General features: G+C 36.5%; 3 protein-coding genes across 4 annotated transcripts in view; 2 read left to right on the forward strand and 1 right to left on the reverse strand.

Moving 5' to 3' along the window:
• Mtpalpha (monolysocardiolipin acyltransferase Mtpalpha) overlaps positions 1–9,844 on the reverse strand; it is a 72,583-nt gene extending 62,739 nt beyond the window's left edge. The window contains exons 1-3 of the mRNA XM_083120072.1: positions 9,728–9,844; positions 4,193–4,305; positions 507–779 (exon numbers count right to left, since the gene is read on the reverse strand). Of these exons, the coding sequence (XP_082976198.1) occupies positions 507–779; positions 4,193–4,305; positions 9,728–9,794 (453 nt within the window). The 5' untranslated portion in view covers positions 9,795–9,844. The remainder of the gene's footprint in view (positions 1–506; positions 780–4,192; positions 4,306–9,727) is intronic.
• Positions 9,845–13,712: 3,868 nt separating this feature from the next.
• Positions 13,713–38,658, forward strand: TM9SF4 (transmembrane 9 superfamily protein member 4). Its single transcript, XM_083138851.1, has 10 exons — positions 13,713–13,793; positions 15,753–15,981; positions 21,112–21,280; positions 21,953–22,108; positions 26,026–26,303; positions 27,565–27,768; positions 29,232–29,389; positions 34,048–34,307; positions 35,216–35,399; positions 36,527–38,658. The coding sequence occupies exons 1-10, from the start codon at positions 13,782–13,784 to the stop codon at positions 36,764–36,766; spliced, it is 1,890 nt and encodes a 629-aa protein (XP_082994977.1). The 5' UTR covers positions 13,713–13,781; the 3' UTR covers positions 36,767–38,658.
• A 17,091-nt stretch (positions 38,659–55,749) lies between these two features.
• Positions 55,750–120,461, forward strand: l(2)gd1 (lethal (2) giant discs 1). Of its 2 annotated transcripts, XM_083138864.1 has the most exons (17): positions 55,750–55,967; positions 79,289–79,418; positions 81,554–81,684; positions 87,717–87,922; positions 89,190–89,386; positions 95,912–96,222; positions 97,952–98,165; positions 98,836–99,069; positions 101,406–101,582; positions 103,510–103,706; positions 105,164–105,295; positions 107,545–107,720; positions 108,085–108,205; positions 109,490–109,641; positions 111,122–111,184; positions 114,793–114,883; positions 119,943–120,461. In XM_083138864.1, the coding sequence occupies exons 1-17, from the start codon at positions 55,899–55,901 to the stop codon at positions 120,063–120,065; spliced, it is 2,724 nt and encodes a 907-aa protein (XP_082994990.1). In that variant the 5' UTR covers positions 55,750–55,898; the 3' UTR covers positions 120,066–120,461. The 2 variants fall into 2 exon arrangements, with proteins under 2 accessions (XP_082994990.1, XP_082994999.1); XM_083138873.1 differs by lacking the exon at positions 111,122–111,184.
• Positions 120,462–140,879: the final 20,418 nt, after the last annotated feature.

Genomic DNA, 140,879 nt, shown 5'->3' on the forward strand with positions numbered 1-140,879 from the left:
GTCCTTGAAAAGTAATGAGAAATTTTTATGGAAACAGAATAAGACTCCAAAAACAAGAAAAAAATTTCTTTTACAAAGTATCATTATTGACATTAAAAATAAATTCCAAAACATGCAACAGACTCTTGTGCAACATTCTAGCATAGAATTCTTCACTTCATGTAAGAATTGGTTTTCACAAAGATGTTTTCTGAATGTTGAGAATACCAGAAACCGCAGTGCCAAGACTAGGCTACATGAATAGTGTTTCTGTATAGCTCCAACAATTTCATCCAGAGATGCCATACTATCACAGAAACGGCTTCCCCATGCACCATAACGGAACTGCGACAGAACACAGACAACTAAAAGAGCCCAACTGCAGTTGCTGACACGTTAATATATGACATTCATAAATACTGGAACTGTACTACCAAATATTTCCAGAAAAGAGAAAGTGCCATTACATTTCAATCAGTCCTCGTATATAGATATCTCACAAGTGAGAAATCTTATGCTACTCTTACCTCTAAGCCTCCACCCAAGCAGGAACCCATGATAGCTGCAACTATTGGCTTCCTGCTTCGCTCCAGTCTTCCCAGTATGTCTTGACCTGTTTTCGACACAGTGGTGACTTCATCTGCACTCTTGCAACTTTCCAACATGTTGATGTCTGCCCCAGCAATGAAACATCCAGGCTTCCCTGAGATCACAACAGCTGCCTGGATGTTGGGATTAGTCTCTACCTCGTACAGGATTTGTTGCATCTCATCCACCAACTCTGCATTTAATGTGTTGACCTAATATAGACAATATATACTTTTTTGGAAAGTGTAGAGTTTGTATCGCTTATCACTTTAGTGCATTTCTGTTGCAACTGAATATAGCATATACAGTAGTATACAGAGTTTTACTATTTCTGTTCCCAAAATGGAACTTACACCAAACAGAAATTACATTTAACTGTATATCATACCTTATTTCCACAAAAATTGAAGATATGTTTTCAGGCATTGAAGGTCAAAGGTCACAGTGTGACCTTGAAATGAAAATTTTATATTTTCATATGACACTACTTTTTTCATGGAAAATATTCTCCCTTAGCTTCAAAATAAGCCCAAGGTGAAAGTTGTAAAGGGAATTTAAAAGGTAATTGAATGAAGAGTTCAACAAAAGAGAGAGTGTTAAGTATCCAGAACCACCAAGACAAAGAAGAATTAGAAGAAAGATGGAGTACACTAAAAATAGTTTTGATTAAGGCAGCTACAGCAGCTACAGAAGTTTGTGGTTTAACATCTATAGAACAAAATAAAAGATCAAGATGGTGGAATAACATGGTTAAAAGGAAGAAACAAGCATGGAAGAGGTACATGGAAAATAAACAGAGGAGAAATGGAATGAGTATGTTCAGAGGAGAAATGAAGCAAAAGAAGCAGTTCGACAAGCAAAGAAAGAATCATGGAAAGAGTTTGTGATAGAAATGGGGGAAAGTATCAAGGGACCCACAACTAATAAAGTTGTGCAATGGTTGTGGAAGATTTGTAATGAAGTATAGAAGAGAATCAAAATACCCAAAGATTGGGAAAGAAATATGATCATACCAATTAACAAAAAGAGTAACACTGCAAAATGAGAAAATTATAGAACAATTTATCATCAGTAGCTCCAAAAATATATTCAAGAATTTTAGAAAGAAGGCTAAGAGATGACGTAAAGGAGGAGTTAGAAGAAGAACAAGCAGCTTTCAGAAGAGGAAGACAAATGCAAGATCACATTTTTACACTACAAGTTATAGATAAATTCCTGAGCAGGGAAAAGGAACTGTTTGAAGCCTTCTTGGATTTAAAGGCAGCTTTTGATCCAGTGCCACAGCAACAACTCTGGTCAGCATTACAGAAAACAGGAGTCTCAAAAAACTAATAAGAAGAATACAAAGCATCTAACGACAGTTAAAGAAATAGTGAGAATAGGAGGCAAGAAATCAAAATAATTTAACATGAAGAAACGAGTTAAACAAGGAGATAGCCTCAGCCCCTTATTATTTATAATACTAATGGATCAAATACATAAACAATGTAGAACAACAACTCAAAAATGTAAGGTTGGAAATAGGAAACTGAAACCAGTTAATACGCAATCACTTCTGTATGCAGATGATGTAGCTTTAATAACATCAATCAAACATGAACTACAACATACAGTAATAGAATGGGCCAGCTCAATACAAGATAAGACAAATAATAATGAACCCAAAGAAGAGTCAAGTAATGCATATATCAAAGAAAGGAAATGAAGAGAGATTTGAAATAAAATGGCAAGGTGTACAGCTAGAACAAGTGAATAATTTGAATATTTGGGAACAATAACAACAGCCGATGCTGGGCCCTGTGGCAGAGTGGTTAGCACTTCACTCAACGACACTGGGGTTCCCGGGTTCGAATCCTGGTCTGAGCATGGATATTTGAGAGTGTAAATTCATGAATTTCATCGTATCATCACTCATTCCCATCTTCGCAAATTAGCCAAAAGTGGCACAAAAAGCAAAGTAAAATAAAACAAATCAATCAATCAACAACAGTCAATGGAAAAGTAGAAGAAATAAGTAACAGAGTTCTAAAAATAACCAATATATATTACCAAATAAGTAATACAATATTAGAAAAAAAAAGAGGTACAGGAAAATGCCAAATTAAGGATTAATAAAACTACAAAATAAACATAAAAGCAGATTAACAGCAACAGAGATGAAATACCTCAGAAAAGTGGTAGGAAAAACCAGACGAGATAGAATCAGGAACACCAAAATTAGGGAACAGCTTCAAGTAGAATCAATTGAAGAGGTAATAAAGAGAAGAACACTAGGCTGATATGGTCATGTCATCAGAAAGGGAGAAGAAAGAAAACCAAAACAATTAATGGAAGCGAGACCAGAAGGAAGGAGAGGAAGACAGACTTCAAATACAGAGGTTGTTTCCGATCTATGGTGACGATTTCAAACTGCACCTACTTTAAGAGAAACCATGTTGCCACCATCGAGAGTGCTCTATTTGGTGACCCTGCATCTTGGTAATTGCCCGACAGCGAAGTTTCCACTGTAGGAGACTGGCACGAAGTGTAGTCATGCCCAGCCTCAACCACTCCTACTGACAGGCTTTCCAAAGCCCTTCAATGGTGCGGGGTCTCCTGTGAGACAAGGTTCATTTCAGTAGGCTGAAGGCTCAAAAGTCCATCGGTGAGGCATCAGGTGACTTCACTGGAATGTCTGTGAAACAAATGGCACGAATTCCAGTTTCATCTGCAATTTTTTGGAGGAAGAGGCGGGTTGAGCGAGATGTGTGACTAGACACCTTGTTTTTAGCTTATGAACATGCCCTTTGCATCGCTTTTCCAAACCCAAATCGCGGTGAATGATGAGATGGTGTGCACTGTCTTCAGTGATGTTTGTAGCCGGTTCGCGATACTTCTCTGTGTGGCTGGATTCTCCCTGATGACCAGCGCCAAGACTTGTAGCTGGCGTGCGGCTAGTGGCAGGCCGGGGGTTGGCATTTCTGCCCCATAGGAATCATCCCACACCTCGCCTTAGCTGCCCCTTTCACCCCTGATATGCCATTTATGAACATAGTGAAACCACGCTCCTTGCACAGTTTTATAATGGCACTATCACTGTTGTTTACGTCGGAAAGTGCAGATATGTAACCCTCCCAATATACACTGATTTTCGGCAGCATTCTTCCCGATACGCACTGACCACACCTGTCACGCACAGTCAACGGTCCAACGAGCCCACACGACTGGCAGCTTCGTTCTCTTCCCGCTTGGTGGTGTTGCAAGAGGTGTGCAATTTCGTCACCATAGATCGGAAACAACCTCTGCAGAATGGGAACAATACCTGTCAGAGATGGTTACTAAAAGAGGGAAGACCCTACTGGAAGTTAAAAGAATGGCACAAAATAAGAAGAGTTTTAGCAGATGGCTGAAGGACGACAATACCTAATAGCATGAAGAGGAAGAAGTACGTCAGTAAGTATATATCACCCCACTACTGCATAAAACTCGAAACTATACTATTCTTACATGAAAGTAATAATATTCAATAACAACAATGCTGATACAAAGATGTTAAAAACACTACAAGTCCTTTCTTAACTCTCACTTGCAACTCCTTAATTACCTCCTTAAACAGAGAAATTAGTTTAGTAATATTTGTACTAACCTTGGCATTTGGTGAGTCTATTTTTATCACAGCTACATTGTCATTCATTTGAAGATTCATGTGAGATCCACTACGCACAGCAGACATTGACAGAAAACGTGAATGGGGTAACACTGAAAAGAATGATACAAATATATATAATTTAATGCAATGAAAACAAAACTAGCAAAATTTAACATCACACAGGTACTCATTCCTTTATAATCCGTGGCGAAACAGCCAAGTCCTACCTAGTAGCTACTGACACTGACTACCTGCCCAACTCCCACTTGCCTCAGCAGAGGTGGTATATCATTCAACCAGTAACAGGTGACGTGTGGTCACTAAGACGAACCCTCTGTCGTCGTCGTAGGTTTCCATGACCAGGTTACGCTATTCATTTGTAGCTCCAGAATTTCCTCACATTGGTGAGTGGAGAGGAGAAAAGTTGTTATGCTTTCTTCCAAGAAAGTTGAATCTAAGCATTTCCCTTAGCCCAAGCCTAAAGTCTGACACCTTGGACTACATGGGCACAATGTGGAACCATTCTTCATTACTCTATTGAATAGTAGTTTCCCTTCCCTCTCATTTAAATTCAAATAAAAACAGCATCTTTCATTTAAGATGCTTCTTCACTAGCACACATACAATGCTACTTTATGTACACAATTAGTGTGAATATTGTATTCCAAGGGTCCCTGGTTCAATTCCTGATAAGATACCCTTCAGACTTTTGGATTCAAGTGTCGTTAAGTTCTGATTAAGTTATCTCTGCACAAAGTTGGTTGAAAACCAACAACACAGTGTACGCATATTCATATTTCACGAATAGGATACAAATATATTCAATATTATGTTATTTTATTACTGGACATTTAAGGCTCTAGTTCATACATACTTACACCAATACTCAGACAGGTCCGATTCTAGAGCTCTATTGTAATTATTGTAATAATTCTCCTATAGGGTTATGGTGTTAAATATAAATATTGGTCAGTAGACACCTGCTATATGAGGGTATGAGCACAGTCAATCAGATACATGTAAAATCTCCATGTATATTTTTTTAAGTCCATTAATGATGCGTAAAAAAATTAAGTATGATATAATATCAAGTTTTAGCACATGCTTTTGCATACAATATGAAAAGTAAAGAACCAAGCAATGATCCTTGAGGAATGCTTGCATTTATATATTTTGATTTTTTGAGTTGGTGTTTTAAGTCTACTTTATGCACAGTAAGGCTAATCGGGACTGGACCTAAAGTTTAAAGTGGGATCCGAACCACTATGTGCCTCTACCGGGAGCCCTTGATTACAAGGCGACTACACTACCACTGCGCTATCGGTGAGGCTTTATATATTTTGAGTCAGATATATAGTAGATTAGAGATATATTGTCTTTGTATTGCATCTGTGTATCCTGTAATGTTATGTGAATTTCCTCTAATATCCAGGCTGTACAATTTATTCACAAAATTGACACAATTAAATGAATAAAGAGCTTTGTAGAGGTTCAAGAATATAGTACATGAAATTTAAGTATTTTCCAGAGGATAGTAATATCTTTCATAAATTTTCCTGTGGCTGTATTGACAGATTTATTAATTTGAAAACCATGTTGATCCCTGTTCATAATCTTCCATTTGTTACAGAAATTATTAATTTGATTGCAGATAACTTTTTCAAGTGTTTTGGTCTGTACCCTTTATGAACGTGTTTTATTACACTTTGGTTTATGACTTGGGGAAATACCATTTACTATTGATGAGTTTATTGTAAATTAGAATGGCAAAGGCATGTGCACACATTATTAGACAATATGACCATGTGTATTTTTATTGCTTAAAACTCTTCATGATTGACTCAAGTTTTTCAATATATCCATTTCCCCAAAGATAATGACTATTTTGCATAAATTTAGGGTTGTTTTTAGTTGTTTCACTGTGTTTTATTTTAAGACCGAACTGGCTACCTGCCCAGATGTGATAGCTGCCTGGCTGACTGGTTTGGAGGAATAGGACATGTTCTAATTGCTACTAGCTTTCCTCGACTGGATTCTGTGGAACAGCCTATCAGAGCAAAGTTTGGCCATGTGAAGATAATCTGAGAGTTTGCAAATGAGCAATTTTGTCTGTGGTTTCCAAGTGCTGGCTGTTTATGTTATAGTTTCTACGTTTCTCGATAAAAAAAAAAGTAAAGAGATGACATGCAGTTCATTAATATTCAGATATTTATGCAAAGCGATGAGATGTGTACGTGACAAATACGATTAGCTGACAATGAAAATCTTTATTATTACAAATGTATTAACAAATGCAGTAATTCTCCTACAACATTCTTCAAATTGCTCGTCCACCTTTAAGCCAGCTTTAGACAAAAGCATTTTTATTAACATTTTTGCTAGCATAAATGCTACGTAAATGCTTCCAAAAATCTTATAGGAGATAGTACTTTACAGTTTTACACCAAAGCATTTCAAGGATCATTTTGGTTTGCTGTTCTAATTACAATGTACAATACATACAGCACGAAAGGGACTTCGAGTTAAACCTTTTATGGTGAGTGCACGGCGTTTACAATTAAAAAAGCTAAAATATTCTTCCATATGTGTACCGTAAACGTTGTAAAGTATGTATTTTATCAGCGTCATTCTTCTCTACCTAAAACTTTAATACGAAGTGATATTCCTCCTGGTGGAATAGTTAACGTATTTTAAAAGTGTGCAGTGATGCGTTGTTTACATCTCACGTGGCTGCCATTATGAGAACAAAAGACTATCGACAAGTATGTACGGTGTAACACGTATCGTGAGAGGTGAAAACTAGCAAAGTCCAGCATCAACTAGAGCATTCCTACTGGAAATCCAGTTCCATGTGATTCAAGCTTCAGTCAGTATTATTGCTATGGTACAGTGCCTTTCACTGTCAAGTTGGCCGTGGAGCAGAGATTAGCGCACCGGGCAATGAGAGCCCATCTGCCTGTATTTAGATCCACAGCTGTATGCCGACCTTGGCACTGGATGCTTGATTTATCGTTATTTGATTTTTTTTTCAGTGAGATAGATTGTTTTCTCAGACTTAGTTTTTTGATCTTGTCTTTCTACTTTCTCTCATATATACATATATAATTATGTATCTCTAGTTAGATGGAGAGGAATTTATTACATTCACACTTTAATCCTTTTATAATTATTTGGATGATTAGCCTATTTTTTTATGGGTCAGGCAATGTTTAGGTGGTGTTCCGAGTGTATCAATGAAATTTTTCCATATTTCTTCAGTGGTCGATGTTGTTTATTTCTGTTCAATCTTCTTTTAACAGGCAGTGGTGGTGATAAGTAGCAGTAGTTGTACCCCTCTTAATGCTAAGCCTTATCTTACAAGACAGTAGAGTCGTTGCCCCCCAGTTTTGATACTCATAGCCACTACTGTTAACAGATAAGTCAAATATCAAACATTTTCTTCACTTATATCTCTGGCCTTAATATTGTGTTACATCTTTCTTTAAATTTTGTTTCAAAGAAATTGGAGAGTGGTCCGGTATTGTAAACTCGTTCCCCAATTTCTTTGAAATTTCACCTACTCACTAATTGTGAACTCCTAATCACGAATCTGCATGTAATAATTGGCGGTAGAGTATGGAAAACGAGTAGAAAACGAAATAAACTATGTTTTCTTAACGTAACTTAACCCTACCATACGAACAGCAGCTCGACGGAACACACCATTTTCCCCAGAATGGAGGTCACTTATAGCACAACACTTTAACAACATTGTGTTCTGACGTCACGGGAGAGAGCTTTTTCATGTTAGGCAAGACAAGGTAACGTGTCTCTTAGCAAAAATATTAATTGTTCTTTGTATTTATGCTAATGGAACCTAACCTCGTAGGCATTCCTCGTCTGACGTCAATATTCAAGGTAGCCAGATTGTTGTGCGTAAAGGAAGTCCATTAATGAATTGCGAAAGAAAGATGGTTCTGAATTTGCTGTGTATTATGGACAATCACCGAATTACAAGTTCTACACGTAAATGTACAATTTTAACAATTGACCGCCAAATATGAACTACAGATACGTCATCAGAACACCGAAATTAGTAAGTAGGCGAAATTTTATAGAAATTGGAGAGTGGTCCGGTATTGTAAACTGGTGCCGAAATGGGAGAGTGGTCCGGTATTGGGTAAGACTGCAGAATATGGGCTGCTTAGGAGGAACGCAGTTCATAATTTTTTGGTAACGTTTTGTAGTTAGTAATCGGGAAAAGTAAGTTTTAAGGTGCGGAAAAATTTTTCTTTAAAAAAAAAAAAGAAAGAAAAACGTGTCCAGGTTGGGTGGTATTGAAATCGTAGCAACGAAGGAAAAGGCATATTCCTGCACAAATCTAGCGAAAGCAAAAAATACCTATGTTGTTAGGTAGCTAGGTTTAGTTCACTTAGCCTAAATAATAATTAGTCACTGTATTTATGCTAATGAAACCTAACCTAACAGGCCTAACCTAACCTTGTAGGCAATCCTCGAAGAAATAATGAAAGGAACTGTGCGTAAACAATATGGACACGATCGAATTGAGAACTGCATTGTTTTTAGTAGCACGAAAAACAATTTTCATTGTATTTATGCTATTGGAACCCAACCTAACAGGCCTAACCTAACCTTGTAAGCATTCCTCGTCTGAAATAATGAAAGAAACTGTGCGTCTGTGGGTGGAATCCGGAGCGACAAATCAACTAGAATGCCGCGAAACGAAGGGTCTCACTTATTGCACAACACTTGAGCGTAAAGAATATGGACGCGAACAAATGGAGAAATGCATTGCTTTTAGTAGCAGGAAAAACATTTTTTACGCGCAATAATATAATAGTAATCGTAAAAGGAACACCGGAAAATGGAAGTAGAAGGTACGTACTTTCAGGGGATATAAATTTTGTTTGCCTATTTAGTAGAGGAAAAAAGCAGCCCATGTTCTGCAGTGAGACCCGGTATTGTAAACTTGTTCCTTTACTTCGTTCACGGACCCCCTTATTTCGCCTTTTTTAGACGTTACCGCCAATTTTTAATGCAGATTCGTGATTAGGACGCCAAAATTAGTGAGTATGCCGAATTTGAAAGCAATCTGAGATACTCCCGGTATTCTATAATTGCTCCCATTTAAGTATAATTTTATAATCTGAATTTGTGACAAAATTCTGATGTATGTATTCATGTTTAAAACTTAAATTGCCAGTATCACAATTACGCCACACCATACAAGTAGGAGGCGTAGTTATTATTTTTGTTTTTGGATAAAAATTGACCATAAGACTCCAGTGTGCTTATTAACTACCATAGAAAAGATGCATATATTCACTGAAAGTGAAATTTTAGATCAGGGTTTACATGTAATGCTTCATTTTCATATCCGGCTTTCTCGTTTCTCATTTCGACCAGGAGTAGCAAAGTCATCATGAGATTAATCAAATACAGAACTACATCATTGGTTAACGTTTTGTATATATCAACAGAATTCTTAATAGATATGAATCCTTTAGACATAAATTGGTAAACATGCATTACCTGAAAAGTGTGTTAATTTAGAAGAAGTAAGATTGCTCAGCATTCCTAACATCCTGAAGGCAGACATCTTGCTGGCTCACGAGTTTGCTTCAGTGGTTTGCTGCCAGAGGGAGCACCACAGCCCCATGCAACAAGTTTATTCTGACCTGCATTCTGAAAATTGGGAATGGAAAATTCATTAATAACACATGCACAAAATTGTCGAGGGAAGGGAATGCATTCAACAAGGGGTGTGGACTGGAAAGTAGGAGTGTGCGAGATTCCAAAAAGTCGGGACCGGGATCGGGAAAAAAAATTCCCTTTCCGATCCCGACTTCGGGAAATGACTTCCCGGCCTTTTCGGGATCCCGAACAGTCGGGAAATACCGAATGGTCATTTAAAAAAGTTGTTAATTCTCGACGTTTTTTGCATTGCAAGTGTCTGGAACTTATCGGAAATTGTTTGTTTTTATTCCAGAAATGAAAAAAAACAATCACTTAAGTTGAAAATGACGTGCAGAATTCGAGATTTTCAGAGCTTCGGGAAATTTCGAACATTTCCCGTCCCGAAAATTTCCCGACTTATTTTTCCCGTCCCTACCAAAAAAATTCTGTCCCGCACACCCCTAATTTCCAAGGTGTCCGGAAATTTTTAACATTTCGTGTCCCGAACTTCAGGATTTTAAAAAATTCCAATTCCGACCAAAAAATTATTGCCCTGACACATCTATTTTAAATTTATTCATTCTATTTTCTATTCACGATTATATTATTGATGCAACACATCGTCGAAAATGCCCATACAGCATTTTATACCCTCGATGATCTCTTAAAAATGATAAAAATAACAGAAAATAAATTATACGGTGAAAAGTAGCAGTGTGCGGGAGAAAAATTCCGTCGTAATACCGAACAGTCGAGAAAATTCTGCGCTATTCGTGTCTGAAATTTCTTGAAAATGGTAGTTTTTGTGGAAATCGCATTTCCGAGCATCGGGACTTTAAGAATTTCCCGTTCTTGTAAAAAATAATAAAAAAAACCGTTCCGCACACGCCCCGACATTAATTTCTAGGTAACTAAAGTATTTTGTACAGTGTTAAGACCAGTGATGTACCGTAGACTATAAGTTTACGTCTACATGCGTTGTCTACACGTAATCTACGCGTAGATTACATTGGGTTGTAGTTTACATAGACTACGTAGACAATCTAAAGTGCATGAAAATTAATTTTCAAGGGTTTCATGAAATGAAATGACATTTTCAACTATATTGGTTCCTAATGAAATGAAAAGAACCCTATTTACAACAAAATTTCTCTTCTCTTCTATTATCAACTACGGAAGAATATAAATAGTATGCAAAAAACAACAACAGATGTCAGTCGTGAGGCTAGAGTGGTCTTTCCCCATAAAGCACTAGAATATTTCCTATATAGACCGTGTTAAAAATGTAAACATAAACATTGGTGAGGTCTTGCCCGGTCCCCCCGGAACTTCCGGTTTAGGCCAGTCCCCGTTGTTGCCAGTGCAGATTCACCGGCATACAAAGTAAGAAATGAGCGCTTGTTTTCATCAGTTGTGCGACGATAGTGAAGAAAGGTATTTCTTACAGTTCTATTATGAAGGAGTGGAAGTATAGAATCCGTCGGATTATAAACCGCAGAGCAGATTATTAAAATATGACGTGTCTTTGTGGCCGCCAGTTGTGTATCTCATGTACACGCACGACGAACTCAAAACGTACGAAAGTTTAGATATATTCAATTATTTTGTAAATGGAAAAGTGAGGGAAAGATAATTCTATAAAACTAGTGATATTATTATATTATAAAGTATGCTTAAGTTAATCTTTGCTAACAAATCTGCAGAATGATGAAATGACACATAACAAATGCTAGTAAATACCGTATATGTGCTTTCAACGCCGCCTTTCCGTCTGAGGGATTTAGGAAAAAGCTATGATATGGCATGCCACTTTTACGTGCACGAATTTACGTCAAACAACAAGGGAGTTTTCAGACTGAAGCGACAAGCGAAATCGGGATTTCGCACAGAAGCATTCGATCTAAAGCAAACCATTCACCAGTCACGCTTGCGCAAATAACAGGCCGGGGCAACACAATGCACGGTATTGATAAAACGGTCAATTCTGAGCGACAAGCGACACCTGCAGTTTGTCGTGTCGCTTTAATTTGGAAGGTGTTTATTTTTGAATGTTGGTTTCCAAGAGACACGTATCGCTGCAGTCTGAAAGCTTCCTTTCGAACCAATTCACCACGAGAAAATGCACGTGTCGCTTGGACTGGACTATTGCTTTCTCAGTATCATGCATCGTGTCACCTCAGTCTGTTGTACTCACGTGCAAGATGAATTATTTCCTTTAGAGTTAAGGGGCTGTTGCTTGTCGTATCGGTGTGTAATCTCCGTGCCACTTAAAAGTTAATCCTCAGTGATCAATGACATTTCTCGAACCGAAGCGACACGACAAGCTGCACGTGTCGCTCAGATTTCCAATGGCGTGTATTGTGCCGCCTGAGACTTGATTTCCCATGAGCGGTAAATGCTTATTTATAGGCTAAATGTGTCTCTTGTCACTTCGGTATGAACCACTGCTGTCGCGTGTCGCTTCGGTTTGAACCTCACTAAGAGGCGTGCTTTTCACCACAACACAATACGCAGATAAACGATCAACATGTTTGTAACAAAATGCAAGTCGTACAAATCCTTTCCGGGTACCAATCCTTTCTTTGTTCTGCTTGTATCAACAGGTATCGTCTCTCTACGTCCTTCGGAAACCTACGAAGTGATACTTGACTCAATAAATTTGTTCCCGATCGAACTGTACAACCATATGCTACACAGCTGACACCCTATTTCCTTGTAAAAGAATCTCCACTTTGCCCTTTCATATTAACGTTCATAGCACCGTAAGCGTAACCGGATGTTCGAGGGGGACCAGACGAGTGCGCATGCTCCGCAGTAGCTCCGCCTTTAACACCGTCTATTAGTTTTTTTCCTAGGTGAGAAATTCTTCGAATTTGAAAGAAAGAGTATGAAAAGTTCTCCACACACATCAGCAACTGATACGCAGTATAATTTTATTTTAATTCCACGGCGCTCTTTGCTAAGTTATCACCTTTCGCCATGTTGTTTACATAGATTACGGAATCTATGTGTATACCATAGTCTACGTGTAGAATGTAGACTATCGTTGTTTACGCGTAGACGCACATCACTGGTTAAGACCTGTGGTTGTAAAAGGGTGCGTTCCGAAAGTCTTAACGAAACGAACGCATTCAACGAAAATAACTGGGCTCGTGAATCTGGTGAAACCAGTTATTTTACGGACTTATGGGACACTCTAGGCGAAAGCGCAGGCGCAGCGTTTTGTTAAGAGAAAGTTTCCGCATGGCGTCAGCGGAAGGAATGTCCTCATGGCAAAAATAAACTCTATTATGGCCACTGTTACTCATTTTAATCACATTCTAAGAACGGTCAAGGCATACTTATCTTGTGCATGTTGCTTCATATCGCTATCTGTTAAAATTATAATACATTTTCCGAACTAGTGCAGTTTGAATCCATCAGCACGCGCTTTGTCTGCAAGGAGCAGACGATTTTCACGGAACAAACCAGCATCCTGGCCCGTGCGTTTGGTGAATCTCGTTCTTGCACGAAACGCACGGAATGCGACTTTTGGGACAGCATAATGAAACTCACGAAACGCACGGAAGCACTTATGGAACGGTCAGTTACCATAACTCGTTTAACGCGTTAAACTCGTGCGACTTTCGGAACGGGCCCAATGTTATTAGATGAATCCAGTAGCTCACAGTGCTGGATTAGGATTCGGTAGCAGCTTGGCCCGGAGATTAAGTGAGCTTGAGCTACCTGATTTCAAAGCATTACATTGCAGTCTGTATCCCAACGAAAGGCATGGTGTTTCTGGAGGCATTTTTGGTAGGTAGTCAGTCTCCTCTGGTGGTACCGTTCGTAACTACTTCTACGTGGAGCAGAAATCTGTGAGCAGAAAGAAAGAAGAAGAACAATTCAGTTCAGTCAGCCAACGAGGAATATGATAGGGGTGGTAAGCCGTGTTTAATATATATTTATATTACTTGAAATATTGTTTGAAATATCTAAATTATGACAATTATCTGTTATTTGAAAAATGCTTAAATTATTATCATTATTATTAAGACATTTCGAACAGTAAGCAATTCCTTGCACTCAGGTTTGTATTTGTTTATGAAGGCTGGGCGTTCAAATATATCGAATATCAGTATACATTCTCCTGTCAAAGAAAATCACAGCTTAATGTCACATAGCCTTAGATCTGTAGACATTTTAACAAACACACGTGCTGGCGTTTTTTTTTTTTTTTGTTTTTTTTTTAAGGTATACCGGCAGTTAAATTCTGTTGATACTGGGCTTCGTGTGAGACTTGAGATATAACCTATAATACTTACACCCCTTATAACTGTTTTTTTTTACTTTTTTATCCGAACTTGATGTTTTTAAGTATACTACCAACGTCCTTTACCCATTAAGCTAAAAGCTTGTAGTCATTTGTACAGTTCTGTTCACAAGATCTGGAACACTCGTTTGAGTTAAAGATCAGCTTCGGAGCCTATCGAGTGTGGCAGTACAGCTGAAGTAAAGGTTCGGGAAACAGCACACTGCAGTGTTGCTTACCACGAAAGTTGCAGGGAATTTTCTGACTTGACGAGTGAAAAGAAACTGTTACAGGAAAGCTTTGCATTTTAATTATTAATGCAATGCAGAGTCCAATTTTAGAAGAGAACCCTGGGAAAAAAGTTAGGAAAATATTTTCGAGATAATCAGTATCCCATAACTAATCCAAAAAAATAAATAAATAAATAAATAAAACTGCCTCAATCCCTTCACTTGCAAAAAGCTGATGTTCATTTGAAAACCGAGAGGAGTGGATGGTGGTTCCATTACAGCGTAAACACAAAAAGGTATCTCCCACCTGCGGTGGCTCAGTCGGTAACGCGTCTGACTGCCATGCTCAAGGTCCCGGGTTCGATCCCCGGCTGGTTCAAATCGGGGAACTTTTCTAACGGAAGCGGCCCCGGTGCCCACCCAGCGTCGAATGACATGGGTACCTGGGAAAAACCGTTGGGGGTAAAGACGGTCAGGGGCGTGATGCTGGTCACATCACCCCCACCCATGACCGGATCAAGAAAGTGTGGAGCGTTACCCCCACACCCCCTATATGCCTTCATGGCATGGTGCTAAGCACAGGGGAGCACTTAATTTTTACTTACCCTTTCTTACGACAAGATACACTTGGAACCGTCAGTGCCTTCAATTGGTCTTGAACTGTGGAGGGAGTGATAATGTCTGAATTAAATTGCTGTCCAGTTGAGAAATTATTTTTTTCTGCGTAGTCATTCTGATGATTCGTTAGCTTTAATGCAAGCAGTGGCGGCGATTTGCCTCTTTTTGTTAATCACTATGCTAAACCTTATCTACAAAGGAAAAGTAAACTGACCTTGCCTCCTCCCCATTTTGGAACCCAATCGCCACCACTGAACGTAAACATATTTGCCACATCTATGTTTTGTTAATGCAAAGAAAAAATCAATTGTGTTATGCAAAACAAAACTTAAAAATGTTGCTTTGCTGCTTTAGACAACTCATGGCACAGCATCCATCTATCAAACTTTCGATAAACTGTGATAACTATGAAATAGGAGGATGACAAAAATGTTTTGCAGCCATTTTTCCAAAGCAATATGTGGGGAATACCAAACAAATTGCTGCTTTAAATGTAACTATGGACTTTAAATCACGTCAAAACGTTTTTATTTGTTACTGATTCTACAAGAAACAAATTATTAGCCAATTTTAATTGCCAATATGGCTCTTCCTATAAGTCAAAAAAGTAAGTTTTGCAAAATGACTATGCCATAACTTTAGCGTTCCAGATTTTCCACATTAGCTCTGTAGGGTTAATTACTTGTAGAATGTGCATGATGCTGATTTGTCTAGATTGGATGTGTTTTTTTGTTTCTTTCAGATGTGGAAACATTGGAGCTACATTTACATTCTGCTCTTCTTATGGGTGAAGATATGTGTAGCTTTTTATGTGCCTGGTGTAGCCCCAGTTGAGTTCAAGAAGGGGCAAAGGATTGATGTGAAAGCAGTTAAAATGACAAGTACTCACACACAATTGCCATATGAATATTACTCATTGCCATTTTGTTTGCCCAAAAATGGAACATTCATTTACAAGTCTGAGAATTTAGGTAAGTATTCATGTAGTAAGATTGCTCAATATGTTTTAGTGTGTGTAAGCAGTAATGGGGCAACGTATTCGGTAATATCAGCCTTGGCATGAGTTTCTTCTAAGTGTCCTTTCATCTCTCATCATCATTGTTGCGATTAGCCAAAAGTGACATGAAATAACAAACATACAAGTACAATTGTAGCACTCTAGTAATTTCATGTAAAATTCTGCCACTGTTATATTTTATTAATGTAAATATATAATCATGTCTAAAGATAGCTTCATTTTCAGGAGTGGAACATGAATAGTAATGTCATTAAAAGTAAGTTTTTTTAATGATCAGTATATTTTGCGTCAGCTGCTGGATATATATATATATATAATATTGGCGGTATTACATTTGAGGGCGTACATAACATATTTCCAATCAGATTGCAGATGTATTTAGTTGGATGAAAGATGCTTTTAACCATTTTTCCCTAACAAAGTGTGAACTTTTTTGTGCTGACAAGTAGCCCAGTTGTGTAAGTGTTTCTTGAACATTTCCATTCCATAATTGCTGAAATTAAATTAAATATTATGGCTTTAGAGCCATGTTATCTTTACTATGAAAAATGTAATGTAGAGATAAATACATTACTGTTGTGTTGTCAAGTCTCCTTGATTTTTAACACTTTTAAAGCTTTTTATGTCAATAAAAATGTTATTTTGTGTTCCTTAAAAAGGTGTGCCATTACTGGGTATGGGGACCTTGGATGCTTTATAATATTTTTTTTTAAAAAAAATCTCAGTGTTACTAGAATTTATCCATGGACTGACTAACACTGGTGAGTTAGTTGATTTTTGTTACTTAGCATCGCTTTTCTAACACTTTTGGCTAATTACAATGCTGACGAGGAGTGATATGATTACATTAATGGAGACACAAACATCCATACCCTGGTTGGGATTCAAACCCAGGACTCCTGCCATCGTAGCATGCTGTGGTAACCACTCCACCATGAAGGTCGGTATATTCGGTAATTTGTCCGTATTGTGGTTATTTTAATTGGTTAAGTTTACAATGTTGACCATTTGTCAAGTTTCCACCCCTGCTCTTTCTAAAGCAGAAGCAAAAAATTTAAACACAAGTTCTTCAAAAACGCTGTTCTTATCTAGTGAGAAAGACACCAAGTTGGCAACTATGCATGGGATGATCATTGTTATGTGCTTTGAGTAAATTTTCCAGCTTGAACCATGTGAAAAAGGAGGAAAGGGTTATTTCTCAAGCATGGACTTCTCTGTTGTCACCTCCCTTAGAATTAGCACACATAAGATAGTATTACAACAGCTATATACATTCTCCTATCTTACATAAACTAGTCAATGACATGTAAGTACCTTAACAGTGGAGTAATACTGGGTATGGGATCTATATAATTGATATGGTTAAAGAAGTTTGTAATTTATTATTGAACAGTTCTAAACTATGTTTCCTTTTGGAATTACAAGTTAATCAAATTTATACCACTATGCATTTAAATTCAGCACAGTATATAAAGCAACACTGCTTCTTTTATGATTAAAATTACTCTGCATAACATATAGCATTTATCAATAATTATTCCAATTAAATTAAAATTGACTATTTTAGAATTTCTAATCAGATTGCACGTCCAAGAAAATACAAATATACAGTGTGTTTTTGAAGTCCTGCAGGATTCTAAAAACCTGTAACTTTTAAAGTAGTACGTTTATTATGTTTATTTAAACAATGAAATATTGTTTGTTACACAGAGCAAACATTAAAATTAGTGTTTGATGTGGTTTGATTTGTCGCCAGATCTCCAGCTGGACACCATTCACATCCAAAAACGCTTGCAATATTCATTTGAATCCGAGAATTGCGTTCTGACTGTGCTCATCTGGAATGTTGTGAATCACATCACGTATCTTGAACTTCAGGTCGTCAAGATCTGTTGGTTTCTATGCATACACTCTGGTCTTGACATGTCCCCACAGCCAGTAATCGCAGAACAGTCGGCAGAACAAAATTTTAGAGTTTCCTCTGTGTAACAAACAATATTTTGTTGTAATAAACCTAATGCTTTAAAAGTTATAGCTTTTTAGAATCCTTTTTAGAATATTATTATAAGTAACCTCGAATTTTAGGTTTTTAACCTATTTTTTCCTTTACAGGTATGTAAGAAATAATAAGTTATGTCAACGTTTGATTGAAAAATGCAACAACTAAATGAAGTCTTATACAGGGTTCCCACACACCTGGAAAACCTGGAAATCTCAGGGAATTTGAAAAAAATGGAAATCTCAGGGAAAATCATGTAATTGACTAATGGTTCCCAATGAAGCAAAACTGAGGGATTGTAATATGCTCCTGTCTGTGGATAATCCAAGCGTTGTAGCATTTCTCTTTCAGCAAGGAACTCATATCTATTTGTCTGTTTCTTGTTTTTAAATGTGATTTCAGGGCTGGTGACCAAGTGTATACCCTCATAAATTTTGCACTTTTTAAAATTTAATTAACTGATTTCGATATTTTACATGACGTAAAATATATTTCAAGATGTGGAAAACGCATAATAAAGATAACCTGATGTCCAAAGTTAACCAGCGTTCATCTGATTTCCCTTATTAGGGAGTAGTTTTAAGTTTTTTCTTCCTTCTTTTTTTACAAAATAGTAAAAAAATGGAGTGTCCTGTTTAGGGAAATATTTATTTTCTGCCATCTTTTGTGTACAATATTGTTGATTGTGTGTTTACTGCATTTAGAACAGAATTTTAAATATTTACTTACTAGTGCCATATATGAATTATGTACTGTTCGTAAATACTTGTTCATATTTTAAGTTTTTGATCATGTTCAACTATTGTTATAGTTATGACATGACATGTGGATTTTTACGTGCCTCAAAAGCTCACATATGTGTAAAATGGAATTACTTGTAGGACCAGCAGATCTACATTAATATCATGTAGTGAAATAGTTTTCTCAACAGATATGCCAGAAATTGAATATCATGAGGCGAAGGCCAGTCGAATGGTGTATACTTAACACCCCCCCCCCCATCACACTTGCACTTGCAACTGTCACTAACTTACCATTACGTACTAGCATTCCTCACTTCTTCATCTTAGATTAGGCTCGTTTTGGAGCACTGTTAAGTTGGTTTTGATTTTATCACATGGCAATGCATATGTGGAAAGTGGATTTTCTGTAAATAAGCAGGTTTTAATAGAAAACTTGAAAGAAGAGTCTGTTGTGCCTATTCGGCAAGTTTATGATGCAGTGAAAGTGGTAGGAGGAGTGTCAAATGTAGAAGTAAGCAAAGATATGATCCAGAGTGTTAAAGGTGTATGTATTAGATATGAAGAAGCATTGCAGAAGTTGAGAAAGAAATGTGATCACAAAGAAGACGAAATGAAACGTAAAGCAAGTGAGAACCATGCTTTACAAGCCAAACAACAAAAGATGCAAGAAGAAGCAAAGGCTATTGCAGAACAATTAAAAAAACTTGAAGCTTCTGAGAAGTAAAGTTTCTTAATTTGCTGTATCAGACATTAAGTACATTTCTTGTTTTATATTTCAGTCTCAGTAATTTATTATTCCTTTTTAAATCTGTACTAATAATTGTCACTTAATTTTTATATGTTTTAAAAATTCCAATAATTTGTTTGTCTTAACTATTATTGTACGCATTACAAATTAATTGATATTGTATCCATATATAAACATGTATGAAAAGTGTGAAAATATTTCAATGTTCTATATCAGATATGCTAGAAATTGTTTCAGAGTTGTTTAAAGTTCTAGAAAACTGGTCATCTTTGTTCTTAATTACATGCAAAGAAGTGTAATTTTATTTTATTATTGAAATAGTTTTGTTATTTGCATCAGAAAACAACAGTAATAAAGAAGGTGAGGATGGTATGGCTATGAGAGGAAATGGAGGAGGCCATTGTAAAATTATAGTAGTCATGTACTGTGCATTCAATACTCTGGAAAAAATATGAGGATTCTGGAAATCTCAGGGAAAATGGATTTGGAGTTTGCGTGGGAACCCTGCTTATAGTGCCTAAAAAAACTATTTTGCTTGTTAGAACCTATTTTAGGTTTATGCATCTAAATCAAGCCTTTTTTATGTTTTTATGTATTTTTAAAAGTTTTACAAGATTTTTGTCACACAGGCATTTGCTTTGTTTGGTCACGAAAGAATTCAATGAGGAACGTGTTTGAAACATACTCTCCGTTGATTTCCCTTCCTCCAAGTCCATTGTGATTTTTCAAGGCTCTGAACAAAGCAAAATGTCTGGTGCCACTGTTACCTGTACAACCCAAAGTAATTGATCTGTGTGGTCTTGCTCACTTTCGCATCACTTCGGTGCTTTGTGGCAAACTAACATTTCAGCATTGAAGTCTGCACCACTGACTATGTTTTTGTTGAAAGATTATTTTCAACATATAAAGTGATCCTCACAGACAAAATTTCTGAGTTTTACTGTGGATAACATGAAACAAATATTGTTACCTAATTATACGGCGAAGAGTGGATTTTAATAGAAAATGTTCAATGGTTAGTTCTGCCATTGCCATTGGGTTAGGCCATACACATAACATTATGCAAGATAGTGCGTACTTCAGGATCTATGTGACTTTCAGGAATTTTGAGCACTCAATAACGTAATAGTTTGCATCATAACTTCAAAATACAAAAGCAAGGTTACCCTGCTGATGTCGATGACTTCATTTTTATGAATGTGACTCATCAGAGAAAGGGTGGTTTATGCTACACTACCAGTATGTCCTCTTGTGTTTAGTGATATACTAATTTGGCTACAACAAGCTAAAAAATGTTAAAGGTTTCCCCTAGACAATGCAACATGCTGTGAAAGCATGTACAAGGATGTGAGGATTGGACCACATGCATTCACAATCTTGCTAATTGGTTTAGGTGATATGATCAGTACCACACTGGATGAACTCTAGAGCCACTTTCCGGGATGTCACTGGAAAAATTCCTTCATGAAATCTCCTTCCCTGGGAATCGAACCTGGGTCTCCCGCGTGGCAGTCAGATGTCCTACTGACTTTGAGTTGTCTACTTGCTAATATAAGTATTCTTGTATTATATTAATGAATGTATTATTTGCAGGAGAAGTACTCCGTGGTGATAGAATAGTGAACACCCCGTATGAAGTGAGAATGGCTGAGAATGTCAAGTGTCATTTGCTGTGCCATACCAAAGACAATCCAATGAACTGGAATGAGCAGGACTCTCAAAAGGTTATCAGCAGGATACAACACGAGTACTTTGTTCATTTGTAAGTACAATATGTTTCAGTGTGTCTATGAATGTCATGTATAAATAGTGAACTACCTACTGCAACACATAATGCCAGTCAACTATTTATGGCAGCTTGTTTTCGTATTTTGGAAGCTTGTTTAGGTTAATCAGATTCAGGAAATTTTTTATTGATGAAAAATAAATTTTAATCAACCGTATCCTGGCCTTTGATTTTAATAGTTCTTGATTGATGGTTTAAGTTATAAACCAACTCCGTAATCTTTTTATTTACCATTGTTGTCACCCAAACAATTCAAGGTTAATAAAGAGCACACAGCAAACATTACACCTTTGGCAAATTTGGCCAAAAAAAATTGAATGATTTGGTTTCATTATCGCCAACCATGCATGCCAGTGTAGCTCATGTTTCTTGTGCCATTTTCTGCCACATATGTTTCAGCTAGCTTTCTTGATACTCGCATGCTGAGCATTGCTTAAAATTATTGAAATATTGTGTCAGAAACATCAATTAACACAGCATATGTTATATTTATTATTTCAAATAAATTGTATGTTCAGAAGATGTAAGTCATTCTTTAATAATTATCCAATGATATATGCTTCCTGTTTTAACATGCCCTAATTGCAACAGGACTATCACATTGTGGTTGGAGATATTTTGACCTGTCGATTTTTCTTATTTCTGTAGGTTGGTGGATAATCTCCCTTGTGCGACAAAGATTGTAAATCCAAAGACAGGAGAAACCCAAGTAGAACATGGATATCATCTTGGTGACTTCTATGAGGGTACTGCTTATATAAACAACCATCTAAGACTTATCCTGCTATATCATACAGAAAATGAGTAAGTGCTCAGAATAAATATCTACCTTAGAATAACAAGATGTGCAACTTGCATACAAAGAAATCGCTTCCATGTAGCGGTAATAGTGGGATAACCGGACATCCTAGAATGCAGCAATGCAATACATCTAGGCAATAATATTTTAGTCTCACAATGTAAATTGAAATTTGTTTGAAACATTTGTAAACTATTTATTACTTGGTTTGATTCTTTTTTTTCTTTGGCCTCTTTTCCCTTTATAATATTTAAGACCTTAGGCCTACTGATATCTGTGCACTAGGTGTGCTTCTAGTAGAACCTCTCCATTTTTTCCTGGTCTTTCACCGCTCCTCTCTTTCCGTGTTGTTCCAATCTTGTCCTCTTCTCCTACTTGGCCTTATTTCCACTCCTTGTTCATTGTAAGCTCTTACTGGTAGTCTTTCTGCATCCATCCTCTTCATGTGTCAGAACCATCTCATCTGTACCTGATCTATCCTGTCCTGAAGCTTCACCACCCTCACTATATGCCGGATCTCCTCATTCCTTATTCTATCCCTTCTAGTCTTCCCCAATATACTCCTTAAAAGTTTCATTTGCACTTCCTGCATCTCTCTTTCTGTCATTGTCCAAGTCTCTGCTCCGTAATTAATGGTACATAGTATGTGCCAATTACCTTTTGGGTAATTCCATGTCGAATCAACCAAGAAAGAATAAATTTCGGAATTTGATGTCATGGATTTGACTAATTTTTTGGTATACATGCTTCTTATCTGAAATATAGAAATTTTTTTTATTTTTTTATTTTTCATGTTGCCAGTTTTTGAGTTATTGAATTTTGGAAATTGGCAAAATTGCCCAAAATCCGCTCACCGCTGCAACTTTAAATACAATTTGCAAGAGACCTGTTTCCAACTACAGGCTGGGCATTGTCTCATTTGAAAGCTTATGAAGAGTGCTTTCATTTGATATACAACATGCTTGGTTTTTGCGAAAAACAAATTTTGAAAAGTTTTTCAAAATTGTATTTTACAATTTCCAAAAAAACGAAATTTTCAAAAATTTTACACTTATTGGTACAAATCTGCTGAAGGTTCAGTCAAAATTTCAAGGTGATGTCTCTTTGGTATCATGTGAAAAGTGAATTCGTTTCAAGACCATGCGATGATTTAAGTTAACGTATTTTACATACCTAACCACATTATAAATACAGAAGCATACATACCAAGAAACTGCTTAGTGATACACAAAGCCTTTCTTTAATAAAATGCATGATGCTTGCGTCGTCTCCTCTTGCTTCAGCTGGTATGTTCTACCGGCAGCTGTTACAGGGTCCACTTTGCAAAGGACTGTGTGCCTTGGGGTTTTAAGAATATCTGGTCACCTTGGATAACTAAATGACTGTGCTGGACCACAAGGATGCAAGAAAGACACCTGCACTTCATGTTCTACATCATCTTTTGAAAGTACACATCCCACCCACATACGCACATGCCACAAAACCTGTGATGTGTTTAAAGGGTACATTTTCAACATCTGCATTAACTTTAACACAATGTACCAAAGTTTCTTCAGATGCACAAGACACTTTAGTCTTCACTTTTTCTATGCTTACTGTGAATGCATGAAACCTCTTACAGCTTCACCAAACCGTGTCTGTAAAAGTCTCTGTTCTTCCAAATATTCGTCATTTTTCACATAAAAGAAAGTTATTGGTGGAAAGTTTTCCTTTCCCCACTCAAATAGCTGGAGTGCTGTTATGATTTGGTTTGAAGGAGGTGTCTGGAGACTAGCTTTGGCTGCCAGCCTCTTTACCGTCCCTCCAACACCATCACACACTCCCTTACCATGTACTGTTGCATAAAAATGCCATCGGAATTTCTATGATGGTTGGACAGATTTCCAAAGTTTTTGCAGTTCTTATATTGCACTGCTGAACCATCAGAGAAGTAATATACTTTCTGTAAGTTTGGCAGACAATTTTCAAGAAATCTAAAAGCTCTCTTTGGAAAACATGGACAAGAACTGTGTTGTGAATCAAGCAGTCTGAAATGAAGACATATTTTTTGTGTTTTAGAATATCTTCATTGTCCTTAAAATATACTACAAATGGATGAACTGTTGCCATTCAATTGTTCTAGTGGAACCCTTGTACTTCATCCTGCAAAATAAATGAGTAATTCTCATCAAAATCATGTCATCACAGCTTCATCGTGCACTAGAGAACTTTTCTTTTCAGAAAAATATACTGATTGCTGTTTGGCTATAAAATCATATCTCTTGAGATTGATCAACTGATTTGAAAAATCTTGAACAAGTTCCTGTGTGGATTTAGTAATTGTCTCAAAAGAACAGCGATCCACTGATATCCACTACTTGTACGTTATATTTTCAATCATCTCTTCCTCAAGGCTTCCTTGAAATCAATTATGCTGGGACAGGAATCACACTCATCTATAAAACACTTCTGTTGTGGTACCCTACACATTATTTTTGAAAGACAATCTTGGTATGTTTTAATGGATTTTCATGTATTTTATTTAAGTGAGCTCCAACTATCATTAGTCTAACATTTTGATGAGTGGTATAAACACATACAGTGTGGCTCCTGCTATTATGCAACTCTTTGGTCTTAATTGTACATATTTTGAAAATCCAATCTAAGTAGATCAAAAACTATTTGACGTAGAGAGCTCAAATTGGTGTCATTCTCTTCAGCTTTTAATGAGCTTTAATTTGAACATGACTGTTGTAATGTGAATATTGCTTCTGTATTTATAATGTGGTTAGGTATGTAAAATATGTTAACTTAAATCATCGCATAGTCTTGAAAGGAATTCACTTTTCATATGATACCAAAGAGATACCACCTTGAAATTTTTACTGAACCCTTTAGTAGATGTGTACCAATATGTGTAAAATTTTTGAAAATTTCATTTTTTGGAAATTGTAAAATAAAACTTTGAAAAACCTTTCAAAATATGTTTTTCGCAAAAAAACGAGCATGTTGTATATCAAATGAAAGCCCTTTTCATAAACTTCAAAATGTGACAATGCCCAATCCTGTAGTTGAAACAGGTCTCTTGCAAATTGTATTTAAAGTTTCAGCGGTGAGCAGTTTTTGGGCAATTTTGTGAAATTTCAATAACTCAAAAACCGGCAACATGAAAAATAAAAAATAAAATATTTTCTATATTTCAGATGATAAGAAACATGTATATCAAAAATTAGCCAAATCTATGACATGAAAGGTTTATGCACTGGTTGATTTGACATGGTATTACCCTTTTGCATTTCATAGCTACATCCCTGTTCCATATTAATCTTCAAATGCTTTGATATAGTCACCACCCATTTGTGTTCTTCTGTTTACCTTCTCATCTATTCTTCCAATTCTCTCAATTATGTTGCCTAGATATCTGAAGCTCTCCACTACCTAAGAAGAAAATCCATTTATATTTTTATGATAGTCAAATTTTTTGTTGGCATCATAAATGCTCCAAATTGTGTTATATGCAGCTTTGCCGCAGTTGTTGTCAAAACACTAATTCCCATCAGTACCGTTCCTTGAAAATTGTAATAATTCAAAGTCGTTCTGAATATTTACAATTTTACTGAGATCAGCAATCAGCCAGATTTACATTCAAATAGTCATAATGTCACATGGCATAACCATTTGATCACAAAATTCATTTCTCCACACAGTGTTGTTGAGACAATATAGAAAATTCAGTGTCTTGCATGATTTACAATTATTTAGACACTGCAAAAGTGGCACATGGCATTTCTGTGGACTCTGTGAGACACCCCTAATTGCTAAAGTATTTGTAGTATTTGTGATTAAATATTAGCCCATACTTATTAAATATTAGCCCATACTTTCTCAGCCCTACGTTGAATATAATTGTAAGTGGCTTAATGTTTATTATTTTCATTTACAGTGAAATGTACAGGGTGGTTGGATTCGAAGTTGAATCCAAAAGTGTGGACATTAATGATCTAAACTTTGATGGAGAGACATGTACAATACCAGATCACCACAAGCGACAAGCTGTTAACAAAAATGGTGGGACCAAATTGTATTTCAGCTATTCGGTTGAGTGGCAGCCTTCCGACATCAGCTGGGCATCTCGCTGGGATATTTATCTTGGCATGAGCGATGTTCAAATACATTGGTTCTCCATCATCAATTCCCTCGTGGTTGTGTTCTTCTTGTCAGGTAAGGAATCTTGTAAGAAACATCTAGAACGTGTGGGTATGCATACACACTTGTAGATACAATTGTGGTTTGTCCAGCAATTGACATCTCCTTCATGCTACACTATAGATCCACCAAGCTTTCTGAAACCTCGAAAAGTATGCGAACTACAGGCTTCCCCGTAACTTTAACTAGTGCCACTTCTCCCGCGCCAGGTTTCAGATGAGTTGCTGGATCTATATTACTGGATACATACATAAATATGCATATCCTTACATTTTTGAGAATATTTGAATCCCCGATTTTTAAAAAGAATTTAGAACTAACATTGAAGCAATTTAGAACATCAAAAAGCAAGGGGAAAATATTGTAAAAAATAAAATAGAATTTAAGTAGTCTGTCAAGAGCATGTTTCTTAATATTCCTCCTTGTAAAAACTTTCAGACGTTTAATTATTGAAGTATGCATTTGTAAGATTTTTATCATGTTTGCTAGTTCAGAACCAATGTTGATACTCTTACCATTACTTGGAAATTCAAAGTCAGTCAGAATTCATGTTTTGGAAAATGAGAGATGCAGTAGTAAATAATTACCCAGTAACTTAGTTCTCACGGTTTCCACCATGCTGTTTGTAGTTTGTTTTATCAATTTTGGTGGCCACTGCCACCATCCTTGTTACAAATTATCGCATTGTCCAGAATATGTGTAAATTTCAAGATGTCTCTTTTATTGGAATTGTATCATAGCAGTCTATCAGAGTTTTTAAATACCGTAACATTCATAATTTCACATGATATATCATTTGATTTAAAAGCCTGTCTTCCCACAGTCTTGGTGCTAATACAATCAAAATTACAGAGGCACAGACAAGTACATTCCAACCAATATTTTGTACTGATGTCAGCTCAGCTGTAGTGTTAACATAATATGTGAAATGTATATTTTGAATGTAATAAGATCGAAATTCAGTGAATTGGACCATAACATAAGTAGAGAAAGTTTTTGGAAACTCACATTTTTCTACAGTTGTAAAGAAAACTGTTTTATATACCATGTAAATTACTTTCAATTGTAGTAAATATGTAAGTGGCCACAAGAGGAATACATACTGAATTTTGCATGTCATAATTGTGAGAACTTTCTTTGTTCTTCATAAATTCTTGTATGACCAAAATAAATTATGTCCAGTTTAGGATTAATACTAGATAGCAGTAGAATAACTATAATCAACTATTGCATTTTGTGTGCTTCACACCATGAAATATCACATTGTTTTCCACAGGAATTCTAACAATGATCATGATTCGTACATTGAGGCGGGATATTGCACGCTATAACCAAGATGAGGGTCTTGAGGAGACAATTGAAGAAACTGGATGGAAGTTGGTTCACGGAGATGTGTTTCGCCCTCCTCAAAACACACGCTTATTTGCTGCTGTCATGGGGAGTGGAATACAGATTTTCTTCATGGCACTCATCACAATTTGTAAGATATGTTTTTATAGTGTTCATTGTGTGAAACATCCAATGTACACACAGGATCTTGTTCTAACTCTAATATTGACTTCCAAGTTTTCCAGTGTTTTCCCTACATTTTTCTTCTAATATTTTTCATTATTAACAGGGGTGTAAGGGGTAACCCTATCTAGAGACACCCAAATGTCAACCTCTCTCCAACATAGTTCACCTTGGACTATAATTTTCAGACTAAGGAGGCTCTCGTGCCTGTATCTGCAGGCAAGGTAATCCTCTGTAGGACTTTTCTTGTGTCATCCATGTGTGTTTGTGATCTCGTCATATTACTGTTCGTCCCCATTATCAAAATTAGCCAAAAAATGCAGAAAATTAATGTAATGTAAAGTAATTTACAGCAATCATTCATTTATGGACCCTTCTAATATAGGTTACTAGTTGAATTTTGTTTTGCTCTTGTGACTTGCATGTGCACTTTGCATGAGTTTTCTCAATTTTTGAATACACCTGAATGCTGCTTCAGAAATGAAAATCCAATTTTAATTTTGTCTTGACCTGTAAGAATGCATTTCTAGAACAGTGGTTATTGACATTTGAGAGACCTCAGCCTTATAAATTATTTTTTTTAGGAGTAGATCTCAGTCGCAATAATTTCACTCATAAATACCTTTCTATTTTTCTTTAAAGTTGATACATTAATTAATAGGCACCCTTGAAATTAAATATTAATTAATAAATAAATTATGCCATAATTATAAAGATTTATAGTTCGATTAGGTCATGTAAGCCGCTATGGCTTGATAGCTTCATTTGCCAGAATAGTAGCACAAATGACGCATAGAGGACACAACAATTGGTCAGAATCACTATGTTGTATGAATCCAAATTTTAAGTAGCTGTCTTTGTACATACTGGTGATCACTCTGTAGACTTGAGGTTCATGATTCAATATTTGTTGCATCACAAACACTTTCAACAAAAGATTTTTTCATGCCAAAATTGAACTGGGTCCTTTGTTAATCATAACAAAGTTTTAAGATATTATTGTGTTACTGGTACTTGTAAACAATCATGCTACTCTGGATTTGAAGCAAGTAGTTGACTGCATTAGTAGCTGTACTATTAGATTCAAAGACCGAATACAGAATGCATTGATCTTCAATTTCAGTGGAAAATAATCGTTCTATTCTTCATACTGTTCATGTATACTATATGTCTATTGTTGAAGGGTTTCATCTCTGTATGAAAATTAGTTCTCTTGCTATGATATTTTGTGTACATTTTGAAAAGCACCCATGTGAAAAGTTACCATCCAGAAAGGCAAAAACGTGGGAGAGGCACCCATTCGCTTCTTCTTTCTCTACCCCTTGCTCCCATCCTCTAAAGTTTGATATTGCTTTAATTTATTGTAAGAATAAGCCTTCAGCAATTTTGTTCTCTTGTATAGAAGTGCACAGTGATTTTTTTTTCCTCCAGTTTTTGCCATGCTGGGAATGCTCTCACCAGCATCTAGAGGAGCTTTGATGACTGCAGCGATTTTCTTATATGTCTTCATGGGATTGATTGCTGGGTATTATTCAGCCAGGTTGTACAAGACATTGAAAGGAAAAGAATGGAAACGATCAGCTTTCCTGGTATGTATATTTTTTTGTACATTCACCGTGTATTGTAGTTTTTAAGAAGTTGTAGCTAGAGACTGTTTATTAATAAGTTATTTACTTATTTATAGATGTATCCAATTAGTGAAATTGTCAGCAATTCTACCAACATACCTATATCGGCTGGTATTGATACAGTATCATTTACACTGACTCATTTCTAATAAAAAGGCTTTGCATATCTTTCTGTAGTACAGTGTGTCCCATATTTAAACTGGTACACTTGTAGGATACATAAAATGCATACTGGTCTTATGTGGGGCACACTCTAGAACTGCCTACATCAGAGGCAGACTCAATTTTGGAGTTACCATACTTCCTTATTGTTGTGTAAAGGTAATTGTCAAGAACTGCAGACCAGTTATTCACATCTCATACAGCTGTAAGGAGAGGAGATTGTTTTTTATTTATTTTTTATTATTATTATACCCTCTTGAAAGCAATTTGGCTGAAGTGTTGAGAATCGTAAAGTTTTGCAAATCCATTTTATTAGTACTCTAGGAGCTAGCTCCAGTTTCGTCTGCACTGAAATGTACCCTCAGTTTGACTTCACAGACTTTTAACACATTCGTGTCTGGCCTCATAATACAGCATTTTTACCTCTGGTCTGCGGTTTTTGGTTGTTTTTCAAAAAATCATAGAAAAAATATTTTTAATTTGTTTTTATTTGCCACATATTTCTTAAATTTACAAAACTTCCTCTTTTCAATGAACAAAAATTTGTTACATTTTCTTTTCATTTTCAGTTATTTTTTAATATTTTTTTCAGCAATGTTTTGTGAAGGAAAAAAAAAGTACAACATTGTAACAAATGTTAATATAGAGATATTTTAAGTTCGTAATCTGGAAATTTCAATAATTAACTACATAAACTACCAATACATCTTTTGAATCTTGCATAAGAATACTTCTTATGTGCACATAACAGAAAATAATTACAAATTACAAGTAATTATCTTTTGTATGAAAAAGTGGCTGCCGGACAGGACCAGATGATGTATCAGTTGGTTATGCGTCATCTGTAAAAATTAAACAAATAAATAAACTAAATAAGTAAAATAAATTTTCATTTGACATACACTATACAAATAATAAATGGAAAAACTAAAAATACATCAGTGCATGTAGGAGAATCAAGTAAGAGGCAAGATGAATAGACCCAAAGAAATTACCTCTTCTCACTTAATTCATAAAATACTAGAGTTTGCAACACTGTTTATATTGTCGACAATAATTATTATGAATATAACCTACCTTCCAAATCTTCAAATTCATCTGCACCATCAAAATCGTCGCTAACTTCGAACTCTGAGGCGGAATCCTCTATGCAGTCTGGATCTAACGATGCCATTCTAAACAATGCACAGTACAACAACCCGAGAACAAACAGGCGCAGGTGGGAGATAAAAATATCACATGAGTCACCTAGTGGTCAGAATTTCAACAGAGGGGCTTGAATGAACACGCGCATGAGACGAAGTACGAGCATAGCCCGTCGTTCAATCGGCAAAGCGATTGCATACCGCAGGACGGGCTATGCCCGTCGTTCCTCCACATTGACTTTAAGTGCACTGCGGGCTATGTCCGTCGTGAGACCCCAATGTGTTAATAGGTGGTGCTAGTATTGAGGGAGAAACTGGTCACGTGACTCGATTTTTTGATAGCTTAGCTATCATATTGGATTCAAAATCTTGAAATTCATATTTTTAAATCGCTTGTTTCTCAGCTATATCTCAAACAAATTCGTTTTTTTTTTATGTTTGAAAGGTCTAAATGGTCAACTATTATTCCCATCATTTTTTCGTTAAAATCAACGATACTGCTAGAAATTTGAAAAATAAAAATTATGTATAAAATTTACAGTAATATAGCTAATTTATGATTTATGAGAGAAATGTACCTGTTATAGGAGGTTACATGGCTTCTTAGATGAGATAAATAATTTTTGTCTGATTTTATGCTTGGAGTAGGCTGTTTATGGTGCAGGGTGCCCCGAAAGTAGCAGGTTCTGATTCCGGATCTCTGCAGTTTCAGTGTTACCTATGATGAAATCTGCTTTTTTCTGTGCATACACAAGGGATATGTCAGCACAAATGGAAGTGCGGGATTAGGACATGTACTGTGAAGTCAAACTGAGGGTACATTTCAGAGAAAATTGGTAAAACTTTGGAAAATGTCTATAGTACTAGAAAAATGCTTCTCAACATTTTACATAGTGGCCAGTACACCTGGAATGAGGAAATGTATGAATTAGTGTCGGTGATTCAGTTTAAAATAATATATATATATATATATATATATATATATATATACACACACACACACACACACACACAGGGTGTCGCAAAACTCTTTCAACAACGCTTGGGTGCTGGTAGATATCATAAAAACAAGTAACTTTTCCCTATAAAGTTTACTTCGAAAGTGCTTAGTTTCTGCGCTATAAGTGCTTAAAATATATCCTGTACGTATGCAACCCAACACAGCAAACGCTTGCTCTGACATAACTACCAGGGGCGCGTGGCAGGGTTGCCTCTAGCGTTCCTCGTTAAGAGAGACGACTTAAAAACAACAACTTGGGAGTCTTCCCTGAGCAAAATCCAAAACATTAATGATATTTGCGATGTTGTAAGAGGCATTGACAGTATTTATAAGCTGACAAGACAAATAATGGGCAGACTGGAATTCAAGATTACTCATTCTAAAATATCTCCATAATTTATTGATTGATTTGGTTTATTTTAATTCACTTTTCTGCAACCTTTGGCTAATCGCGAAGGTGAGGATGATATGATGAAATAACAAATGACACCAATGTCTAGGCCAGGATTTAAACCCGAGATACCTGGCGCCGTAGCGAGCTGTGCTAACCACATCACCACGGAGTGTTTCGTGTATCATGTGATATTAACAACTGCAAGGGAGATGTGAGATATAGGAAATCCACGAACGAACAAATGTAAACATGATGTGTTTGCTGCCTCGTTTCGAATACGCAGAACCGCCCCCCATACCGGAGTGGTTAGCACATAGCGCTACGACGCCAGGGGTTCCGGGTTCGAATCCTGGCCTGGGCATGGATGTTTGTGAGTGTCCATTCATCAATTTCATCATATCATCACTCATCCCCATCTTTACAAATTAGCCAATAGTGGCACAAAAAGCGAAAAAAATAAAGCAAATGAATGAATGAATGAATGAATCATTAAATTAAAAGAGCATTGCAATTATTTCCTTAGGAGACTAACACGATTAGCAATAACGCTAGCACAGATAGGAATAATTTTCTAATAAATAAATTGTAATAACATTAGAGTCTGCGTGTTCGAGACGAGGCAGCAAACACATCATGTTTACATTTGTTCGTTCGTGGATTTCCCTATTTCACGTGTCCCTTGCAATTGTTGATATCGCATGATACACGAAACACTCCGTGGTGATGTGGTTAGCACAGCTCGCTACGGCGCCAGGTGTCTCGGGTTTAAATCCTGGCCTAGACATTGGTGTCATTTGTTATTTCATCATATCATCCTCATCTTCGCGATTAGCCAAAGGTGGCAGAAAAGCAAATTAAAATAAACCAAATCAATCAATAAATTATGGAGATATTTTAGAATGAGCAATCTTGAATTTCAGTCTGCCCATTATTTATCTTGTCAGCTTATAAATACTGTCAATGATTCTTACAACATCGCAAGTACCATTAATGTTTTGGATTTTGCTCAGGGAAGACTCCCAAGTTGTTGTTTTTAAGTCGTCTCTCTTAACGAGGAACGCTAGTGGCAACCCTGTCACGTGCCCCTGGTAGTTATGTCAGAGCAAGCGTTTGCTGTGTTGGGTTGCATACGTACAGGATATATTTTAAGCGCTTATAGCGCAGAAACTAAGCGCTTTCGAGGTAAACTTTATAGGGAAAAGTTACTTGTTTTTATGATATCTACCAGCACCCAAGCGTTGTTGAAAGAGTTTTGCGACACCCTGTATATATAAAAACACTTACGTGAGTATCGTGAAAGTCCTATATACGACGTTTAGCGAGCTACGCTCCGCTTCTTCAGGTAACTGTTATCAGCACGTAAAATACTTCGTCATGTTAAAAAGCAATCTAGGATTGGTTAAAAAGGATTGGATTAAAAGTGTAAAAATACATGACTGTTAAAAACTATAGATGACTTGGTAATGCCAAAAGTGGAGCTGAATTCCCATACCACCCAAACGGCTGAATGAACAACGCAAATACAGACGTGTGTCACATTCCTTCCATGCAAACTCTTCCACCTTCTGGGCAGCGTGAGCCACTTCCGGCGTAACGAGGAATTTCACAGACTCGTTCTTGTTTTTTCCCCATCTTTTGAACATTTTGATCCATGTTTCATCCAAATTGCCATCATCTCTATTCAATTTGTTCCCCCTATCTAGACAAATGTGAGCTGCCTCATGAACATTCCTATCAGGTTGTTTGTGAACTCTGTTTACAACTTCCCTATTTCTAATTTTATGTTTCAGTTCTATAACATGCTCAGATTCAGTATAAAGTGATGTCAGACACTGGTATCAACTCTGTGCTAATAACGTAGAATAATGAAATTTAGTGGAACAAGATGTTAACATGTGATTATTTTTTTTACCTTAAGACAGCAACTCTGTATCCAGCTTTTGTGTTTGGAAGCTGCTTCTTCCTGAACTTCTTCATCTGGGGCAAGCATTCAAGTGGAGCTGTTCCGTTTGCCACCATGATGGCTCTTCTCTGCTTGTGGTTCGGAATCTCCGTGCCACTGGTTTTCCTCGGCTACTATTTTGGCTTTAGGAAGCAGCCTTTCCAGCATCCTGTGAGGACTAACCAAATTCCGAGGCAGGTTCCGGATCAGTTGTGGTACATGAATCCGATGCTTTGGTAAGTTAAATTTTGTTTTGTTATCGGAGACAAATATGAAGGGCTACTTGGTTCATTCCTGCCTAAAATAATTATGACAACAATAGGACCAGTCCTGTCAGTCTGTTTTATTTTTACTTAAATTTTACCACGTTTCTTAGAATCTCGATCTTATATTCTCTGAGTTTACATTTTCTTGCATTGCACATGGTCGCAACACAGCAAAATGTATCAGAATTTTCCCTTATTTTTGCATTTCCCTGAATTTAAGTTATTTTCACCTTGATTCCCTGAAAACATAAAATCGAGGTTCCACTGTACATGTTTTTTTAAAAAATGTAAGTTGATAAATATGAGAATTTGATCAATATTGATACATGTTTAATTTTATTTTACCTGTAACCAATATTGTACCAATATGATATGAAATAGTCAGTGTTCTATGAATATCGTAAATGGCTCACAAAACCAGGTTGCCACGATAGGTTTTGCCTTTGAATTAGAAATTATGTATTTTGAAATTTACTTTAAATATCCAGGATATAGAAGTTTCCTTTTATATGCTTCAATATAATACCAAAAATGGTAGTATTTGGCACCAATTGTAAGTATATTGGATCAGTGTAATTGTCAGTAAGTTTAGTTACTTTGTACCACATCAAATTATAAAAAAGTGATTTGTTTGTGCCTGATTGGTCATACTTTACAGAACGTCACTTTATTACAAGAGTTATTACACTGTTATTGTACATAGTGACTTGTTTTGCTTTCCATGTAATGTGACATTTGTGTCATCCTAACATCTTTATTCAATTGTTTCTGGAGATCACCAAATTCTGTTTCTAGTGTTTGATTGTTGACACTGCCTCATGAAATAACCAGTTAGATTTTGTTCAGTTTTAAAACTTCCATTTTTATTTACTTTCTAGCACATTGATGGCTGGTGTCTTACCATTTGGAGCAGTATTCATTGAGCTCTTCTTCATCTTCACCGCTATATGGGAAAATCAGTTTTACTATCTATTTGGATTCCTGTTCCTTGTGTTCATAATTCTTGTGATATCATGTTCTCAGATATCAATAGTAATGGTGTATTTCCAATTATGTGGTGAGGTAAGTATAGCTTATATATATATTTGCTTTCATTATGTGTGAATATGGTGATCCATTTATAATGAACAATATAAATGTATCGAAACTTCATATCTGTTGAATCAACTCGTTATTCATTTTTCTGTTCTGTTCACTGTGCATATGAGTTGAATCGTTGATTCGAATAGATTACATCTCTCCTCGTAACCACAAAACAGATATTAGATACAATATACACATCATAAGAGAAAACTTTTGGTCACAACATTTTTCTGTTTAAAGCACATTTGTCAGTAGTTATAAGTAATTGAAGAAAGCATTTGTACCGCCGCTTCCCTTGCCTACCCAATGTCAACTTTTGCAACAATTTTTATTTTTTCTTAATTGTCAGATTTTGTTAGGAGGTGGAATATACTAAAGTTTCCAAACATTTTTTAATGCCTCAAAATTGATATTTCATGGTTTAATTATGAATACATAAAAAGATAGAACAAAAAGTACACAGACAAAAGATTAATGAAACGTTCATTGTGTTTGCAACCCTCTATTGATAATAAATAGTAAAGATTATAATCTTTGTATAGTTTTATTCCCTTTCTTGATGATGGCATGTGATATTGCTGAAAATATTTGAGGAAATCAGTGTTCAGTTTGTTTTTTAATCTGAGTTTTCTTTGGATATCACACAAAATTTGATATATTGATACATTTGAAATACTTTATCAGATCATTAAAATTGTCAGGAAATTTATCAGTTATGTGTAATAATTTAGGGTTCCCACTGAACCTGGAAATCCTGGATAGCTGAAAAAGTCAGGAATATCAGCTTAGGAGTGGAAAAGTCCGAGAATTTGGAATATGTTTGTACTTGCCAAAAATAGAGACTGGAAAACAAACTTTTCATTTTTTTATTTTGTTCATTTATTTCCCACACTGTTGCACAGATTTAATTCATTTGATTACTATGAAAAATTGAAGACTTATCTTTTGTATATTAGTATGTTATAGTATTATAATATAGTGTGGATAGTTATTTGAAAAAGACAGGGAATATGGTTTAATAAAATGAGTGGAAACCTTGCAATTGGCCCATAATCTCTGTTGTTAACTGCTTGGTATTTTGCTGTTATTCTCTTTCATATTTTCAGGATTACCATTGGTGGTGGAGAAGCTTTGTTGTGTCGGGTGGATCTGCTGTGTACGTTTTTGCATATTCAGTATTCTATTTCATTACAAAATTGGAAATCACAGAATTTATTCCCACTCTACTTTATTTTGGATACACTTTTGTGATGGTGGTCACGTTCTGGCTGTTGACTGGGACAATAGGTTTCTTCGCTGCATATGCATTTATAAGGAAGATTTATGCTGCAGTGAAAATAGATTGATGGATTTTCCATTGTTGTTAAACTTTATTTATTATAACTGTAAATCTGCATCCCTTGCGCCACAGTGCAAGTGGAAGCTGGTTGATGGTAGTATCAAAACGATGTCAAAAGGACTCTACGACGGAAGGTGTTTGGACAGCCATGCATGAGCAGTATCCACATGAGAAAACTGAAGTTGTATTTTGCAAACGAATCTGCAGGTTTGCTTCATGTGTTTCTGAAGCATCCTGCTTTGAATGTCTGTGTTTTATTATTTTTAATTCAAACAAACTTTCGAGATATGTTTGTGATTTTAGAACTAAAGAAAATAAATCATGAATATATCTATAACATAAAGATTGACATAATGATGAACATTTTAAGGAAAAAATATTTGAAATGGGATTTTTTAAGAGATTTGTAACATATCTGGTTGATGTAAAGTGTAAACTTTACAATTTCCTGGTGCCACTTGTAATTGAGGCAAAGTCTGAAGTGAAATGCAAGGGGGGGATGGGGTAACGGAGGAAACTTATTGACCAAAAATAAAATATGTGATTGTAAAAGCTATAATTTATCGAATAAGGGATGGAAGTGTTGTGTGTAACTACATTGATAATTACTACAATTATGTACAGTTTGTCTTGGTATGTTTGTGATTGATGTTGGTACATGAATGTCAAAATTCATCATTCCAACTGTTATGAATTTCTCCAATTTTGTCCCAATAACTTTTGATAAATGATGTTGTCTGTCATACTTTACAAGAGGTGCATATGGTGAACTATGTATTGCAACATATTTTCCACAAGTAGTAATAATAATCATAATAATTGTTTTTATGGTTTTTTATAATGTTATTTAGTTAATTTTTAAATTTGTCTGAAGGAAGTGCAAGGAAACTTCTGAACTGCATAACAATGATTATGAACAGTTTACGTAACTTTTTCTTTCAAATATGGCAATTTATTACTATAGTAAGGTGTATCAATTAAGGATTTGATGCAAAATTCATGTTGTATACCATACCTGTAATAATTAATTTTCTGGGAGAGGTGCACTGATAGGCTCTTGAATAGGAAATATAATTGCTCCTTTAAGATTTGGAATATGGTAGCATTGGGTAACTGTCTAAAAGTTTGGTATAAGTTTTCTTCATTGATATGTTGTTTCCCCGAACAAAAACACAAAAGGGAATATCTGTGTCACACGGTACCAGGGACCAAAGGAACACATTTTCACATTTCTCACTGGCATTTAGTGGGTCAGATTTTCTTCCACTATTTTATGTGGTGTCTTTTTCTATCCCAATGATATGTGGTTTTTACATTCAGGAAGTGGAGTGAAACATATATTTTGAAACAGTCCTAATGCATAATTTTCAAAGATGCTCTGAGGGCATGCAAGGCATTACAACAATGCTCCACCCATTCTGTCATGACACTATTCTCAGATTACCTAACAACTATTTGAATCTGCATTCAAAGAATTCAATTTCAAAGTATGGTAAACAGCCTGTCAATAAGAGATTCTACACATCTTTATATCCTGTCATATACTTGAAGTATGCTGAATACCGGGAAAGTATAATCTTTGCTTCATGTAATGATGATGATAAACGGAAACCATACTAAAGATAGCATAGAGAAACTGCACACTAATATTGATGTTTAATCCACTTTGTGATGCTGCTGAGTCAGTCAAAACTGGATAAAATGAGATAGAGTAATAATATTCGCCAAGAAAGGAAACTGCCGTATGAACAAGAAGTGAAACTGGAATGAATCATATTTCTTTGATGTCGTTAACTTGAATGTAAACAATGCATCCTAATTTTAGGAGTTATGCCAACACTTTATAAGTTACATAACGAAAAAAACAATAGCTCCTGCAAGTCTAGATCTGCAAAAATTAAGAGCATGAAATTTAAGGGATGAACAACAGCATTGCTTGGAGTTAGGGATGGGGGACATGGAGGGAAATCCCCCTGAATTAAGAAAATTTGCATAAAGCATCCCTCAGCTAGGAATTTCACTGCACACCAACTCCCCCAATTCTTCAAAATTTTCTATTGGAGAATGTACCACGAGGATTTTTAAATACTACATTTGTAGCTAAAAATAAAAAAAATACTGACCCTAATTTTGCATAGTTGTTCCCATGAGCAGCAAAATTCACATGAAGCAATTAGCACCCTTTGCTAAATGAATGAAATGGTGACTCTTACGTAAAATTACTTGTACTGTTTATTAGGCCACCACATAAAGTTGTCACTTCTGAGAATCTTCTCTGCAAACAAACATTTTGTGAAAAAAGGAATAGAAGATGTTATTTTTTCCCAGGATATCTCGCAAGTCTTGCTTGTCTGTTGGTACTGTTTATTTAGCGCTGTTCCATTCTTGTGTACTTTAAATCACTGAGTGTGGCACTAAAACTGGTCCTGTGCTTTGCACTTATTAGGAGACATAACAGCATATATGGAAGTTATATGACATACAGTGCCATATATAATGCAAAAGTCGCTGGTGAACTTCTTCCACTGAAGAGAGCATTTGTGAAAAGTACATTCTTATGCACCATCACATGACAGTGTGGGTCATTTATTACCTTTTATACATATCTGTACTTGAATAAGGAAAACTTGTTTTCTACAGGTTACGTTAAACAAACTATTAACCATGTTTTCCAGCTACATATATTATGCCCTCTGGAACAGTATTAAAATCTCTGACTGGAAGAATCATTTGCCATCTATGATTAAAATTAGACCGGTGATGGAATATGAAATTATTGCAACAACTGATAAGGTACCAGTGTGAAATTTATTATTACAACAACAAAATCTTGTGTTTTTTCATAAAACCAGAGGAACATGAATTAAGCTTTTATATTCATACAAATAATAAGAAACTGATAGTATAGTGTATTCAATCACAGACTGTTTTGGAATTAAAAGATTGGTCAGATTATCGACAACTTTACCAATATTCTTTTCTGTCTTGTTCCTAAGAAAGCCACAACTATGATAAATATACATAACAGCATTAAATGAAGTGAGACATTTACTTGTAAAGGAGAGTATATAAGTTATGCCCGGGTTTATGCCTGCTTGAAGTGCAGGATCTCTTGAGTTCAAATCCAAGGTATAGTAAGATTATTTTATCTAACTTAAGATATGAAAAATCTATTTTTCTTTCCTTCTTTATTGTTATTCAATGTAGCATCTACATAAAGCCTGGTAACACTTTCCTTAATTTTTTTGAAAAGAAATTATTATTTTTTTTTTTAGAGAAAATCTATAAGTTTATATCTAGATCCTTTTGTGTCACAGGCAGTAATCAAACTCGTGGCATGACTTTTCTAGCATATTCTACCAGTATTTAGAAATTTTTCATGCCAAGCATCACTTTCCTTCATGCTTGGTGGTAGTTTCAGTTGAACATATCTAACACATTTGTTTTTGTCATATTGCTGCACACAGAAAGTCCTGTCCTTGTTGGAGATCACTTCTGTGGCAAATGGCAGAATTAAAAACTATTTGAGTCTCTTTCACATAAAATGTCTAGGAAACTTACATTATTTATATATTTTTTTTTTCAGTAAATTAAAGAAAGTGTTACTGAACTTTATCTGTATACGAAGGCAATAATCTTTAAGTAAGTAAATCAATTCCTGAGTGTTCTTCCTCTACTCAAAATAGAAGTTGAAATCATATTTTTGGTACGTGGACTATGTCTGAACAGAGTTTGATAAGATGTGTATGTTGATTGTTATTTTTGTGCTTTTGAATGTCTGGTATGATAGTAATATCCTGATCTTTGGGTTACAGAGCTTGATAGAATTTGAATTTGAAAAGCTTTCATCCAAAATAGGCTGATTGATCAACTAAAGCGTAATTCTATAGATTGTTAGTTGAAATGCAACTCTGGCATTGTCAGTGTCTCTGACCTCTTCGTTAACAAATAAAACCATGTGATGTGCTTTGAGTCTGCCTGAACGGGAAATGAAGGTTGGGGTAGACAGGGGACAGTTGCTGCTTCAACATTTGGGTGGGGCGTCCTGTTCTGAGTTTAATGGTACATCATTCCAATTTCAGGTGCAAGTTTTTTTGTTAAATTGCAAAGCAAATGGACTTCCCTTATTTTAATATTTTTTAACATTTCAGTAAATATATTTAGATGTTTCATAGAGCCACAGACTTGTGTTGAAAAAAAATTGAAATTAAAAAATTCACATTTTGAATCAAGATTTATTAAAATTTCAGTACAGACCGCAGTTGACAAACTGCAGATACCGTGTGCAAGATTTTCATATTTTTCATTTAAGTTCTTGAAAACATGTCAACACAAGTATTAGAATGCTCAATCTATTTCATGTTTTTGTCAATAACTATTACCTCCCACAGCATAGGCATTTTTTTACAAAAAGGAATGGTGAACAGACAGTTATTGTGTGCAAGTGAGAATATCATGGATGACAAGCTTTTTATGTGGAAATACCGTATTTACGCGTGTATAATGCGCACCCAGGTTTTTGATAGGGAAAAGTGATAAAAAAATGTATTATGTATAATGCGCAGTATAATCCAGGTTCAAGAAAACCTCTTAGTTGTAGGTCGTAAAGCGGTTGCTATGCCGATCAAGAGTGAATGGCATCATACCTATTCAATGAGTCACCTGTTCCTATGTGGACCAAGAGGAGAATATCCTCTTGTGTAAATAAGTAACCAACCAATGCCACCTCCCCCCTCTTCCTCCACTGTGTTTAGCATCCCAAAGCTTTCATTCTTTAACCACCTTATTTATTCTCTAATAGTAGAAAGGGAGATCAAAATTACGTTATGGATTTGCAGTGCTCAGAAAGTAATTTTCTCTTATTTCTTGCCCAACAAATACCATGTGGTGGGAGGTGCATGATCGAAATCTGCCAGAACAGCACTGCTTTTCTTGTTTCACAGAACATTACATTACAAAGTGAAAAATCTTGGAAAATGGCCTTTAAACTTATATGCATGGTTTTGCTAATTTTCTCTTTACTTTTTCTAAAAAAAAAAAAAAAACTTCAAAATATATATATTTTCCATGACTGGCGTAACATTTATCAGAGGCCCATTCAGGACCCTCAAACTAGCTGGTGGCAGAACAAGATTTCTTTCATTAAGATATTTACACACTTCATAGATGTCATTATTTGGCCAGTAATACATTTGAATTATTCTTTTCTTTCACCTTATCTTTTCTTTCATCCAAAGTAGCACAGAAATCGGAACGTTTCTTCATTTTGTGATGAGTTCATTTCAACTGCACATTAGTGTTGCCATCTTGAATGAAATACTGTTGCCATATTCAGAAACGGCAGAATTCAAGCTTTACAATGATATATAACATGATAGGGTTCCGTAAACATGAAAAAAATATTCCGTGCATAATAAGCACCAGTTTTTGGGTGCAAAAATTTGGGAAAAAAGTGTGCATTATACATGAGTAAATACTGTATCAGCAAAATAAAAAATGCAGACTTGGCCAGAATTTGAACCTGGTTCTCTAGCATACCATGCCATTGCTCTACCAACTGAACTACAGAGTCGGCCCTGGTTTCAGATTTGTCACTGTCATACCTGTGGAATTGTCTCTGTTGATATGCCAGATCCCTGGGTTCCAGAGTACATCTCCTGCGTGTACCAAATCATCATGGCAAGCTATTTGTGTTGACAAAATTTGAAGGCTGTTCATATTGCATTTGTAGGGCTGCCGTTAAATATTATAGCGTAAATTTACATTTGATGTGTAGTGCCTTCACAATTCATGTGAAGAACTAAACTCTGTGTTTAGTTGAACACTGTGATTTCACTCCATGGTACAACAACCCTCTAAGAGCCAGGGCCTGCCAAGCAGTTTTTTCTTTGGTTACGTGAGGTCAGTGCATTGAGTCATATCGCCACTGTTTTCTAGCTTTTGACACCAGTGTGTGCTACTTCTGTTCAAGTAGCTCTGCAATTGTCCTCATAATGATGGATGGCTCTCACAAGGAATTGAACCTCTAACCATTTGGCTACATGGGAGCCCAAGTCAGTGAAGAACTTGCCTGCTTACATAGCCACTTTGTAGTATGATTTAAATTTATTGCAGTGAAATAAAACAGGCAGCAAATAAAGAATAAGCTGTAAGGATATCTACCATGCACTAGAAGTATGTATAAAAGTTAATTAATTGAAATGCAGGCTTAAAAATTCACAGCATAGACAAAATATATTTTCTGCAGATGATCAGGGTTGTTTGTTAACCAAAATGTAAGTTTTTTTTTATTTATTAGTTTGACATTGTTTACTTTAATGCTTTTATGTTTTATATGGTAAAAACAATCAACTTTGTTAACACAGAACTTCTGAATCTGTTGGATGAACATTTCAGCATTATTACAATATACATATTTATCTTTTCATATAATTGTAATGTCATGTTTTACTGTATATTTCAAAATGAGTGTTCCACTACATCATAAATTAAAGAAAATCATGGAAAAAGAAGTACAGTGAACTCTTTTTAATTCGAACTCCAAGGGGCTACGAAAAAAATCGAATTAACCAAAATATGATTAGGAAAAAAAAACACCAATGAATTAACCCACTTTATTAAACATAAAACTGCATTAATACAAAAACAGTACACCTTACTTTACAACTACTATGTTTTATCCATATCTCCATCCAGGAACAGTACACTCCATTATGCTGTATTAACTAAGTAAAATGTAACATAGGCTAATTGCAGTTAAATTAACAACACACGTGCTGTATTTCATATGAAATATAAAATCACTACCAGAAGTGCTGACGAATCCAGTTTTCACTTGAAGAAAGTTTTCTCTTTGGTCTTTCTTGGAAAGATTTATGTAAAATTATTGGAAACCTGACTTCGAATTATCCAAATTTAACCTTCAAAATTCGAATTTAGTCATTTTTAACATTGTTTTAGATAGGAGTTTCAAGGGGAATGTGCTTTTCTTTGAATTATTCAAGTTTGAATTAAAGAGAGCGCACTGTATGAGAAAATTTTCACTTGATGTGATTCAACCATCATGTTTTACAGTTCTATGTATGTACTTTGTGTGACTTGACAAACAGTTTAAGAACAAGATAACAGTGAAATGGAGAAAACATGTCATCGATTAATTTCATTGAGAATTTTTGTGAATGCTAATAATATAAGGTGTCTTTCACGAATATGTACAAATTTGGTGACATGAGTCACAGTAATTACTTTAATGTGAGAACTGTGTGATGTTAATTCCTTTACCACATACAAAACATTCCCTTTTGTCCTACTAGTTAATGCCATATTTACCTTTCTCCAGTAACTGATTTTTTGGGCATTCCAGTTCTTTGATTAACAATGAAGATGTTTTTGATTGGTTTCGTTTTCCATGTTCTCCGCATGTACCATAAAATGTTCATTGTGCAAATGTAATGTGTGTAAAATCTTTTGAGTTTTGTTGTATTTGTGTACAGGCGAAAGTGTGTTAATAAGAAATAAAGAAAATGTGTGTGCTAATTTTACACTGTTCAAGCTGAATCTTTATTGTGCTACTGTAAAAACACACTCTGTATTCATGTTATTTTAATATGTAAGTATGGGTAAATCCTAGTCTTTTTAGTTTTGTGGAGTATCTTTTCCCACCACACTAAAGTTTCCCACTGTAATGATGTCCTTGATTTGCAAGTGATGATTGCACACCTGTAAGGAAAACATACTGAAGCAACATGTATCACATGTCACATGAAGACGTCATATTGCTACTGTATAATATGTTATAAAAGGCACGTGTTAAAAGAAGGGCCGATAATTTTTTGCTTTGTACTGGCAACACTGATGAAGCTGTGCGTGCACAGAAGTATGATTTAGTATTCTGTGCCTGACACAGAGGTATATATATCAGTGTGGAGGTGCGTACGTGCGAGTAGCAGGAAGTTGAAATGGCTGCTGTAATAGAAAATCCCGTCAAATGCGAGGTGAGGTTGGTGATTAGATTTCTCAATGCAGAAGGACTGAGTGCAGCTGACATTCATCGGGAATTGTGTGCCATTTACAGACCAACAGTAATGAGGGAAGGAAAGGTCAGACAATGGTGCTGTCCTTTTTGGGAAGGACGTTCAAATGTTCAAGATTACGAGCAGAGCAGCATGCCTAGTGTAGAGACAGATGACCTTATGCAACGTGTTGATGAGAAAGTGCGATCCAATCGCCGTTTTACCATTACTGATCTAGGCAGGGAGTTTCCTGAAGTGTCTGATAAAACATTGCACCGAATTGTAACAGACAATCTGGGTTATCGCAAACTGTGTTCAAAGTGGGTACCAAAAATGTTGACAAACACTCACAAAGATGAAAGAATGAAATCAGCACGTAATTTTTTTGCCCTCTGGGAGAAGGATGGGGATGACTTGTATTCTCACATAATGACTGGAGACTAAACCTGGATATTGTACGTCACTGGTGAGTCGAAGCAGCAATCCATGCAACGGTGTCACTCCAGTTCACTGAAACCGAAGAAATTCGAGCAAACACCATCACATCGCAAAATCATGGCAACCATGTTTTGGGACCAAAAAGGTGTAATCCTCGTGGAATTCCTGGAACCAGGACGAACCATCACAGCAGATGTGTATTGCCAAACACTGTCTAATCTGCAACGTGCCATCCAAAACCGGCGAATAGGAATGTTACGGTCTGGAATTCTGCTTATTCATGACAACGCCCGCCCACACACAGCTGACCGTACTGTTGCGACAATTCAAAAATTCTGATGGGAACGTTTTAATTACCCACCATACAGTCTCGATCTTGCTTACTTGATTACTTTCTGTTCCTTGACCTTAAAAAGTGGCTTGCTTCGCAACGTTTCGATGATAGTGAAGTTCTCAAGACATCAGTTCTCGACTGGCTGAGATCCCAGGCAGCAGATTTCTACGCAGAGGGTCTACGTAAAGTTGTTCCACAGTACCAAAAATCCTTGGAGCGTCATGGTGACTATGCAGAAAAATAGCCAGGGTATGCACGTGTATAGCATCAAAATAAAATCTTTTTCGCTTGATTTTATTCTCTGTAATAACCAATCAGCCATTATTTTTTTTTTTGACATGCCCCTTGCTCTTGATAGGTTCGTTTCCACATTGCATACATCTCATGTTATGCTTCCTAATGGGATAATGCATATGCACTATTTTATCTTACTCTGTACTCTTCACACCTATCTGTGCTTCGTACTTGAATGCTCTTGCTAGTTATGTGCAGAAGCAATGTGAAAATATCAGTCATAATAGCGGGGCAAGTACTTTTCATACAATTTATTATCTATTATAAATTTTGTTACATGAACATCAATCCTTGTATACATTCAACACACACACTCCTTTGTGTCTGAATGTAATGGACCACAATCCTGCTGCAAGTACTTTTCATACAATTTATTATCTATTATAAATTTTGTTACATGAACATCAATCCTTGTATACATTCAACACACACACTCCTTTGTGTCTGAATGTAATGGACCACAATCCTGCTGCACTTTCAACAATAACTAACATGCAACAACCCTTTCATGTGATGCATATTGGTGTGTCAGGGGTGCCTCTCGGGTGTTTGTCGAAAGGTATGATTGCACCTAATCTGATGTACCTAACTAACTCATGTAAGCATTATTATGACAGAAATTCTAACTTTAATATTAATAAACATAAGTAGGCCAACTTCACAGTTCTGTGATTCCAAATTTATCCCTGTTCTTCAGTGGCGAAGCTAAGGCGTAAATACTGGGTAGGCTGAAAAATCTGCTTATATTTTTTTATATACAGCAGGTTCATGCGTTGATTCTTGTTGGTCGCAAAAGTATCAATTACTCTTTCCTTGAGGCCTTGATCAATAGAAAGTTCTTTAACCAGTTTTTTTTCCAATGGCTATTGTACTGAGAGAACTTAATCTTTTATTTTTCATTGAATTACGGAGATAATTTTTTTTACTCTCTTGAGGGTGCTCATACTTCTTTCGGAGGAAGCTGGGAATGTCAAGACCAACTTGATAAGTTGTGTTACTTCTTTGTAGATTGTTTGAAGATCATTGCTAACTATGAATTTTAGAAGGTCTGCAGGAGTTAAATGCTTTTCTTCATCAGCATAGATATTCTTTAAATCATTTTCTAATCGTTCTTTGTTGAAAAATGGATATGTGGACAGAAGGTTATTTAATTTCATCACAGGCAAATGTAGTTTATATCCCCCAAGCTATTTTGATCTAGCAATTCAACAAATTTTATCTTTTCAAGATCTCCAAAACGTATTTCCAGTTGTACAGTCAGTGTGTCCAAGATTTCGTAGGTTAAGCATCTGAGAGCTACAAAGTCTTGTTCACTTACATTTATTTTACTGCAAATCATCTTAGAGTTTCCAACACAATTTCACAGTATTATATTTTTATAACATAAATACGCTATGTGACACACACACACACACCCACGCACGCACGCGCGGATGCACTTGAAGTAAATTAACATTCAACAATGTAGCGCGTGAACGACGCACTTTGCACAAGAAGACTAGAAGCACAACAGGTTTGGTTCTGAGGCTAGCCGCTTTTACCCAGCGAATCGGCAGTCCCCTCCCCTCCCACCTACATAGAGCTCACGCTGTAGCTGCCTTTTTTAAACGCGAGGCTTTTCGTCAAAAGCCGCACAGTTCGGCCCGAACGTTCTCTCTTTCTGGCCTGCCTGCCGAGATATATATGGAAGGATCGGCGGAACCAAACGTTCGGATTGCATAGTTTAATTCGTTTTAACGAACTTTGATTGTTACAGGGTACAAGAACATTTTAATTTGAGCATTTTTTTTGGGTAGGCTAAGCCTCAAAAGCCTCATAGGAGCTTCGCCACTGCTGTTCTTCAAGAATAGGCACATGGATGTAAGTTTTCTTCACAAAGGCTCTTCTGGAAAAATCAAGTGGATCAACCTCCATAAAAGTCAGAAGTTTCAATCTAGGGTTCTAGATTTATATCTATGCAAGTCACATGTATATAAACTTTTATATATTTCTCATGCTATTTTTGTAATCTGAATGTCATTTTACTATGGCTAATCCACAATACAGGTGAACTTGCTCAATAAACTAGTAATTGAGATTTGTGATCACTGGTACCAGAGCTAGTTACAAGGAGCATGCAATGACAAAGAAATTTTACTCTGCAAAATGATGCATGCTGTTCAAGAATAAGCACATGGATGTGTGTGTTTCATAAAAGCCCTCGTAAACAAAATTAAAGGTGTGGAAGCACACTCGTTAATAGTCCCTATCTAGGGTTCTAGATTTATATCTTGTGCAATTCACTCCTATTTCTCTTGTTTTGTAATCTGAATGATCATCTCTTATTTTACTAGTGGCTAATCCACATTATAGGTAAACTTGATCAATATACTAGCAATTGAGGTTTATTTGTTTGTTTTTCATGGTCACTGGTTCCAGAAGTAATGTCTGCAGCGTGATGGTGGTTTATTCATTCTTTCATGTAACCCTCATCAAGGAAGTAGAAAAATGAGGATGCTGTCTCTTGTAGTTTGTCATTAATTTAGTTTCTTCTTTCACTTACACAAGTGTTTTGTATTTACATAATGTGCATTTGAAAAGGTGTCTCTGCAGTTGATTGGACATCCACCAAATGCACGGTACATGTGAAACAAGAGAAATGGTGTATAAGGCATAATAAAGAACTAGAATAGATAATGGAGGAGGAGAGAATGCATTCAGGTTTATGCATTCATGACAATTAGCTTGACTAAAATATGTCAAATACGTGACAGTAGGAAAGAACGAAAGGTGGAGAAAATGGTAAATGCAAGATTTGAAAACTATGAGAATGGACAGTGCTTCTGCTTCCTTCTGTCTATGTTCAAACATACAAGTTTCCACTCGCCTACCCTGATCATCCTCTACCTATGAATTTTGTCCTGGAATCACTACCCGATGAAGGAGGCACGTTGCACAGTGGTTCAGATCGCACTTTAAACTGGAGGTCCAGCCCTGATTAGTGGGCTTGAAGTGGACTTGAAAATTCAAATTCTACCTAGGAATTAGTACTTTGAGCACTGGCAAGAGTAATGGTGGTAGAAGATGGGCAGGTGGGGGACATCTTTTGCAGGCCAAAACAACAGTGGGATCTTTATGCATTTTTTTATGGATGGCCACAAAATCTGGATAATGTATATCTGGATTTCAAATTATCATTTATTTGATACTCAGATTCAATAATTCAGATATGCGGATAGTATTTCATGAAGAATTTGTAGAAAATGTGGACAGTGAAATACGAATAGAAGAATATGTGGACAGCCTGTAAAACAGATATATGATAAAACTGTCCGGATAATCTATGTATCAGGATACAGTTATCCGATGTCACCTCTAGTATTTTTCTTATTTTTAAAAAAATCCCTGGCAATGAACAGAGTTTCTTGTAGCAATTAAGTTCGAAAATTCTTGTTTTTGGTTACTTTTACAACTGGCGACAGGGTTTAGGGAGGAGAGGCAGTCAAATTTGAAATAATACCACATGGAAATAAATGTTCATTTCGGCCATTAAATTTGTGCTTCTGCTTGTCTGTCCCATCCCATCCCATGATGGCCACGCCCACTTTTTAGTGTTCGTATCAAGGTGGATTGATTTAAATCATGTGATTTTTTTTTAATCACTTTAAATAAATAATTAGAGAAAAATGTTTATAGGATTTTGTAGATATCAGATTCACTTTGGGTGAGAAGTACATTAATCTCAAAATCATTTAATTGTGTTTATTAGGCCCTGGAAAAGAACACACACACACTCTCTCTCTCTCTCTCTCTCTCTCTCTCTCTCTCTCTCTCTCTCTGATGGGCTGAAGCTTATACGAAAGGAAATGTAATATGTAAACACACTTAAATTTCTTCTCTTGATTTAAAAGCAAATTCAAATTATTATGGCCGAGAAAAACATCTCATACTATGAAGCAAAAGGTATTGTGACGGGAAATAATTCAAAAAATATATCATGTGAACAAAAAATTAAATTATTTAGGGATCAATTTCAACATGAAACTGTTCGAAGAAGCGGATTGGAATTCCCTCCCATTAAAAAGAGTTATGTGAATGAGAAGAATGCACCAACAAGTGATAGTTGCAAGGAGGGCAGAGAGAGTTATTGTGCGAGTTTTGTAACTCAAATGGCGGAACAAAAGAAAATATCAAAAGAGAATAGTGGTCAAAAAATGAGAGTACAATACAGCAAAGTTGTTACATCACCTCCAAAGAAGATTATGAAAACGGCTACAAGACGTATTGTTCAACTCCCACGGGAAAACAAAAAGGATGTGAACGTGGATTCTTCATCCTCATCAGACACAGAAAAAGAACAAATAAAATACAAATATCCAGTATATTTGAGAGAATCCCCTTATAGTAAGCAAGAACAAGATATGGACAATATAAATTGCAGAAGATATTCGGATCGTAAATCAGTTTCTTGTAGACAAAAGGAAATATATCAGTCATTGTTGGACCTTTTACCAGACATGATTGAATCAGTTCGTGATTTAAATGATTCCAGGAAGAAACAGAAGATTTTAATTTCAATGCAACAAATTATAGGAAAGATAATTGCAATATTATCAGAAAGTTAAACTTGTAGAAGAAGATCAATAGGTATGTCTTTTATAGTGCAATGGAATATAAATTCATTTACAGCTAGAAGATTAGAAGTATTACAAATTATAGATGAGCATCATCCAGGTGTATTGAGTTTGTCCGAATTTCGTGGTAGACAGCATCAATATTATCAAATACCTCATTACGAGTTAATATCTAATTTACATACTAAAGATACAAGAGGTGTAGGTTTATATATACATGAAAGTATAAAATTTAAGAGAGTAACATTACCAGAATCATTAGGGTTGATAAAATTATTTAATGTAGAATTAATAGCAGTGAAAATTAAGATGAATACATTAGAGTGTACAATAGTTTCAATTTATATTCCATCGAGTTATAAATCTCAACATATTAAAGTAACACACTTTAATGAATTATTATATTATGTCCACGACAATGTCATTATCACAGGTGATATGAATGCTCATCATGAAGCATGGGGTTGTAATTATAGAGATGCATTAGGATGTAGTATTTTGGACTGGATTAGTGATCGATCATTACATTTCATGAACGATGGGTCAGCTACTCATTATCCATGGAATGGTAAATCACCAACAGCCATAGATTTAACTATTGTGTCAAATAATATAGTAAATACATTGTTTTGGGAAGTAGATTTTGTGAATAGGGGTAGTGATCATTTGCCAATTTTCATTACACTGTTAAATGATGCACACTCAGTACCTAAAATATATTCATTACCAATTAGAAGGTGGCAGGTTAAAAACATCGATTGGGAATTATATTCTATAATTTTGGACTCTTATATCTCAATGGAAGATATTAAACAGGAACAAAACATAACGTGTCAACGTTATTTACAATTAATAACGTATGCAATGGATATTGTAGCCAAACGGAAGAAAATTAATAATAAAAATAACTTTCCTACTATAAGTTGGTGGAATGATGAGTGTCAAGATGCAAAAGAAGAAAGAATAAGATTGTCTGAAATATTTGCTGAACAACCTTTGCCAAATAATTGGATAAATTTAAAACAAGTAATTGCTAAAGCAAAACGTATCTTTAATAAAGCAAAAAGGCAAGCATGGGAAGAATTCTGTGAATCATTATCACCATCTGTTAAAACAAACACAATTTGGAAAAAAATAAATTTTCTTAAAAAAGGACATAAAATTAGAGTTTCACCTATAACAACAATTTGGCAAGAACATTTTGAAAAAAAGTTTACACCTAGTTATGTAAGAAATAAAATACCCGAGATTATAAATAATATAAGTTCCAGTGATGAAATTTATTCAAAAATAACATTGCAAGAATTAAGAGAAACTCTAAGTAATATAAAATCAACTGCTCCAGGATACGACGGAATAACGTATGAAATGATAGGACATCAATCGGACAATGCATTAAAAGTACTTGTAAATATTTATAATAATATTCTGAGAAGTGGAAATGTGCCACAAAACTGGAAAACACATCTGATACTACCTATACTTAAATCAACTAAAGATCCGAAGGAAGCTGAATCATATCGACCTATTACGTTGGCTCCTACAATTGAGAAGATATTTGAAAGATTATTATTAAAAAGATTAGAGTGGTATTTTGAGAAAGAACAATATTTTTATCCCTATCAGTTCGGTTTTAGGCTAAACAAGGGTTGTATTGATGCATTATCAACATTAACATTGCATGTTCAAAATGCAATGTATAAGAAACAATATACATTTGCTCACTTTATAGATATACAAGGTGCATATGATAGCGTTGATCCTCATATATTAATTGATATGTTAAATCAGACAAATACTCCGAAAATAATTATGAAGATAATATGGAACTTGATGATAAATAGGAAAATATCATTTTGGTTTCAGGACACACTTAGTGGGCCCCGTACCACTTCACAAGGATTACCTCAGGGAAGTCCACTGAGTCCATTATTATTTAATATATATATGAGAGGAATATTTCAATTTCATAATTCTACAATAAAAATAATTCAGTATGCAGACGACTTGTGTATATTAGGATCATTTTGTAATCCATATGAAGGTATTCAGAAAATAGAAAATAATTTTTATAAAGTGAAATGTTGGCTGGAGAGAATGAACTTTATCATATCACAGAACAAGTCAGCAGCTGTATGTTTTAATAACAAAAGTGAACATAAATATCCAAATACGTTGACACAAATTGCTGGTATTCCATTTCAAAATAAAATAAAATATTTAGGAATTAATTTTGATAGAAAATTAATGTGGATGGATCATATAAGGTATTTACAAGCTAAAGGTGAAAAAATTTTCAACATGCTTAAAATTTTAGGAAATACTAATTGGGGTGCTCACCCACGAATAATGCTTTTATTTTACAAAAACTTTTTTAGGCCTAAGCTAGAATACGGATGCAGCATATATGGAAATGCTACAGAAAGAATTCTATCTAAGATAGATAGTTTAGAAAGAAAAGTCTTGAGGAGATCATTGGGTCTCATGAATTCAGCTCCCAATGTAGGAGTTTATTTAGAATCCATAGAAAAACCTTTTAAGTATAGATGCAAATGGATTACAAATAAATTCGTTTTCAAGTGCTGGGAAACACAAGAACATCCAGTAAATAAACTTATGCAAGACCAATGGATTTTATATCAAGAGAACAAAATAAAGGGACAATATTCAACTTTCCTACAATGTAAAATAGAATTTCAAGATTTATTTTCTACAATAATAACGCATAGCAAACATCCAATTTATGAAATTTCATATGATCAAATACCGGTAAGGAATGTTTCATTAACAAGTTATGCAAATATTCAATTATATTTACAAAATTGGGAGAATTATAGATTCATATACACAGATGCATCAAAAAATAAAGAAGAAGTAGGATGTGCTTTTATTGACTCTTCAAATGGAAATATTAAAAAGTTTAGACTACCTGGAGAGTGTTCTATTTTCTCGGCAGAAGCATATGGAATATATCGTGCATTGATGTACATTAATAATATTCCAGATAAAAGGATATTAATATTAACAGATGCTAAAAGTGTTTTGTACAGTGTGCAATCTTCATATAAAAAGTTATATAAGGCATCAGCATTGGTACTTTACATAATAAGATTGTATGGTAAGTTAACTACAGAGGGAAGGACAATTCATTTTGCATATATACCAGCACATTCAGGGTTTCATTATAATGAACTGGCAGATAAAAATGCTAAAGAAGCAAGAATTATGGATCACAGAACGAATATATTATTATCATATACAGATATGTTACCAAGAGTTAAAAACAAAATTCAACAAGATTGGGAGATATGGGTCAAACAAAAATTTACATATATGGGTCATTCATATAAAAATGTACTAAATTTAAACAATAAGACTCCGTGGTTTTATACATTTAATATACCCAGAAAGTTTTTAGTTTTAATACTAAGATTGAGATCAGGTCACATACGTTTAAATCACCATTTATATAAAATTAATTTAGTAAATTCACCTATGTGCAAGTGCAATCTAGATCAGGAAGATGCTCATCATGTTATATTTCAATGTCCACTTTATACCACTCAAAGGGAGATGTTATTCAAGAATCTAATAAAGAAAGGAATACCTCTTCCAACTTCTTTATCCTGTTTAATATCGTCACCAGATGTAACAATTGTATTTATCATTTGTAGATTTTTTCATGATATTAATATAGACATATGAAAATTGTAAATATTCAAAATGTGTAACTTGATATATTCACCAGATATAACAATTGTATTTATTATCAATTTTAAATTTGTATGATAATGATGTAGATGAATTATGTATAAGAAAACTGTATATATTCAAAATTTGTGATTTGTGTAACAGTGTCATGCATGACATATTTTTAGGACACTTGGTGTAGAGCTGGTATAACAGCTAAAACCAATAAAGTATGAATGAATGAATGAATCTCTTGATTTAAAATTCAATAATTTTTGTTTGTAAAAACTGCAAATATTTTGTGCAAAAATATACAAAATACTGATCATGTTAGACCGTAAATAGTTCTTATTTTTAAAAAAATCCTTGACAATGAACAGAGTGAGAAGTACATTAATCTCAAAATCATTTAATTGTGTTTATTAGGCCCTGGAAAAGAAAGAAAACAATATATATATATATATATATATATATATATATATATATATATATATATATATATATATATATATATATATATATATATATATAGACACACACACTCACTCACTCTCTCTCTCTCTCTCTCTCGATTTAAAATTCAATAATTTTGGATTGTAAAAACTGCAAATATTTTGTGCAAAAATATACAAAATACTGATCATGTTAGACCGTAAATAGTTTCATTATCATTAATCTGTAAATAAATATGGCAGCTAATATTTTGCAAACCATCATTTAAAGAAATTGCCAAAATGCAGCTGCAAAGACTATAAAAGAAATTTTAAGATACAATTATAGAGAACATCCTGAATGTTTTATTTTCACTGGAAGAAAAATTAGTGAAATTATTTTAGTTTCATTACCACACAAACATTTCCATAGTAGGTTCATATAGGTATAGGGTATCAGAAACAGAGAAATGTATATTTACATACTTTTTATTTGCATCAATCAAACTGTTCAAATATATTACAGGCACATCGCTCTACGACGCCGCCAGGGGTCCTGGTTCCTGGGATGTTTGTGAGTGTCCATTCATCATATCACTCATCCCCATCTTCGCAAGTGGCACAAAAAGCGAATCAATCAATTAAGCGTGTTTCTCTAAAAAAAAAATGGTCGGAACCGTATCGGACAGGAAATTATCAAAAGCCAGCAGTGGCAGTTTTGGGTTCCAAAACTGGGGGAGGGCAAAGACAGTATACTCCCCCTTGTAGATAAAGTTTAGCATTGTGTGGGGGCAAATGCCCCTAATCGCCGCCAGTGGAAGCCAGACGTTCAGGGCAATAGAGTTTCCCTAAGTCGGCAAAATTTTAGAACGGGGTTCCTGGCGCTATGAAAATCTCAAATTCTACACACTAGTCTCCCACTTTTAAACACTATCATTTCGAACTTCCCGAAGTCCGGATCCCCGTCCGGACTTTTAGGGATCCCGTACAGCCTTCTTATTTTATGTCGTTAATCTGGCCAGCGATGAAAGTAACCTTGAAGTAGGTGTAGAAATAAAAGAAGTAGTCGAATGTGTGCTTTGACATATTTATTATCTATACACAGGGAACCTCATGTTTAGAGTAATGTTGTATAAATTTTAGACTAACTGTCTGTCTAGAACGTCTGTTGGGTCTGTTGTATAAATACGTTGAAGTGACTTGTATGCAATTTTGCGTTGCAATACGGCGAGTTACGAATGAGTCATTCTGTAGGATAAACATGTGGATTTGAAATAACGCATATACTGAATTTCTAACATAATTGCTAGTCGAAGCATAATTAATCATGTTTCCGTGGAAGAAGAAGGAGGAGAAACAACGTTCGAGTCCCAGAGCTCCAGGAGGAATTCCACAGGTAGATTTCAAATTGCTACATTTAATGTGTCATAATAATATTTCAAGAAAATTAAATTAATTGTATCAACACCCATATATTTTTCGTTATACCACGTAAACGCAACACTTGAGATAATGGAGACGAGCTCTCAACAATTTTAGTAGTTATCATAGGTACATTCGCATGGGAATGTCAGTAGAATAAAGCTAGATGAAAATATAGTCAAGAGTCACTGGGATGCAGTAAATCCTTAAAATACAATGTTGTATTACATACCCTTTTTTAATATTGGGTAAAACTGTCAAAGCCGGGAATCGGATTTCTGCAAATGGTATGACTCGAGTCGTTCCCAACGAAAACAGCGGCGTGGTTGGAAACACTGACAGGGAGATACGTCATGAAATGTACACGGTAAAAATTTATTATTCTTCGGACACCTCTAATTTTTTCGTTTCATCAATTTTTGACATTCGTACTTACGTATCTGCTTCGCGGAACATTCCTGAAGGTGTATCAACGTTGTTTTGATGAAATTTGGGCTACAGTCTAGTTTACGTCCTTCTTGCCCACTCCTTCTTACCCGTTTACGTCTTTCTTGCGCACTCCTTCTTGCCCGTTCACAAAACCGTGGTAGCAGACAGCCGGCGCTCCGGCATCCGTAGAGTAAGTAAGTTTTTCTTTTCACACTTTCTGGCACTAACCATATACGGGAACGAGGTATGCCTACGAGGTTAGGCTAGGCCTGTTAGGTTAGGTTCCATTAGCACTCATTTCACCCCTAAATATGTGCTTCATCATCGAAAAATGTCCTCAGTACGTTCAATCACGCATATCCGGACAAAATCGGTTTTTCTCGATTTTCTCCTCCAGGAAACTTTTCCTCGCCTTGGGATTTACTTGGTTGAATTCCTTATAAAATAACCTTTCCAACGATATATGACACGTATTCCTTAGGAAAAGGACGTAAACTAGACTCTTACCGAAATTTGAACTATGTTTCCTAACCTAACAGAACTAACCTAACCACGCGCCAATGGTTCGCAATTATTTCCAATTTCTAGATCCTGATACTAACACAACACCAAATTTTAACTATGTTTCCTAACCTAACAGAACTAACCTATCCACTTGCCAATGGTTCGTGGGGCTAGCTATTCTCCATCGGAGAATTAATTTTCAACGAACAACATGAATTTCAGCTATGAAACATTCCCACATCACACAAAACACCTTCCCAATGTTCGACAATGCTACAGGAACTTATTACGGTAAGTAGTTTCTTCTGTAAAAATAAATAAATGTGTCCGAAGGATAGTAAACAAGTACCATATTGTTGTTGAGAAACACATGAATTCCCGGTCACATAGATTCTACGACGAAAGAAAACACCTCCATGAACTTTCAACAGGCTACAGAATCTCATTTCCGTAAGTAGTTTCTTCTGTAAAAATGAAGAAATATGTTGTGCCCATACAACACTGTTACCGTATACTTTTACCAGTACCTAATGTTTTCTGCTATTTTCAGTAACATAATTGTACATCTAACGTCTTTGTTTGTGTTCAGCATATTGCTATGTGGAAGTAGTACTACAGGGTGAGTTAAAAGTCAGGTTACATAGGAAGTTGTTCTTGTCTACCATCTGAAGGAACGCGTTGTGGGTCTCACTGCAGAACATGGGCTGCTTTTTTCCTCTAAATAGACGAACAAAATTTATATCCCCTGAAAGTATGTACCTTCTACTTCCATTTTCCGGTGTTCCTTTTACGATTACTATTATATTATTGCGCATAAAAAATGTTTTTCCAGCTGCTAAAAGCAATGCATTTCCCCATTTGTTCGCGTCCCTATTGTTTACACGCTCGAGTGTTGTGCGATAAGTGAGACCCTTCGTTTCGCGGCATTCGAGTTGATTTGTCGCTCCGGATTCCACCCACAGACGCACAGTTTCTTTCATTATTTCACACGAGGAATGCTTACAAGGTTAGGTTAGGCCTGTTAGGTTGGGTTCCAATAGCATAAATACAATAAAAATGTTTTTCCTGCTACTAAAAGCAATGCATTTCTCCATTCGTTCGTGTCCATATTGTTTACGCACAGTTTCTTTCATTATTTCTTCAAGGAATGCCTACAAGGTTAGGTTAGGTCTGTTAGGTTAGGTTTCATTAGCATAAATACAATGACTAATTATTATTTAGGCTAAGTGAACTAAACCTAGCTACCTAACAACATAGGCATTTTTTGCTTTCGCTAGATTTACGCAGGAATATGCCTTTTCCTTCGTTGCTACGATTTCAATACTGCCCAAACTGGACACGTTTTTCTGTTTCCGCACCTTAAAACTTACTTTTCCCGATTACTAACTACAAAACGTTACCAAAAAATTATGAACTGCCTTCCTCCTAAGCAGCACATATTCTGCAGTCTTACCGCATTTTGCAATGAGCAGACATGATTATGCCGGACGTTCTGCAAAAGGTTCTGGAGAACTGGACACGTCGCATGCACAAATGCAATGATGTTAAGGTACACACATTGAAGATATACTATAAATCCCTATGTAACCTGACTTTTGACTCACCCTGTATTATCAGTAATGAAAAATTTCTTATCTATACAACTGAAAATGCAATGGCAAAAATAGTATAAAACAACCAAAATAAATGCATTGTAAAGCATGTTGAATTTGCTACTTAGGAATACTTCCACACAACAAAAATATCAAATATAGTGAACATGTTTTTAAGTGTGTAGTGTCTCTGTGTTTAACACAGAGGAAAACAGAGAAATGTCAGTGAATTTGGCTTGTCAGGGAAATGTTAGGGAATTTTGCAGATCGTCTGGAATTTACGTGCATTTTGGGTTCTGCAAGAGAAAAAGTTCCAAAATGAACAAGCCGTTCTCTTCCACTTCTGGATTCGGTACTTGGGATTCCACTCCCAAAAACGATTCAGTTTAGAAACTTGTTTCTTTTGTTGTTATAATTCTCAGTCTTGTGCAAAATTATGATTCCTTCGAATATCTGTAATAAATTTTCACTTTCATAATACTAGATATTAGAAAGATCAAAGTAAAACCTGCAGTCCAGATATGTGAATGATAACTAAAGTACATTGACAATATGATCATAATTATCGGAAAGGTTAGTGAAGATGAGGTTATAGTCTATTATTTTAGAGATCTTAGTCTTGTTGGCATTTCCTATAGAATTCCTATACGCAACAAAAAATTCTCCAGATGCTGTGTACTTATAAATGTAAGCAAAAAAGCAGCATTTTCTATGACATTATAAATCCGCCAGAAAATGAAAAATTGTATGGTTTAGGAACTTTTTCTATTGTGAAGATGTGTTATGGTGAAATAATGTAACCTACCTCTGTTACCTTAGCCTGAAGGCTAGATGCAAGTAGCACCCAATACATTTGATGCCGATTGTAATTTTACATTTTACTCTTCGAATTTTCACATGTTCTTGTGTGTGTAGAATTAAATTTGCTATATAAAAAAAAAAAAAAGTTGTGAAAGTGAATATTCATAATAATTAACGGATTATATGAAGCGATTTTACAATCCCGGATAATTCTCCAATTTCCTTCAAATTTCGTATACTCAATAATTTAGGGCTCCTAATCGCGAATCTGCACTTATTATTTGGCAGTCACGTGTGGAATTTTGAAAAACGTGGGGTCCATGATCGCAACCGACAATGTACAATTGCTCATTATGTACCAGAAGATTTTGTGTTTCCAATACGTAAATAACGAAATATACATTCCTGATATTACTACGACCCCAAATTTTAACTATGTTTGCCAAACCTAACCTAATCTTATCGTGAATGTTTTTTGGGGCTATGCGTGAATGGTTTTTGGAGCTATGGGTGAATGGTGTGTAAGGAAATGTAAGTTCCGTAGCAACCCTGCAACTGAAAACCATACTGTTTTATTCATAAATTGACATCTTGTGCTTCCATATTCACGTGAAAATGGTTAAAAATTAGTTTAAACAAAGCCTTGACCCTCAATGCTTGAAAAAATTCTGATACGATCATGTATTCTAACTACTAGTTACTTTAAAATTGAGTTATTTCTTTAGATAGATTTAACTTATTCATTAAGATATATCTGACTTCAGTAGCATTCATTAGAATTCAATACCCGGTGGAGGCACATAGGTCCACACCCGATTAGTCTTACTAATAAAGTAGACTTAAAAGACAAACTCAATCAATCAATCATTAGAATTCAAAAGAAATTAATGTCATGTACTGTTTTATCAATTTATTTCAAAATCAAACACTGAGAATGTGGTGTGAAGAATTAAAATATCTATGCTTGGAGTCAATAAAGGGTCCATGCCAAATCAACCAATTTAAAATAATTGGTTGCATGACCATTTTAGAAAAATTTAATTTTTAGTGCATACGATTGTACATGTTTCTAGATATCAAAACCAACGTTCAATAAAATGTATTGTATTTAGTTTTCCTGGGGCGGTCATTTTTCCAACATGGCACATGGCTTTTTTTGCTCATGTAGCACTTTTCAGAAACCTTAATATCTCAAAAACCATTAAAGCTAGAGACCTGAAACAAAATTCATTTTGTAGCGAATGAAATATACTTTCTATGATATTCAAGTATGTTTTGCTTAAAATTGCATCATAAGTATGAAAATTATGGTGGAAATTTGGATAACAATAATTGGATTTTTACGCCAGGATTTTTTCAATGAAGGGGTTAAGTCTAAGGCTTAATTTTATTTTCATATGTAGACCTGTCTGCAGCGTGTCTGTAAATAAAATATCAGTGCTTAGAAATGTAACCCTTTTTTACAGCATGGGCTCAAACATGGCCGTTCATTGAATTTTGACAGTTTTCGGGGTTAAATATCTCAGATGGGTCCTCTTGAAAAATTCTGAAATTTAGCATAAATGAATCCCTACATGAACCTAACTACAGTAAAAATCTCAACTTTTAGATTCAACTCGTTTTGGTGAATATGAGGTAACATAGGTCACCTAATATCTGACGTTGCAAAGTAAGGTTAAACTACATCCTATACTTAGAATAATGAAGTCTTTTCTTTTTTAAATTTGGGTTAAATAAAGCCTCAGAAAGTATAGTAACATAAGGTTTTAACACTTGACTTACCAGAAATTGAAATTACAAGGTATGACAATTGAAAATCTGCGAAGTCTCATTGCAAAAGGTTTGATTTATTAGGTACCCATGACCAGTTGGTGTTGCCAGCTCAAGTTTCCTATTCATTCTCTTTGTCAAATCAGGCAGAATTCTTTTTTCTTTCACTAAGTTCCTAAGTAAATTATCAGAAACCTTCAGTTCATCGCATATATGTTTTCTTGACCAAGTGGTAGCAATCAAACTGATGATTCTGACCTTTTCAACATTAGTTTTCACTCATTTACATTTTTCTTCTTATAATTTCCATTATATGATTGTACTGGCCATGCAAGGGATTGTCACACTTGCCTTTCTTTTCTTCAGTTCTAATACTTTGTGAAAAGCAACTTTCCAGCTTCCTTTTCACTCCTTGTATGATGTGATTAGTTTTTCGATACATCAAAAACAGAACAGACTTCATCCATTTCCTTTAGTTTTTCTTGGGTTTGCACAAAGACATCATTTCCATTCTTGAATTTAAGTTAGTCACTTTCACTCCAACGTGTCAGGTGATTTAACTGGTATAAGGCTTACTTGACACTTTTTTGCCTTACCATATGATGCAAATTGATTTTAAAATTTCCCTTACTTAACTTTTTCTTTAAATGGTACTTCTGGAGATCACAACATACTTTAGCATATAAAAACTTTTTTCAATGGTAGCCTATTTGCATATTGTCTCTAAGCAACCCATCTGAAGTCTTGACCTAAGAAGTATTTCACTAAGTTTGGTAACCTTACCAAAAGTGTATTTATGACAGTCCTCTCCAGTTAAACATCCTACAGAACACTTCATTTCCAGTCACAGATAACGAAAATTCACAAGTCGGCACATTAGGCAAAGGAAGAATGACATCAGAGATTGTAATTGCACAGATCAATTCCAGTCTTGCCTCACATCCTATCAGAACACGTCTGAATCTTCTGAATCACATCTACTTCAACAAATGTATTTTCTTGAAGGGGGAAAAAGAAACCGGAAAATAAAGGAAACAAAAAATAATATATTCTACCAGCTTTGACCCTCCAAGATAAATAGCCTACTTTCAGTGGAGTGCCCAAGTAGGGGTTGGTGGGGGTCATAACCCTATACCTTTGGCCTAGCATTTCATATATACAATTACGTCAAAGGCAGGATAATGTAGCGAAAACAGGGCTGTATGCTAAAAAAGTATATGTAACCTCCCTCCCCTCCCTTTTGAAATTCCCGGGCATGCCATTGCCTATCTTAAGCTGCATGCACTGCTACATTTAAAAAATGTGGAGGAAGCTCAGTTTTGGAGCTGACAATACAAACTGGTTGTGGATACCTAATAAATCAAACCTTTTTCAATGAGACTTCGCAGATTTTCAATTGTCATACCTTGTAATTTTAATTTCTGGTAAGTCAAGTATTAAAACCTTATGTTACTATATTTTCTGAGGCTTTATTTAACCCAAATTTAAAAAAGAAAAAGAAAAGACTTCATTATTCTAAGTATGGGATGTAGTTTAACCTTACTTGGCAATGTCAGAAATTAAGTGACCTACGTTACCTCATATTGACCAAATCGAGTTAAATCTAAAAGTTGAAATTTTTACTGAGAGTTAGGTTCATGCAGGGATTCCTTTATGCTAAATTTCAGAATTTTTCAAGAGGACCCATTTGAGATATTTAAGCCTCGGCTGGATGTTGAAAGAAATCCAAATTTCGAGGGTGTCGTTAGCTCCGTTCTAACAACAGTACCAAGGGAACACGAGGGAGGCGCTGACGTCGCTTTCAAGAAATTCTCCTTTTTCCCAGTCACAAACCTCCCATATTCTTACCATCGTTACCCAGTTTCAGCAACCCGACCTCGCTGCTTTTACGATCTGGCAGGGAGGGCGAGAATAGAATACGCTGGTCAAGTCGTCTGCTGTGCCCGCCCATGGGTGCGGCCATATTGGCAATAAACAACCGGTTGCTACGGTCGTTGCTAAGGTCGGTAACATGGCGTTGTCTATGGAGCGTTGCTGAGGTTTTGGAAAGATGAGCCGAAAACAATGAGGGACGGAGAGTTAGCATGTAAGGAGAACCACTTTCGTAGTTTCAGATGCACAAGTCAAGAAGGTGTCGTCGAAGGAAGGGTGCAAGCAAGCATGAAGGAAATAATATGATGTTAAGGAAAGCGGTACTTAGATGTCGCACGTGTTGTGACTAGCACTTCTTCGAAAAAATTGCAATAGCTTTGTATGTGCGAAGAGATGTTTATTATCTTTCTTTCAGTGGCGGCAATTACGGGGGGCGAGAGGGCAATTCCCCCCACTTTTTCGCCCGCACTATGTTAAATCTTATCTACAAAGGGAAATATACTGTCTTTGCCTCCCAGTTTTGATACCTCCCCCCCCCCCCCCCCGTTTTGGAACCCAATCGCTGCCACAGCTTTCTTTATATTTACGTGAACCAGATTAAATATTTTACATAACCAATGTAGCCTCTATTCCTTTGTTACGACTCTATTACGAGGACAAAAGGGTTGAACACAACATGTGCCGTTTCCTCTGTCCATCATTATCTTGTTATTATTCCAACTTATCACTATATCATGTTCGTTTATGCAAAAATATTAGAATGAAAACAATTTGTTGTAATTAATAATGGGCTGCCAAGCTGAAAACACCTTCAGGTCGGTCAGTAGGCTCCAGGCGCCAGGAATGAATCCAGTAGCGTAACTAACATGCTCTGCCCCCCCCCCCCCACGCAACTTTCAGTTGTGTGCCCATACTAGTCTAAAAATGTACAAATATATTTCTTTTCTAAAATATTAATTCACGCCCACATTTATATTAGGTATATAAAAACATGAAAATGCATACATGTAATTTGAATCAATGTAAAAACTAATACGAAAGGTTAAGACAACAAAGAAACTGTAAAAAAATATATATTATAATTATATATGAAAACAGACTGTTATTACAAAAATTACGATATTGTCAAATGATCATTAGCAGTCTTCTGCATTTTTTCATGGAAGCAAATTCTTGTTTGCTAGTTTTCGAGCTCGATCGCTCTCACTCCTGACATTGTGCTTCTCAAGTAATTTTTGATGAATTTTAGCTTGGAAAATCATTTCGTGGAGGAAGATTTTCTCTTTTCCGTTTGGTAAAAATTGTAAGTAGGGTGAAAATTAGCGTTGCCAACGTGTTCTCTTGCCTGTCGTCTACCTTTCGGCTACGTAAACCATTCAGCTAATGAAATTTTGTTTTTCTAATCTGGTAATCCACTTTCTACTTGTGATTAACATTTTCTGTTTGCAGTTACGGGCATAAAATATAATATGTTCGGTCGAAAATATATTTTAACGCCGAAAGTAAACCTTTTGTGAACGTCTTTCTCAGTTTATCATTCTTACTGCGCCCCGAAGCTCGTGTGCCCCCCCCCCCCCCCGCACCGCGGGGGTTACGGGGATGTTATTTACGCCATTGCATTTATCACATGTTCAATCTTTCGTTCAATAGTCCTTAATGCACACAGCGATATGCATAACTCGGAAAAGGGGTGAATTTCCAAGAAGCGGGAAGATAAGCTTCTAGGGGAGCGATTTCTTTCGTATTGCTATCAGTTTGCCATTATCAGTTGTGTTGTGTTCCTGTGATAAAATAACGTAATTGTTTCAACGTGATTTTATTTATCTCAATTCCTCATAATCTATAAATGGGAGTAAAATGTTTTCGGCTAGAAATCGCTTATTTACGAGTTACGATTATACAGAATTTCTGGAAGTTCAAGAACATAATATATTTTGGAAAGTGCCATTCGTTTAATATGTAAATGCGAACCTAATTTCCTGAAATAACAGACGTGATACACCTTCAGTTTAGACATTTACTTTGGATGCAATAATAATAATTATAATACGGTGGAGGCACATAGTGGTTCGGATTACAATTTAAACTGTAGGTCCAGTCCCGATTAGCCTTACTGTGCATAAACTTCACTTAAAACACAAAATCAACAAATAAATGATAATAATAATAATATAAGATTGTTATCTTCATATGCATTTATTATTGTTGTTGATACTAGTAGTAGCAGTACTAGCATAACTATTCTATGGTACTAGTCCCAATTCATTTGTGGTTGCTGTTCCGGCTATTGACTGAAATCACTTTAGACACTTCCAATATTACTACTCCTACTATTAAATTATGTCAATGGCTTGACTACCCCTACAAGAATTTCTTTCGACGTCTATGACTATGTACTACTATATTCTTCCGATCGAGAAAATGCATTGTAGTTTTTGAATACCCATTAGTGCAAAGGCACGAAATATGCCTAATGTGCACAATGATTGTAATCATACGCATAGCAATAAGACTTATCTGACCACAGACAAAAAAACATTCATTTACCCGTCAACAAGCCTCTGTAGCGAAACCGAAGAAATCGTAAGTTGCCGGTCACTTTCATAAAAGTGCCTGCTTTTGTTCGTCCATTTCTTCTTTAACTTGTCACCTGTAAGCAACCTGTATTTTATGTATGTATTCTTCTGGATCTAATCCTTACAATGGTGTAAGGTACATATTACAATTTTCGTTGAAGAACCCTGTCAGTAAGAACAAAAGGTATCCCTTGCGGTCCGTTTCCAATACTAACTGCATGGGGAAAGTACGGAAAGCGCTTTGTATATTGCCAGGTATACCGTTGCTATGGCAACAGCGCCGGAAGTGACGTTCACTATTGACAGATGTGACGGAACCCTGAAGAATAACTGTTTTCCTTTCCTTTTTTTTTTGTACACATCGTCCTTTGAGATCACCAGCCTATGCACTGTGAAGCTGCATGTTTCTTTTTGTTTCCGTCGTTACATTCATTTCGTTACAGTAAAATGGCCAACTAACATAGATTATGTAGTAAAATACCTAAAATATAAATTCTCCGCTTTGGAATCAGGATTCTGTTGTTACTGTTCTCGTACAAGAAGCTACACACTTTGTGTTATCAGGGCCTCTCCGATGGCGTAGTGGTGGCGTCGTCGCCTTGTAATCAAGGGACCCCGGATTCAATACTCGGTGGAGGCGTAGTGGCTCCAGTGGAGTAGCAGCCACCCCCGCAATCACCGCAATCCCCGCAATGCGGGGGAAGGGGGCGAGGTGTAGGAGCCCCACAATGCGCTCTTGATTTTTTTTTATATAATCGCAGAAATTACACATAGTGTTGCTTATAAAAAAATCGATTTACGAAACAGAAATCTGGTTCCCAGTAACATCATATACGAAGTCTGCGGTAACAAGCAGTGATGTATTATCTCAGCCAGAGGGACCCCAGTAACTTGTCATGTGGGCCCCCCTCCGAAATGCAGAATTAACTTACTTGCTCGCAGATGTCCATCGATAGGAAAATATCCCTCATCTCATACCTTTGTACCTACGCAGTTTGTCGTAAACGTAGTGTAGCGTGTCAATTGTCTACAGTTATGAATCCAGTAGAAATATTCAGTTGCTCAACCAGTCTATCCTTATTTTACAATAAACATCAAAATTGTTAATTCGTAACCTTTTAGTTTCTACACGTGATATTTAAAATGTAACTTCCCACCTAATATTTTCAAGGGGGTCCCAATTCTTTTCATATTGAAATAAGAGCTGAAATGAATTTCCCACATTGTCTACACTTGTTACGTTTTACTTCAAAGGGGACGAAAACCTCAGTTAAAGGTGGGACCAATAGTAAATTATCCCTTTGCTGTAAAGACCATTATCCCATCCGCTGCCACGCAGGGTATACAACGTATGAGTTAAATGTGACCATTATTTTGTGTAATTTTGTAAGTTCATTTTTCTTACAATTTGGCATTTTGTGGACATTTCTGTCGAACTAGTTCTTATTTTCCAATGTGTTACGATTTTTTGATCTGCAGTGTTCGAAGGGAAAATTCCTCGCTGCAAATTTCCTTGTTCGCGTTGGGAATAGAAGGAAGGATCATTGTATGGAACAACTTGAAGATAATGCAGTAGGTGAAGGAGAATGATTATGCAAATTCGAGCACTGATGGTCTATTAATAAAAAGGTTCTTGTTTCATGAAAAAGTATTTAAGAAAGTATGATCACTGGTCTATCGAAAAAAGAATGGCAGCATTAAAATTATGAATAATGATGTTGAGGTCTACTAACCTGTGGCAACCTTCTTTTATTTTGTTTTTGGGGGGGGGAGTTCAGTCCTTCCGAGCTGCATTTCATGGAGTGACAAATTTTCAGTGAATAGAGTTCCTTCGCAGCTTTATTATCTATCACTCAAGACTAGAGTCCGCAGTTATTTCTTTGTAGCAGATTGAAATTTAACTGAAATTTACCTTGTGATATGTTACTACCGACAATCTAGATGTCCGGTTCAACCCGCATTACTGAAGGATAAGTTTGTTGCTTGAGTATATTACTCACTCAGTATTAGAAGGCTAATATGAGCGACTCTTACGTTGAATCTTGGCCTGGAGGATCCAGGGATGGCTTAGGGGCTGAAGACACATCCACCTCAAAGTCCAAAAGAGGAGTGTTTACTATCTTTTTACAATTCCACCAAAACAGTATTTTTTAATATCTGTGTAATATATGTAACTTCATTAAAAAAATATTTCAAGCAAAAATACAAAGCATCAGGAACAAAATATTTGGCAGCAGGAAGCTTCCCCCCCCCCCCCCCAAAAGTGATTCCTGGCTATGTCCCTGCGTTGAAGTAGATAAAATATTTCCAGATTCTTCTTCCAGTTATTTTTCAGAAATTCAAACCATCCTGATTTAGTTTCAAGAAGGTTCTACAGTGATATAAGTCGATAACAAAAAAATGGGAAGCATAATATTTGAGGTAAAAGTTAATTTCTTGTACAACGAAGGGGGGAGGGCAGATAACTAGCTAACTATTGTACCTCCGTCCCACTCTGGCATCATATTTTTTTTTTTTACACTAAGGGGGCCCCTCAATATTTTACTTGCAGGGGGGGGGGGGGGCAAAGATCTGCGCTACCCCACTGAGTGGCTCGGATACCACTTTAAACTATACGTCCAGTCCCGATTTGCCTTTCTGTGCATAAATTGGTCTTAAAACAAGTTTAACAAACAAACTTTTTGCTATCAGTTCACAATCATAATTGGCTGTGCTCTAACAGTTGGAGATATTGATAAGTGTCCAAAATGGATAGATGCATGTAAAGAGTGAGGTATTTGCAAAATTTCCGGCAACTACTCTTGAAGCATCGATATATTATAAATTGTACATACATAGTCTCCCCACAATAACCAAATATTAGCAAGCAGATGGAGGACTTCCCCTTCCTTTCAAATACCATTCTGTACATAACCGCCGAACTCGGGACCTCTATTACTCAAGATTAGTCTGTCCGATACCCGGTGGAGGCAATGGCACAGTGGTTCGGATCCCACTTTCAACTGTAGGTCCAGTCTCGATTAGACTTCCTGTGCATAAAGTGGACTTAGAACAACAAATCAATCAATCAATCAAGATTAGTGAAAAGCAGGCACGTATCAAGAAATATATTTCTGGGGGGGAATCCGAACCAAGTCTCAGAAATAATAATAATATAAATGATGAAATTAAAGTATTCACATTAGATTAATGACATTAATGAAATATGTAAATTAATTAATAATGTATTATTATTACTTGAATAGGCAAAAAGACGGTGTAAGAACAGGGATATAACAACACATATTCTTTATCTAGCTTAGGTGTAGTTAATATCGCAAAAAAATTAAAATTGGAAATGAATGTCAAATAGATCAAGGATCGAATATTTATTGAATAACAAAATAGAAGGTTGGATCCAGTAGACGAAAAGTAAATTTCTTGGTTAGTTCCAGTGTGCATAAATCTTCTTTGACACTGGCCTTCACAACCGTATGTTCCCAATATAGCTAATCGTTGCCTTCCAATAAGTTCCGCAGAAATAAATAACCTTCGATTATACAACAAATACTAAAAACGTATATTTTTATTATTTAATTTCAGTACTTGATACCCTCTGGCACTGGCGTACGAAGAATTAGAGATTATAATTATATTTTCCTATATATTTTATCTTGGGGGAGGGCTGAACTTGTGAACTTGGATGGTGCATAAACAGTAGCGCAGGAACATTTTTCATCTGTAAGGTACAAAATTCGTCCTCCACATATATATATAATATATATATATATGTATGTATGTGTGTGTGTGTCTGTACTGTATATATCTATATGTTATACACACACGCACATAAAGTTGGGGCATTGAAAATTCAATTTTAGAAGAGCACACACAGATTTCCTGTTTTTTTAATATACATACATTTTATTTATTATTATTATTTTTTTTTAGAATTTATGGTTATTTTAAAAACAGATAATTTCGAAACATATAAAGCTCGTTTTGTGCTCATTTGGAAGAGGATGAAACTGAAAATCAGAATTTTGTCATTTGAAAGTAGCGAATATCTATTAATTTTAATGCAGGGTGTCATTTGAAGGGACAATAGGAGGGATTTTCCCCCCATCTTGTTTTGAAACATCAAATTTCTAGTTATGAGTGATACATCTCAACCGGGGATCATTATTTCCAACCCACTTGTAAACTGTATCGTACTTATGATGTTCCATTTGAATTCAATTAACCTACACCATAGCTACATACAAAAAATTCTCGTTATGCAATTTACGTTGACTGTGTACAGTGACACCAATTTATACGGGTCTGTGGGGCCCGAGCCCACCCAATAATTTATGTGATTTGTGAATTCAAATTTTTGAGCCCACCCAGTGTTTTTGAAAAATTGGAACCCCTGGCTGTCTCTTTTAAATGCCATGTATTTGGTAGTATTTTTCAGACTTCTGGTGATTCACAAGTACTCTTGTATCGAACACTAAAACTGGGCGGCGTTTCTGACGTATGTTGAGTCGCTTGATCATTTAATCTTCTTCGAGAGCTTGTTGAGATCTGTAGTATTTTGTTGTGTTTTATAAAAATAAGTCGAGGTGGTCCCCGATCGAGGAAAACCATACGTTTGAAAGCATTGTTTTCAATCTTAATTGCACAATATGAATGGCCGCTTTGAAGACAGGTTTATTTTTTAATATGGTCCTATTAAATGCACACACATGGCATTTAGACGATTAAGAACGTGTTTTATGGAATCATGTCAGCCAAGACACATTTTCACCTCACTCAAGGTCAAGGATTATGTGAATTCAATTGAAATTGTACCAATATCTACAACTGAATGTGAATGCGGGTTCCGTGTCATGAATCTAACCTTTACTGAACAGAGGGAGATTAAATATTTGGTGGAATCATAGAATACATTGCCGTAAATCAATTTCAGTGTTGGTGTTTTATTTTCATTTGGTATGAGCTCAAATTACCAATTTAAACCTTCGTTTTAAAAGTAATTCAAACACAAAAATGGTTATTGGGGGCCATTTTGAGTTTTTCGACTTTATTACTACCTTCATTTGAATTTTTTATTTTCTAAAAATTTCGGGGGGGCTGTAGCTCCTTTAGCACCCCTCTGCGTATGCCAGTGCCCTCTGGATCTCTCTCCCCTAAATAGTCCTCAGCTCAAAGTGACAGAAAAGCCAAGGTGAATTCCTTTTTATAATCTCTAATTCTCCGAAACTATTCTTTTTGGAATGAAAATATAGAAATTAAAGTTGATTTCTGAAAAAAAAAAGTATTGAAGGACAATAACAGGGAAGTTTTCCCTTTGTAAAGTCGGCTGGGCGTCTTACTGGCCTGATGGAAACTAAGATTAGGTTCCTGGGCGTGTTTTGTGAGGTCGGATTTTTGCGGCCTTCTCTCTTCATAAAGCGGCTCTGGGGTTCACCCATTCTCAAATAAATAGGTACCAGTGGAGGACGACACCCCTAGGGGCGGGGGAGGCTAAAGGAGGCTGGAGCGTGATGCTTAAAAACCAAAGGATAGAGAATGAAAGTGAAAATAAAGATTGATTGGTTGATTTGTGGTTTTAAGTCCACTTTATGCACAGAAAGGCTAATTGGGAGTGGACCTACAGTTTAAAGTGGGATCCGAACCACTGTGCCATGTGCCTCCAGTGGAAATAAAGAGGCAACACAGACTGAAAGAGAGGAGAAGGAAGAGGAAAACCAACCAAAACAGACTATAATAACAGAGGGAGAGGTGGATTGAGAGAAATGAAGATAAACTCTACTCACGATGGAGTGAGAAAAGGAACAAAGAAAAGAAACAGTACAGAACGATAAAGAGATAAAGGAAGGAAGAGAAACAAAAAGAGAGGCATACAGAGAAAACTATAGAAAGAGGGAATGAGAAACCGAAGCAAAAGGTAGAAAGCGAAATAAAGAACGAGCAAGTGGAGGGAGAGAGAATGAGAAGGGCAAGAAATGAAGGAAGCTCTATATCTGAAGAGCCAGGGAGAGAGAGCAAAGAACGCAGGAGGGAAAATGGAACAAGACCTAATCGTGAAAAAGATACTATGGTTTTACACACACAGAGAGATAAAAGAGTTATAAATAAAAGTTAGTTTTCTGTATTATAAGTTCTAGACTCTCCCAAGTCTCATTCCAGCTCAAATGAAGAGAAAAAAAATGTCGCCCTAGTTTCGAGTGTAAGTGAAATTTTAAAATTTTACTGGCTAAACTGCTGGAAAAGGAACACAATTCAATTGTATTCAAATAATATGCATTACTAAGGAGGGCCTACCAGGTGGCTTAATGGTAACACCTTGTAATCAGAGGGCCCCGGGTTCAATAGCCGGTGAAGGCACGCCGCTTCCGAAGGAGTGGTCTGGATCCCACTTGAAACTAAATATTAAGATTTCACCAGATTTCTGACTGTGTTGCACCGCAAGGTCATAAGTCCTATAGGCTCGAATGTCAGTTCATGAATGAATGCTTTCTTAGTTAATGTTACCAATGTCAAGTCACTGTTCAAATTGAAGGGGATTCCAGGTAAGTGTCTCCTGTCTCATTTTCCAACCAGTAACATAAATTTTCTTTTATTTTTGTATAATTTGTCTTTTAATTTTTAGGTTCATTTAACGCCGACACGTCAATCAAAATTGTCAATTTTTACATGATCTTACATTAATGTTATGTTATGCATAGATATTCTAATTGGGATTGGACCTACAGTTTAAAGTGGAACCCTAACCCGGGAACCTTCGATTACAAGGTGATGACGTTACCACTATGCGATCGGGGAGATCATTAATTTCAGATGAAATTCATGGTTTGGAAATAAATTTATTAAAATGTTGTTACTCCACGCCAAACTCACACAGAGCATTGTCGTCCTATTAAATTTTGCGCTTTACGTTTTATAATAGCAATAATAATATGAACGTTAATTTAAATTTTTATTTTATTATTTACTTTGAGCCTCAATAAATTAAAATAAGTCAGTTCTTGGGTCTCACCGCGGCGCAAAAGATTTAGTATAAGTATAATTATTGTATTAGGTAAAAACAAAAGTCAAAATGCGAAAATGGGAATATCTGAACCACCCTCTTCCATCCTACATTTTCTTCAATTCCCATTATGAATCATATAACCTAGATATGTAAAAAAAAAATCGGAGAGCATCACAGAGTAAGTCAACGAAATAACTGGCTTTCTTGTTTCGGATCAGACTTGTACGAACCGACGTAATTTGTGTAAACTAAGTGATGGCGATTCACTTCCTCGACTTGCAAGACTGTCTGTCTTGTATTTTGAAAGTAGCCACCCACTGAAGGAATGAATGCACTTCCCTGAGTTTCCAAGGTCTTTGCGCGGACAAAACATAAACCAGATGTCAAAGCAAGATAAGTTTACAAATTGCGGTGTGAAACCCTCCCCCTCCTCCGCTCCGAGCGGCACATGACCGGTGCCGCAGATGGGAGAATACACATTCAGAGGGTTGCTTGCCCAGAAGCGACAGCAGCGCCATAAGCGGAAAATCCTCGAACTTGCAGAAGGCGTGGGAACTAAATACTTGTCTCTTTTTTAATAAAATTATGTAATTTCTGTTGAAGATATTGCGCAAACGCTTGGAATTATCTATATAAATTCACGACACTAAGATGCACAATATTGAACTTAAATGCTAAAATGGTTTAAAATTCTTCGAACGCCCCATTTAAAGCTGCTTTCAGATCCAATTAATACTGAATTTCCAATTTTTTGTACGCCAAACTAGAATCCCAAATTGATTTTTTATTCATTACATCTCTCCGTGTATCCTTCTAGAAAAGCCTTGCAGAGTATCATCGAAATTGGAAGCATATGTTAGGAGATTTTGTCAACAGAAGGAGAAGCAGTTTTCAGCTGTTGAGAGAAACATCCAGCCGAGGCTTAACCTCGAAAACTGTCAAAATTCAATGAACGGCCATGTTTGAGCCCATGCTGTAAAAAAGGGTTACATTTATAAGCACTGATATTTTATTTACAGACACCCTGCAGACAGGTCTACACATGAAAATAAAATTAAGCCTTAGACTAAACCCCTTCAGTGAAAAAAATTGGCCTTAAAAATCCAATTTTTTAACTATTGTTACCCAATTTTCCACCATAATTTTCATACTTACGATGCAATTTTAAGCAAAACATACTTGAATATCATAGAAAGTATACTTCATTAGCTACAAAATAAATTTTGTTTCAGGTCTCTAGCTTTAATGGTTTTTGAGATATTAAGGTTTCTGAAACGTGCTACATGAGCGAAAAAAGCCATGCAGCATGTTGAAAAAATGGCTGCCCCAGAAGAACTAAAGATAATAATTTTTTTGAACATTGGTTTTAATATTCAGAAACATGTACAAATGTAAGTACTAAAGATGAAAATTTTCTAAAATGGTCATTCAACCACCATTGGATGGTTTGGCATTTAAGGACCCTAAATGATTGCATAACATTATAGCAAGTATTGTGCATTATTATTCAAATAGGTTTTTTTTGTACACTAGACCTCAATGGATGATATTCAACAATTAATCGAAGAACCTGAATTTTTTTTCTTCTGTTCAAGTGGCTCCAGTGCCCACCTGGGGTACCTGGAGGAAATTGTTGGGGGTAAAGGCAGCCAGTGGCATGGTGCTGACCACATTACCCCCATACGGCTTCATGGCATGGTGCAAAGCACAGGGGAGCACTTTACTTTACTTTTAACTACTTTACACACTTTTGATGGTTACTGTTTTGGAAGGAGTAAAAATATACATTCCTCACATGATTATGATAATCATATGCACAATGTTTACCTGGCATGTTTTCAATGTGGGATCTGACCTGTTTGCCCGAAATATGGTGCAATGAATTGTGTGGGAAGTTGTTCGCTGAATATCATCCATTGGGTTTCAGTGCATTCCCTAGTATACAGTAGAAGGCATTTGAAAACAGCTACTGAGCTTCGAGCGTGTATGGCTTGTTTTGCTTGTTCGAACAAGGAAGCTAAGATGCTGTATAGCGTCGTCCGTGCAAACTATGTGGCGCTCAAGGAAAATTCTCTCCCTGCAGCACTTTCGTATAAGGACAGGTGGTGGTTGGCTTGTGTTGTTATGGTATAAAACTTTGGGATTATGAATATTGGAGATTTGGGTCAATTCATAGTCTAATTGAGCATTTCTTTACAGCCTTAAATAAAGTAATTTTTCAATTAGGATTATTTCCCCAATATTGTACACTCATTGAGGAAAAAAATGAAGCACCTAGGAGTGATGAAAATGAAATGAAACTTCACCTGTTGACAGGTTATGTGACTGTATTGCAATGATTATAAATCAGATCAAACGGAGAACAGTGTGTGCACTTCGGGTGTACTGCTGACCCCATGCCAGTTGAATGTGACGCCCCCTCAGGTCTTGATACATGCGCCGATTCGATTTGGAATGGAGTCGTAGAGCCCGAGGCAAGTCGGCCCACGGCCGATGTAACCTGCAAATCAGCACTGGGTCGGAGTTGACGTCCATGCTGATCCCTTACATGTTCTATTGGGAACAGATCAGGGGATCTTGCTGGCCATGGGAGTGCCTCAACATGATGCATGCAGTCCATAGACACATGTACCATGTGCGGACGAGCGTTGTCATGTTGAAAGACTGTACCAGGATATTGTCTCAAGAGGGGTAACACAGGATATCCGTGACGTAGCACTGTGCGTCAGAATCCCCAGAACCACTACCAATGATCTGAAGTCATACCCAATGGCTCCCCACACCATGATGGCAGGGGTTATGCTGGTGTGTCATCTCCACAATATTGGCAGGATGTGTTCTCTCCCTCGGCGTTGCAATACTCGCACACACTGGTCATCCGTTGTAATGCAGAACTGACTTTCATCGCTGAACATGATGCAACGCCATTCAACACTGTCGTCAGCAGTCCATGCCTCCCAGTTATGGCAACATTCCAAATGCAGCTGTTTGTGTTTGTGTTCTGATGTTAATGGCAGCCTCCACATGCGATGGTGAACTCGTAGTCTGGCTGCTACCAGTCTACGACCAATGATGCGGGATGACACAGGTTGTTGTAGAGAGCAGGGTGTCTGGAAAACCTGGAAAAGTCAGGGAATTTTATTTTTCTGGAAAAGTCAGGGAAATTTACTATTTTTCTCGAAAAATTTGTATTTTTGTTTCTGGGCCTACCAAAGCTAGTGACTTGCTACTGGTATTTCAAGAAGGTGTAAAAGGTATCAATTTGGAAATAGGAAGCTGCGGACTTCGTTCTTCATGGTGCTTTCAAAGCATATTTTCAGAGTTCTGGTTGGAACATAGTGGTATTCTTAAGAGCAGTGTACAATTTATTTAAAGATTTTCCAGCTCTGAGAGCAGATTTCACAAGAATTACAGGATTCCAAAAAAGTTTTGTCCAATTCGGTGGTTAGACGATGGAAGTGTGGTGGAAAAAGCAATGCACAGTACCTTTTACCTATGCTGACAAGAGTTTCTGGTACCAAGGAACAACCAAGGTGTGAAACGTTTAAAACTATTAAGTCACAAGTGAGGAATCCTGTGTTATCAATTCTCTTTCAGACTTCTTTCTTGCAGCTGGTATAGAACCCTTTCTTGTCAGGTTTCAGTCTGATTCACCAATGGTGTCTTTCCTTTATGAACATTTGCTCAAGCTACTGAAATCCCTTATGTCCAGGTTTATAAAGAAGTCCATTCTGCTTGAAGCTGTAAGTTCTGAAGATCTTTTGAAACTAAATCTAACTGATCCAGAATGTGTGTGTTCTGCAAAAGAAGTTTACATTGGATTTGAAACCCGAGCAGCATTTAGATCTGTGAAACTATCTGACATTCAGGTATTACATCTTTGTGAAGATTGTCTGAAAATATTACAATGTTTGTGTAAGAAGATATGTATGAGATCACCATTGAAATATAGGCTCTCATATGGTGCAGCATGTCTCTCTCCAGCATCTGTTTTTGTTGGAAAAGTAGGCGAAGACCGAGTAAATGTGGCATTACAAGTCCTAGTTGAAAAGCGCCATTTTTCTGACTTATGTAGTAATGACAGTGTGATTGCAAGAATGAAAAATTTTGACATTGCTGTTAATCGGCTGGATCAGATGTGGATGACAGTTCTTGAAGACTGTAACAACAGTGCCTTTATACTGTTTGTCCAGAAGATTTTAATGCTTTCACATGGAAATGCTTCTGCTGAGCGCAGTTTCTCTGTAAATAATCGATGTCTTGTGGATAATCTTGATGAGGACTCACTTATTGCTCAATGATGTATACATGATGCAATTGTAAGTTATGGAGGGTTGAAAAAGTCTCTATGACAAAATCTTTAATCCATGCAGCAAGGAATGCAAATGGACAGTGGAAGGAAGCACTGAAAAGGAAGCATGATACAACAAAAACTCAGAACACTCATTTAGAAGAGAGGAAAAGAAGTATGGCAGAACTGAAAGAACTGAGTACAAAAAAGCTAAAATCCTTGAGAGATCTGCAAAGGAGATCCAAGAGTTTGATGAAAAGATGAAAGCATTAAAGAACAAAATAGTGTAGTTGTGTTTTTCAAGTAATGTGTTCTTTTGCATTCAGAAAACTATTATACAAAATTACATTCAGTTTATAAACATATATATTATTTTTCTTGTGGCTACTGAATTGTTATGGAAATAAATTAACTCCAAAAAATTGATAAAATAATTATTTTATGTGTGGGTGGATCGGATGGCTATAAGGGGTGAAAGGAGGCCATCAATAATTTCACATAATGTGATAATGAAAGCTTGCTAGTATATTGGTAAATTCCCATAAATATACAGATACAAGAGGATAAAGTATGCTTTGTGGTGAAAAGATTAATCTGATGTACTACAGTTTACGGTTTTAAACTTGAGTGTGACTAAGTGTGAATTTTCATCTAAGTGCTCTGATTTTCTTACATATATCACCTTTGACTGGGTGCCAAAACTTTGGGGTTGGGGCAAGGACATTTAATTTTTTCTTGGTAGATAAGACATAGCATTAAGAGATGATATTGGTGGGGCAAAAAGTAGGGGGACAATCCCCCCATACACTCCCCTAATCGTTGCTACTGTACATACATGTTCATGTACATTAATTGCCCTAATGACTTGGTCTGGAAAATTTTTGTTCTTGATCTGGAAAAGTCAGGGAATTTTGTTTTCAAAAAATAGTAGACATCCTGAGAGAGTCCTGTACGTGTGTCCGGATAGCAGAAACAGATGTGATGGGGTTGCAAAATGCTTGGCGCACAATACTGCGATCCTCCCTTGGTGTGGCCAGTCTTGGTCTACTGGAACCTTCACTATGTCTGCAGGTGCCCTCACGTATCCCATCCATTGGTGCCAACATCTGGTCACTGTGACATCTGAATGCCCAAGATGCCTGGCAATTGCACGATTCGACCAATTGTCCTCATGCAGACTCCCTTTTGAACTCCGTCAAGTGCTGGTAATGCTGTCTGATGCGTCTACGAGGCATTCTCTGTGTTGATCATCTTCTCTCACAGTGTTAATTGACTGTCTGATGTCCCACACACGCCTTATGTATGCCATCAGGCCTGATAACACTATCATGCGGTGGCACAACTAATGCACTCTGGTGGCCATTCTAGACATTACAAATCATTGCAACTCTAATCATTTACGTACATATCAAAGGTATACACGTGTACGAAATGATATTCAAGTTAGACCATTCCTCTGGCTGCTTAACTTTTTTTGTCAATATCGAAATATCCGTCTGGTTAAAGCAGTGGTTCCCAAACTTTTTCGATGCACGGTGCCCTCAGTGTTTCAAGATTTTTCCGCGGTGCCCAAGTCAAAATGTAGGCCTATCTAACACTTGTGAAACTCAGTATGGTTAGGTTGCTTGCCTTAAGAGTAAACACATGTTTCAATTTCAGAAATATTTTGTGTAAAAAGCACTAAATAAGCACATATTTGGAATAAGTGTCATTTCAGTGAAAATATTGGAACATTTCGCGGTGCCTCTGTAAGCCAACCACGGTGCCCCGGGTGCTGCAGTGCACACTTTGGGAACCGTAATGTTAAAGTGATATATGTTTTGGTTTTCCACTTTCTGGAACACCTCTGAGAATGCAGATAAAATACTGATATTTTGTGGCATATGTTTTATTCTAACAATATATCTTTATGGGAATAATCTATTAGATTTAAATATACCCTTTTTTGCTGTGGAATTGATATGTATTATGATTGCAGTGTATTTAAAATATAATTCTTTTGGATGTACATGCAAGTAAACTTTGGATGAGTTTTTAATGAATTAAATCAAAAGATGACATCTATGTTAATATTCACATTGGCAGCTACGCCTCTACCGTGGTATTTACAGATGTGAGCAAATGTTTGCTGTTGGAGCTCTTTCTTTGGTAAATTATTTTTCACAATGTATTTACAAACAGCAACTTCTTGTTTGCACCAAAGTTAATTAAAATTAGCATTAATGTCTGCAGCTGAGTTTATTTCTGCTCCTTTGGATGCCATGTGGAACATTTCAATAAATAAAACTCTGCGACTGATGCTTTTGCCTAAAGTGTTCCTTAAGTCTGTAAAATAATTGGTTTCACCTGATTTTTGAGGTCAGTTATTTTCGTTTGTTTTGTTAAAACTTAAGGTATGTGCCCAACATATTTTCCAGCACAAGGAGTAAGACAGTTTACATACAATTATGTTTTTATTTTCAGATTGGACTGTTTGGCACCAACTTAGATGATAACCTAGATGATATGCTTGGAGACGATGGAGATGATCCAGAAATTGAAGCCGAATTAGCTGCATTATTATCAGGTCATGTGCCAAAAAAGACTGCAAGAAGTTAGTTATTTTCATTTACTTACTACCCTTTTTATATAAAAAAATAACATGTGAAATTCACATTTACGAAAATATGCTCTAATTTTGTACCAATTCCTAACTTTAGAAAATATCTGTCAATGGAATTGTGAGGATATCCATCAAGAAAGAATTAAACTTTTTCCCCATCTGCACGTTTCTGGTGAACATACAATGATCAGTAAATGTCTGATGTAGCATTGGATGGACACAAAACGGAAATTTTTGAAATCTTACAGTGATGAAAATCGTGGTGGATAGAGGTTGCTGTTGTGTTTCAAGTCTTGTTTTAGGGAAGACTTGTGTTTTTTCAAATTTTACCATTCCAATCATTATAGTTCCTGTGCCGTGTCTATATCACAGACAATTAATAAAGACCTCAGAATGCTGATGCATATTTTACATCAAAAATTTTGTCCTTCCTACACACTAAAGTCCACTTTCCCCTGATATGAGTATATGTAATTTTGGATCTTTGCAAATAAAGGAAACCACAGTGTTGTTTCCATTAATCTTAATAATGTGGATCAAATTTTAGTATTTGTACATTTTTTGTAGGATGTAAGCAGGATAAGGATCTATATACAGCACTTGAAGGCTAAATTGTATTGTTAACTGAGTGAATGGTGTGTGTGTGTGTACACACACACACACTCACTCACTCTCTCTCACTCACTCTCTCTCACTCACTCTCTCTCTCTCACACTCACTCACTCACTCACTCACTCACTCACTCACTCTCTCTCTCTCTCATATGACATTGAAGACAATGTATTATTTTTATTATTTTGGTGAGATGAATCTAAGGGAGAATTCACACCAAAATGACACATGACAGGTGGTAAGTAACATTCAACTAGCTGTAACCTAGAATCAAACAGCTTAAATGCCAGAGTGACCCAAATGCTGCATTCATGTTGACCTAAGCATCTCCCAAGTGGTGGCTCTTTTAAACACAAGCAACCATAACCAAAATACAACCCTTCTACATGATGTTGAAGGCAAATTCTAACCAATAGCTACACAAACAGAAATAATAATGCCAAAATTACCTTGTATATAAAGTTTGAAGCCTTGATACTTTATTTTCAGACCGATCCATTAAGTGTAGACCACCGCATTGGTGTTTTGCAAGCACTCGCAGCTGTAGTCAGCACTGTATGTCAGTGAATTAAGCATTCAAGTTTCCATAACTAGTTTAGAGAGTGATTTATTTACTTACCCATTTATAAAAGAAGGTGCTGAATCTGGCCACCTTCGTTTTCCACACATTTTTGACACCTGTTGATAAAGTTACCCATAACTCGCTGCAGTTTCCATTGATTAATGTTGGTATAATTTCTTTGCGCATGTTACATTACAGTTCTTGACCGGGTGTGTGGATTTGATGTATACATCATTTTTAATTTACCCCAGAGATAAAAATTGCATGGAACTTTTGCAACTGGGAATTTTGTTTCAAATTGCCATTGAACTTCACATGCTGATTGAGTTAACGCATATGAAGCAGTAGAAAATGTTTGCTGAGCCATAACACACTTTGTGGTTGAATACACTAGAAAAAATGCTATACGTAACAAGCACCCTATCACTTCACAGTCGCCAGACTAATAAACAGGCCACACAATACAAAACAGTCTTGTGTCCAATTTCGGGACCTCTGTAAAAGATTATTTCTAGACCCTCTCGCCAGCTTAAGTTAGTGGGTGTCTTAATAAAAATATATAAAAAATGTGTGTTCATCAAAGGTGACTAGTTTGAACATCTCCTGTTTCATTTCATTGTGAATGAATGTTGCATTCTATAGGAATAAGAAGTGACATGCCACTCACCACTCAGATGCTAGGTGACTGACACCTCATGTGTTGCTTGTCATTTTGGTAATAAGAAATCTCCCTTAGAGTAAGAATTGTGTTGTTTAGATGAAATTCTGATTAAAAACTTTATTTCATGTCTATGAAAATTCCTAGTAACAAAGATTGATACTGATTTAGGGCTTTTTAATTGATGAAATGTAACTTTAATTTTTGTTGAGCATCTGTGAACAGAAACTCGGGGAAAATACATATATATGCACAGGTGAAGAATAAACAGTGACCTGGTGTTAATCCTTGCAGGTGCAGATCGTGGAGCGAAGGCAAGACAGAATGCTGCAAAAAATGATTTAAGTGCCATGATAGCTGCAAGCATGAATGAAGTGCCATCAGATGATGATATTTCTGGAGATGAAGATGATCCATCCCTATTGGTATGTTCAAGAAACATGTAAAACTACATTTTAATGGGGGATCTTCTTTTTTGTCAAGTTCATTTTATAAAATTTTCCCTCCTACTGGTGCATCCATTATTTGTAGAATTGTCTAACAAAAAGGTAATACATTTACAAAACCTGCATATCCTTATGTTCATCAAAATATGGCTAGCCTCTGTGGTGGGAGTGGTTAGCACAGTGTGCTATGATGCCCGGGGTCACAGGTTCGAATCCTGGCCAGGCATGGGTGTTCTTTGTGAGTGTCCCTTTATCACTTTCATCATATCATCACTCATCCTCATCTTCGTGATTAGCCAAAATCAAAATAATGATGCAATAGAAGAATTTTGAACTATATTGCAGTAAGTGTAATGATAAATTGATGCTCACATATGTTTATATTGACTGATACTGACAGAGTACTATATATCCAGATAGTAAATGCTCGGTTTATGGTGACGTTGCAACCAAAACTTGAAATATGAAAAATTTTAAGGTCAAATGTGTGACTGAACACACCATTCCCACCTCAAGTTTTTTGAAATTAAGGTATTCTCTTTTCTGGGGGATACGTCCCAATAATGTATTCCATAAGGCCATGGATGGCAGAAGGTAAAAGATTGTAACGGTCTGGAAAACAACTATATTTGAAAGAAAATAAGCGATAAGAAACACAAGTGGTGAAACAATTCAAAAACTTACATGATAAGTAAATAGTCACCTACCAGTAGAAACTGTAGGTGACTGGTTAGTGTTACCGCTTCACGCTCTGGAGAATGTGTGTTCGAGCCCGGTTAGAAAAGTTTTTTTTTTTTTTTTTTTTGTTACAATGAGGCTCCAACATGTGAGTGTTCAAAATCGCATTTAGGAAGTGAATTTTTTTTTTAATTGTGTAACCACAGAGTCTCGGATCAGATACATGGAATGTGGGAAGTGCATACCACATGCATTTTTAATCCATGATTTCGCCTGCTAATTTCGAAAAGCACCTTAGGTTTTTCCTTCTTAACAAATACTTTTTACACTTGCTGACCAAACATAGAGCTGTCAGATCATACCTACTTTCATTGTGACTGTAAATTACATGCCTCTATATTTTAAACTTAAGATGATTTCGGGTTTGTTGACACAAGTTTGCATTGTCACCTACAAATATGTTTAATATAATCTGTATCTAAAGAAATATTGTTCTGGATTCCTAGAATACAGATGAGTCAGATGTTTATACTTTTATACAGCTTATGGATACTACAAATGTAAATCAACACGATACTGATTGGCCAAAAACAATGTGCTAAAGGAAGTCTTCAGAACTTTATTTTCGCTATTCTTATATATAGCTAAAGATTTTACATCACAATTATAATGTTAGGATCAAGGGTGCCGACTTTCAAAAATTTGTGTGGGTGCATATCAATGGCGGTTAGATCTGTAATTATCAAGTATTTTATACTTTACACAACTTACATGCACAATGATTGCAAGATGCAATGATATTATCAACACGTTACTAAAAGAAAATACCACATTCATACAAATTAAAATGAAAAACTTCATAAATGCAAATAATTTTAATTGTATTGCAGAAAGAACTATGCAAGGATTTTGTTGTGAACAGAAACTACAAAATGACTAATTTTATGTACCAAATAATAATAATAATAATAATGACATGTTAACTTTCAATATAAAACACATTCCTTCTTACGTCATTTGCACTTATGAATTTGTTTGCAATTTTGGTAATGTCAATATTTTTAGTCATTTCTTTATGAACTTGCAAAATTGCCAAATCATTCAATCTTTTTTGGGTCACTGTTGAGCGCAAAAACGTTTTCAATCGTCTAAGTGCTGAAAATGACCGATTAGAAGTACAAGAAGTAACAGGTATAGTTAAAATCACCTGTACAAACTTCACAAATTCTGTGAGCATTTCACGCATACGACCACTGTTTTCTCTACTTAAAATATTTGTAATGTCTGACAAGTTGGCCACTTTTTCTTTGTTCATTCTGCACACATCTAGAAACATGTCCCTGTGCAATGTTAGCTTGTCTTTATCAGAGTCTGTCCCATAGAACTGCAGAATTCGGTCAGCACCAATTTGACCGATAGCAAAAGCTTCAAGTTGTGAAATAAGTTCCAAAACCTTTGTTTGAAATCTACGATTTAGCAAATCCACAGCCACATCAATTATTTCAAAAAATATCTGTCTGTACATTTCCTCCGGCGTTTGATACATATAAGGATCACTACCTTCGTCGTAGCGTTCTAGCATGTTGCTTTTTCTAGGCAAAACTGGTTTATCAATGTTCAATTCCTTCCCTTTCCTCATGGTTTCATTCCACAACTCTAAAAATATATCCGTTTGTGAAGCTAAACTTGCAGACAAAGTTTCCACCAAAGTTTTGATTTCTCGGTATGACAATGATTTCTTCTGAAAAGAAGAATGAAGTTGTTCAATCCTGCCGAAAACTGAAATTAACATTTTCAGGAAAATAAGAAATCTGAATTGATGTAGGTTTGAAAAATATCCACTAGCCTTCCCACCGACTTCGCTTTTTTCTTCTGACAGATCTTCCAAAAATTTCAAGAGAACGTCATAATTACTTTCCAACGATTGTAGTGATTTTACCTTCACACACCACCTTGTGGAACCGAATGGTCGCAAAGTCAGTCTGGGAATGTTTTTTACAACACCATCTTCGTTGGCTTCTTGTAGCGATTGAAACACTGCTAGCCTCTTTGGCGAATGTCTTACAAATTATATTAATTCACGAAGAATCACCATTCGGTTTATTCTTTATTAGTGCTCAATATCGGCAAGTAGTTATTTTAAAACAATTGTTGACGAATGGAGTGGGCGTATTGTAGTGTGTCACTTGTAAGGAAACATCAAAGCAAGCCGAGAAGATGGGATTCTATTCACAATACAATACACTTCCATTGTTATTGTGGGGACTGCCTTTGACTTGGCCAGAGACAGGCAAAGAAAGGGGAAATGTGTTGCTTGGTTGTCTTTCCACAAACACATTTGAAACATTAATGTTTTAGAGGTTAGAAATTTTAACTTCCATCTCAATGTTTAATTGCTTATTATTTTTTGATAATGGCAAGTGAGAAATATTTATTTTATTTTGTTTTTACCAAACTAAAAATCTTGTGGGTGCGGCGGTGCACCCACGTAGTCGGCACACGCATGGTTAGGATCTGGACTACTTCGGTCGACTTACATAACCTAATATGTTCTTAGCTAATACATTTTTAGTTTTAAAAATTGAAATGTTTGCAGTGTAAATTCTATTCATAAATCAACCAATATCTTTTTCAATTACACCTTGAATTTTTGATGTGGTTGCTAAGAATTTCAACATTAACGTTTCACTGTTTCTTGATCTTGCATGAACGCAAAGCAAGAACTGTATGTCTAGTTCACAGTACCATAATGAGTACCATCATAACGTGAAAAATAAAATAATTTTTATCAGTTAAAATCTACGATTTAAGTTCGTATTTGGTGGTTTATATTTGTACAATATTAAATTTGCATCACTTTGGCTTTGTTTTAATTGAAGTACGTATGTAAACTTCAAACATTTAATATATTTTTATAATTCAGCGATGTAATTTGGTTTGTTATGGATCAAAAATGTGCTTACCGTAGATTGCCAATTTATGCAAAATCGCACATAAGTGTGTTTTCAACAGGTTTTACTTGCTCATTCATAAGTATATGAGTACGAATATGTATTTAATATGTATTACTAACACGTACAAACCATTTGAAATAAGTTTTGGTAAAATTTTTCAGAGACTTAAATTGAGTCTATTTTTATGTAATAACAAGATTCATCCATAAAAATGCGATAATCCTGTTACAAAAAGAATAGTATCGGTTTTTCGATCTTCAGAAAGGCCGTGAAGAACCTTTTAAGTTGAAAGGACATTGAAATAGTGAACTGTCGCAAAGACGGAAATTGGCCGCCATCTTATCTTCACATGGACTTTTCAGATAAGTATATTTGGAACGCATATAGCCATAATATGCAAGAAATAAGTTGTTAATGTGGACAGTTATCTATTATTTTTGAATTTGAAGAATCCATTGAACTTTGAATTAACATGTGGTGAATTTTTCTTGCTTCTAAATTGCAAAAAATGAAACGAGTTGTCTCGTAAAAATTGACATAATCTGAAAGATATTATTGTTCATCAGAATATGAAAGTATACCTGGTTTAAAAAACGGAAAAGAACTGAATTGAAATATAAAGTGTGATAATGAAAGGACAAAGTCCTAATTTGTGCTTTATATGTATACTGAATAATATGTAAAATGCATACTTCGACATTGATAACTTTCTTTTAATACATTGTTCTTGAGTTGATGATTCCTGGCAATTTTATTTATTACTCGAAAGTTAAAAATACTCTTGGTTCAGTATCTAATTCCATATAAGATTTTGACTTGTACTTTTATAAACTATGATGTAAAAAAGAAACCATTTTCATTATTATTTTTCAAAAAATAACCACGACTGTGTCTGTTTGCCGAGGAAAGAATGTCGTTTAATACGGTTATACATGCCTTTCCACATTTTGTAAGAGGTTTAATATCAAGTAGTTACTCTCAAACCCATTTAATTTTTATTAAAAATAACAGTCATACCGGAACGTGAAATTAAATCCATCCTAGGTATACACTAGTTGGCACTGCACTGTAAAGGAAGTTCTGCCTTTGATGAGAAGCAAAAGCAAGACCATTGGTATGTTGGCAAGTTCTCTTCCTCAACGCGTAGCTTCGACGATATGACATCATCCCCTTAGTTCAATCATGTGGTTCCACAAACGAAACCTCCTTGTGGTGGTGAGCTGAATAATTTTGTAAGCAAGGGATATGGTTGTTTAAAGAGAGGCAGGGGAGGGGGGGGGGAGTGATGAGGTTCTTTCACTTTTTAAAGAACGTTTGTATGTTGTTAGGTACTGGTGAGTGGAGTGATACAAAGTCAATATCTTCTTCGATTTCGGCGCGTAACTAGGCCGACTCAGTCATTGAATCAGAAGTGGACAACCTGACAGACGATTTAAATGTAGAAAGATTCGTTATCCAAGTTAATGACTGATAAAGTGAATCGGAAGATAGTTGTGATGAAGATCTGACAGGCATCGAACCTCTCCCATTGGATTAAAGTAACTAAATATGTTTCCTTTGCATAAATAATGTGCTGCTTATTGTTGCTTTTTTTCAATGCTCAAGAAAGAGAAATGAATGAAGATAAACAATCTATTTTTTTTTTATCTTTCGTCTTATCTAGTTTTTGCAAAAACTGGTGGTACATTGTTGGACAAAGGAGAAAAATAATTCTCTGCATGTCAGCAATGTTGAGCAAAAGCTTGGTGGAAGGGGTAGCAATAAAACGAAAAGGCTTGAATTTACTGAATCAACTTTTAGTTTTACTTTGGCCCCGTCATGCTGAGAGAAAAGGGGGAGGAGGGACCCATTAACCCAGTGTCAGATAAATGATTTTTTTTGAAGTCGAAAATATTTTCATACCTGTACTTCAAGCTTCAACAAGAACATGTATTTAATCACACTTCAAAAATTTCTTATGTTTCAATGTGTAAGGATGTCATAGAAAATAGGAATACTTTTTTCATGTAACGTATTCTGGTGAAATGCGAGTGAACAGCAGCATATGATGACCGCGCCATCCGTGAACAGCTGACACAGAGTGATACGTTACTCGAAGTGAGACGGTTTGTTTACAGAGGGTCGGAAGGTTCGTGATTCCGACTTTAGACTTCCGTGGTAACTTATTCTCTCCTGTCTACTCTCATGTATTGTAAATGCGATGTGGGATTGTTACATGTTGCAAATAATTTCTCATACCAACGTTAGTTCCAGATTTGGCCACAGCCACCGAGCATTTACTTTCTGGACATATAGTACATAAAGATCTATTCCATTCCTAGCATTATATCAATCGGTTCACCTCCACTATTAGTGTAAACTGTGTACATATTATTGCAGGCAGAACTGAATTCTTTGGTGTCTGATGATGAGATCCAGGATTCAGGAAACCACAATCGTGCTGCTTTAGCAAGTGAAAATGTCCCGGAGGTGCCTTCGTCATCCCAATCAGTTCCCATTGTGTCACTGTTGGAGGAGAGAGTAAAAATGTATGAAATTGCTGAAGCCAATGCGAAGAGTGCAGGAGAATCTTCTCGATCAAGGAGGTAATTCCTTATCTCTTTTCTGATAAGTATTCAATATGTTAATATGAGCATTTAATAAATTTGTTGTGAAGTAGTGGAAAAAAGCTACATTTGCACTTGGAATAGGCAGAGAATAATTACTGTTAAAAAGGTTAAAAAAAGGTAAAGTGCTCCCCTGTGCTTAGCACCACGCCATGAAGGCGTATAGGTGGTGTGAGAGTAACGCCCCACACTTTCTTGATCCGGTCGTAAGTAGGGGTGATGTAATCAGCATCACGCCCCTGACTGCCTTTACCCCCCAGGGTTTCCCCCAGGTACCCATGTCATTCGATGCTGGGTGGGCGCCGGGGCCGCTTCCAATTTAGAAAAGTTCCCGGATTTGAACCAGCCGGGGATCGAACCCGGGACCTTGAGCTTGGTAGTCAGACACGTTACCGACTGAGCGACTAATAACTTTCGGCTTTTTGTTTTAGGTTCACTTTATGCACACATATGCTAATCGGGACCATATCTACAGTTTATAGCAGGTTCTGAACCATTGTGGATGTGCCTACACTGGGTATTGAATCCAGAACTTTTTGGTTACAAGGCAACAACATTACAACCATACCACAATCTATTTACAAACAAAACAAAAATTATTCTAACTGCAATGTGTAAACTTATGAGGCCAAATGATTTTGCAATAAATAAATTTTCCATTTGCAGATATAATTTGCTCTTCCTTCTCTTCACTTTAACAAAGTTATGTTAGAAAAATGTTAAATTGGCAAAGCTTTAATTAAGAAATGCAAAAGGCTGTTAGAAAGGAAACAGCGCACAACAATTTGCTAAAGGACATTTCTCAGATTTCTCACCCACTTTGTCAAGAGCAAATAAAAACAAACAAAAAGGTTAATAGAAGCAGGCATAATGAAGTTGCCTCCAGACTGCTGCATAGAAGTCAACATTGCTGACGTTGGTATTTGAGTCACAATGTTTGCATCTTTTGGCCTTTAACCTTGCTTATACTCATAATATCTCTCCCTTGACGATGTGGGTTAGAAAGCTGTGAAGTGTCGGGTCATATTCTATCTAGCACCTGAGGTGAGAAGTGATTACATTTTTAGATATGAAATTAAACTTACCTACAAGTAGGTATGATGTAGGCAAGAAGTTTGCAAGATGCCATTCATAAAACTGCCTTGAAATTTCTTGCCACTTGTTTTTCCCCCTTGTTGAATTGTCTGTAAACTGTCATTTATAACAGTCTTCATAGACTGTGTTACTCGATGTTAATATGTTTCAGATTTGGAAGAGGCCTCAAAACTCTAAAAGACCTCCTCAAACAGGCAAAAGGTGGTAGGCCCATCAATGAGGATGACATTCCACCTGCAGTAACCACAGGTGTTCAGAAGAAGTCTCCATCACCTTCTTCAGTGACCTCGCCAGTTTCTTCACAAACACCATCACCGAAGCCTAGTCCAACAGATGACGCACCAGCAGGTAATTCATCTGTAAAAACTTCTGCATTGGATTTAGTTTGTATCATATTTAATTATATCAGTGATGTCGATGTCAGAAAGTAAGGATGAGCCAGTATGAAAATATAACTGATGCTGATAAAGTGCAGATATAACATTTACTGAACTCATATTCCTACTGATCCGATATAAAATTGTAAATATTCCATGAAGAGCATGAATGGCTCATTAGCCAGGTGCCTATAATGTATTTTGGCATTTACTTTACAAATTATTTCTCTTGTAGTCTACGGTTTTTACAAGCATAAAAACACAGTCTTTTGTTGTGATGTTTCAGGAGAACACACGCTCCCTTCATCAGACATTTATAATAATTCAGGGTGGCGACAGACCTGGAAAACCGGGAAAAGTCAGGGAATTTGAGGTGTCAAAAAAAGTCAGGGAAATGTCAGGGAATTTCGTCTTCATTGACTTTTTTATTTTTTTACTTAATTTATTTCTTTATTTAAAGATATCATTACGGAACTCTGCACGGGAACAGGAAATCTCGTTCGTAAGTTTCGGCCTCAACTTTTAGGCCCCTTTTAAGCGCAACACAACTATGGCGCCAGAAACCAGTGATGGCAGGAGGAGAGGGAGAGAGAGAAAGAAAAATTATCTCGCCCAGGCTTCTCGGCGGGAATTTTAAATTCAAACACTCTTTGGAGGAAAATTGTTATAACTCGGGCACTATGGGAGTAATCTACTTCGGATAACTTTTGTTTTGTAGCTAAAACATCAGCGCATGCAACCGTGTACAATTCAGAACCCCGAATTTCAATGGAAAAAACATAAGAATCTGGAGTTTGCTCCCTCTTCTCCCGCTATTTTGGGCAGAAGGCGCGAACTTTAGTATTCTTTTCAAAGAATGCACATTTCTCAACAGAATGAAACATGGTTCATGTTCTTGGGTGCCATACAAGTTGAATAATAAGCCAAAATGTGATTATTATTTTTTTACGAAAAATAGGTAATTTGTATTTTTGGAGGAAAATTGTTATAACTCTGGCACTATGGGAGCAATGTACTTCGGATAAGTTTTGTTTTGCAGCTAAAACATCAGAGCATGGAAACGTGTACAATTTAGAATGCCGAACCGAGGAAGGGGTTTTTGGGGGCACAACCTCCGAATTTGAATGAAAAAACAATAAAAATCTGGAGTTTGCCCCCTCTTCTCCCGCTATTTGTTAAGGAGGCGCGAAATTTAGTATTCCTTTCAAAGAATGGACATTTCTCAAGAGAATGAAACATGTTTCATGTTCTTTGGGTGCTATGCAAGTTGAATAATAAGCCAAAATGTGATTATTTTTTTTACGAAAAATAGGTAATTTGCATTTTTGGAGGAAATTTGTTATACCTCGCGCACTATGAGAGCAATCTACTTCGGATAAGTTTTTTTTTTTTAGCTAAAACATCATAGCATGCAATCGTGTACAATTCAGAACGCCGAACTGAGGAAGGGGGGTTTGGGGGCGCAACCATCTAATTTTAAAAAAAAAATCTGGAATTTGCCCCCTCTTCTCCTGCTATTTTGGGAAGAGGGTGCAAACGTTAGTATTCTCTTCAAAGAATGGACGTTTCCAAAGAGATTAAAACATGTTTCATATTCCTGGGTGCCATACAAGTTGAATAATGAACCAAAATGTGAAACTCTGTTCGGAAATGTGGCATGGATATGTTGCGGAGAGGGGGAAGTTGGTCATCAATATGAATTTCCCAGGCTTTCTCCAAACCTGTGTCAGAGTTTCCACCCAAACATAAGATTATGAAGGTCCAAAACGCACATTCATTTCGTAATCAGCACCATGATACCATATGGTATCATCGGGCCAGTACGACCTTACTCTGATGATACCATATGGTATCATCGGGGGAGTAAAGGTTAAGCCTCTAAATATTACGTGGATTATAATATTTTCTTGTCCGTATGGGAGTAGTAAGGGGACTTGTCAACAATGGAGGGGATGCGAGCGGGTGGGGCCGTCCGATAGTTGTCGGGCGTCGTAGTAAGGCATTTTATTGGGCAAACTGAAGGAACATGGAAACAAATAGGTTCCATTGATACATACGATTTTTGTCGAATATCGCCACCCGACAAAGTATCTCACTACAACATGGACTGCAACATCCAACAGAAATCGAATTCATAAACAAGAAGAGCTTTAGACTGCAAATATGCTGCTGGAATTTTATTACTCTGCTGGCTCACTTCGCCTTATTTAATGTAGCAGTGCTTACAAAGGTTTTCTTTCATCATCCTGACGTATTACTCTTTTTGCACAAGTTAACATACGTTTACATTGACATTGCACTATTCTTAGATATCAAGAAGAATCCAACCAAATGGGATATATATTGAATACTATCACGAAAAAGTGAAACATAAATCTGCATTGATGAACGTTATAAAAATTGGCAAGTGTATGCTCCCAACCTCAAATTTACTGCAACACTAGTATAGCAATGAAATTAACGCCACTCTCTGTCCTGTCTGTTTAATCTCGTGAGAGATGGTCACTAGTCTCGCACTGAGTGAAGTCAATGTCCAATATTATGAAATAAAATACTAATAATAAATACGTAAATATTTTAATATGATATTTACTCGAATCATTCAATCATAAAAGCAAATCACTTTCTTCAAGAAAGTCTTTTCTAGGCCATGTTTGTGTACATAGAACATGCAAGTTTTCCAACATTTTACTCAAGAGTAAACTAGAGAGTTATACGTTTAATAGGAGATCGAGTGCGTATCTACCGTCACACGAGAGCCACATCTTTGTATTTGTCGCACGAGATATGTTTTGAATTACCAAGCTAAGTGCGCACCATCGGCATTTGTCAAGCGAGTAATAATGGAGCTCAGTCGTTAGGGCGTCTGACTACTGTGCGAGAGACCCGCGGTTGATCCCCTGCGGGGGAGAACCGAGATTTTTTTCCACCTATTCAAAATGCTCCGGCGCCCACCCAGCATCATATGAAGCTGGTACCTTGAGAAAACTTTGAGGGATAAAGGTAGCCAGGAGTGTGGTGCTGATCACATCACCCCCATCTTCAGCCGTGATCAAGAAAGTGCGGGGCCCTAACTCCACACCCCTATACACCGTCATGGAGAAGTGCAGAGGAGCACTTTACTTTTACTTCCCAAAAAATATGTTCCAACATATCAAACTGTCACGAAAATACGTAGACCATGTGACCTACAATTTAAAATAATAGTTTAAAAGCACATATATATTTGGCAGACAAATGTTGTAAAATAAAAATGCGAATTTTGGGAAACTTAACACTAACAAGTCAAAAAAAGATAATGCCAATTTTTGGTGCCATAATATATCAGTATCTGTCACGTGAGATTGATTGATTTTAATTTTTTTTGGTGCGTCGCCACTTATGGTCATTATGCACCCTTCAGTATATACGGGGAAAATTCCATTATCTAAAATCCTTACCTTGGAATTAAAAAGGGGGTATGGAAAATAACTTTCCCAAAATAACTTTCAAGATATCAAATTCTCACGAAGAGGCGTAAGCCATATGACTTACAATTTGAAACAGTAGTTTAAAAACACCATGAAGGTATAATTTCAGATATTTGCCAGAAAATGTTCCAAAATGAAAATGTGAATTTTGGGGAAAATAACACTGTATAGTAAAAAAATAAAAAATAAGAAAATACACCAATTTGAAAAAAAAATATCAAGGTCCCTACCGATTAGGCATAAATAAAACATGAATATCAGTTGTAAGTTATTGCATTAGTAACGGTGAGTCCTAACCTAATTTTCGGCATAATCACCACCGTTGTTCTAGCATTCGTCGTAGCATGGCACTAAATTTTGTATGCCCATGGCATATGTGTCTGACGGCAAAGACTGGAACTATCTCTACCGCAGTGTAGCTGTCAAATCCTTGTCCTGCCAGAAACCTCTTCAGTTAGACAAAGAGATGAAAGTCTGTACATTCAAGGTCAGGGCTGTACAGGGAGTGGTTCAAGATCTCTCACCTGAAGTGATGCAAAGGGCCCGTGTGTACTCAGCTGTATGGGGTTGTGCACATTCGATTGGCCTTCCGTGAATTGTCTGCACCATCGTCTGACCATACTATCCGGTCTGCACACCTCACACGATTGCTGGTGGCTCTGTGCCAAATTCTGAGCGTGCAATGTAGGCTACATCGCAGTCGGTGGGAGACTGTATGAGAGCTGGAGTCTTTAACCTAGAACTGTCCTAAAACGACTGCATTGCAACTGTACCAGATTACAACTACATGCCACTTCTTCCTGCCTGCATGTGTGTGTTCGCTCTCCTACCTTTAGTGCTGCATATAGGTACCATTGGAGCTTTTTTCAGCACTCGCCTCGCATATGAACTTTCAGAAGCTTATATTATTAGTGTTCCTGTTTTAACCTTTTGAGTCCCAAGGCCATTTTCACAAGTAAGGCTCACAGTCCCGAGCCGATTTTGAGCAAAATGCAGAGTTTCAATTAAATTAGTGTAGATCGGAGACTAATTGCCCTAGAGAGATAAGTGATATACCGTTGTACGCGGAATGAACCAGAGATTCAGACTATATGACATTTATGCAAATTTGGCGTATATATGGAGGGGGAAAGGGGGGAAATCCCCTGAAAATTCTTTTTTTTTTTTTTAAAAAAAAATGGGGTTTCGCCCCCCTCTCGCCCCCTCGAAAAAAGTACATGACAGTGTCGACATGCACATGAAAATTATCGCTGGCATGTAAGAAACAGAAAAATATTTGCATCATTGTCGTATGACCAATATAACTTGAGTTGTACCCCCAAAAGGAATGGTGGGCTCGCCACTGATTCAAGCTTCAAAATGCAGCGGTACCTTGAAATGACTATAGCTCAGAAACTAAATGCCCTAGAGATATGAAAGATATACCGTTGTACGCAGAATGAATCACAGATTTAGACGATATATAATTTATGCACATTCGGCGTACATATGGAGGGGAAAAGGGGGGAAATCCCCTCAAAAATACTTTTCTTAAAAAAATGGCGTCCCCTCCCCCCGAAAAAATGTCAAAATGCAAAATTTATGCAAATTTGGTGTATATATGGAGGGGGAAGGGAGAAAACCCCCAAAAATTATTTTAAAAAATTGTTGAAATGTTTGAAATTTATATTTTCCCTTGAAAAGAGACGTAAAGAAGAAGTCCTTTTTCCCGCCTTTTCACCTCCATTTTCATGAAGAAAAAAAAATATGCAAGAAACATTTCTGTTAAATACATGTGTTAGGAACAATATATAAAAAAATCGATATTCTAGCCAAAAATTGAAAAGTTATAACGTAAAAACTACGAACTTGACACAGCATCTCGATCGAGATGCTTGGGACCGTGAGGGTTACTTTTAGGTATCTCGATCGAGATGCTTGGGATCCAAAAGGTTAATGTGTGGTTGGCTAAATCAGGTACCTATACAATGCTATTCTATAAATTCCTTGCGTTAAATTTCTAATAGTCAACCTACATACCCTTTTCGTCAGCATTAATGGTATAGCTGCTTGTTGTCAGTTTCACAGGACTTCACTTGGATATACTGAACTGAAGCAGAAATCCCATTGATACTGTAAGGAAATATGACACTTTATTTTGTTCGATTCAATTGTTACACTTATATGCAAGAGTTAAGTTGTTTGCTTTACAGAGAAAAGAGAAGTAGCTTTATGCATTGAAAAATGAGTCCGCACTCATGGTTCTTGCAAGAAGAGGGTTCCAAACCTCAGTGGAAATATCAACATATAATACCGAGAATGTATAAGGAGACTGATAAATTACAAATTGTATTTCTTAATCAATCACTCTTCACTCTTATCTCACTTAGTCGTAACTTTAAAAATAATCAAATATTTTATTTTAAACTTACTGCGTATGACAAAATTCCGTAATCCTTCCCTAGCTTGTGAATTGTAATAATTTTCCAAATTCACTATTTTGCAGTTTAAATTCAAATCATAGAGAATAGATAAATTAAGTCAATTTCATAGAAGATGATATTGGTACTTAACAAAACCATACCTGGATCTGTATGAGTTTATTATTTCCATTTTGCAAAAACATCGATTTAGTTTAGTTTGTAATTGTCAGGGAAAAATGTAAATTTTGTCCTGGAAAACCTGGAAAAGTCAGGGAATTTCATTTCTGCTTGTTTGTAGCCACCCTGTAATTTTACCAATTATATACATCTGTAAGTAATCTGTAAAATCATGAAATTTTGCTATTTCTATTGACATAAAGGTAAACTAAATGTCAAAATATGCAATGTCGCTGCTTGCAAGTGTACAGTATTAACTAATGGTAGTACATGATGTTAAAACATTCAAATATTCAAAATAAGTTTAAACTGATGAAATATTCAAATATCACTATCCATATTGGTTTCAACATGTGTGTCAGAAAAGAAAAATGATATCCATCTACTTTCAATGTTTTCATTTGTCCTTTTAATTCATTCTTCTTCAATCCCAACTTCTTGTTCCAGTTAAGCCACCATCTCCAGCAAAGCAGAATGTTCCTACTAGGGCTCCTCCACCAATTCCACCAAGAATTGGCGTTCCCTTGCCAGGGTTGGTGGGAGAGAAATCCCTACCGAGTCTCCAACCTACGAATCAGAAGCCACCTGAGCCGAGAGATGGAGTCATGGTAGCAACAGCGCAGGTGGAAACACCTTCTGAGAATTCTGGTCTCGTGGCATTCTTATGTCAGAGGCAAAAGGAGTACAAGTTAGCGGCTGTACAGGCAAAGAAGAATGGGGACATGAATACCGCTTTGAGATATGTTAAGATATCAAAGGTAAATCATTCTAGTTTATTCTTATTTCTTTCATTGTCATTCCTTTTCTTTCATATTTCGTTTTTGACTGAAATATAAAATGTGAGAATACACAGTAAAGTTGTTTATTGGAGTTCTGAGGTACAGTTTCCTATTATTAGGGCTGAGGTAATACCACTTTGAACCAATACCCATCCCGATATTCTTACAGATTCCCACCAATACCGATGCTTGAAAATTGTTCAAAATACAGTATGTGTCCCAAAATAGTGTTTGCACACTTTCAATGTTAATAACAGGAACACTAATAACAACTTTTGTTGTTATTACATACCTTAAAGTTACAGATGTTCAAAATGACCATATGTAATACATCGTCAGCATTCCTGAACAGATCAACTTTGTTTCCACGGGAACAGAAACACTGATAATCTCAATCGCATGTCTCTAGATATCCAGTGTCCGTGTTTTTTTTGTGGCATTCACATCGTACTTCACAGTTCCCCACAGGTAAAAATCTAACTGTATTAAATCAGGACATCTACACTTCTTAAAAGAAAAAAAGAAAAAATCTTTCCTCTGCCATTTTGTGTACACTTATGCCAACCACCTGTCAGGCTGTGATGGAACTAAAAACACCACAATGTCTGCACGCACTCACACCCACTCAACGTAGACATCGCAGCTTCAAATACAAAAAATGTCTAGTCAAATCATCTTTAATAATTTCTCTCTTATTAATATTTGAAGATTGTAAACATTATTTTGGACACACTGTATGTATTGCTTAATGTTAGTGGGTGAGTATTCCACTCCAGTTATGTGTATCAATTTACCAGAGTTTTGCTTCAAAATATTGAAGAATTACATTAGAATGTTAAAATGTGTTTTGTAATCACAAAGTACAATTTTTTACACAATATTGGTGCAAAATAAATGGAAACTTGGAACTTAACGTAACTTCTGAGATAATTACACTTTGTGAAGGTGCTAAAATGCGAGTAAAGTATTTACCACCTTTGCTAAATAAAGTCTAACCGATACTCACTGATACCAACATTGGCATTGGTATTGGCTCAACCCTTCTTATTAAAATTTGCCATTAAAATCTGTGAAATCAAGGGCAAAGTGTGAAATAAACTGAAATACAAAATTAAGTTAATTTATTAACACAACACTTTTTGGAGTGAATTATTGTGTGAATATTGCACTATTTGTATTTTTTGTTGTTCAAGTTACTTTTCTGTCACTTTTGGCGAATTGCAACAATGAGGATGAGCTGTGATTAGATTAAATTGATGAAGGGACGCTCACAAAGAATACTCATCACCAGACCAGAACTTGAACCTGGTGCGGCAAGACTAAAAGTCGACCACTTAATGTGCTTGTCTATTGTGCCAGATGGTGAGTCATGCTAGATTCGCCAAACAGTAGAGATATTAAGGGATAAAACACACAAGAAATGTTAATAATATTTAAAAAAGTGTAAATTTCATAGCAAGATGATCATGTATTAACCTCCATGGTAGAGTGGTTATCACAGCGTGCTATGATGCCAGTGGTCCCAGGTTCGAATCCCATCCTGTGCATGGGAGTTTTTGGTGAGTGTCCCTTCATCATATCATCACTCATACTTATCATTGAGATTAGCCAAAAGTGGTAGAAAACTAAGTAAAATGAACGAAATCGATCAATGTCAAAATAAATCTTTTTGCATGTAAGTAGTTTGATGAATGTAGAAATGTTTCAGCAATTTGAACAAGTTATCACGGCTGCCAGAAGTGGACAACCAACAGATCTTTCACAAATGCCGCCACCACCACCAGGTTTCTCTAGTTCCAGTGAAAAGCCACCTAAGGTCGAAGAAACTTCGATGATTCTTCCAACACCCCAAAAAGCTGAGGAACCGAGAAAACAAGGGAATGCGGAACTAGAAGCAGATATCCCAATGGAAGTACCAGAAGGTACGAAGTGTTCCAATATTTGTTTCTCTTCTACATTTTGCTCTTTCCTAATGTATTTAAGTAAACTTTTCTAATTTAGGTGTCTTATCAAACCTTCTGAGAAATTTATTGCTTCTTAATTGTTCACATTGCTTACTATCACTCAACCAAAGGTGACCATTGAATGGTTTCCTGGTCTTTTGTTTTTCTACCGTATTTTTAATCATTTGTATTAGCCATTCGTTAATCTGCATTTTTGTTTCACTCCTTCCTGTACTTTTCCATTGTTTTTTTTTGTTTCTGCATGTCACTTGTTTATATGTGGTTCCCAAAAATGGAAAAGAATTGTTTCCACTACATTCCCCTACATGATGACAATATAAGTTATGTTGGATGTAAATGAAACATGATGTATCTCAAGATATTTTGGAATTCACATATAGTTTATTTAAAAGTAGCTGTGTGCATAAAGCTGAAACATTACCATTTGTACGCACAGTTTTTAATTGTTTTATTTGTTGTTCAGGTGAATTCTGACACATACATTTCTTTTAAAAACTGAGTGGATATCAGTCAAAGATATGAACTTTATTGCTAAGAAAATAACTTCAATGATCACAGTAAATATATAGGTTTGTGTCAAAAATGATGAAAGGTTATGTTTGTAAGAATGATGTAATTACTTTTTCAGATTTCCCACCACCAGACCCTTCACTGTATGGGGCCCCTCCCCCACCCACAAGCGTGATGGAAGCGCTGGAGCAGAGACTAGCGAAATACAAAGCCGTGGAAGCTTCTGCGAAGGAAGAAGGCAACAACAGCAAAGTAAGAAGGACCGGAAGGATCATTAAGCAATACGAGGGTGCCATAAAGCTTCACAAACAAGGAAAGCCAATCCCTATTGACGAGCTGCCTACCCCACCAGGTGAGATAATTCTGTTTCCTAATTTGTAAGCATGCCAATAACATACTGACAGCAGTCCCATGAAGGTAAAACTCTGTCCTGTGCATTGCACCATGGTATGGAGGTACGGCTCTGCACATTCTTGATCTCAGCCACAGTGGAAGTGATATAAACAGCACCATGATAAGAGACTTTCTGACGGCCCCAGAGCTGCTTTATGTATGGACACTGTTGGAAAAGTTTCCACCTGAGATAACTAACGCAGGAAACCCTACTGACTGCAACACTGCCTACCAGTCAGATATAAAATTGCACATGATTCTTGAACGTGAATGATCCATTCATCTTCTTACTTAATGTGTATGCTGTGAAAGTATTGCGTTCATTTTTGCTGGACCTGTGAGATTCCCAACCTTCAGAGAAGTATCTGTACCAATACTTTTGATTGTTTTGTGCCACTTTTGGCTAATTTGAATGAGTGATGATATGAGTGGACACTCACAAGCATCCATACCCAGGTCGGGATTCGAACCTGGGACCCCTGGCATCTCAGAGCAGTATTGGCTCAGCTCTGGTTTTTGTTCTTTCAATATGACTTCCCCTCCCCCAAATCTTCAAATGCACTTCACATGGTTAGTTAATAAATGAGAAAGAGTTCTACTTCAGAAAACAGTGTTTTGCAGTTTTATAGTGTGATTGATTGATTGATTTGGTGTTTTAAGTCCACTTTATGCACAGTAAGGCTAATCGGGACTGGACCTACAGTTTAAAGTGGGATCCGAACCACTTGTGCCTCCACCGGGTATCGAACCCGGGACCCCTTGATTACAAGGCGACGACGCTACCACTGCGCCATCTGGGAGGCCCCTTTTATAGTGTGTTTTTAGTAGTCATGTGAATGTATAAATCTTGATATTTTCCATTTCAGAAAGATGTAGGAAACTTAACGTGTTGCTTTTTAGGAATAATAACCTTGAAGCTTGAAGTATTTTATTCTACTGACAGTGATCCAGTTGTTAGAACATCTGTGTGCCATGTGAGAGACTTGGGACAGATTTCGGGCCTGGGTGATATCATGTCAGGGGCAAAACGTTTCCAGTAATGTCACTGCATCTGAAGCAGCCCTGGAACTAACCTAATCTCCCTCCGATCAATGGGTACGGGGGACAAGGCAAGCCTGGTGAGATGGGGAATAAAGATGATCAAGACATTGTCCTGGTCATGTCTCATCCACTATGTTGAGATCAAGAATGTATGGTGGCTAATATAATATATATTCAGACCACTATTCTCAGCCTTTCTTTTGAAACTGATTAAAGTTGAACTTAATATTTTTTATGCCTATCTAGTTAATTGTGACGTTTCCTATCAAATTTGCAATAGCTACTATGTGTTGCATATTTACGGTTATGTTTCACGGAGGGGAAAAAAACATAATTACACAAGATTTAACAAATGTTGAAAATTAATGCCATAGACTGCACCCCGAAATATTTTCTTTTCCTCTTGCTGCCTTATCTTTGCATGGTAATTACTAATCACACAAGTTTGGAAATATTAGAGATTTAAAGTGAAACGTAGAAACTTGTCCTTTGTGTGTGCCAAGTTAACTGTTTGTGTTAATGAGACTGAGGCAATATAATCTTATCTGATTCAACATTTAGATAAAGCCCTTTAACTTGTTTCAAACAACAAAACATTATTTATGAGCCATTAATGTAGCACAGTGAAACCAAGATAATTAATACTAACTACATTAAATGCTTGGCAGTACTGCTATAATGGAAATTTTCATTTAACCCCTTCCCCCAAATAGTTAGGTGTACTTGGTTAGTATTAAAATATGTTTTTTTCCCCATAATTCTGCTTTATAGTCATGAACGGCAGAATAACATTCTAGTTACAGAAATACCAGATTGTTAATATTATTGGCATTTTCATTCTTGGTATTTCTCTTCCCATTATTTTACATCTTTTTTTTACACCTTGGGTTAATCCTGATGGTGAGAATGAATAATGAACTGATGAAATGCTTGATAGGACTACCCCAGTTTCCAGGGTTCGAGCCTGTAATCTCTGGCTTCCTAACATGATATTCTGACCACTCGGGCATGGAAGGCTGCTTTGGCAATTTTCAAATCCACCAAAAAGCATAGGTCAGCTGATAAGTGAACTGATTAATTTGTCTCTAATTTTAAATAAAATGTTGATTTTTGCATTTGTTAATTTGCAATTTTTGATGTATTCTCTGATTCTCTTCCTTTGAAAACTCCTGGTGTTATTTCATTCTTCTTTTGTTTGTGGTATAGTGCTATTTATGTCGAATGTTATTTCTTAAATTTTTCAGTTGTTTTTAGGTTTTGCTCCTATACCACAAGAGACAACTGCACCTGCAAAGGAAATATCAGATAACACCAGAAAGGTGCCACAACCAGGAGGTGAGAGGGAACCTACTCGTGCAGCACCACCACCGCCACCTTTGGCTCAGGGAGGAGCAGCGAACAAACCTCCCCTAGAAAAGCAGAAGAGTAATGGTATGTTTACTAGTCTTTCATTGGTTTGTTTGAAGTATTAAGTCTATTTTATGCACAGATAGGTCAACTGAGACTGGGCCTACAGTTTAAAGTGGGATCTGAACCACTGTGCCGCCAGCAGGTATCGAACCCGGCACCCATTGATTATAAGTAGGGGCATGCATATTTCGTTTTTGACGAAAAAACTAAATGTGAAAAAACACATTGTAGTGTTAATTTTTCATGTTTTTGAAAAGTGTGAGATGCATTTTGTGATCATGTTTTGTCGCGAAATAATGCGAAATGAACTGCAAAAAGCGAAATTAACAATTAAACACGAAATTTAGGGTTTATTCACCGACGCGACACCTTCTGAGGTCTGAATTATCCTGAGAGTTATGCAATTCCCGGAAAATTGATTAATTCTGCTGTTAATATTGGAGAAGCAAAAAGGGACTCCTTTACATAGAAATAAACTTAATACTCTGATAACTACATAAATGTGCTACTAGAAGTGAAATGTTAGTTCAGTGGAATAAGTGTAGTTTTTAAATCAAATATAGGATTATATTCACATTAAAACCAAAATGTCTTTTTATATACCAATTTTCATCCAATGTTTCACCGCTATAACACCGATATTTTATTTTATTTACCGCTTTTGAACCTGAAATTGACTCCGGTTTTGTACCGAAATTTTGCTTTTTCATTTACCAAAAATATGTGCCTCTAATTATAAGGTGACGACGTTTCCACTATGCCATCGGCTAGGCTTTGGACTTATATCTGATTTATACACTCATTGGTAAATGTTGTACCACTATTGGATAATGCTCTGTAATGATATGTAAAGATTTTTAAGAAGAGGTTATTACCACCTTTACCTGGTTCTTCCACCATGTCATATCTCTCTTACTAAGCATTATACACAGCATAAATTGGGACTTTCAAGAGGCTTAATTATTCGAGATTGTAGTCCTGTCACCGTTTTTAATTAACAATTATCTACAATGTGGAGGGAGGTGTCATGTATCAGCCAGGTTATAATGAAGGTATTGAACACTGATGTTAATCTGCTACAGAGTTGTCAAAGATAGAATTCATGACTGTATCGGATAATATAACAACATAACCACTGACCTGCAGAATGGGTTTCGTTCTTCCTTCTTGACATTGGCAGGAAGAGTGGGATGAAGTGACAGGGAATAAGCTTTACGTTATCAACTCCACCATTGGTGTGTGGCATTCCTGCCGAGAAGAGGTCATTTTAACTGCTTTGAATTGGACACAGCCATCTCACGCATGGTCATTTGCTGCAAGGGCTGGACCCTCCAGTGTGCCATGTATGTAATGCTATTTTAAGTGTGGGCCATATTCTTATTGATGTGCCAATTTTATTTTCCTCAAGACACCTTCCCAACTGTTTATCGTCCCCTCAAGACAAACTTTTAACCTTCCCAACTGTTTATCGTCCATGTTAGGAGATGACAGTGTTTCAATAAATGTTTTTAGTTTTTTTTTTTGTGAAGAGCTGGCCTGTTACACTGTCTCCGAGGAAAGTTTTAGACTCTTCCTTAACTTTTTCATGTGTTGTGTATGTCTTGTGCAGACCCCTTAACATCCTTGCACTTTTAACCTTTCTCAAGTGACATTTTACATCCCTATTTTAACTTGTAGTTAAGGATTTGTGGATAAGGGGATTTTTTCCACGTATACTGTGAAGAGTGCAAAATGGCCACATGTTCCACCGCACCCAAAAATTTTAAATTGTTCATTCATTTGTCAAAGAGAGTGGCTATTGGCTAAATGCAATTGAGATCATGATCCAGATAGAAGCTGTAAAAGTTAATTTACATTGTAGTGTTAGGAATATGTCATATATAATGTTGGAAAGAAGTAGAATTTTGTAACCTGATTAATAAAGTAATTTACGTTCTTCTTTTTCTAGTTAGGTTGGCTCCACAATCTATGGCAGATAAGCAGCTTTCACTGTTGTCAGCCAGACAGACTGAGTTCAAGAAACTTGCATTAGCAGCGAAGAAGAAAGGAGAGATGAATCAAGCCAGAGAGTACCTGAGGCTTGCTAAAGGATTTGATCCTCTTATTGAAGCTTCTAAGTGTGGCTTGCCTGTGGACATGAACACAGTAAGTATGCTTCTGCTTATATTCTAGGAAGCAATGTAAAACAGTAGTTGAAAATGGTAACTAATGTTCTTGACTACTGTATTGATATCTAGGTTTAATCTCGTTCAGATTGATCTGAGACATTCTGATCTTTATTGACATCTCAGATTTTTTTTGTAACCCAGTTTAAGTACATGAGAAAACTCATATTTACGTGAGTATAATGCGCGTGTATGTATAATACACACCCTGGTTTTTGATGGGAAAAGCAACAAAAAATTATATCTCGTATGTAATGCGGAGTACAATTCAGGTTCAAGAAATGGCTTTCTCAGTTGTGGATTGTAAAGCTGTTGCTAAGCCGATCAACAGCGAATGACCTCATACCCATTCAATAATGTTACTGTTACTATGTGGACCAAGAGGAGAATATTGTCTTGTGTACAGAATGAGTCATCAATCCATGCCACCTTGCCCCCTCTCCTTCCACTGTGTTCAGAATCCCAAAGCTTTCAATTCTGTAACCACCTGTTTTTTCTGTAGTAGAAGAAGACGAGATCAAAATTATGTCATGGATTTGCAGCACTCGGGAAGTTATTTTCTATTATTTCTTGCCTGACAAATACCGCTGATACATATTGTGTGTGATGGAAGGTGCATGCATGAATTCTGCTAGAATGGTGTGGTGTAGCAAAACATCCTGTTGCAAAGTGAAAAATCATTTGAAATAGTAATTTCATTTTTATAGTTTTTTTTTCTAATAATATTATTACTAAATAAATTCAACCTTGTAATTTGTATTTGCACCTGTTGATATATATATATGTGTCATATGCAGTGACATAATGAAAACATGCATGGTTTTAATGTTGACTGTCTGAATTATTCCGTGCATAATACACACCACATAATTTTGGAGGAAAGTGCACATTATACATTTTTATTTTTATTATACATATATATTTTTTATACATATTTGCATAATTTTCATGAAGTGTAAACCTGATTCCTTAGGAACTACAGTGATAATTTTTCTATTTGTTTGCAGTTCGTCACTTTTCTGCCACTTTTGACTAATTGTAATGATGAGGATGAGTGATGATTAGATGAAATTGATGATGAGGACACTCACAAAGAACACCCATGCTCAGACCAGGACTCAAATTCAGGACCTTCAGTAACTAGATCGAAAGTTGACCACTTAATGTGTTCGGCCACAGTGCACCATCTAAATTCTCTAATTGGACAGATTATGAAACTGATTGGCATGTAATATACCCGTGATGGCATATTTATCAATATAAAGATATCATTTCTCTGTGACTGCAATTCACGTACATTGTCTTACATCTTCCTCCTCCAATTGTAAGTGCACACTTCAATACCCCATTTTGTTTAAGTTGTGGTGTCAGATTATTTTCACATGTAATGTTCTTGTTATTTCATTGTAATGTATTTCTTATTTCTTTTATTTGCAGATTCCTGTTCCTCCATCAGATAAAGTAGTGCTGGAATCTGATTTTGATTTTGTCTCTCCTGCTGACTGCATCCCAGGATCAGATTCTGAAATTTATGAAAGGTTAGAGGAGGATCTTGTGAAACAAATAAAGGTAATCACAGTTAAGAATATACCATTGTGTGTTACATATGTGTGATAATTAATGGTGCAATTAAATTGCAATTGAACTCTACTCAGGGTGGATAAAAATCATGATTTTTATTTAAAGAAATATTTTTTGATTATTTTTTTAAAAAACACGCTTAATATTGCTTGTATGTTTTTTTCTACCACACATACAGATATATATTTTTTTATAGAAAGGTAACTTCTAGTAAACGGTCCTGTAAAACAATTAAAACAGTTTGATTAAAGTAAATGAAAATTATATGTAAATATACATTTTTCTGTTTCTGTATATGTATACTGTATATGAACCTACTATGGAAATGTTTGTTGAGTGTGTTAAACTACAATAATTTCAGTAACTTACCTTCCAGTGAAAATAAAACACACTGGATGTACCAGGTGGTTATAATTAAAGTGACGGTGTTCAGAGTGGTACAGCACGGGCTGTAATGAGAGTAGCAGTCTGAAACTTCGTAGATATGCTAATGAAGCAATGCGCTCGCGAATTATGCAAAAAAAAAAATTAGTTCCAATTCTCGCCACCAGGGTAAAAAATGGCGCTGTAAGCAGTCAAAACTTGGTATAGTTACAGGAAAAACACTATAAATCGCAGAAAACAATACTCTTTGTAATAAAATATCGCTACAATTTCACTATTCGAATTACATGAACATTACTAAAGGAAAAATCAACAAGCGTCACCAACAACAACCAGGGAGCTCACACAATGGTTAGGCAATGTCACCGACTTTGATGTCAAGAGTTACGGAAAATTCCACGTTTTGACTGCTTACAGCGCCATTTTTTACCCTGGTGGCGAGAATTGGAACTATTTTTTTTTTTTCATAATTCGCGAGCGCATTGCTTCATTAGCATATCTACGAAGTTTCAGACTGCTACTCTCATTACAGCCCGTGCTGTACCACTCTGAACACCGTCACTTTAATTATAACCACCTGGTACTATATAATTGTAACTAAAAATATTTTTTATACTCTTTGTATCTGAGTTTTGGCAATTTTTTAAATGATAGTTTGCAAAATATCAGCTGTCATGTTTTTTAAAGCTTAATTATAATGACACTATTTACAGTTTAACATAGTTAGTTTATATCCATTATCTAGTTTATTTCTAGTTAAGAACAATGACAATTTATTTAAAGAAAGCTTTCATTATTATTATTATTATTATTAATAATAATAATAATATTGTGCTTTAATGTTCCTACATACTGCCAATAAAAAACTAATTCATCCCAATGGAATGCTATCTTCATGTACGTTTAATGGAAATAAATAAACTTTATACATTTACAACGGTGGTGGCTCAGTCGGTAACGCGTCTGACTACCATGCTCAAGGTCCCGGGTTTGATCCCCGGCCGGTTCAAATCCGGGAACTTTTCTAACGTTTGAAGCGGCCCTGGTGCCCACCCAGCGTCGAATGACATGGGTACCTGGGGGAAACTCTGGGGGGTAAAGGCAGTCAGGGGCGTGATGCTGATCACATCACCCCCACTCACGACCGGATCAAGAAAGTGTGGGGCGTTACCCTCACACCCCCTATATGCCTTCATGGCATGGTGCTAAGCACAGGGGAGTACTTTACCTTTACCTTTACCTTTACATTTACAACAAACTGACATAACTTTTCTCCAGAGATTTCGGCCAGTGTATGATGTGACTGGTGGCCACCCACTCTGGTAATGAAATTGGGGAGCTAAGAATGAGTAGCTTAACCTGGTCATGGAAACCTATGACGATGACTGAGGGTTCGTCATGCTGATTTCACGTCACCCTGTAACAGGTTGGATGATTTCCCACCTCTGCTGAGCCATATGCGAGTGAGGCTGGCAGTCGTTAGGTAGGTCCTGCCCCTCACAGGCTCTTGTGCCATGGGGGGGAGTAGATCATCAACCCAAACGAGCTGTTGTGCTCTCAGATGTAAAGTTAGTTTCACTGAGTATCGATAGAGAGTGCTGAATGTCTTGAATGTTGGACTCAGTGTGACAAACGAGCTTTAGAGCCTTGGTTGTCATGTTAGACAAGGTCCGACTTACGAGTGGAACAGCAAAATATCACTATCGGACTGAGTCTGACTTATGAGCAGAAATTACTAACAAATAATGTATGATTGATATGAAATTTGAATTCCAGAACCTGTAGAAAACTGATGTTTGTCATTATTGTAACAGCTTTTGTGGGTACTTAAAAATAATTTTATTTTGTTTCAGATGTGCCTTGCAAACAGGGATCACTTCAAATCTGTGGGTGATGTAGCCAGTGCGAACAAATTTGAGCAGTTGGCAGTTCATTCTAAGCAAGACTTAGATTCAGTGAAAGCAGCTCACAGAAGAAGTGATAAACTTCCTAGGTTTCATTATGAGACACGATCATTTTCTAAAGTACAGTGAGTATGGCTTTGTAATTTCAGTTTGTATGAACACCATACCTTTTCCATAAGTGAATATGCTTAACATTATACTATGTGTATAGAAGGAACACTGTTATTGGTCGTGACTTCAGATGTGTGCAGCATCATTTTCTTCAATCATCTTTTTCCTGAGATTAATTTTTACTAAAATATTGAAAAAGTTGAAAATATCCACGTGCAAAATATACAATTCTTATAAATATTTGCTGATATTTTTCAACCTTCATAAAATTTGACTGCTGACAGGCAACCATTAAATAAACCCATATTACAATGTATGTTCCATGTAACACATATAACCTTACTGTATATTGTACATTTAGAAATATTTTATTTTCAGATGTTGTACAGACCTAAGTGATAATGATTTAGAGTTGACAATTGTTCAAGGTATCAACTACAATGTTAGTAACCCAACTACTGTTGATACATATGTGAAGTATGAGTTCCCATTTCCTAATGTAAGTATATGATAACATCTTGTTGGTGTATGATAGTTTATTTTTCAATGTGACCAAAATTTTATTTTGATTGCAAAAGGTGAAACTATGACATTAGCCTAACTATCTCAAATCTAAATATGACAATATACCAGCTTTATTGTTATGTCGTGTGTTACTTTGGTCTAAAATCTGCATTACATTATATCCTAATAATATCAGTCGTGAGAAGGTTTGAAAATCCCTTGCGTTCTGCAGTCCATTGTACATGCCATTTTAAAACCATTATATTTTTTAAAAGACTGAAAATATGTTGTTTATACTAGTTTATTATACATAGAGTTGTAAGACAGCCTTTTCATTTCTAGTCATTGATTGGATATCTAAATGAATATTTGTATCTCTGAAGATATAATAGACACTAATTGTAACAATACATGAATGTTTTAACCAGCCATTTAAATGTAAGAAGTAAAAGTTGTGATATATCTAATACTCATAACAACAATGCACAATTTTACTTTCCTGGATTCTACATTTGCCTCCATTTCCAATTTTTTTCGTCTTTCCTTCCTGAAAAGTGTAAAATTGATGTTCCATTGTACTGTATTGGCCTGAAAATGAGCCACACTTGGATATAAGCCACGCCCTTCAAGTTAGAGGGGAGGGGGGAAAGGAAAAAAGACAATTATCAGAGAGATTGGGAGAAGAAAAATTACCAGTAGCAATTTTATTCCATATGTATGTATAGTATTTGGAAAACAATATATACCTATAGAATTTCCCTTCAACACATTTCTTGTTGGGCACAATATCAATCATTATTAACTTCAGTTTCATTGAAAAAGCAGCATTTTTAAACAGCATGTGATATGATGAAATGTCGTAAAAGCCAAGGTCATGAATATAAGCTGCACCTTAACTTTTCACAGTTAAAATTTGTATAAAATGTGCAGCTTATTTTCAGGCCAATACAGTATTTGTCATTCAAGTATGGTGAGATGGCCCAATCAGAGCTGCTACCAATACGCATGGTTAGCATGCCATGCTATGAAGCAATGGTCCTTATTTGCCGTCACAAGGAATTGAAGCTAGGAACTATAGATAACATGGAACAACATGATGTTTTGCAATATTACCTAAATTAATAATTATGCTCCTTCTTTGGTAATTTAATTTTTATGTTTGGAATGTAAAAGGTAGAGTAAACTTTTCTTAGAAACATATGTTTTGGTTATACTGTAGAAACTTGAACTCTGTTTATGACCATTCATTGATTGTTTTGTGTGTTCTTTTTCTGCACAGGAAAATCCACCAAAAGATAAAACTAGTGTGATCAGGGACACAAATGCTCCTCAGTACAACCAAACATTTATAATTCCTATTAATAGATCAGTGCCTAGATGCCAAAGGGTGTTTAAAAGACATGCAATCAAGCTCGAAGTGTGGTCAAAAGGGTAGGTGGTAACTCATATGCATTCTTCTGCAATTAGTATAATGTAGGTAAATAACCTTGAAATTTAAAATTGTGTTCCCCTTTTGTATAAACCAATGTATGCTTGACTAGACATCTCATCCTGATTTCTGTGTTCGAATGTTTAGTGTAACATGCTTCGTTGCCAGGAGGTTCTTTGTTCGAAACTGGAATAAGATGTCACCAGTTACCAGCAATTTTACTGGTTCGCCAATTTGCCTATATCGGCAGATACACAAAACTGATTAATCTGACCAATAAAAACTAAGTTTGAGAGCCAAGGCCCGTCGGGCAGGTTTACTTTATTTACTTGTATCGTGTGTGGAAGAGGGAAAGTGGATATGCCAATGATAGAATGATGAAAACACAAATTGTTTGATGTGCTGTTCACATGAGCTGGCGCTTGGTGGAGTATAGAGGCAAAGCAAAACAACAGTTAATGGCTGTTACTGTATGTCGTTTATTTTATTGTAGCTTTTACACATTGTCACATGCGTAACATAAAACATGCAATAATTTCCACATTATATGTCTCGATCTGCTTGCCATTTCCAATCTATAGAAGATAAATGTATACTTATTGCAGGTAAAAATACATAAATTGACAAGAACCTGAAATGGATTTGTCAACGTGAACCTTTTTTATTTATTTTTATTTTGGCCTGTCATTTGATGACAAGTTTGGCACAAGCCGATTGTGTCATACTGATTGACATCGCATAGTGATAAAATGGATTGCATGTAATAGTCACTCCATTGGGTCTGATGATATGAATAAAATAAAAAGTTTGTGAATTTTGTTACAAAATTTGGCAGTTGGAGTGAAACCCAGTGCAAAAATTAACTGAGCTCATACTTCAAAATATGATCTCTCATGCTGATGTTTTAGGTCAAATATGAGAAGAAATTTGGACCCATAGACATATTTTTGGACACAAAATTTAGTTTTAAATCTTATTTTTTTCTTCATTGTTGTTAAAGCTTATTATTATAATGTAACTATTGTATAATAGAAACATTTAACTTTATTGATCCCCATTAGATAATAATGAATAGGTAATATTTTTAAAAATATATTTGTATGAAGAACTAAATGACTTCTTGGCTGAAACTTAAGCATATGTCTTGAAAACATAAAGTAGAATATATACATTCTAGAAGTCTTACATCCAAATTATTATGTAATTAAATATATATTGATATAATAAACTCTTTAAAACCAACAAAAAAACAATGCTACAATTTTTAAAAAAATAATAATTAATACGCTTTCATGCTTTATGTTGGGTGGTGGAATTGTTTGTAATCCTCATAGGGTGTAAACATCACTTTACCCCTCCCTGAATCAAACAGTATCCAGAAATGAAAGTTATTTTTGTCACTTTGTTTTTTAATGAGAAGACTGTAATGTGCAAGTTTTGTTGTCCTTTAGATGCCACAATATCTGTAGTTTTAAATTCCAGGTCATGTCTACCCAAATGTTGTCAGTGTGGAGGGGATGGAAGAGTTAGTGTAAACAGACTCAGGTAAATTGTGTTAGGATGGTTCAGAGTGGAAAGTTATTTGCTGTTTTTAAAAAAAGTGTGCACATACACGAAAAGGGGGAGAAAACTAATGTTATTCAACTCATTGGTAAGTACTGATTTTCAGTGGTAACCTGCACAGTGTAGAGATTGGAATCGAGATTGGCAGATTTGCTGGTGCAACTGTATCGAAGCACATTTGAATTAAAATTAGTTTCGATGACTACTCTGTGTTTGCAGTCGAAGTTCAAGCTAGCATTGGCCAAGGGAGTATTTTAAATGCTTTAGTCATTGTTCTGAAATGGGTTTTGGGATCTGCAACATTCAGATTCTACTGTCACTGATAAAAAATAAATGATGTATGTAATTGTAGTTTTTTCCTTCATCAGCCCAGGCTGCAAAAGAGCAAGAGTGGATACTAGCTTTCAATCATACCAAAAAAAGTGTAACATTTTATATCCTGCGAGAGTAGACATATCACCAGATGAATGTGTTTTGTCGTATCTCCACTTTTAGCCTGAGATGAGTTGATGACGACATCGTGTTCCATACATGTTATTGCGTCAAGTTCTGAAGCGATGTATGGTTGTCAGGTGGTGTGAATTATGAACAAGAATAAAATGTTTATGCATATATTGTAAGGAATTCCAAATCAACATAAATCAAACTTTAAGCACCTCTCCTGAGAAGTTAGTTCAGATGGACATACGACAAAATAGTATTCAGCAGGCAATATGGTGAGCTCTTTTGGCGCAAGTGATCCTGGGTTCAGTCCCTAGTGGCAGCCCCAAAATCTTGGTGTTGACCTGACATTGTGAGGACAGTTGTGGAGCTACTTGGGAAAAAAAATACTAGGTGCATTCAAGTTCTAAGGTCTCAATTGTAGAAACATGAGAGTTGCTTTAAAAGGCACTGGAATTCTTTATGGTTGTGGAAGATAGACAAGCATTGTCCAGCTCATAGAAGGGTCATGGTGCTAGTTGTCGTTAGAAGCATTTTAGACACTACAGTTGATGATTCATGTTCCAAGAACAGCATCTTATCATCCATTTTCCCCACTTGCTTCAGATGACACCCATCAACATTCATTACCAGTGCTGTGAAACATGCGGAGAAGGCATTAGGGACGTGAGAAGAGTGAATTTGTGCGTGCAGAAGTTTCAAGAACGCTGAACATCATGCATGAACGAACCAAAGCCACACAGCCAGTCTGACATGATCGCATGACTGGAAGAAATGGTTATGCAGGACCGCCAATTGACTGCGGAAGATTTCAGCTCCAGAGATCTTGGATCTCTGCACACCACCCTTCATGAAGACCTGTAAATGCGGAAAGTTTTATCCAGATGGGTGTTCTAATGGGCCCCTCCTTCGAACTAATGCATCCACAAGTGCACATTTTTCACAAGCATTCTGTGAACTGTGTGATGATGCCATCTGTCTCTCACAATCATAAAGAAACCCAGCATCTTTTAAAACAACTCTCGTATTTCTATCTGCTCCCATTCTTGAAGAGAAAAGGAAAGGGGGGGGAACCTTAGGACTTGAATGCACCTAGTTAAACAGGATGTCTACCAGTCAAGAAAATCAAGGAAAAGCCAAGAAATCAACAGGTAGGCCAAGAAAAGGTCAAGAAATTATGCCCGTGGTCAAGAATTTTTGCTATTTTTTACAGTATAGTGAATTTACATTGTTGTATACCTGTACCGGAATTTGATAAAGTTCAATATTTGAAAATCTAAAATTTAGGGCTCAGTCGATAATAAAAATTTCTTCAAAATATTGATCAATATTGGTGTGTACATTTTCTTCTCCAATTACATGCATCAATTTACCAAGAAATTTACTTTAGAATTCAAGAATTGCATCAGAATATTAAAATAGATATTATCACAAAATATAGTTTTTCGTTCAAAATTAGTGCAAAATAAAAAGAAAGTTTTAATTTTGCATAATTTCCAGGATAAAGAGACTCCGTGAAAGTGTCGCGTGGCATTTTTGCTGAGTCCGTGAAAGACCAAAATGCTGGAAAGTACCGGTAGAAGAATTCCAACTGATACTTTCCGATACCGATACGACTGGTATCGGCCAATGGAAAGTATCAGTAGAAGAATTCCAACTGATACTTTCTGATACCGATACGACTGGTATCGGCCAATGGAAAGTATCGGTAGAAGAATTCCAACTGATACTTTCTGATACCAATACGACTGGTATCGGCCAATGGAAAGTATCGGTAGAAGAATTCCAACCAATACTTTCCGATACCGATACGACTGGTATCAGCCAATACTGATACATCGGTTGAGTCCTACTAAAATTGTATTGAATTGTGATTAAGATTTTTTCACTTTGTTTCTTCACTTTCTTCTATACATGAAGTTTTTAAATATGAAAGTAATGTGGCCATTCCCATCCAGGATGAAGTCTGAAGCATTAATTTTTAGATGCATTAATAACTCTTGTTAATGTACAACTTTAGTTTTCATCTTAACCAACCTTGTGGTAGGGATTTTTCATTGAATAAAAATATCCATTTTCGTAATTTCCAACTATACCTAATTATAGGAGGATTAAAGTAAGTATTATAGTAAGGATTAAATAAATCTTAAGAAAATGGTAAAGGAAAAGTCAAGAATTTTGGATTTGTTACTTTGGTAGACACCCTGTAGTAGCAGATCCCGTATCGAAAGCCAGAAAACATGCATCACATATTGTTTTATTATTGTAAATATTGTTTCAATACTTCAAATTTATGATGTACAAAAGTAAGAGAAATAATGAAGGATCTTTTGAGGGATAGGACGTGCCAGAGGGCTTTCTTTCACTCTGAGAAACAAACTTATGATAGAAAACCTAGAATTACCTGACTTTGTGTACTTTATGAACACTATATATAAATCATGATTTAACAAGAGGATTTCTTTTAGTGCTCCATATGTCAACATAGGATGATCTTACCTTAGCAACATCAATATTGATTTACTCCTTGTAAATAAAACCAAAATTGTCTACAAGTAATATGATATTTGCACTATAGTAAGACTACTTACTTTCAGTAGGATTTGCTTTAGGAATGTTTACAAATTTGCTCCAATTGCAGTGGTGAAGTCAGACCTGTGTTGTGGCATTGTTTCCTAAATCACTGGGGTTGCTGCGCACAAATTAACATTTTTCTCGCTTGTTCCTTTGTTTCCGAAAGTTATTATAAAATAATACTGTATAGATAGACACACGCACCCACAACGTGTGTGTGCATCTTGTTAGTGTAAGCCTGAAGAACTTCTGGGGAACCAGGATGAAATGTCACAGCAAGAATAAAAAAACACTTTAGCAACATTTACTGTATTATTTTGTAACATTGAACAGTGGTTATGTGAACTTTTAAGAGGATCGTTTTGGAAGGTTCCCTTGACTGTGTGTTTTTCAACTGTTTTATTTTATACATGTAACATTGAGAGTTTTTTAGGAACTATAGTTTTGCACAGAATGTTATTTTTGTTCTGACAGTTTGCACTAAAGATTCAGTTTAATACATTCCATTTGAGATAAATTTTATTCACACTTGAATTTGTTGTCAAATTCAAATGTAACTTTTTTTCCCTCTACAGGGGCCTCTTTCGAAGTGATGCACTCATTGGAACTGTGGCAGTCAAACTTCAGCCATTAGAAACTAAATGCATAATTCATGAAGCATTTGATGTAAGTAATCTACCATCTTCTTTTTATGCTCCTTATAATGTCATGGTTCTCACTGGCCTGGAAATGGAAAAGTTAGAGAACTTAAATGCTTGATTTATTTGCCAAGCTAGGAAACTGAAAACACATTTAACTTTTTCCTCCTAACTGGATTCTTTTTTGTACAGGGTGGCCAGAAAGTCCCTTTACACCAGAACTAACTGCGTGTAACAATGTAAGATGGTAAGATATTTAAGATTTTTACCTCCCATCCTGATCATTGATATGGCAACAGTGCTCCTCACGTGAATTGCCACGTGACTGCCACATAATTGCCCGTGGAGGGAGAATAAAAGTGTGTGCATTGACCAGTTCATTGTCGCGCCTTTCCATGTTTGGTGAACAACAATGGCAGATACCAGTGACTTCACTTTGAAGGAGCGCTTAGTGACAAATGTGTGTGTGGGTCCATGAACGGAAGCACAACAACGAAAATATGCCGCAGGTGATGGATAGGTTTCGTGAACGGTTCAGTAAGGAGCCACCAAGTGGTCAGACTTTGATCACATGGGAGAAGAAAGCTTTTCGTCTGGGAAGTGTTTTGGATGCCCCTCGTTATGGTCCTGCATCAACCCGAAAGGAAACGTGTGCAGACGTTAGTGTGTCACCCTGCAAGTCGACCACAAAGCGTTCTGCAGAACTTGGAATTGCAAAAAGCACAATGCAGCTCCACATGAAAATGGACTTAGGCCTGCACGCATTCCGTCCAATGGCCATCAATGGTCATATCAAGCTGTGCAGGGATCATGGAGGTGCACATACGGATGTTTTGGACAACTAACTGTAAATATTATTCATGCAGGTATGAAATAAGTGGAGGTGTAAAGGGACTTTCTGGCCACCCTGTACAATATTTTGCATAAAAATGCCCTTTTCTGTAATTTATGTGCAACCAAACTAGTATGTTAAATCATAATAGAGAGGTCTGTAAAGTTATTTAACCTTTAGCAGGCTGATGATAAATAAATCTGTCTTACCAGCATGTGTATTCTGTTCAGGACGGTAGACCTATGTTACCAACACCATGTGGCAGCAATTAATATGTGATTTCTTGAAAACTACAAATGATAATTCAGTTCTGGTTTTTATATATATATATATATATATATATATGAGGTTGACATACTCGAATCACAAAATGTTAGTTGTTATTTCTATTGAATAAGTGAGTACTGATAAAAGAAGTTTTTTTATTTTTTTTATTTAAAGAAAAAATATGCAATGGTGCTAAAAATATGTCATATGTTTGCGCTTTCTTTTAGGTTTTGTGCATCCAGCATCCATAGGTTTGACGCTAAAAGTGAATTTTCGGGACATCTTTTCTTAGTTGAAGTGACAGTTCTTGTTTTTGATAATTGCAGTAGTATATGGGTTGATGACAAAACTTACCTCAAATGTACAAGTGTCCACACTTTGAGAACTAACTTTTTTTTGTATGCGACAATCCGAGGCCTGCCGAGAGATCTTGAATTTTCTCAAAAATTAACATTATTTAAAATTATTGACTTAATTAACAAATTGTTTTATTATAATTGGGGAAATTTGTTTACGTGCTCTCCAAGAGGGGCCTTTGATTGTGTTTTCCTTCAAATTTGGTGCATCTAGTATCCACAGGTTCAAAGCTCGAAGCAATTTTTCAAAAATGTGTCCCGTAAGATGGCTTCACTGCTTGTCTTATATCTTTTTTTTTTATTATTATTATTTTCCTCAAGAAATATACAGTCACTTTGAACGTGACTTTGCACATTTTTTTTCCGTTCACTTTGATCTATTTCAATTTTCTTCTTTTTTTAACTATCATTTTTGACATTATTGGGAGGTAAATTATATAAATTTCACATCCGCTAAAAGCCGATATTCTTGGGGGGGGGGGGCAATTTCATCTCTCTTGGACAATTAGTTTTGCTACGTTTTAAAAATATTTGTGATTTTTTAAATTTTTATATATCTATATATAATATCGTGGCAATTTTGAAAAGTCCCCTTATGGTAGAGGCACCATCCACTGGAATACTTGAAAAGTAGGGAATTTGGTTTTGTGGAATGCACTATGATATATGATATAACCCATGGCACGACAGCCCTCCAAGGACCTAGGCCCATTTCCCGACTGCCAGTCTCCCTCCCACAATCCTACCTAGAGGTATGGAGATCTACAACCAGTAATGGGGTGACATGGGATCAGCACGTCAAACCCCCAGCCATTATTATAGGAGATATCCGAGACCAGGTTACATTACTCATTCGTAGCTCCCCAATTTCATCACGATAGTGGGTTTCCACCAGTCCTATACAAAGGCCAAGAACCCACTTGAACGCATGCTGTTCTGCAGTCTGAGCCCAAAGCACAATAACTCAGATTGTTCAGCCCCAGAGAAGAACTCTGATTTTATATGCCTAGATTTAATATTTTAGAGCTTCTGTGTAGCTAAACTGTTAGCATTCTCACAACTTTGGCTCAGGTTGTACTGGGTTCATTGCTCAAGGGGTGAAATTATGGTGAAATTATTTTGGTGAAATTATTTTGGTGAAATAATGTCAATTTGGACTTCATACGATACACTGATTGCCCATCACCTAAGGTTAAGCAGCTTCACAGGCCCTATGACTGTTGTCATGGAGCTCAGTTCAGTTTACCTTTAATATTTTACCACAAAATGTACTCAGCTTACCCAATTCTAATAAGACATGTTATAACTTTTGATAAACATCACTAAAAATATGATGAGGTTTCACTGCATAGTGATGTAGCAAGTTTAGAACCATAGCTATATACAGATGGGGGACAAAATAATACGAACACCTGTGAATGTAGAGAAAATCTTTATTAATAGGGGGTTGGACCACCCTGTGACTGAAGTACACTTTGTATGCGACGTGGGATGGACGCATAGAGGTCATGCACGATGTTTAAGGGAATATGGAGCCATTCTTCCTCCAGAGCAGTCTCCAATTCCGAAAGTGTAGCTGGAGGTGGACTTCGAGCACGAAGTTTGGACTCCAAATATCCCCACAAATGTTCTATAATGTTCAGGTCAGGAGACTGTGGGGGCCATTCAAGATGTCCTACTTCATCGTCATGTTCTTCAAACCATGTTTGGACAGACCCAGCAGTGTGGATAGGAGCGTTGTCGTCTTGAAAAAGCGGTCGGTCCCCAGGAAATAAAGTCTGGACAAAAGGATGGACATGATCCCCCAGAATGCTGCGATAGTGACTGGCATTGATCTTCCCATGCAGAAAAACAAGTGGTCCCACACCATGCCAAGATATCGCGCCCCATACCATAATGGACCCACCTCCATGCTTCACAGTCGGCAAGAGGCAGTCAGGATGAAATGCATCTCGAGGCGCTCTCCACACATAAACATGCCCCATGGTCTGAAATAACGTGAATGTTGATTCATCAGACCAGATGACTTGTTGCCACTGCTGTGGGGACCAACTTCTGTGAGCTCTGCACCATTGGCGTCGCTTGACAGCTTTACGTGATGTCACCAATGGCTTACGAATTGCCACTCAGCCATGAATGTTTGCAGCATGGAGTTCCCTTTTGACAGTTTTGTTTGAAATGGGGTCCTGGAGATGCCTGTTCATTTCAGATGTTATCTCGGATAACGATTGCTTGTGCTTTCGGGCCACTATGTGCTTCAACACCCTCCTATCCCGAGCAGCAAGCTTTGTCTTTTGTCCACTGTTGTGCTTTGAAGACACCATCTTACCTTGTGTTGTGTACGCTGTCATAACGGCTGATACTGTGCTCCTTGCACACCCAACAAGCTTTGAGGTTTCAGTCACCGTGGCTCCAGCTGAACGTGCTCCAACAATCATGCCTCTTTGGAACTCTGTCAGGTCTGACATTGCAGTGTCTCTTGAGAGCGTATGATAGACGAATGCACCACCAATGACTGCTGTTGGCAAACTAATACCTTCCCCTTCACAGCCACTAGGTGGCAGACTTCAGTGCCAGGTGGTGCTGCTGTACTGCCGGTGTGAAATGTGGCATACTTTTTCACAGGTGTTCGTATTATTTTGTCCCCCATCTGTATATAGCATAAACATTTGAAATTTCTATATTGAATGTTGCGAACAACAGAGCCCTGGTTTTTATGCTGTAAGGATTCATACCTATGTGAATTCATACCTATATAAATGTTCAAATTATTTACATTCTCAGTGGATGATGTGTTGCTGTTGTGTACCACCTATATGTAAACTGGCTTGAGTTTGATTTCCTAGTAAGATCTCATATATAAGGTTGCATCAAATGAAAATGAACAGTGGATGTATTGGGTTACATTTATATATGTGTATGGCGACAACCCTGTGTAGAGGTAGAACAGGAGGTAAGGAAGGAAACCCCTACTGCATAATGGACTCACCCTAGGTAGTCGCATGTGAACATGTGATATGCATAGGCAGTAGTATTGTCCGGCCTGATGTTCTCTGGAGTGGTTTTGCTACATGGCAACATGCGGCCACATATGTCAGCTGTTACAAAGAACACGTCGGTGACGTGTGGGTGGACAGTGTTGGAACACCCACCGTATAGCTCTGATCTGTCACCATGCGACTTCCATATCTTTGGTCTGTTGAAAAATGCATTCAAGGGTCGGTGCTTCCACTCGGACAATGAAGTCATGGACACTGTTCTCAACTTGTTCCGATCTTAGCCAAAGGAGTTCTACGAGTATGGTATTCACCACTTGGTGAAACAGTGGGATAAGTGTGTGTGTAACTTTGGAGATTACGTTTGAAATAAACCATGCTGATTTCATTCTGTGGCCCCTGTTCCGTTTTAATTTGATGCACCCTAATATATTCAACATATATTTACTACAAGGCACATGGTGATCTTAATTATTTCCCTAATGTGTACAGTAGGCTAACCAGAAAAGAGGGAGAGAATTGTTTACATCCTTAAAAATTTGAGAAAATCATCATGGAAACATAGGCTTACACTTTAATTTTAACTTACTACTAGATCAACAATCTGTTTGATTAACGTAAGCTCTTATCTTCCAGCTAATGGATGGCAGAAAACCTGTTGGAGGGAAGCTGGAAGTAAAAGTGAGAGTCAGAAATCCAATTGCAATGAAACAAGTCGAACAAGTGTCAGAAAAATGGTTGGTCATTGATGCTTTCTGAAGTTTGCCGTCCATGAATTGCTGTGCAGGCAGGGATGGGAGGTGACATACTTCAAGGTGTAATCATAGCAGCCCATTGCCTTTTTTTAATGTGATTAATATAGTTTTTCAACGACTGATTGAAATGTGCTGCCTTTGGATCACAGTATGCATTGGCAGCTTGACTGCCAAACAAGCATAATATGAAGTATTGAAGTGATTATACAAGTTTTAACAGCCATTTGCTTACTTAGAATGAAGTAAATCCTGTGATATAAAAATTTTATATTGTTGTGAGGAGCGCTAATGTATTCAACTATGTATAGAATGTATATAAACTGCACTATAGTGTATAAATTATCTTGTTCTGAAATTGAGGACTAAAGTTACTTTTTGTTGTACTTGGGGTATTCAGATGGTAAGTTCAAGAAGGATGTTAAGAAAAAGCACTCATATTTGCCACAAATTCATTAGGGTCAGAATCTTTACACTGTAAAAACCATTTCTCATTGTAGTCACGTACAGGTTTGATCTCTGGTAAAGGCATATTGTACAGTGGTTTGGATCTCACTCTAACTGCAGGTTTAGTCTCAATTAGCCTATCTGAGCATAAGTGAACCTAAAACAAAGAAACTTTTGTCACTAAATCAACCACCTGATTCTTTGTAGGAAGTCTGGGTTTCAATTCATGTAGCTGTTATTTCATTGAGCACGTGCTGTGACCCATGGGCAAAAGTCACAGATGCCATAACAGTGTACAAGTAGGTCAATTTTTTGTGGTGATGGTGTACGAGTATTTGCAAGTGCCAGTCATGTTCAAAACCGTAGAAGTACATGCCAAATGTGAAATCAGACATATAATCCAGTTTTTTGATAGCTAGGAATGTGCCGCTGTGTACAGGGAGGTCACAAAGTGGGCATACCCCTGCCCTCTGTATTTTCGACACTATGATGTGGTTGAATGCTTGAACACATACCTGATGGTTTAAGTGTCCGGAACATCGGTCGAACTCTGCGCCATATTTTGGCACACTTCGTTGCGATGCAAGTGTGAATAAGGCCTTTTTTTCTGGGCGGTGACGTTCCCCTCAATACATTCTGAAGGGCCTCCAAGAAGTCACAGAGGTGGTTAATCAATGACACAGGTATGTGTTCATATCAAGTAATTCAACTATTACCATCGTAGTGTCAAAAATAAAGGGGGGGTATGCCCACTTTTTGACAACCCTGTATTGCGAACAAGTGGTGAGTGATAGCATGGTGATGATACGGGTCTGCTTCTATGTGTGAACTGAAAAATGAGGTACGGAAGTCTAACTTCAAACTATGTCTTTTAAGATACAGTAATATTGGTTGATTTTGTTAAAAATTGTAATTAATATGCTTGTTTATAATTAAAGTAGGAAAGGACTGGTTATTTTGTTTTGTTATTCTCTGGATGTTAGTGACAATGGTTCTACATAAGCATACAATGTTAATTTGACATAATCCATTCTGCAATGCTTTTAACTATACTTTTTCTAACACTATATTTCGAGAGTGAGCACCACCTCTTCTCTCCATAAGCGTGTTTATCTCACTGTTTTAGTTTTATTGCATTGATGGGTATATAGTATATACGTACGTACGTGTGTGTGTGTGTGTGTGTTTGTGTTTGTGTGTGTGTGTGTGTGTGTGTGTGTGTGTGTGTGTGTGTGTGTGTGTGTGTGTGTGTGTATATACACATACGTATATATAATATAATATACCATATTATTTAAATACATTACACAATCAATTCATCCTCCCCATAAGAAAATAAACAGCAAAAATGATATAAATTGTCTCTGAAATGTGCACGCTCTTCTTCCTCCAAACCAAACTGTCTGAAGTACTTAGATGCTCTTACTTCTTCGGGCAGTTTACAATGCAATTCAGAAAACAAATTGCGAGTGAAGCAAGCAATATCCTTTTTCAATCCAAATTTTTGCAAATTTAAAACAGCATTTATTTAATAGGGTGCAAAAAATTCATGGAACACCATGGCATTCTCCTTTACAATTTTTCTCATTCAGATTGTTCAGCACCCAGGGACACTCCCACTGCTCCCTAGCTACGGGCATGAACTTGACAAGACTAAGAAAAGCAGATATTGCGAGCGAAGCGAGCAAGAATATTTTACGAAATTTATTTTTATTTGTATGACATTTGAAGACCTGTGCCTCCCTGCAGGTGCTCCCGGCCGTCTGGAAGAAATAATGCAAGAAAGAGGTGAAAACTAATTCCATCTTGAGAATCCTTTTGTCCTGCTGCTCTTCGATTCTGCTAGACTTGCTTTCTTTTACATCAATGTTTGTCCCCCTAGAATTGATTTCCTTCCAAGGTTGGGAAAAGGCAATGCCCCTCTGCACCCTTGTGGTTGCGCCACTGCAGCCCCTTCCCCTGTAGTTGCTTTGAACTTTCATCGGCTTCAAAATACTTCATTTCTTCCTATAATATTGTTTAGTAACAGCGTTAATATTCCTCTACACTAAATTTTTTGGTGAAAGTATAAAAATATATGATCATGGAACGTCTGGAAGGGGTGGGGGGGGCCAAGGAAAACAAATGTCAATCTAAAAGTATATATTTCACACGTATAACTTTATTCCAGTCGTAGTAATTTACATTAATTGTTATGTAATGGGAGGGGGAGACGAAGGAATGCGATAATTTCAAATTCAAGTGCTGTTTTTTGAGGGAGCAGCACTATTATTGGAGTAATATGCCCCATGGAAAAATACTTTGCTTGTCCCTTCGTGAGAAAAAATATGTGAACGTCCAGCCCCCCCCCCCCCCTCCCTGTGCGCACGCCTACAACAGACCTTTGATTTTTCTACAAAGCGGTGTGCTAACCAACGACTCCACAGCATTCTGCTAGTTAAAAGCACTAGACAGTGGATAATGTCCAGTTAACATTGCATGGTTAAGTGTTTTAGTAGCTTGAGGGAAACTTGTATCCCAGTATGACAAATGCCCTTACAATGATGGTGAAGTACTCTGACCATAATAAATTTGTGACAAATAATATGTGTGTCCTTTCGTAAACATTCTATCAGAACTTACTATTTGAATAGAGCTTATAATTTTGATATTGTGATGTGTGTTTTAGAAATGGTCTCTAATCTATGATGTAAAATTTGCTCTTGTCAAGGAGTTCCTTCAAGGTACTTGAAGGAGTGACAATTTTTATTTTTGTACATTTCGTTACATTTATGTGCAGGCTAATGTATGACCTAGGAAAGAAATTATATATTCTGAATACGGAGAAATTAGTACTCACTTTATCCTCGAAACTGTTTTTTCTTCTTTGTTCTATTAATTTCAGTGGCCACTGCCACCATCCTCGTTGGAACTTGTTGTACTGTTGCTTGAAGAAAGAAGAAAAAACAGTTTCGCAGATAAAGTGAATTATGAATATATATTCTGCTTAAAAATGTTAACAACAGTCTGAATATGAAATTGGATCTTTTCTTTGAAATAACTTACAGTAAATGTTGCATATTATTATGGCACAATTTATCCAAAAATGAAGCATAATGTAGGGGTTGAAAAAAAATAATATCCTCAGTCTTAAACAGCTGACCCACTACAAAGTATCCATATTAATTTTTCTATAATCTTCCATGTGCACTTTCATAAAAATTTAATATGTCACACATAGTGTAAAGTAACATCGTCTCCTTGTAATAAAGAGATCCCAGGTTCGATAGCCGGTGTAGGCACAAGTGGTTCGGTAGGTCCAGTCCTAATTAGCCTTCCTGTGCATAAATTGGACTTAAAACCAAAACTCAAAGCAAACCTACTGTAAGGAAAATCGTATACCAAAAATAAGAGGCCATTTTTATTATGGAACCATATAAACTTCTAAAAGATTATTCCAAGTGTGTTGACTGATTTGCCTAGAACTTCAGCATAAATCTTTTGTTTTATCACATTGCTTTGACGTGCTAGTTCTAATTATAGGTAAATATTTTTCAATCTTCTGTGCATGTGGGACAACATCATAATACATGAGTGTAAAATAATTTATTAAAGGTTCAACTTTTTTAAAATAATGTATTCTTTGAATTACCTTGAAAGTGCTGCAACCTGATTATGTGTAATAAGTTCTCTATATTTGCTGTAAGTGGGAGTAATTACAGTGAAATTCCAATTTTATGTTTCGTGGTTTTACATTTTCCTGCATTATGGATTCAGTATTCACAGTCCCAGCAGAGCAAAATGCTACAAAATGTTCCTGGTTTTTACATTTTCCTGCATTTTAAGTTCTTTCAACTTGGTTCCCTGAAAAACATAAAATAGAGTTCCACTGTATATACACAGTGCTGCAATTTGAAATCAAGACTGGTGCTGTAAAAAATAAACAAGTCTTCATAGAAAGTTACTTACCAGGAATCATTCAAAGTAGGACCCTCCTGCATCCACACATCGTAGCGCAATGTCTACCAGTGCATGGAAGGATTGCTGGAATTTGTTTTGTGTAACGCTGTTTAAAATCCATGTCGTAGCCTTCTTGATCGTTGGTACATCGTAAAAGTAGGAACCTTTCAGTGCAGATTTTGGTTTAGGAAATAAAATATAATCACATGGAGCCGGATCCAGTGGGTAGGCAGGGTGTAACAACACACACAGAGTCGAGTCTTGTGACTTGGGTCACTGTCATGAAGCAGACACCAGCTGCCATCATCTCGATTCTCGGGCCTCGCACGTGTTATTCCTTGCATCAAACGTTTCAGTACCTCAAGATAAAATGCAGCAGTAACAGTCTGTCTGAAATTTCAGTCTTCAGTAATGATTGTCCTCACTTTCTCAACCAATTTTGGTGTTCTCACCATCCCTGCTACACCTGGATGCTTGTCGTGTTCAGTTGGCTCCCGTCCTTCCCTGAAATGCCCGAGACATTCAAATACACGCGTACAGGATAAACAATTGTCCCTATAGACTTGCTACAACATGCGAAACGTTTCCGCAGCAGTTTTACCCAAGAAGGCACAAAACTTGATGTTTGCTCTTTGTTGCATGTTGAAATCACGACGCACTTTCTCGACACGTGCCAACATTCAACAACATCACAAGTAGCAATGTTGCTCAAGATCAACAAGCTCTACGTCGATTGTTCGTGAGGTACCAGTTACTTGTTCGCACCACAGAATGTTTGCACAGTGGCACCACCTACCCTAGCAAAAAATTCAGTCTATTTCAAATTGCCGCACTGTGTATGTGCTAGCCAAGCATTACATGAGTGAAGAGAGAAGTAAGAAACTCGTGGTATCGATAGTATCTCCTCTACATTAAGTAAAACTAAAATCCATAGTGCAACAGCCTTCTAAGGGCCAGAGTGACCTTTTCATTGGGTGATGCATGGTCTGTGCATCGAGTCCCAACGTTGCCGTTTTCTGGCTTTCAAGATGGGAGCCCGATAGTACTACTTTTCAAGTAGCTCTACAATTGTCCACATGACACTGGGTCAACCCTGAAATTTTGGGGGCTCCTATCGAGAATCGGAACCCGGGACTGCTTACACCAAAGGCACGAGCACTGATCATTTGACTACGCAGGAGCACTGTCTTCTTTATATACTGTCTTGTAATGTTGCTGGCACTGTGGCATTGTATTGGTGGTGCCCTACAAAATAAACTTTCACAGTAGATAGAGGAAATCAAAATGAATGATTTCTTTAAAGGTTTTCACATCAAGCTGAAGCAGTGTCCACATCTGCAGCTGGAAACCATCCATACCCCCTGTTCTACCCACCTGAACCATTAGTTCCAGTGCACGCAAGTAGGATTTTGAAGCTGAGTTTACTGCAAACCCACACTTGCATCTAACTTTACACCACCTCTTATGGAGTACTCATATCCATCGCTCAGTAAGTCCAGATGCAAGTAGAGTTCACAATGAACTCATTGCTTCAAAATACCACTTGTGTGCATCGGGACTTACAGTTCGAATTCATGTCAAAGGAGGGAGGAAGGTGTGACAGCTCAATGTATGGATATGATTAGCTTGCAGTCATGTTTCAACTTTTAAGTTTTGGGAGCAATGCTTACTCAACACATGATCTAAAATTCAATGGTAGTGCACATGTTCTTCAGGGAATATAAACATGCATGTTAGAAGATGAGGAAGTGATGGAACTTTTTCCTTTTAATTTTGTTTCTGGCTACAAGAAATTTCACCATCTTTGACAAACAGATTTCTCTCAACTGATTGCACACAAGAGCTCCTTGTATCAAAATGTGGCAAGCTGTGTATGTACGAGGAATGATAGGGGAAAAAAGAATGCATATACTGTGAATTCCAGTAGGTATTTACCTAGGTTTTATGTGTATACACACTGACTCGCATGAAAGGATACTTCACACACATCTTCTCAACATAGTCTCCTCTCCGGTTCATTTATGTATCCCAGCACTTTATGAGGTTCATGGTGCCTGTCTCATAGAAATTGAGGCCTTACTTCGAGCCGCACAGCCCCCTAATTGCAATGAGTTCCATTTAAGATGTCATACCTAGCTCAGAGTGACTCCCACCTCTTTCGTTCTCTGAAGAAACATCTTGCAGGACTCCGGTTTCACTCAGATGAGGAAACAACGTACTGGAATTTCCAGGCTTTTTATTATTCTTTTTCCGATCATCCCTCGTATATGTACTCTATACAGTGCTTCACATTAAAATTGTCATCTCAAGAAGTTTCTGTATACTCTGCTAGTATGACTGTAGTAGTCATACCATGGTTTATCAAGCTGGAATCTGTTGTCCGAACACAAAGAAACATCAGAACAAGATATCAGTGATATTTGCGCAAAAGGAGGGAAGAATGGAGCTCCTGTTCAAATTAAATATTAAAGGTGAGAATTATTTCTCTTAGTCTACGGTTATTATAAGCATAAAAACACAGTTTTTCATTGTTTTTATGCTTGTAATAACCGTAGACTACAAGGAAAATAATTCTTCAATGTGAGCAATGCGGACATAGAAGAAAAATTATGAAAGGTGAGAAGTTCAGTGTAAGTTATTTTTTATACTCTCATGTAGGCCTGCCTACATATATATTTCAAGTATTTTTAATAAATAAGTGTGAAATACTTTTAATTATTTTATAACTGTTGTTCTTTTAATGATACATTTTCATAATTATTTGTAAGGTATATATTTTTAATCACGTCACATCACTTCGAAATGTATGAGAGAATTTGAAAAAGGGGAGAATCCCTGAAGATGCCTAACCTCCACATGCATACATTCACGGGTATACACTTAGTGCCCTGGTGCCTTTATAACAAACCAGGGTGTCATATCCGTGGAATTTCAGTTCCCCATTTTTCTTTTCCTCCTCCTTTATTAATACTTTCAATTATCTTCACAGGTGAGATCAGGGTTGTTAAAGATCCAGGAATTGTAAATAAATTCAATTCCTGTCCAAGAGAGAAAATCAGCAAGTGTAAATGGGTTTTGGCCTGTAAATAAGCCAATGGTGCATCCCCTCAAAAATCATGTCATGGGTCCTCCCCCCTTCCCAAATCATGTCATTCACACCCTCAAACCATATCCTAATCCCCACAAAGTATTTAATTACGACAGCATGTCTACCGAAAGTAACTTTTTCTTAGGTTTACTGAACACTATGCTTGATCTGCCCCTCCTCCCTAAACAAGGGTGCCCCAAAATCGTTCATCATAATTCCCCCAAAATAGTTTGGATGAATACATATTCATTTATGTCTATTTGAATGAAATACCATGTTAAGCTGCCCATATTTTTTAATTGTTAGATTTTCGAAAAGAACAACTTAAAGCCAGCACATTGATTGGTTAAATGTAGTAACTTAAATTGTGTAAATATGCATATAAATAGTGTTTGTGAGTGTGTTTATAAAACTCACAATTTGACTTACACAACTGAAGATTAACTGAAGGGCAAACCAAATAAGATGCTTCAGCTGTAAGACCGATTGAATTATTGTTTCACGAGACATTACAGAACCCAAGCTAGAAATTCTTAAGTTCAGGGCGATAATATAATAGTTCTTCTTTCAAAGAACTCAAACCCCCCCCCCCCACACACACACATACATTTTCTTGGGGTCAGTATCATTATTTTAGTAACCCATAACAATAATTACGTGGATTTTATATTCAGTTGAAATTTCACTTGTTAAAGCAAAATTGTCTTGAGACAAGAAGTTAGAAATGTGAATTTGATATTATTTATTTTTATGTTTTATTGGATAACGTGCAAGGTATTACTATATGAAGTACACTTCATGCAACTATCACAGCAAACAGAGAATCAATAATACAATAATATTGCTAATAAAAGTACAGCATTAAAATGATGCACCTGCTTTAAATTAAGCAGTATACCAACACAGCATTATATTTTTAAGAAGTGATGTTATTAATGAATATCGAGAATATAGCTTGTCTTGTAATGCAGCTATAGTATATAACTTCACATTCACCTCAGTCAAGTGCCAAACACACATTCTTGTAACACATCATTGCGAGCGAAGCAAGCAAAAAAAAAATTACATCCATTTCTTTGCAGGCTTTCAAGAATATTAATTTAATGGGGTGTCAATACTTTCATAGGATCCCGAGATATTTATGTTTTCCAGCTTATCTTTTGGCACGTTCGGGGTTGAAAACGTGTGGATACAATATCACTAAATACAGTCTCCAAAATTAATGTTCCAATTCTCTCTCCACTACAGAAATCCCTTGACAATCTAAGATTTAATACTTCATCAAGAGCTTCCTATCTCCCCTTTTAAATGTAATACTCAATCCTACCACCAAAAGTTTCATGCCAATTTTAGACTTACTGTTGATATTGAAGAGTGGATATTGCCTCCTTCAAAAAATTAATTCTCAGTCTCCTCACCAGAATTTTCGCAACAGTCTAAGACAATAGTAATACACAAGAATTGGGCACCTACCTCAATTTAATGCTCAATATATCTCTAACTAAAATACCCACCATAATCTAAGACCTAGAGTTGGATACTGTCCCCCTAACGTTTTAATTCAGAATCACTTGAACCCACATGTCAATTAATTAAGGCCTAATATGTAAGAGTTGGATATTATACCCCCTTGCCCCCCCCCCTTTTGATCTAATGGATTAAATATGGTGCATTTAAGGTGTAAAATTTTCACATATATTTTGTAAAAATATGTAAATGTTGAATTTTATATTTGAAGGGAAAAATCCCCCAAAGAATCTCAATGGCGGAGCCTGCACCGTAATCCCCTTGTGAGCACCCCTTGTAGGTGGATTGGTCATGGTGGACCTAAAACGAGGCCCCCTCACTCCCCTAATATTAGGCCTTGGGGGGGGGGGGGTCAAGGATACAGTGTACGCAAGTAAAGTGTAAGAATTGAAGAAGTGAAGTGAAGGATCACAGAGATGGTACAGAGTTTTACTCCAGACATAACTAGAAACTTTACTACCTCCTAGATATCCTGCAAGCAACTGAAGAAACTTATGATGAAGTGGAGATGGGTTTTTGATTTGCCTATTACAATATAAAAACCCGAAGTTGTTATTTTCAACATTTCTTTAGTTATTAATTACTTAAATATCCGAGACCTCTGGAACATCCTGTATGTGTATGGAAAATAGAATTAAGATTCAGGTGGAAGTATCACTGAGAAAAACATAAAAAGTATAACTCTGGCTTCTATTGTGTGAGGTGAGTTCAGAAAGTAAATACACCTAATCATTCCTAAATTAAGAATATCTTGTGAATGAAATTATTTTTATCAAAATTCTCCTTACACTAGATCACGGTTTTACATAGTTTACACCATCTTTGAGGCATGTATCATAATGAGGCACGAATTTCAGTATCTTATCTCATAGAGTGGGCTCACCTGTGAAAATAACCACCTTTCCATTGCTCCTTGAATGCCATCCTTATTACAGAAATGATAGTTAGCAAGAAGCTTCATAAGAAACAGGCGCACAGAAAAAAGTCCTTGAAATGTATGGGAATGTAAGGATGGGAATGTAAGGAAAGTGTTGAAATTGTAAACTGTCTGTCTTCGGGATCCTTTCTGTTTACCACGTCTCATCATACATATTCTCCTGTGATTTTTGTTCAATTGCATAAATCTATGTTTACATGGAGATGGTTAACCCTTTCACCCCCAGACAGAGAAACGTGAAAACCCTCTACATCCCAGGTTCTAATGTAAAATCTTCAATAATAAAACCATTTAATATTCCATGACAAATATTGCCTGAATCTTCATTCCAATTAATATTGTATTTCTTTGAACTTTGTAGGAAGTTCAGTGATAACCATAATATATTTTTGTTTTTATATACTGTGTTATGTAATAGTACATAAAGAAATAACAATACATAATAAACATTATATATAATATATATTGTATTATATATTGCGTCGTTATTCACTCGTAGCTACATATTTTGTAAATATTACATTGTTATATGGATATGCATAATATAATACATATAATACATAAACAAATACATATTAGTATACATAAACGAAGTACAGAGTAGTACAGCAAGTCCAGATGAAAACTTCCTACTTATTCTTGTCCATTCTCTACTTCTTTGTTGTTTTTTGAACTTTGTGAAATGTTCAGTGATAACGATAATATGATTTTTAGTATTTATTTTTATATTTATATACTGCGTTATATAATAGTACATAATGTAATAATAATATGTAATATATATATATAATATATATATATATATAACACATAAAATAAATACATTGTATTACATATTGTGTCTTTACTCACTTGTAGCTACAAATTTTGTAAATTTTACATTGTGATTTGGATAACATAATAAATATAATACATAAAACAAGTACATAATAGTACAGCAGATCCAAATGGAAACTTTCTACTTCTTCTTGTCCTTATGGTACTTAGCAAAGTGTTCCGGAGAGCATGAACCAGGTTCATCTGGCAAAACTTTCCACCTATCATATGATAATGGTGTGTCTTCTTCATCTTCCGAAATGGATTCCGAAGATACGTCAGATTTTGTAGAGGCTCCAGAATTCTCCGGAATATAGTATGAATCACTAGAATCACTAAAAGAATTCATTTTCGGAATGAAAGAAATCAACCGTCCTTCTTCGTCAACTCTCAACAAATAGGCACAACAAACGCTCGTTGCTTCTTTCCATATATGGTCATAAGGGGCGCCACTGTTTCACACCCTGCTGGTTATTACGGAAGGCAACAATAGAACCTTCACGGTAGAGCGTCTCAGAAAGAATTTCCCTTTTCCCTGCGTCAAACCAGATACCCACGTTTACAAAGAAAACAATACACTACGAACACATCATACGTGATGTGCTTGGTCTGCACGACCATTCTGTCAACACATCATACGTGATGTGCCTGGGGGTGAAAGGGTTAAATCTATTTCCCTTCTGGAAATGAGCATCATTCATTTTAAGTTATGAAAAAGCAGAAAGCTTGTTATTTTTGTTGTTAGTAACAAATAAAGTTCAGTAAGTCTTCAAACAGAATAACAAAAAGTAAAAAACTGCCTTAGAAAAAACTGATTGTAAAGTACAGAAACCAGTCATTTTTTTTCGTATTATACAATTAAATCCAAAAAATAAATGGTGTCACAATGGAAATACAGGGTGAAAAAAGTCCGCATACCCCTGCCACCAACATGGATTTTTACAGTGCCGGCTGGTGGGCACAAATTTGTTGAAGGGCTAGTAGGAAAGAAATGGGGTAATAGCGAAAATTAGATCAATAGTTACACATATGTTGCTGTCAGGGGTCTTTATGCCAGTGGTTCTCAACCTTCGTGAGGCTACGGCCCGATAATTAGATTTTTTTAAAAGTCGATGCCCTGATCCCAACAATTTTACTTTAAATAGTTTTCTATTTTTTTTAACTTTATACGTTAATTAATATGTACCCTTTATTTTTAATTTAATATTAAGAAATTATGGCATAATCATAGAGAGTATTACTTCGATTATGTGTAGGTCACTTTGCAAATATTACAATTTGATTTAGATTAGATGACAACGACTTGATCTAATGGAATCTTTTAGTTTCCTCAGGTCAATATCATTAAATTAATTTGGTAGTGTTGATTTTCACTGGCATGTTCCATTTCGATTCGGACACTGAAAAATTCCAGTTAATCAGAATATTTTCACTTCAATATATTTGTTAATGAAAATTTCTGCACAAACTAAATTCGCTATGGTGCCCACCTGACAACCTCGAAATTTAGAGGCGGGAAGCAACGCTCCCCTCCCGGTTCGCTCACCGCCACTGTCGCGAAAGCATTTCCTGTTATCGTAGTCTAACTCAAACCCGAACTGAAGGTAATCTTTTCAGATGCTTGCCAGCTTGGGCTGCAAGTTGCTTCACCCATCTGGCTCTAAAGCCCATATCACACGGAACTGGATTTCTAGTAGGAATGCCCTAGTTGGCGCTGAACTAACTTTCTAGGTAGCAATCATGGCCGCCTGGCTGACTGCTTGACTGGTTTGGAGGAATAGTACGGGCCGGTTGTATAAACATCACTAACTGGAGATCAGATTTGATCTACGATCCGGTAGTGAACTAAGTTCAAGCTTCTATCATGTTGTATAAAGCTAACTGTCGATTTGTCGATCTTAGATCAAATCCTGATCTTGGGCCAAAGAAATACGTTTGGCAACGTGGCAAATCCAGACATGTCGCTAGTGTGCTTGTGATGTTGCCAATTGTCCAACACTGAACAGCAAACATTTTAAAGTCGGTTTTGGTAAATGCATGTATTTAATATTTGAATAAAGAATAAATCTGAGGTGCTGGATGTAGTATATATTCGAACATGTTGCAAATTTAGTAACATTACGTAAATTAGACACTAAACGGCCAGTTATTGCTTATGCACGTCCCACATGGATGATTTGTCCTTCACAACGAAAGCAACTATCGGTTCTCGGTTGCAAAGAGGAGAAAATATGCTTGCATAAATAGATTTTTTTTTAAAAAAAATATGTATTTCTTTTTAATGCTAAAAAGAGATATAACAACTTTCTTATACTCGGATTTAGAGCTTTTGTTCATGTAAGGAGATGTTTATTATATTTATTTTGTGATTACGCGACAACATGTTACAGGTGGACCATTAGTTCCTGTAAGTAATATACGGAATTTTCCTTGCACTTGAATAGCCTACGTTGTGAAATGTAAAATGTGTTTGCATTTTCCCGAATGGAAATAAATATTGAAACAACAGTGACGCTTGTCCTCTCGGATGTAAATTATGCACAAATCGAATAATATTCGAAATAATATATGTGTAAATTATATATCGGGAGAGAAAGCTTTACCAACTAAAATGCAACGTGCTCGGTTCATAAAGCAGTAGATATATACACTACAACCAAAGTTATATGATCTGTTCCATTCTGCGGACAACATTGAATTGCAATAACAGTTGGCTGGATGCAGTAAAGTGAAATGGTAATATTTTTATATTCCCACTTCATCCCAACGCAAGTTTTACAATGATATCATATCAACAAGAAAATGTAAGCGGGTTTATTTTCGGTTTGTATCAACACTCGATTGTTCTCAAGTTACTTTTCTCTGATCGTGCAATTAAACAATGTTACAATATGCTCTTGCAGCCATTTAAGGCAAATTTCAAGAAAAAAAATACAGGTATTTCAAACAGTAAATAACAATGACACACGATATATGGAAAGAAAGAAAAATGGAAGAAAGATTTATCATTGTTCACCTCGTTGTGCATGCTTCTTCTTTTATTATTATGGAAACAGGATTTTATGAATTGATTCTCCCGTCTTGCCGCATACGTTCACATGCAACACATTTTACAAGCAAATATTCCTTAGTACAGACATGTTACAACAGCTGATCTACGGTCATGTCTGCTGATCGGAGAAAAATCGCGGATCAACTTTGATCGCAGATCACAGGGACTGAATCTCAGTTTAACTTTTATACAACACAAAATCAGAGTTCAGCGTGACTGCAGATCAATTTTACTGGCTAATCGAGGATCAACTGTTTTATACAATCGGGCCTTAATGTTCTAATTGCTACTTGCTTTCCTGGACTGGATTCTGTGGAACAGCCAATCAGAGCAAAGTTTCGCCATGTGAAGATAATCTGTGAGTGTGCAAAGGAGCGTTTTTGTCTGTGGTTTCCGAGTGTTACTCCAGCAATATATAACGTATACAGCATGAAAGGCGCGTTGAGTTACACCATCTATGCTGAGTGCACGGTGTTTACATTTGAAACAACTAAAATATTCTTCCATACGTGTACAGTAAACGTTGTAAAGTATGTATTTAAGCAGCGCCATTGTTTTGTACCTAATAACTTTTTATACGAAACGTTATTCCTCTCGGTTGAATAGTTATCGGCTTTTAAAAATGTGAAGTGATACATTTTTTACATCTCACGCGGCCGCCATTACAACTTCCCTCGTATGGGAACAAAAGTCTATCGACAAGTACGCTGATAAGTATCGTGTGAGGCGAAAACTAGCAAATTGGTAGCCAGTCCAGCACCAACTAGGGCATACCTACTGGAAATCCAGTTCCGTGTGATGCGGTCTTTACTCGAGAAAGACCCAACTATTAAAATTTAAATTTGGGGGCTGCACGGATGACAGTTCCCTCTCAGCGGCTTTGATTCCTCACCAGCAGTGGCGAGAAAGGATTTCCTCTTATCGCTGGTGAACCCCGAACGAAAGGCTATCTTTCCAGGTGGTTGCCAGCTTGGACTGCAAGTCACAAACTTCAGGAGATCCTCTCTTGGCCGGGCGGTTCAGAAACACTGCTTTGCGCCTACACTGTAATTATTAATTTTCAACCGACAAAATTTTATAAACGTTATATTTAATAGTTCCCGAGATATTCATAAATTAGGCTACTTCTGTTCTTGACTATCATAGATAAACATACGTCGACCTTTTTATTTTTGTTGCATTGTGCTAATTTTTAGTAGGTCATCCACTTAACGAAATTTCATCCTTGTATCTTTAGTAGTTTCCAAATTATTGATGATGTTCAATACCACCATGGGCATCGGTTCAATTTCCCAGACAGTCCTGGGCGGACAAACGCGTTGAATAGTCGACATTCGATCTCGCCAACGAAGTTCCCAGGTTCGAGTACCCGTCTGGACATGGGTGTTCTTTGTGAGTGTCCCTTCATCAATTTTATGTAATCATCATCATCATTCATTCTTGTCGTCGCAATAGGCCAGAAGTGGCAGAAAAAGTGACGCCAAATAAAAAAATATATATAAATTTCCAAGACAGTCACAAGCGGTTATGAGGTTGTGCTTTTCCTGGCTGTGCAGGGATGCGTTAATTACTCCCTGCTAGTGTTGCCCACGAGACGAGACTTTGGCCTGTCCCGTCTCGTGGAGTCTCCTGGAAATGCTGTCTCGTCTCGAAAATATTCGTTTGTCTTATGACATATGGTCAATCTCGTCTCGTCTCGAATTTTTAAAAGCCTGTCCCGTCTCGTCCCGTGGGCAACACTACTCCCTGCGCCCTCTATGTCTGAAGTAGCAGTCAATCACCAGGTGTCGCTCAAATTCCGTGAATGCAAAATGGCCCCAGTTGAAAGGTGTTTTCTTCGTCTTAGTGCTTCTGTGTGCTTATTTCGTACTTTTTTAAGAAGTGTTTCCGTCCAAGTGAAAAGACATAACTACCTATTAAGTTGTTGCTTCCGAAATAACCATTGCGTACAAGTTCCGTAATTATGTGAAACGTTTATAAAATCGTGTAAAAGAATCATATGACCACCACACAACAGGTAAGTTTCTTTTTTAAAGTGTTGGTTCCAACAAATGTATTTCAAACTATACATACCTGATATTTTGCAAATGTAATAAAACGTACGACTTTGAGGACCGGGTGGGGGCAGGAGCAGTTTAGAAATTGGCGCAATTATTTGTCAGTATTCCCTTCCACTAGTTGTTCACCGAGTTTGTGAGTTACAGCATACCAACCTCCCCTACATTTTACACACATTTCGACATTTTCCCCTACAGTAGACGGTTACTTCCACTTACCAGTGTTTAGGGAGGAAGCGGATAATGCTTTTAACTTTTTGTGTGATTGTTGTTGTATACGCGTAGTTAGGTTCAATGTGTGTGTGTGTGTACGAGGAAGATTTTACAAAATTATGAAATTTACCTTGAATTTTCTAGTACGGTAAATGTTTAGAAATATCCAAAGCGAAAAATACGTATTTATTTTTTAGTGAAGTAGAAATTTGTATTTAGGCTCTAGTTGCCACAAGCACAATTTGTAAGCAGGTTGCGAGCTTACATTTACATGCAGAAAAATATGTACTTATTTTTAAAAATCTTATCATAATCTTTATTTATCCGTTGACTTATTTTTTCATGGGTATGGACATCGTCAGATACATAAATACATAAAAGCTCGTATTGAATTACTGACAGAATTAACTATTCAGAGCTCCAATTCTTACCGAATGCATTGCAACGTTGTGTCCAAGCCAATACTGGACACGGGAAGAATGTTGATGTACGTTAAATGCAGTGCTTGTGCCAAACTATTTCCTGCCCTGCACACTCTCAGATGTCTTTTCCGGTTCAATGTGGCAAGAAGCTGTATACCTTTACTTGGCGATTTTATCAAGATTATCAGGCAGCCACTTTAAATGAAATCATTGTATACTTCTTACTTTATTTAGGTGACCCTTATGAAACCGTTTACTGCATTATCACATTGGTATCTTCTCGAACCTTCCGTGCCGTTAACTGTTATGAAAGATGAAATGAAAATAAATAAAATAAAAAGCAACCTTGTTTTAAGAGTTTTTATTGCGCGACCGAGTGCTCTTCCCACCATGCCCTTCTTCCTTTCTTCTCCAAGGTTCACACCTCTTCTGGAGGAGGCTATAGTAGCTACTTTTGAAATATAACTTCATTAAAAAATATGAGCACACTCGTTGTTCTGCAGCCCGAGCAGGGAGGGAAGGGGTCTAGCCTTCGATAAAATCAACGTGTCGAAAAATTCTTAGTTGAAAATAGTACTTAAAAATTAGCAATGTAATAATGTAATATGGCATAATATCAATTGTGATTAGATGCTTGCCGTATTCATAAAATGTTACTTTTACCATAATGTTATCGAACACTTTCATCTCGCAGAGGTGAAAAATTACAATTTTCACGGTGTTTTACACAGAATATTCGTAAAATATGAAATTCACAAAAAACGCTAAAAATCACGTAAAATATCAAGTCATATTTCGCGGCTTAGTATGCTCGAAAAATGCGTTAGACTGTCATTTTATTCACATAGGCCAGGGGTTCCCAAACTTTTTCAATATTTTTCTGCGGCGCCCAATTCAGAATGTAGGCCTATCTAACACTTGCAACGCTCAGTTAGTGAGGTTATACAGTAGCTATTGCTTGCCTGAAATTAAAAAATAAACACACATTTCAAATTCAGGAACATTTTATGTGTAAAAAGTGCTGAATAAGCACATATTTCGAACAATCATTTCAGAGAAAATATTGAAAATTTCGCGGCGCCACTGTAAGCCAGCCACGGCGCCCCAGGGTTCCGCGGCGCACACTGGAACCACTGACATGGGCTATAGACAATTTCGGTAGCCGACCTCCGTGGTGGAGTGGTTAGCACATCGTGCTACGACGCCACCGGTCCCGGGTTCGAATCCTGGTGTGGGCATGGGTGTTCTTTGCGAGTCTCTTCGCCAATTTCATCATATCGCTCATTCTCATCTTCGCGATTAGCCCAAAGTGGCAGAAAAGCAAAGTAAAATAAACCAAATCAAGCAATCAACAATTTCGGACAAAGATAAAGTTTTTTCGAGATTGTGAAAATTACGGTCTCTACATATGATACATCCATGAGGTTTCGTTACAATTCTTTGCATGTCATGAAATAAATTGACTAACTACAAAGAGTTAATGCCAATTTTGTTATTCAACATTCCAAAATCTATCTTTGGTTTCTGGAAAAAAAAAACTGTAGAACTCTGTAATTTGGCAAAATTTAGGGAAGGACTAAAGAACGTGTCTCACGATATGCTTTCCTTTCCTTTCTTCAACCAGTGAAAAGTCACTTTGCATCAAAACTCTCAAATCTTCTAATCACTATTAGATATGGTTCTTCAATAGTTATGCTTAAGGTTGAAGGGCCGCGCGCCAAAGAGATGGATTTCGCGAAGTGGTGTGCCCAAAGTAGGGAGTGACTACTTTAAAAAGGGGGAGAGGGGCGAAAACTCTGGGCACGCCTTAGGCGGTTTAATTTTCTTGTTCAGTTGCCCTGTGGTGGCGTCATTTGGCAAAGTGTTGGTATTTCGCGACAACACATGGAGTTAGTTCCTTGCACATGTAATGTTGACGGTTGCGTTGATGCTAGGCTGGTTCTTCAGCTGACCAATACCTTCCTGCGGGCGCCTTAACTGCAACCAAATATTTGGCAAATAGCATGAAACAGTGTAGCAGTCTATTAGTGTTCTGTTTGATTTAACTGTCTATCTGCCCGACATCAGCAGCCTGTAAAACGATTTCGGTTTCGTTTGTTTACTTAGTGAAACCAGACATTTTAACCTAGTTGTTTCTCAGTGTACTGAAAAGCTTCTGTTGCTGATGATCAGTCAAATCAAACAGAACACTAACAGACTGCTACACTGTTTGCAGTTCCATGCTATTTGGTTGCAGTAAAGGCGCCGCATGAATTTTTCTCGAAGGAGCAGGAGGAAGGGGGGAGTAAGATTTCATGTCTTACTCTCAGTCATAAAATATATTATATTATTATAGTACAAACCACACAAAATACTTTGGCAATGTTTTCAAGTCCAGACTTAAGTCCACTATTTAAATACAAACTGGGTTCGCCTTGCTCCCTTTCCACAAACATCTATCTCTCTGTTGCTGAACTTTTTTTTTTTTTTTTTTGTACAATGCGCAGATATCGAACAGATCACTTAATCTGCTTTGCTCTGATCTATGTTTTGTAACGACAAAGGGTACCTAATGTAGAATGAAGTAATTGAAAGTGATGGCACCTGAATTGTCAAGGTCAGGCCCCAACTTTAGAAATTATTTCCGTAACAGTTGAAAATTCCAATCGTATTTAAAAGTCGTTCATTCTTGTAATTTTCTGCACTGTGAATGTCTGAAATTTCTTGAAATTACAACAGTTTATATTTCATCTTGAAATTAACAGTTTATATTGCAGAAGTACAAAAACAATAACTTGAGGGGGGGATTGTGTGTACAATACGAGATTTTCACCGCGTCAGCAAATTTCGAAAATCTCGTATCGCGAAAATTTCCTGACCTGGTCGGGAAATGGCGAATTTTCACACTGCCGAACGTTGCGATTATAAAAAAAAAAATCTTCCCAATCCTGTCCAGACCAAACATATTCCATCCTGGGCAGATCCCCCCCCCCCCCCCCCGGGTCTCGTTATCTCCCGGTCCCCATTCACAGCGCAGAAATTAATTTGATAAAATCCTGTTTTCCTGCTGGCTACTTCGGGAAGGAGGGATGCTAAGGTTGCCGCTTGTTGTGGTCAACAGGACGGTTGTTATCCTGGCCGAGGTATGTATAATTACGGTAGTCAACATGATTTTTATGTTTGTAGTGAAAACGTTCTTTCGTTATTTTGTTGGTAGAGCAGTTAATTGCTGTAACTTTCAGCATGTAAATCACAGTGAACATTATTTGTGTAAAATATCGCTACAATTTCGCTATTCAAGTTGCATAAACTCTGCGGGCGCCCTTGATTGCAGTAACACTTATTATATATATTTGCTTTTAACTACTATCTGTGCCAACCTGTGTCGTTGGCGTAGCTCACTACGAATTCAGGAAGTCTGGCACAATTTGCGGCATTGCCAGGTCGCTGCCACTTCATCTACTCATGTTGGATTTGTTCGGAGGTTTACAGCAATGTATTCTCTCGCTCTGTAAACGGGGCAGCGATTCTTCGGTCTCGCTCCCTCTGCTTTTCCTACATCTAGCAGCACCCACCTTAGCTTCGTGAATGCTGCTATAGATTCGAATGTGGACAAGGCACGGGACATTTCATTGTTATTTGTTTCATCATCAATTCATCACTGATCGTCGTCGTCGCGAATAATATAGAGATGTAGAAAATGATACAAAATATCAAGACATACTGTAATGGTAACCGTAAGTTTACGAGACAATTGGCGTCTGTTGAAACATCGATAACATTTTCAAAGAAAAACTGAATCATACTCATTTCATACTCATCTTCTTTTTGCTGATAGTGTCGATGAAAAGGGTCTGACTTTTCGCACATCCATTTCCTACAATCCCCATTTTTAATGCATCACGTGACAAAATAATACCGAATAATGCCAAACCTGAAGTGCCTAACCTACTTACATTTAACATAATCACAATTGCTTCCAATCCAATGACTAGAGTACCACCACGATAACAGCCGGCACGTAGAACGCCTTTATGGCAGTTGTCATACGCTGTTGCCGCGTTTACTTACCGAGGAACTTGCGGTCAAACAGCCAATTAGGCGTGCCGTTGCATCTCTGTTTGGACAACAAGAACAAGCGGCAACCTTCGAATATCTTCTCCCCGAAGCAGACAGCAGGGAAACAGGATTTTGTAAAATAACCATTCTGCGCTGTGAATGGGGGCCGGTTCTTAGCGTGGCACTAATTATAGGTTAGGCAGGTAAGATTTCGTGCTTTTAGCGTTAACGAAAAGGGGAAAGGGGCGGATGCCTGCGGTCAGACTGTACACTCCTCCCCTCCCA

This window comes from Lepisma saccharinum, chromosome 1 (assembly GCF_977018435.1).
Source record: "Lepisma saccharinum chromosome 1, izLepSacc3.1, whole genome shotgun sequence".
NCBI classification, from domain to species: domain Eukaryota; kingdom Metazoa; phylum Arthropoda; class Insecta; order Zygentoma; family Lepismatidae; genus Lepisma; species Lepisma saccharinum.

Coding starts and splice junctions, on each gene's coding strand:
- TM9SF4 (XM_083138851.1), top strand. Junction 26,304..27,564: donor GGTTGTGTTCTTCTTGTCAG/GTAAGGAATCTT, acceptor TGTTTTCCACAG/GAATTCTAACAATGATCATG. Junction 29,390..34,047: donor GGAAACGATCAGCTTTCCTG/GTATGTATATTT, acceptor TTTTACCTTAAG/ACAGCAACTCTGTATCCAGC.